Source organism: Manacus candei, unplaced genomic scaffold (genome assembly GCF_025592945.1).
Source record: "Manacus candei isolate 608988 ecotype Guabito, Panama unplaced genomic scaffold, ASM2559294v1 h1tg000078l, whole genome shotgun sequence".
NCBI classification, from domain to species: Eukaryota; Metazoa; Chordata; class Aves; order Passeriformes; family Pipridae; genus Manacus; species Manacus candei.
This window is the reverse complement of record NW_026138126.1, coordinates 1,119,294-1,253,759: the sequence shown is the minus strand read 5'-3', so window position 1 is coordinate 1,253,759 and position 134,466 is coordinate 1,119,294. Positions and strand designations below refer to the sequence as shown.

Sequence of the window (134,466 nt, the reverse complement as noted above, 5' to 3'; positions counted from 1 at the left end):
AGAAGAGAAGGCTCCAGGGAGACCTGAGAGCCCCTTCCAGGGCCTAAAGTGGCTCCAGGAGAGCTGGAGAGGGACTGGGGACACAAGGGATGGAGGGACAGGACAAGGGGAATGGCTTCCCAGTGCCAAAGGGCAGGGTGAGATGGGATACTGGGAAGAAATTCTTCCCTGTGAGGGTGGTGAGGGGTTGGGATGGAATTCCCAGAGAAGCTGTGGCTGCCCCATCCCTGGAAGTGTCCAAGGCCAGTTTGGAGCTACCTGGGATAGTGGGAGGTGTCCCTGCCCATGGCAGGGGGTTGGAATGAGATGAGCTTTAAGTTCCCTTCCAACTCAAACCATTCCACGATTCTGTGATCTCGGGATGGTGTGTCTTCAGGGGACAGAGGGGACATGGCAGTCAGAGCTGTCTCAGTCCTTGGCTTTCTGCCACAGCAATGGGTCATCTCTGCTCCTCAAATGTGGCCTTTTTTATTTAAAAGATCTGAAAGAAAAAAAGGCTCTGAGCATCCCTGCCAGACTGCACCAAGCATCTACCTGTTCACCCCACAACCAGCAGCAGAGGTGGGGCACTGTTGGACAGGGCCACCCCAAGGTCCCGTGGCAACAGAGCCACTCTTGTCCTCCCCACCCCCAGCAAACCCTCACGAAATGAGGAAGTGGGAGGAGAAAAAAAAAATTAGTCGCAATTTGTAGTTGCAGCAGAAACACAAAGTGCTCCGGGATGGCACCAGAGCCTCGGTGACAGGAGCACGAGCACCCCCGGGGGCAGGACACAGGGACACCATGGTGAGTGCAAGAGGGGCCCTCCTGGGCCCCCCCCCCCCCATCCCCCTTAGGCACCCTGGGGATGGCACCCCCTCTTCCTGCCACCTCAGGGCCACCTCTGGCCTGTCCTGTCCTGCACCCACCGTGCTGCTTCCTGGGAAGTGCCAGGAGCCTGCCAGACTCCCTGCTGGAGAGGGGACAGTGTTCCCAGGCGTGGGGACAGGGAGCAGGCTGGGGGAAGAGCTGGGTCAGGACACAGAGGTGAGGAGCAGCCAGGGATGGGTGCCAGTGCTGGGCGCAGGGTTGGTGTCCCCCAGAGCAGGATGGAGCCCACCAGGGGATGAGTCTGAGCTGACACAAAGTGTGTTTGATTTTGCTGTGGTACCCACGGGTGAACCTTGTGTTCCTCCCAGCCCAACTTCCTACCAGAGCTTCTGGGTTTGGGGTGCTGATGAGGTCAGTGAGGGGTGGGCAGAGCGTGGGGTGGTGGGTGCCAGCCCTGTGCCCCAGGCCAGGAGGGACCCTCTGGGTGTTTGCCCCCATGGCTGGACCTTGCCCCCTTGGCAGATGCAGGGAGCAGGGGCTGCAGGCAGCACATGGGGCTGCAGGCAGCACATGGGGCTGCAGGCAGCACATGGGGCTGCAGGCAGCACATGGGGCTGCAGTGGCCACATCTGGAAGTTGCTCCGGAGGCAGAAGAGGAAGATGAAAGCACTGAAAATTAGGAAGATGCTCAGACATCGAGGGAGAGTCTCCACAGTGGGGTCACAGCCGTGTCCTCCAGCCCATGGCCTGCTCTTGGGGGGATGCTGTTCCCAGCCACCACCACCCAGACAGGAAGGGGACAGTGGTCAGGCTGGAATCAAAGCTTCTCCCACCCATGACCGTGGCTGCCACCTCTGAAAGGCTGCTCAGCTGCTGTCCCCCAGAGACACGGCCACTGTCCCCTCCCCACCGCCACCCAACACCTGGAGATGTTTTGTGCCTTCTCCAAGGGCCGTGGGGCTGCACAGCCAAACCCCCAACCCCTTCCAGCCCCCATCCCAACCCTTGCCTGTGCCTGGCTGTGACACTGATGTAACAGCCCTGCTGCTCTTCTCGAGGTTTCCGGTGCTTTTAAGGTGTTGCTGCTTCTGGGTCTGCCCTGTCTCAAGACAAACCTTGGGCTGCATCCGTTCCCTGCTCGGGGCTTACAAGTTTTTTTGGTGGTTTAGGCCTCAGCTTTGAAGAAAAACATGATGTTTTGCAAGTGCTGCTACAAGGCTGCTCCCCTCCCTGCCTCAGTGATCCTGTCTGAGCTCCAGGGGCATCCAGAGCCCCAGTGCTGACAGTCCCCATCCCACATGTCTGGGGATGCTGCTGGGCTCCTCACGTGTCACCTGCCATGCATGGCATCACTGTTGGAGCAAAGTCCCTCAGGCACAGAGGCTGCAAAGGGCAGCTGGAAGGTCGGGGGGGGGCAAAAGCTGTTTAGCTTGAGGATGAAATGGTTTCCTGGAGGTGTTTGGTCCAGGCACCCTTCCCTGGGGACCTCTGCTCTCCAGTTCATCCCTAACTTCATCCTGGGGCAAAGGAGGGGTCCTGGACAGAGGAGGGGACTGAGGAACTGCTGCCCTAAACCTCTAAAAGCAAATTTTGTGCCCCCAACTCCCAGAGGGTGCTGCCTGCAGCCCCATCCCCTGGGGGCTCACTGGGCACCAAGCTTGGGCAATGCCGTGTTTTGAGGGATCATAATTCCTCTTCATCCTCCCCCAAGATTTTAGTGAGCCCTGGCCCTGCAAACCCCTTGGAACACGCTCAGGGAAGCCAGGCAGGCTCTATGATCCCACAAACAGGGTGGAAACACCCAGAGCCTTGCAGATGTCCAGGACAAACCCTTCATTGAAAATGAGCTGGTGTTTTCCTTGCAGCTGAGAGCCAGGAAAACACCTGAGCTGGCCCAGAGGAAGAGGAGGTGGTGAAGGCACACACTCACCACTGACAGCTCTGAGCAGTCATGTGACTGAAGGAGAAGCTCTGGGTGTCAGATCAAAATCTCCGAGCTTTCAGTGCAGGAAATGCTCATATTTGCCTTAATTTGGTGCCAGAAGCAGTGCCAGAAGCAGTGCCAGAGGGTTTGGGATGATGGGGACACAGAACAGAGGTGTTTGGCCCTCCATGGGCTTTTCCTGGCTCTCTCCTCTCTGCCTGAAGCACAGAGTTTTGGTTGAAGCTGGGCAGCTCCTGGGGTCACTGGCAGCTCCCTGGGATCTGAAATGGGTGACTGAGCCCACCTGCATTTTTCCAGGTGGATTTTTTAGGGGATATTAGGATGGAGGGCAGGAACAGGAGGGGAAGGCAAGAAAAAGACTCATAAACAACAAACAGGAGGAAGAGGAGAAGCTCCCCCAGTGGTTTCAGGCTGTGTGAGCAGCCCCATTACCCCTTGGACCCCCTGAGCTGGCCCAGCTCCAAGGCCAAAAGCCCCTTCACCAGCCATGGGGTTTGAGTTGCATTTGGGGTCTGGGGGGCCATGAGTGGTATTTTGGGTTGCAAAGCCCAGCGAGGAGGGAGGTGGACAGGGGGAGCAGCACGATGGTGCAGAGCTCCACGTCCCATGAGGGTCCCTCTGTCCCCCATCCCAATGGTGCTGGGTGGTGATGAGCCCCCAAAGATATTGGGGTCCAGAGGCCTGAAATCTTGAGAGGCAGCAGGAAAATGAAGCAAAAGGGGAAGAGGAGAAAAGGGAAATGGAAAGAGTAACAGGCCAGGGGTGACGGGGGAGAAGTGAAATCGGTGATGGAGCAGTGGGGGTAAAAGAGGAACCATGAGGGACAGGCCCAGAGGGACCATGGGCAGGGCCAGACAGGGTGTCCCCTCCAGCACCTCACCAGGGGCCACACGGGTACCACAGCTGTGCCCAGCATGTTCCCCCTCCAGCATTGAGGGTGAGGGGAGCCCTCAGGGGAATTTCTGCACTGGGAAATCTCACCCCCCGCTCCCAGGGCTGGGTTTACCCCACAAGGGCTTAAACCACAGCCCAGTTTTCCTGCTCTCCCCCAGAAACAGAGCTGGGCAAGTTGGAGGACAGCTGGAAAGAGGGTGCTGGTGTCACCCTGGGCAGGGGGAAATGGTGATGGGGCACAGTGGCACCTCTGCCCTGATACGAAGAGGATGTGGGTGGGCAGAGGATGCCACCACCACCCTTCCCCTGCGTTATTCTGGTGCCCCTTTGACTCATAAGCAGAGCCTGTGCATCAGCTGCTTCCTTAGAGCTTCGTTAAGCTCTGCAAGGAGCAGGGGTGATGGTGCAGATGTGCCCACAGTCTCAGCACCCTGTCTGCTCCTTGTCCAGTGCCAGACCTGTGGTGGGGAGGGATGCAGCCAGAGGGGTGGGGCGAGGCCTGGTGCACTGGATTTGGAGCTTTGGGAGCTCCCAACTTGGCCAAACCCCCTCATTGCACCTATTTTGGAGCCACAGCTGAGCTGGGGGCCAATCACAGCTCCCAGCAACTCCAGGGGAGTTTTGGAGCTCCACTCCCAGCAGTGGTGGCCCCTGTGACACATTCCCTGTGTCCCTGCAGGGCAGCAAGGAGCGCTTCCACTGGCAGAGCCAGAATGTCAAGCAGAGCGGTGTGGACGACATGGTGCTGCTCTCCAAGATCAACGAGGAGGCCATCGTGGAGAACCTCAAGAAGCGTTTCATGGATGATTTCATCTTTGTATCCTCCCCAGGGCAGCAGGATCGGGAGAGGGAGCAGCAGGGATGGGCTCCAAGGCTTTGCCAGGGCATGGGACAAACTGGGGCTGCCCCAGTGCTTGCAGAGTGTCCTGTCCTCACACTGGTGGGATCAGCTGGAGGAATGTTGCCATTCCCAAACTGACTTGCACTTGGCACACAGCAACCAAGACCCCCATCCTGCCATGCCCTGGGACTCACTTTGGTTCTTCCTTTGTGGCCACAAAGCCCTGAGCAAAGCCCCTCATCCGCTGTCTCCTGCTGCTCCTGCACACCTGAGACCCACCTGCCTGTGACAAGGGGGCCAGACCTCGTGGCAGGAGTGACCATTGTCCCCTGTTGTGGTCACCACCCTCCCCAGTGCCCGCAGTGTGGCTGCAAACCCAGGCAAACCCTGGGTGGAGCAGGAGCATCCCTGTAGGCACAGGGAGGAGGTGCCACCCCTCACTCCCACCAGTGTCAGGACACATGGGACATCCTCAACAGAACAGGGGGCAAAGCTCCCTCCCTGCCCAGTGTTGCCCTCCCGTGCCATCCCCAGCCCAGTCCCTGCTCCCATCCCAGAGCTGACACTCAGAGCACCAAGCACGAGGTTCTGTGGCTCTCAGGCCCGTGCTGTGAGTGGGGACGTGTCCTCAAGCCCTTCCTTGCTCACCCCACACCTCCCTGGGGACGTGGCCTGCTCAGCACCACCATCCCAGCTTCCCCTACGCCCCAGAGCCCCAGGGGGCAGAGCAGGGCACGGTGGGGGCTCTCTGGGCTGACAGCAGGGCTGTCTCCTGCCCATGCCGCTGGATGTGGTTTCCCTGAAGATGCAACTCTGTCCTTACAAGGCGATGCTGTGCCGGCCAGCCGTGACACAGCCTCCTCCCCTGCAGCCCCGGGACTTCACGTGTGTTTAGGGGCTGGCTTTGAGGTTGGCCTTTTTTTTTGTTTTGGAGGAAAAGGATACCCCACGCAGCATCTTTCTTCCTTTTTTTTTTGTGTTGCTGTCTGCAGGGCTCCATCCAGCCATGACTCAGTGTCCTGCACTTCTGCATTTCCCAGAAAAGCCCCTCTCTTCCTGCCCTTTGGTCACTCTCCCCCTGCCCTGCTCTCAGGTGGGACAAAAATAAGACATCAAGGGTTCAAAGTAATCCCACTGGCACCACTCTGTCCCCAACCTCCATCTCCCCATGGTGCTGGGGGCTCATTCAAATCCTGCTGCTGCGCCGTTTCCAGGTGCAATTCCCTGATTTTCCATTCTCCTGCCCACACCGAGTTACCTGGGGATGCTGCAGACAGGGGCTGAGGCAGCAGAGTAGCAGCAGGGAAAGGCAGGAGCCACAGTTTCTTCCCTCTCAGTGCCTCAGTTTCCCTGACTGGAAAACAGGGATGGGCTCCCGCTGCAGAGTGAGTGTGAGCAGAGTGTGAATTCCAGGAGACTGTGGGATGCTGGAGATGCCCCGTTTGGAGTGGATCCTCAGCCAGGCCAGGGAGCTGAGGGGATGCTCCTGCTGTGCCCTGTGTCCCTCACACCACCAGGGACACCTCCAGGCTGAGGGGGCAAAGCCAAGTCATGGCAGCTTCCGAGTGGAAAACCCTCATGGCATTCCTGGTGCAGCTTCCAGGGCATGGCAGGGACCCCAAAACCACCTTCCTGCCATCCTTCTGATGCTGCCTCCAGGGTGGGATTGGGCAGTGGGAAGGGAAAGGACACAGAGACCTTAACCTGCCACCCAGACCTACATTGGGCCTGTGCTCATCTCCGTGAACCCCTTCAAGCAGATGCCGTATTTCACCGACCGCGAGATCGAGCTGTACCAGGGCGCGGTGAGGCTGCCACGGGCTCTTTGGGTTCAAAACCCCTGGGGTGTCCCCTGAGGGTCTCCCTCCTCCCCAGCCCTTCAGCTGCTGCAGGGGTCAGTGCTCCCCAGCAGTGCTCCCCAGCACGTCAGTAACGAGGCTCAGCAGCAAACCCACATTCCTGGGAAATTCAGCTCATAAATCCACACCAAAGCAACCCAAACATGGTAAAATCCAGCCCGAGTGGCTCTGCCTATGCGCTTCCCAGGGAGGAGGGGAGAGTCAAAAAACCTCAGATGTGCTGCTGATGAGCTCATGTTTGTGGGAAGGGACTAATTCCCATGTGGGGAAAGTTAAGGGGATTTGGGGCGAGGGCTCAGGGCGGGGGGCTGGTGGCTGCTCTGTGCTCAGCATCACTGTCTCTGTCCCCTGTTTAGGCTCAGTATGAAAATCCCCCCCATATCTACGCCCTGACTGACAACATGTACCGGAACATGCTGATCGACGGGGAGAACCAGTGTGTCATCATCAGGTACTGGGGGACACTGGGCACAGCAAGGACCCCGTGTCACTGCTCTGGGACAGCATGCCCCCAGCTCCCCTTCTCCCCACACCCAGGGACTTCCCAGTTAAACACAGCAACCATGTGATGGCAAGAAGTGGCTGGAGTGTCCTAGGGGACATTGTGGTGTCTGGAGGGACCCCGATGTCCTGGGTCACTGGGTGGTCCCAGGCAGGGCCAGAGCCTTGTGCAATGCACCTTTCCGGTGGAGTGTTGCAAGGGAAATGGTCAGGATGTGGGGCAAGGCCAGAGACTTCCCCCTGAGGCTCCCAGGTCTCCTTCCTCCCCTCCAAAACCCAGTAACAAGAAATCCAACCTCTCACCGAGCAATGCTCTGGTCCCACTTACACCCCAGAGCGCCTGGGCAGCCCCATCCCCAGAGGGAAGGTCACAGCCCCCAAAACTCGCTGTCACCCTCTGGTCCTGCTAAAGCATCACCCCCTGAAGCCCCCCAGGGCAGGTGACTCTGGTGGGACCATCTCACAGCCTCCTCTGCTTTGGCATTTGCACAGCGGAGAAAGCGGGGCCGGCAAAACGGTAGCTGCAAAATACATCATGGGCTACATCTCCAAAGTGTCCGGGGGTGGGGACAAGGTGCAGGTAGGTCTGTGGTCACCCCTGCCACGGGGCACTTCACCTCCCAAGCTCTCCCCAGCCCCCGACCCCCCCACAGAGCAGCCACTTCTGGGCTGGGGACATACAAAGTCCCCAACCCCAAGGCCGTGGGGCACAGCTGGATGGCCCCCACAGCTCAGACCTGTCCTTCCTCTGCCCCCAGCACGTGAAGGACATCATCCTGCAGTCCAACCCGCTGCTGGAAGCCTTTGGAAATGCCAAAACTGTCCGGAACAATAACTCCAGCCGCTTTGTGAGTGTTGCCAGGGCAGTGCAGAGGGTCACAGAATCACAAATTTAGGTTAAAAAAGACCTTTAAGATCATCGAGTCCAACCATTAACACAGCACTGCCAAGGCCACCCCTAAACCATGTTCCCAGGTGCCACATCCACACAGCTTTTAAATCCTTTCAGGGATAGTAACTCCACCACTGCCCTGGGCAGCCTATGCCTGTGCCTGATCGCCCTTTCAGTGAAGGAATTTTTCCTAATATCCAACCTAAACCTTCCCTGGGACAATTTGAGGCTATTTCCTCTAGTCCTGTTGTCCTGTTGCTTATTACCTGGGAGGAGAGACTGACCTCCACCTGGCTCCAGGCAGTTGCAGAGAGCGAAGAGGTTTCCACATGAGCAGGGATACACATCCCAGCAATGCTCCTCACGTGGAGGGAAACAGAGGAGAGCGAGGGGGCTCAGGGATTGAAGAATCCAAGCAGGGCTGTGGCTCTGAGCAGCATCTGTGCCGGGGCAGGGGAAGTACTTCGAGATCCAGTTCAGCCGGGGCGGAGAACCCGACGGGGGGAAGATCTCCAACTTCCTGCTGGAGAAGTCCCGGGTAGTGAGCCAGAACGAGTGCGAGAGGAATTTCCACATCTACTACCAGGTACTGGGGTGGTCAGGAGCCGCCGGGCTGGGAGGGGGAGCCAAAGACCAGGTAACTGCAGCTCCTCATTCCCTCGCAGCTCATCGAAGGGGCGTCCCAAGAGCAACGACAGAACCTGGGCATAATGAGCCCGGATTATTACTATTACCTGAACCAGACAGACACCTACCAGGTGGAGGGCACGGATGACCGTAGCGACTTCCATGAGACCATGGTGAGTGCCCGGGAAGGGGGTCCCTAAAGCCTCCGCGACTGGGCGGGGGCTGATGGACTCCCTGCCCTCCCCAGAATGCCATGCAGGTCATCGGCATCCGGGGCGAGGACCAGCAGCTGGTGCTGCAGATCGTGGCCGGGATCCTCCACCTGGGAAACATCAGCTTTCGGGAGGAAGGGAACTACGCCCGGGTGGAAAACCTGGACTGTGAGTAGCCAAGTAGCTCCAGGGGAGGGCGGGTGGTGATGGTCACAGAGACTCCTGGAAATGAGGGGCAAACTGTGTCACAAATTCCCTGGCAGAGGAGGGAGGCAGCACCACGTTAGAGATGGAGAAACTGAGGCAGCAAGCAAATGGCTCAACCAGGGCTTGATTAGCAAGGGGATGGATGGCAGGAGTCACTTGCTGCGATTTGGCAGAGGAAGGACCCACCCATGTCCCCATTCACTGCTGTCCTTGGCACTCAAACGGGACTGGGGGTTCCAGCCAGGGCTGTGGGTGTACAGGCAGCCCTGACCACCTCCCTGCTCTGCCCAGCTCTGGCCTTCCCTGCCTACCTGCTGGGGGTCGACCACGACCGCCTGAACGAGAAGGTGACCAGCAGGAAGATGGACAGCAAGTGGGGCGGCCGCTCCGAGTCCATCACTGTCACCCTCAACGTGGAGCAGGCGGCCTACACCCGCGATGCCCTGGCCAAGGGGCTCTACGCCCGTGTCTTTGACTTCCTCGTGGAGGTGGGTGGTCCTCTGGGCATCACCATCTGCTCCAAAGTAAGCCAATCCCACTGCCTTGCACCTGTGGTGATGGCTTGTCCCCTCTCCCCCAGTCCATCAACAGGGCCATGCAGAAGCCATACGAGGAGTACAGCATTGGGGTGCTGGACATCTACGGCTTCGAGATATTCCAGGTGTGTGATCACAGAATGTCCTGAATTGGAAGGGACCCACACGGATCATCAGTCCAGCTCCTGGCCCTGCACAGGACACTCCAACAATTCCACCCTGTCCCTGAGAGTGTTACCCAAACTCTCCTTGAACTCTTTGCATGACCACCGCCCTGGGGAGCCTTTTCAGTGCCTGACCACCTGCTGGGGGAGGAAGCTTTTCCTAATATCCAACCCAAACCTTCCCTGACACAACTTCAGGCCATGCCCTGGGGTTCTGTCACTGGTCACCACAGAGATCAATGTCTGCCTCTCCTCTTCCCCTCACAGGGAAGTTGTTGCTTTGCTGTAGGAGTCCAGCTGGCAATGTCCTTCCTTGCTCCTGCAGCAGGGAGAGCAGCTGGATTGGGGGGCTGTCAGACCCCAAGAAGGGTCCCTGGAGCAGCACCCAAAGGCTCTCTTGGTTGAGGTCCCTGGAATAAGCCAGAAGGGCAGAAGACAACTCAGCCCTGCTTTCTCTTTCATCTTTTACACCTTTGCAGAAAAATGGCTTTGAGCAATTCTGCATTAACTTTGTGAACGAGAAGCTGCAGCAGATCTTCATAGAGCTGACCCTGAAGGCAGAGCAGGTACAGGGGGTGTTGGGCTGAGGGGCAACAAGGCTGTGCCAGCATCCCAATTCCTGCACCCTCCCTCCTCCCTGGCACAGCTGGAGCAGGAAGGCTGCAGTGTATCCCACGGGCTCAGGGGCCCACACAGCTCTCCCTGTGCTTCCCCAGGAGGAATATGTGCAGGAGGGGATCAAGTGGACCCAGATCCAGTATTTCAACAACAAGGTGGTGTGTGACCTAATAGAGAACAAGCTGGTGAGTGGGGTCCCCTCTGCCAGGGGAGGCTTTCTCGGGGAGCAGAGGCACCCAGGGAGCAGGGGCTGGGTGGGCTGAGTGCTGTCAAGGATGGGTGGCAGAAGCCAGTCCTGATGGGGAGCAGAGAATCACAGAATGGTTTGGGTTGGAAGGAACTTTAAAGCCCATCTCATTCCACCCCCTGCTGTGGGCAGGGACACCATCCACTAGACCAGGTTGCTCCAGCCTGGACTTGAACCTTGACTCTCTTCTGCATCCTTAACCTAAGCTGAGGTTCAGCATGAAACAGCTTTGACCAGCACAGCCAGGTGCAGGATTGGGACCTTTGGACACCCATGGCTTCCCTCTCCCTCTGCCAGAACCCTCCTGGGATCATGAGTGTCCTGGATGACGTCTGTGCCACCATGCATGCCACGGGCGAGGGCGCGGACCAGACCCTGCTGCAGAAGCTTCAGGCGGCCGTGGGCACCCACGAGCACTTCAACAGCTGGAGCTCAGGCTTCATCATCCACCACTATGCAGGCAAGGTACAGCACCCCAGACCCCACACTCTGCACCCCACACCCTTCACCTGGCCACCAGGGCGCGGGGCTGAGGTCCCCTCCTGTCCCCAGGTGTCCTACGACGTGAACGGCTTCTGCGAGCGCAACCGGGACGTGCTGTTCACCGACCTCATTGAGCTCATGCAGAGCAGTGAATTGTGAGTCCTGGCAGTTCTGGGGACACCCCAAAAGGGCTGGGGCACAGGGTAGCATCCTCAACATCCAGATCATAAGGGCTGATCCTGCTTTTGTGGGAACCACAGCTTGGGGTGCTCAGCATCCTGCATCGCCCCACGGGCCCCCCCAGGTGACATGCCCCCAGGTGACATCCCAGAGCTGCAGGGCTGGGAAAAGGGGGGCTCACCCACCAGCACTGACCCTGCTGAGCCTGGGGAGCCTGGCAGCTCTCACCTGGGGACTGTCACCTCCCTTCCAGCGGTTTCCTCCGGATGCTTTTCCCAGAAAAACTTGATTCTGACAAAAAAGGACGACCAACCACGGCGGGCTCCAAAATCAAGGTACGTCCCATGGGCTGCAGGACAGTGGCTGCCCCTGGGTCAGCAGTAGGGTGATGGGCTCCCACCAACATCTTTAATGCTCCAGAGGTCGATCCTTGCAACAGAAACAGGCCAATGACCTGGTGAACACGCTAATGAAGTGCACCCCACACTACATCCGTTGCATCAAACCCAACGAGACCAAGAAACCCCGGGACTGGGAGGAGAGCAGGTAACATGGAGCCCACAGAGCCCAGGGAATGGGACACAGCCATGGAGAGGTGGCCAGGACTGGCTTTCCTCCAAAAACTGGTCCCTCTGAGCTGCCCACAGATCCAGGGCAGAACGAGGAGTGTGTATAGGCGCTCCATCCCCTTTAGGTGCATCACCCATCCGAGCCCCAAGAAGCTCTCATGTACATCCCCATGCAAACAGGGGCCAAAGGGCCCCAGCAGGTCCCACCGTGACCTGCCATCCCACACTGTCTCTCCTGGCTCTGCAGGGTGAAGCACCAAGTCGAGTACCTGGGGCTGAAGGAGAACATCCGGGTGCGCCGGGCAGGATTCGCCTACCGCCGGCTCTTCCACAAATTCCTGCAACGGTGAGTCACCGTGGGGAATTAATTTAATTATTTAGATAGTAATTGTTTTATAAATTTAGGATAAATTAATGCAATCCCCTGCCATGGGCAGGGACACCTTCCACTAGCCCAGGTTGCTCCAAGCCCTCTCCAACCTGGCCTTGGACTCCTGCAGGGATGGGGCAGCCACAGCTTCTCTGGGCAACCTGTGCCAGGGTCTCCCCACCCTCACAGGGAAGAATTTCTTCCCAAGATCCCATCTAAACCTTCTCTCTTTCAGTTTGAATCCTTTCCCCCTTGTCCTTTCCCCCTACCTGCTCTTGTGAAAAGCACTTTATGTTGCTGTGAAGTATCAGGGGTGGTGGGAGCCCCAGATATCCTTCTCTTGTACCCCAAGTTGGCCTCCCAGTGCTGTGGATCATAAAGACACAGCCAGGCAGCACGAGCACACACCTGTCTGAAGTGGGTCCCTCTCTTTATGGGATGGGGGATGGCAGATCCCCGCAGTCCAGCTGTGTCACAGCTTTTCATTAGGAAGAAATTCCTCCCTGTGAGGGTGCTGAGGCCCTGGCACAGGTTGCCCAGAGCAGCTGTGGCTGCCCCATGCCTGGAAGTGTCCAAGGCCAGGTTGGACGGGGCTTGGAGCAACCTGGGCTAGTGGAAGGTGTCCCTGCCCATGGCAGGGGGTGAGATGGGATGATCTTTAAGATCCCTCCAACCTAACCCCACCCGTTCCTTGATTCCCTGATTCAGTGTCTCTCCCCACAGCTATGCCATCCTCACCCCCGAGACGTGGCCGTCGTGGCGCGGGGACGAGCGCCAAGGGGTGCAGCACCTGCTGCGCTCCGTCCACATGGACCCCGACCAGTACCAGATGGGCCGGAGCAAAGTGTTCGTCAAGAACCCCGAGTCGGTGGGTGCCCCCCAGCCCTGCACCCCCAGGGACACTGCGCTGGGGTGTCCTGGACAGCCACACTCAGCACCCTGTGTCCCTCCCAGCTCTTCCTGCTCGAGGAGATGCGGGAGAGGAAATTTGACGGCTTCGCCCGCGTGATCCAGAAGGCCTGGCGCCGGCACGTCGCCATCAGGAAGTACGAGCAGATGAGAGAGGAGGGTAAGGCCAGGCAAGGACATGGACACTATCACCCCAGCACCCCTTTTAGGGTGTTTTTCATTAGGACAGCTCATCTACCAGAGTAGCATCCCAACTCCTAATCATGGCACTTATGAGGAGGGGTGTGAAGAGGAACCAGACCGTGAGATGTCCAGAGTCTTTTTCCACATTTTGAAGGAGGGCACAGATTTCTTGCTCTCATTTCCAGCCCTGGGAGGCACCGTAAGACAGAAGCAGATCCTTGTGCTGTCTCGTTCTGCATTTCATTACCTGCACAAGGATGGAGAGGAGTAGCTGGGAGTCAGCGTTGGCAGAGGGATGGGAAAGCCCAGTGGTCCCTGCCTGACCCCCTACAGGGGTTTTCCCACCTTCCCAAACGTGCAGTGAAAAATCAAGGAGGAAAATACAGAAAGCAGCAGTTACCATCCCTCCTTCCCACAGCACAAGGATTTTTGAAGGCAATGAATGGGTTTCAAAGCCAGCCCGGCTCAAGCAGCTGGGATTCTTCCCTTGGCATATAACAAGCCCCATTTCTTGCTGCCATGATCCGTGTGACAGATCCCACAGCTGGTTTGGGAGGGCTCTGAGCTGCCAGCACAGAGCCCTGTCTGACCAGAGTTGCTTTGGGATTCTTTCACAGCTGCCAGCATCCTCTACAACTTCAAGGAGCGGAGGAGGAACAGCATCAACAGGAATTTCGTGGGCGATTACCTGGGCATGGAGGAGCGGCCGGAGCTGCGCCAGTTCCTGGCCAAGCGGGAGCGGATCGACTTCGCCGACTCTGTCACCAAATACGACCGGAGGTTCAAGGTACACGGACACACCTGTGGCTTGGGATGGCCATGGTGGCTTTCCTTGGGTGGGATGTGTGTGTGGGGTAGGTGCCCCCCAGCAAACACCCGTCAGCCCCCTCTCCTGTCCCTTTCCCAGCCCATCAAGCGGGATTTCATCCTCACCCCCAAGTACTTCTACCTGATCGGGCGGGAGAAGGTGAAGAAGGGCCCTGAGAAGGGGCAGATCAAGGAGGTGCTCAAGAAGAAGGTGGAGCTCCAGGCGGTGAGCGGAGTCTCGCTGAGGTGTGTCCCTTAGCTTGGGCTCCACGGGGGGGGTCACCTTAACCTCCACCGGCCTCCCCATCCCCTGCTGTCCCCCAGCCCCTTGTCCATGGAGGCACCAGATCATCGAGCTGTGAGGAGGAGGCTCCCCACAGGATGCTTTGCAGATGGGGCTTTGGAGGTCTTGGAGTCTTCCAGCCAAATCACCCTCTAAATTTCCTTGGGGTGAACCCAAGCCCAGCAGGGCCCCCAGTGCCAGCTGGCACCAGCCTTGCCTCCTACTGACACCCCGCAAACTGGGGTTGCTCCCCCAGCACCAGGCAGGATGACTTCTTCATCCTCCATGAGAAGGACGCCGACAACTTCTTGGAGTCCATCTTCAAGACGGAGCTGATCAGCCTGTTGTGCAAACGCTTTGAGGAGCTTACCTGTTCCAAGCTGCCCCTCTCCTTCAAGGACACGTAAGGATGGGGGCCAGGAGAGGTGACAAAGCAGGACAGGGCCCTGTCACTGTGGTCTCATGGCCCTCTCTCTCCCCTAGACTACAGTTTCGGGTGAAGAAGGAGGGCTGGGGTGGTGGTGGCACCCGCAACATCACCTTCATCAGAGGACAGGGCGACACGGCCGCCCTCAAAGCTGGAGGCAAAACCCTTATGGTCAGCATCGGGGATGGGCTCCCCAGGAATGCCAGTGAGTGCCAGGGCACCCAGAGGGTGGCAGGGGGGGCACACAGGAGTACTGGGGCTGCAGGGCACAGCTGGAGGCCTGGGAATATTGGGGTGAGCCGGTATGTGCCCAACCCTGCTGGGTTTGTGTCTCACCCAGGAGGGACCCACTACTGCTGGGGTGATAGGGCAGCACAGGGAGCTTTGGGAACAGGACAGCTGGGTATAAATGGGGGGGAAGCCCCCTCAGCTGGCTCTGAGGACAGTCACCTAACAGGGGGCTTGTGTCCCCCCCAGAGCCCACAAGGAAGGGGGCAACACAGAGCAGAGGTGGCAGCAGGGTCCCAGCACCCTCCCGGACCGCCCCACCAGCACCCAAAGGTGAGGAGGGGGGTGCCAGGGAGGGGAGACCCCAGCCTGGATCCAGCCAGTGCTGCACTCCCAGGGGGTGCAGGCTGAGCGTGGACCCCCCGTAATGCACCATCCTGGGATGGGATCTTCCAGGAGCTTGCAGGAACGGGGCACCCCAGTTCCCACAGGGTGATGGGCGGCCACAGAGAGACACCTACAAAGTGCCCCAGAAGCAGACACGGGGCCCACCGGCCACGGCACTGCCCCCCCCGAACACTGGCCACCAGCCCAGGACACGGCCCCCATCTGAGCACAACATGGATTTCCTCAACGTGCCTGACCAGGGGGTAGCTGGGTAGGTCCTGTCCCATGTCCCACTCCCTGACATATCCTCCCCTCCCACTGCCACCAGCACCAGGAGATGCTCTTTCCCCTCTGAGGAGCAGACTGAGTTGGGGCAACCTGCCTTCGCTGGCAGGACACCTCTTCCAGGCTCTTGTGTATCCCAGTTCTCCCAGTCCCTGCACTGGAAGACCCACCTGCAGGCATAGAGCATCCCATGGGTGTGGGGCAGCAGGATAGGAAGGAGGGTGCAGCACATCCTGGCCGAGTTCTCCCAGTCCCTGCACTAGGACCCACCTCCTAGTAGACATGGAGCATCCCAGGGGTGTGGGAGGGCAGGGTGGGAAGGAGGGAGCAGCACACCCCCCACCCTCCTGCCCTCCCCGTATGGACCCCGTTCCTCCCCCCCCTCAGGATGCAGCGCCGGCGCAGTGTGAGCCAGCGGCCGCCCCCAGCCCGGAGGCCCAAGGCCCAGCCCAAGGCGGTGCCGCGGTGCCGGGCGCTCTACCAGTACGTCGGGCAGGATGTGGACGAGCTCAGCTTCAACGTGGGGGACATCATCGACATCCTGCTGGAAGGTACCAACCTCTGTCTTGCCCAGCTTCTCTCCCCGTTGTGGCAGCACCACCCCTGACCTGTCTGGTTCTCGCCTTTCCCAGATATCTCGGGCTGGTGGAAAGGCCGCCTGCACGGCAAGGAAGGGCTTTTCCCTGGGAACTACGTGCAGAAGATCTGAGCTGGGCGCAGCAACCATGTGGCTGGAGGCGAGGAGGGGGTCACCACCCTCCCCGCCCACCTCTGTGAGGCTGTGCCACGTGGATCCATGGTAGTTCTCCACCAATGTTTATTATTATGGAGCAAGCGCTTCCCGCTGTGCTGGTGCCGACCACTGAATCCCACAGCTACTTTAGCTAGTGGCATTCCCACAGCAAGGACAGGCTCTTTGCTGCTTGTTCATACCCTGGGACTGAAACTATTATGGGATATAAATAGGATTGTTGTTAATAATTATGGTAAATAGTCAGACTCGGCAGATCTGACTCAGAAATTGGGTTTGGGGGTTGTGTTTCACACCAGTGCCATCCCATGGCTCCCACTGGCCCCATGACAAGAGCTCTGATGTGGACAGACACAGGAGGCAGCCCCATTCCACCCACATTAAACCCTCCAGAAGAGGTTGAATACAGAAACCAGCTCACCCAGGAATTCAGCCCAGGCATCTCTACATCCCGGCATGGCTCTGGATCACTCACAGCCAGTGGGAGCTGCCAGGGCAGTAGCAAAGCAGGACCAAGGCACCATCACCAATCCCTGATTTCTCACAGGTAAAACTCCAAGAATCAATTAGACAACGTCCATGGAGCTGTGACACATTTTTCTGGTGGTGGTCAGAAGAGTGCTGGGCCCCCCCAGTTTGCAGAGGGGGAGTCTCATCTATGGGGGGCCAGGGTCGATGCGTGGGGTGGAAATCACCATCCTTGGGATTCAGGGACACTCTACATCCCGAACTCCCAGGAGAGGATTCAGGAACACTCTCCACCCCAGACCCCAGGAGAGTGGGACAGCTGTGGCTGTGTGAGGGTTGTTGGGTGGGGGCTGATTCCGACCCAGGGCTGTTCCAGGAGGTTTGCAGCAGGGGAAGGGATGGACGGGGCCGACATGTCAGGCTCCTGTCGGCCCTCCCCGCCCTTCCCTCTCCCCCCCTCCGGAGGAAGTGACGACAGCCCTGATCCCACATGGCCCTGCCTCAGCCTCACATCCCAGCCCTCCTCTTCCTCCCTCCCGCTTCCCGCTGCCCCAGCACAGACCTGCTGTCCCACAGATGGGACCCCAGGGCGGGGGTGGCAGAGGGCAGGAATGCGCTGGGATAGGCAGTTCCCCATGACCCCACACTGAAAATGGTTCTTGCCCCCAGCCCAGTATGGGGTTTTACCACCCCTGTGGTCCTTGGGGTGATTTTTCCTCCAAACCACAGGTTTTTAGGATCCTTGCACTGCAAAGTTTTTTTTCCTTTGGTGGGGGGGTGGGAGCAGGCAGAGCCTTTGTTTTTATTTTAATGAAAAATAATGGCTTTGGAAACTGGGGATTTAGGAAACTCCTTCCTGCACGTTCCAGCCCTTCCTTGGGACTGAAGTGGGGGGAATGGGGGCAGCACCCCAGCAGTGGGTGCTGTCAAGTGGGATGTTCCCACTCAGCCCTACAGGCAGGTAGGAGTTGGACCAGGTCAGGCACTCACTGGGATGTTCCAGAGGGCTCCAGGGGCTCTGAGGGGCTCACAGGTCTCTCAGGAGTTTTGGGGTCTCTCAGGAGCTCCAGTTGTTCTGAGGGTCCTGGAGGCCCCAAGGGGCTTGGGTTGCTCTTGGGAGCCACTCAGGAGCTGACAGGGTGTCCCAGGAGTCCAGGGTGTTCCAAGGGTGTCCCAGAGGGCCCTGGGATGCTCTAAGGGGGATCAAAGTGCCCTGAGGGGTTTGGGGGGCTCCAAAAGTCTTGGGGTGCCTTGGGATACTTCAAGGGGTCCAGGGCTTCCCAAGGGGCTCAGAGTGCTCTGAGGGCTGTGGGATTCCATGAAGGTCCCCAGGATGCCCTGAGGATTCAGGATGAGACTGCTTCAAAGCCCTGAGATGCTCCAAAGGGCCTGGGATGCCCTCAAAGCTCCAGGATGCTCAGAGGCCACTGGGATGCTCCAAGGCCCCCAAGATGCTCCAAAGGCCCTGGGAATGCTCCAAGGCCCCCGGGATGCTCCAAACCCCCAGGATGCTCAGAAGGTCCTGGGATGCTCCAAAGCCCCGAGGATGCTCTGACACCCCCCCACACACGCCCCCCCCCCCCAGATGTTCCGAAGCCCCGGGATGCTCCAAACCCCTGGGGATGCTCCGAAGCTCCCGGGATGCTCCAGCCTCCCTCGGGCGCTGAGATGCGGAGTGGGTGGAATCACCCGGGAAAAACAGGCGGGGGGGGCACCGGGGCGGGGCCGGGTTCCGCCCCGCGGCCCCCGCTCCCCCTTCCGCACACTCCTTCCTCCCTCCCCCCCGCCATCCTCCTCCTCCTCCTCCCCCCGCTCTCGCGACAGCTCCGCACAGAAAATGGCCCCGCGGCCGCCCCGCCGCTGATGCGCGACCCGGGCGGCGCCGCAGCCCCGGTACGGCCGGGGGGGACCGGGAGGGCCCGGGGGGAGCGCCTGGCACTGGGGGGACCGGGGCAACGAGGGGTGACGGGGGGCGGCACCGGGAGGGGAGCACCGATACTGGGGGTTCACCGGTATCGGGGCAGGTACCGGTATCGGGGGGCGCACCGGTATGGGGAGTGTGCCGGTATCGGGGGTGGAGCGGCACAGAGGGGATGTAGAGGCACCGGGGGTGGACCGGCACCGGTGGATATGCCGATATCGGGGGGTGTACCGGCACCGGGGGGGAACACCGGTCCCCCGGGGGGCTGGGGCCGGCAGGGAACCGAGCGGGGGGGCGGCACCGGGAAAGGAGCACCAGCACCGGTGTCGGGGGATGTACTGGCAGCGGGGGTACCGGCACAGGGGGGCTGTGGCGGCACCGGGAGTGGACCGGCACACAGCGGGTGTACCGGTATTGGGGGCTGTGCTGGCACCGCCGATTGTGATGTACCGGCACCGGGAGCTGTCCTGGCGCCTGGGACAGTGTCGGCACCGGGGATATACCGGCACGGGGGGTGCACAGGCAGCGGGGGCTTTACCGGCACTGGGGTTAGAGCAGCACCGGGAATGTACCGGCGATGGGGAGAGAGGTACCAGTACGTGAGGTGTACCCCGGCGTGGGGGCTGTACCGACACCAGGGGCTGTGCTGACACTGGGCATGTACTGGGGAGGTACCAGTAAGTGGGGTGGACCAGCACTGGAAACCTGCTCCTGAATGGAGCTGAGACCTGACCAGGTGGGTACCAGCCATGGGGCTGCTGCCCACGCGGGCTCCAGATCCGTGGGGGTCCTTCCCCTGGCTCTGCTGCCCCCAGGACTAGTAGCCATGGCTGCCCATGGGGGGCTACAGAAACCACTGCCCATGGGGGGCTACCCAATGGGGCTGGAACCCATGGGGTTACCTGTGGAGCTGGTAGCCCAGGGACAGCTGGCCAAGGAAGCCACTAGCCCCAGGTCTTTGCAGGCCTGTGTGGCCCGTGGGAGCACCAGGGTGCCCCAGGTATCCCAGGATGCACCTGCTGGGATCTCCCCATGGTCCCTCCACATTCCCACTCCCGTGGGAGCTGCTTTGTTGCTGTCAGAGATGGGGCATGCCGCTGCTGGAGCAAGGGGGCTCTTGGTCTTGGCTGTGCTGTTAACTTGGCTGGGGCCAGCCAGAGCTGCTGCTCAGGAACAGCTTTATCCAGGCTCAGGGATGAAGCTTCAAACTCCCCAGGTGGCTCCCAAAGGGAAAGAGAGGTTTTTCCAGCTGCAGAGCTGATGTAGCTGTGGGTGGATCAGCCAGCCATGGGCAGGCAGGTAAAGGTGGGCACCAGGATGGTGTGGGGGCAGGGGGGAATGGCAGCAGGGCTCTTCCCCATTCAGTGGCTTAGAGCGGCCTGGGGGGATGAAGCAAGCTGGGGGGGGATGGCAGGGACCCCTGGGCTGCCCAGAGCAGCTTTGCAGGAAGAAAGGCCTCAGCTGAGCTGCCCCCACATCCACCACAGGGACGTGGCACTGAGGCCACGCGTGAGACTCAGCACTCATCCCCGTGGATGCCCATGCTGTCACTGGGCTCAGGGTGGGCTCCACAGGCTCTCCAGGCAGATTCTCTGAGTTGGAAAGCAGGGAAAACACCCTGGGAGGTGTAAAACACCAAGGCAGAGGCTTTGCCCCAGCCCACACCGGGATTAGGGCACCCACGTCGTGTCGGGTATCACAACACCACGAAAACACCCAGAGCTTTTTCCCCCACCAACACCCCAACTCTCTGAGGGCTCCTTGTGATATCTGAAGGCACCAGAAGGATTCACAATGTGTATTTTAATGTAGGACGTGGGTTTGAACCCGGTGGTGGGGGCTGGTGGCACAGGCAGGAGCCGTTGCCGCTGGCACAGCCGGAGCTTCCTCCCTCCTCGCTCGCTGGCTGCGCGATCACATGAGCCCCTTGTTCCCAGCCTTTGTCTTGTAGGAGACGCTTGGGGAATCCTCCTCATCCTCATCCTCTGGCCTCAGAGCGCACACAGAGATGCTCAAATCGGATTATTTGACCCGTTTATCCTCCCTGGGTGGGTTTATAGAAGTCTTGGGGATGTGGATAAACCCCCCCGGATCGTTGGAGGGAGATGAGCTGTATTAATTATTCACTGATTCAGCAACAGAGCCTGCTCGGGGTGACCAGCAGCTGCAAAGCCTCCTGCTCACCCTCATGGCTTAAAGGATTTTTTGGGATCCCTGTTCACTGCAGGGGTTGGAGTGAGGGGGTTTGGTGTCAGTGGGGTTTTGGGGAGACTGAATCTGTGGCAGGAAAACCCTGGGAACAGTGACAGGTGGCTCTGGGATTTGGGTTTCCAGGGCAGGTTTGCACTGGTGTTGAGGGGGGTCAGATCTCTGAGGGAGTCATATCACTGAGAGAATCACATTTCTGGGGGCGTCCCATCTCTGGGGGAATCATGTCTCTGGGGGAGTCACATCTCTGGTGGCCACAGGAGGTCACTAGGGACAGTGGCAGGTCAGCGGCTCCTGGACCAGAGTGTCGCTCTCAGGGTTGCAGAACAGAAGGTCCTGGAGGATGGGAAGTGTTGGCCACTGTCCCATGGGAGGTGACAAATGACAGCAAGATGATACAGGTGCCACCTGCTCCCCAAAAACCCATCCCTGGGCTGAGCCCAGCGCAATGCTGCAGTGCCACCGTTGTGTCCTCTGTGTCCATCCTGCCTGGCCTCATGGGATCTGCCCATAGCATCTGCTCAGGAGGCATTTTCCCAGTGGAAAAAAATCAGCTTAAAATGCATCACTGGGGTATTGCCTGTAACAGGGAAATGGAGAGAGGCATCAAAGAGGGAGAGGAGGGGGGTTCCAACGTCCAAAGGCACTGCTGGGTTTGACCCTGGAGCACCAGGAGCTCCCTGCCCAGGAGTTGACAGCCCTGCTGCGATGCTGCTGAGGAAGAATTTCCTGGTTTCTTGGAAAAACTTCCTTGTGCTCCAACTGAGCTCCTGGTGCCATGGGTGTCCTGCTCCTTTAAATGGCTTGTCTGGTGGCCATCTATGCCCTGGGGGCTGTCAATCCAGGCAGTGGCAGCCAGGATTGATCCAGAGCCAGTGATTCCAGCAGGGAAGCAGGAAGCTGGTTCACTGATCTCAAGGACTGACATTGCCAGGAAATGCTCCAGCAGCTCCGTAGCTCCAACACTTCAGGGACAGACATCCCTGAGCAGGCAGACACAGTGCCACCTCGACCCTTTTAGTGATTTCTGCCACAGAAGAAGATTCCCAAGACTTTTTTTCCCAGCAAAAACTGCATTTCCCCCTGATAAAACAAAGCTCCATCAAAGCTGCTGTGAAGTTTCTGCTCAGTGTTTACCCACAGTCACACAGAGATGAAGGATGGAGACGGAGCATCCCCTCCAGCCAGGGCTGGATTTCCCCTCCTGGGACATGATCAGCCCCAGTCTTGCCCCACATTCTCTGCTCCATGGCCAACTGATCCCGGCCTCGGTGCTGATTCCATCCCAAAGCCACCGAGCTGAGAAAACAACAACAAAAAAAGCAACACAACCCCCAGAAAAAGCCTGGAGCCTGGGGGCAGCCACAGGAATAATCCCACATAGGTTTCCCCCCCCCTCTGATTTGTTGCCCGCTGGGCTGCAGTCCCAGTGTGCTGGGTGCTGCAGGAACAGCTGCTGAGCCTGGCTTGGCCAGGCTGAGCCCTGCTGGGTGAGACCCCCCAGAGCTGAAAGCTGGGAGAATGCCTCTGGAGCAGATGATAGCGGGAAGGTCTGGCAAGGCTGGGAGGGATGGGATGCACCATCCGGAAGAGCTGATCCCCAGGGAGATGCTTCCTTCAGGAGTCATTGAGCTCTTGGGGAAATACTGACCTTCTAAATCATGGCCAATGTGCTCGTGGCAGCCACTCCACAGCCTCAGCACTGATGATATTATTATTATTATTATTATTATTATTATTATTATTATTATTATTATTATTATTACTATTATTATCATTATCAGCTTTATTATCATTATCAGCATTTTTACCATTTTTATTATTATTATTTTATAATTTTGTCATTATTTTAATAATTGCTTATTATTTATTAACACTGTTATTATTACCATTATTATTATTTCCTTTTTCACTTCGACATTAAGACACTATTCAGAAATCTCCCAAAGTGTGGGCTTTTTTTGGATCCTTCTCACTGGGAATTAGTGTTTGGCTTTTCCATGTTGAAGCCTCGTGCCAAGGTGTGCTGAGGCCAAGCCAATGTAATTTTGGTGACCAGGAACTGTCCCCACATGCCAAACAGCATCTCCTGGTCATGCAGTGGAACCTGCTGGTCCCCTTGGCTGGAAAACCCTTTGGAACTGTGGGAGGAACATCCAGTGAGATCCCCCAGCCCAGCTGGGAGCAGGGAGGGGCTGAAGCAGCTCCAGCAATTCCTTCAGCCATGCCTTGGCCTGTAGTTTGGGAGGAATTTTTGGATATACAGATGCCATGGGCTGGGAACAAAGCAGGATCCTGGCAATGCCTGGAGGGGGCTGTGCAGCCGGGGGGGCCTTTGGGGACTTTGTGGATCACCCTGGGGTGGGAGAAGCAGGAGGGGACAATGAAGCTCCGAGTCCAAAGCCCCCCCAAGCAGACACTTCCAAGGCCCCTTGAAGCTGGGATCTCCTGCTGGCTTGGTCCCCAGGGTGGGAGGTCTGGTCTCAGGACCACAGGGCACTGAGGGGAGGAGGAGGAGAATCTGACCTCTCACCCTTGCTCTCGGTGCAGCATCACCAGGAGGAGCCTCCGTGGGCACATCCTTCACCCCGTGCCCTGCACCGCCAGGCCATGAAGACAGAGAAGGACGAGGCTGTGCCCACCTTCTCCCTGCGGGGTAAATACGGTGGAGAGGGGACAGGTGAGTCCCCTGTACCACGGGGTAGGGGGTGGGGAGAGGAGTCGGGGCAGGAGCAGGAGGATAAGCCTTTGGTTCCGTTGCTGTGAGGTCTCTTTGGCCACATCCCGCCCCAGAGGTGGCTGGGAGCACCATGGGGATGTGCACAGGTGTGCATGGATGTGCTTGGATATGCACAGGTGTACAGGGGACGTACAGGATTCTTGGGGTGTCCTGTGCAGGGCCAGGAGTTGGACTCGGTGATCCTGGTGGGTGCCTTCCAACTCACCCTATTCTGTGATTCTATGAGTGTGCAGGGATGGCCCAGGTATGCAGGGATGGGCCCAGGTGAACACTTGGCATCACCCAGTGTGTCCCAGTCACCACCAGGCTTCACCTCCACATCAACAACTTTTCCTGCAGGAAAGCCCCTCCCAACTCTCACACCCTGGAGGGCTCCAGCCCCCTTCAGCCACACCTCCCATACCCTCCATTGGCTGCCCCCCTATTTTTGAGGGAGGGAGGAGGGCAGAGGGAGGTGGTTGGGCAGGGCTGACCCTTGTCACTGTCTCATGGTCTCTCCTGACAGGCTGCAGCGAGGTGGCTCTGCCCGGTGCCCCGATGTTGGTGGCCGGAGGGACCCCAGCCCAGGACCTGCGGCCCCTGAAGCGCAGACCTGTCCCAGGTGAGCCCCAGCCCTGCCCCGGGGAGGGAACAGTGACAACCAGGGCAGGAATGAGGCCAACGGATCTGTCTCCTTCCAGGGAAGCACTACCAGTGCTCGAGCTACGGCTGCAAACTGGCCTTCCCCAGCATGCAGGAGCTGATGGACCACCTGAAGGTCCACTACAGACCCACACAGTCCCTCGAAGGTAAGGCCAGGACACCCCACATGCCCCTTTTTTTGTCTGGGAGGGGGCAGAGTGGGGCTCGAAGCAGAGGCAGCACTGGTGCTGGTACCTCTAGGAGGTGGGAGTTGAGGGTGGTGTGGGAAGTGCTGCAGACCTACCAGTGGGGCTGTTCCCAGCTGAGATGTTGCTCAATCCCTACCTCTGAATTGCTTCACTCAGGCAAAACCTTCCACTGCCCCACGCTGGGCTGCACCGAGACCTTCCCCAGCATGCAGGACCTCATGGCCCACATGAAGGTGCACTACAAGCCAAACCGCTACTTCAAGTGAGTCCCTCTGGTCCCTGTTCCCATCCCACTTACTCCCTGGGGGGCACCTGGCTGATCCCAGAGAGCCCTGAGCACGTGGGCTCCCACATCCACAGACCCCGATCCCAGCGGCAGCCCCCGGGGTTGGAATGGGGGTGGTGTGGAGGGATCGTCGTGGGGGTGATGTGGAGGGAGCACCACCACTGAGGGTGCCTCCCCAACCCCCCCAGGTGTGAGAACTGCCTGCTGCGCTTCCGGACACACCGCTCCCTCTTCAAGCACCTGCACGTCTGCTCCGACAGCGCCAGCAGCCCCGCGCCGCCCCCCAGAGCCGACAAGCCCCTCCTGCCTCCTGCTACCTCCGCCGTGGACAAGGAGCCCCCGGCCAAGCCGCACACCGAGGGGCTCCCCAAGCTCCCGAGCGCTCTCCCACGGCCCCTGGAGAAGGAAGCCCTCCTGCCCGGCGCGGACTCTGCCGCGGCGCCGGCCGCGCTGCCCACCAGCCTGCCCGAGCTGCCCGGCTCGCTCGAGGCGCTGCCGCTGGTGCCGCCGGCCCCGCACCCCTTCCCGCTGCTGGAGCCCGGCCTTTTCGGCCCTTCGTCCTTGACTCGGTTCTCGGGGCCACCCCCGTCCTCGATGCCGGGGCCGTTCCTGTCCTACGTGCCCCCCTCGCCCTACGCGCTGCCCCAGCCCCCGGCGCAGCATCGCCTGCGGCCCTTCCTGCCGGGCCACGGCCCCGCCGTGTCCAACGCCGTCTGGAAGAAAAGCCAAGGTGAGCGTTCGGGCAAAAAAACCCAACTTCTGCTCCCGCCTTCACCAGCAGCTCTCCCCGGAGGAGGACCCACCGCCGCCCAGCCGAGGATCCATTCCCCTCCTCCGGAGCCGCCCCGGCCCGCCCCCCAAGCCCCGTCCCATCTCCTCCGCCCCCTCCATCCATGTTCAATTGGGACAAAGCACCGGCGACCACCAGAAAAAACGCCTCCAAATTTTCCCGGCCCTGCTGCTCCCCGGCGTGCTGGGGGTGCGAGGCGGGGGGGCCAGGCCAGGCCTGCCCTCCCACGTGTCCCCCCACCCCAGGGAGGGGAGGACCTAATGTTTGTCTTGCCCCTCGATTCCCTCCGCAGGTGTGAGTGTCAGCCCACTCCTCCCATGCTTTGGCTCAGGAGTGACTCCAGGTTAGTTTGGCACCTACTGGTTGGGGGCTGCTTTCTGTCACCGGGGGGGTTTGGGGGCGGCGGGGGGGCCACAGGGGGATGGGAGAAGCCCCACGGGGCACCACGGTGCTCCAGGGAGAGCAGAGGGGGAGGGCAGGCTCCCTCATTGTTTTTGGGAGCCACAGAGAGAGGGAATGTGGCCCAGGTAGGCTCGGAGGCAGGGGGGTCGCTGGCTGTGCCCCCCCAAAGCCCCCCAGCCTTGTCCTGAGGGCAGAAGCAGCAGGATGAGGAGCTGCAGCAGCTCCGTGGGCTCCAGTCCCCCCAGTCCTGAGGCCAAACTGGAACCCTTTGCTCCGTGTGGCACGGAGAGGAGACACACAAGGGGAGGTCGTGCCCGGGGTGCACAGCCTCGCTCCCTGCTCCCAGATTTGAGGTCCCTCCCTCGGGAAGGGAACCCCCCGTGCATGTAGGGCTGGGAGCCCCCGGCCCATCCGAGCCCCCCACGGCACCCGGGAGCGGCCGCTGGGGGTGATCCCTGTGCTTCCCTGCCCGCCCGTCCTTGCAGGGCACTCCTCCAACAGCCGCATCGTGTGGGAGCACACGCGGGGCCGCTACTCCTGCACCCAGTGCCCCTTCTCGGCCGCCTCCCGCGAGGAGATGACCCTGCACATCGAGGACCACCGCAAGAACCCCCCGCCCGGGCGCCTGGACGCCGAGATGGGTACGGGGGGGACCCCGAACTGCCGGGATGCTCGCGGGAATGGGGTCAGTCTGTCCCGCAGGGATAACGCGGATCCTCCTCCGTCTGTCCTGGCGGGGGATGACCAGCCCTGGGGTGGATCCTGGGCTGCAGCTTCTGCCCCAGCCTGTTGCAATGCCCCGGGGGGGGAGGTCCATGTGCCCTCTCTGTGCCCTCTAGCTCCTGGTCACCCCCAGCCCATAGGAATGTCCCTGGCGGGGGCAGTAAATGATCTGGAGAGGTCTGCGTGCCCTCCCAGTGCCCTCCTTCCCTGTGCCCCCTCCCTGCAATAATGCCTCTGGCGGTTTGTGTGCCCCCCAGCCCTTTGCCCCCCCACCGGCATCAATGACCTGGAGGGGTCTGTGTGCCCTCCCAGTGCCCCCCAGCCTCTGCAATGCCCTGGGGAGGGCCATGTTCCCTCCCTGCAGCCCCCAGCCCCCGAGCCCCTGGGTACGAGGGTCCTCCACAGTGCTGACAGCTCTCCCCCCTCTCCCTGCAGATTTCGGGGTGGGTCTCGCCTCCTTCCACGCCAAGATGACGCCGGAGATGGAGAACTCCCTGTACTCCCAGCTCTGATGCCCCGGCTCTCACGGGACTGCTCCTGCTCCTGCTCCTCCCCATCCCTCCCCCCGAGCCGGGCAGGGGGCACCGCCCAGCCCCTGCCACTGGGCTGGGACAGGGATCCCTCCCTGGGCACCGGGAGCACCCCAGCCCAGCCCGGGGTGCCAGAAGGACGGGTGTTTCCTCTGGAATTTTCTCCCCTCCCTTTTATTTTCGGAAACTCTTAAGCACCCGAACCCCCTCGTTCTCCCTCCCCCTAAGGGTTTCGTTGCTTCAGCCCCCGTGGCTCTGGTAGGAGCCGGGTAGGTTGCTCAGGAGTTAGTGGACTTCTCTGGAATGAAACCTCGGAATAATAAATGGGAATTGTACAGGAGTGGTGGCCGGGAGAGGCTCTGTCAGTGCCTGTGGTGGCTGGGGGTGAGGGGGGAGGGGGGCCATCCCTAAGGATGCCCCCCCAAAACTAAAGGCAAGGAGATGGGGGAATACAGGGAAGTCTGTGTGTCACTCTGCTCTGGGCAGGTCTGGGGAAGAGGAAGGTTTGAGGAAGGGAAAGGGGGTGCTCCCTTCCCCCTCAGATCTGTCAGCACATTGCAGACCATGAAGGGCTCCTGAGAAGCAGAGCTGGAGCTTCTGCCAGCTGCATCCCAGCACCCAAACTGGGCACCCAAACCAGGGTGGGACCCCAGCCCCCCGCCAGCCTCGGTGCACAGGCAGAGGTGCCAGGAAAAGGGCATGGACAACCTTTGGGGTGGAGTAGGGCCCGTGTACCCGGCCCTGAGGGGGCTGCACCCCCCGTGGGAGCCAAGCGGCCGCACATTCCCAGCCCGGGGCTCCCCAGGTCCTGCTTTGCCTGATCCCATCCCAGCAGGGTGAAAAGTTTGCTCCAAACTGGTTTGGGGAAGGCGTGCTGGGACATGCTGGGACGTGCTGGTGCCCACACTGGCCCTGGGATGGGAGTCGTGGGAGCACCGGCACCCCCTGCTCTGTACCCTGGGGTCGGGGGCTGCTGCAGCCCCAGGAGGGGACACAGCCCTGGGATAGGCCTCAGGGGGTCTCCTTGGCCGGGCTGGAGATCTCTTCCTCCTGCTGGGATCCCTGCACATGGAGAGCAGCACCCTGGGATGCCCCAGCTCTCTCCTGCTGTCACCCCTGTATTGGGTGGGCACATGGCATGGGGGTCTGTGCCCCTGTGCCCTCCCCAGTCCAGCACAGACCCTCCCTCACCCCGGTCCTGAGCAGGAGGGTGGACATACTGAAGTGTCCCTCAGCTGTAGCCCTGGCTGCTGAGACCTGACAGAGCGACAGCTCATCACAGAGCCGGTGCAGGATCAGAGCCCTGGCAAGGGGAGGGACCTCCCAGGCCCCAGAGTGGGGGGGCACTGTGGCACTGCCACAGCTCCCTGTGGGCACAGGCAGCTTCCCTGGCCCCCCAGCCCACTCTGCCCTACTGAACACCCACGTTCCTCCTCCAGGGCAGGTGCCCACCCCAAAAGGCAGCAGTGGGACCCTTCCCAACCTGTCCCTGATCCTGATCCAGCTACAGCCACCTCCAAGGGCAGAGAGGGCAGGTTCTGCAGACACACCCCTACTGGGACTCCACACCGGGATGGTCTGTGCCCCCCCACAGCAGAGCCTACCTCACCCCCACGACACCCCCCATCCAGGGCTCAGAGCCAAACCTGGGGACATGGGACACTCACTGCTCTCAGGAGACTCAAATTTGCCCCAAACCTCCCACTCTGAGCACTCCTGGCTGTTCCCATGGCAGAGGCAGCCAAGACAACCCCCACTGCAATGGATTTTTAAAAACTGAAGTCTTTATTAAAGTTTTATCCAAATTTTGTAACAAAAGATACAAAAGGGCTGGAGATCCTTATTTCTGGGACTAGTCTGACCAATCAAAACCTGACAATTACTAGGCTAATATAAAATCCATACAATCTGCTAAAAATGCAGGGAAAAAAAATTAGAACTGCTGCTCTGACATTTCTTTTTTTAAAAATTCCTTAAAACATTTATAAGTTACTCAGTTTGCATTTTACAGGATTAGTTCTTCTCCGAATGGTTACAGCGACTGTACAATGCAAGAGACAACAGCGAGAACAAAGAGCAACGGGATGTGCTGCAACACACACCACTCCTCTGAGGGAAGAAGGGCTGGAGTCTCGGGATGGCCCGGAGCACCCACCGGGAATGCCACAAAGTGCCAGTGCATGTCTGCACCCGTGGGAGCCCCGACAGCAGGACAGCAGTGACCCCCCCACCCCAGCACCCAGCAGGGACCCCCCCGGGTGCCAAAGGGCCAGTTCTCCCGAGGGACGTGCTGGCTGGACACCTCCAGGAACAGGGAAGGTGGGAATGGGTTGGGAACGCTCCTGGCTGGATCCCCCAAATCCTCCTTCCAGCACCCGTGGGGTGAAGGGACACAGGCCCCACTGAGGGGAGAGCTGGAATTCTGCTCTGTGCTGGGAAGGGAGGAGGAGGATGCAATGCCAGGCTGTCCAGAGCTGGCACTGGCTGGCAGAAGGACCCTGAGAATTCACAGGCTAACACGGTCTCCGGGGAACGCCGAGTTAGGAGCATCACAGTGATAGTGGCTGTTCTGTACAGTGAGAAATGGAGTCTGATGGAAGTGCAGTATCCCTTCACCTGGATTTCCTATCCCTTCCCAAAGGCTGCCCTGGAGGAGCCTCACCATGGCAAAGGCAAAAACCTGACCCACCTGGATATCCAAGTGATGGTTTTTAGGTGGCCACTGGGAAAAATATTCCAGTTTATCAAATAAAATAGGAAATCAAGTGCAGGGCTACTGCAAGGTGCATGGTCAGAGGTACCAGGTCATGCAAGCAGCCCCCCCTCCCCTCCCCTCCCCAAAACCCCACATCCCCAGCACTAAAGCATCTTCAAGCATGTCCAGAGATCACATCACCATGATTTCAGATCAGACACCCTCAGGGATCATTTTCACTTCGAGTCCACGGAGATAAACCAGATTCTCCACCCAAGGTGGCTCAAGAGTCTTCAGAGAGCTGGTCTGAGGGATGGCAAAGACCTTCAGTGCTGGCTGGGTGTGAACTGGAGCTCTGGATCCAGTGTGGCACAGCTGATTTGGGACACAAAGATACCCTAAGGAGGAGATTTTTTTCTCTCTTTTTTTTTTTCTTTTGGATTTTTTGTTCTTTTTTTTTTTTTTTTTTTTTTTTTTTGCAAGCTGCTGCACAAACCACCGAACGGAGAAAAGCCTTTGGTCATGAGATAACTTGTGAGAAAAAGTGAGCCTTGTATGGAAGATTCCCCTGAATGCCTACAGTATTCTAAATCTTAAAAAAATATATTGTGGACGCTGCAGCCATACAAAGGGGGGAGGAGGAGGAGTGGGAGATGGGGATTTACAGTCTCACATAAACACAACGGGGAGGTTTAAGACAAGCACAGTCAGAGTCTGTAAAACTGATTGGCTCGCTGGGCTCAGTCATCCTCATCGTCCTCTTCGTCCTCTGGGTCTTCCTCTCCTTCATCCTCTAGACTTCGTTTTCTCTTCTGCCCACACGGATGGTCTGCAAAGAGAGGCCAAGGGTGAAGTTCTGCCCAGCCCTGGGGAACAGCAGCTGAGCTGTGGCCTCACAAGGCACATCTGGGAGCAAAACCAGCACCATTCCAGAGCAGAGATCCACCCTACCCTGCTCCTCGTGGCACATGGAAAAGCCTGGGATAGCAGCAGACATGAACTACTTTCTGTGCCCTCTGAGCATCCCGTATTTCAACAGCTGCTGGAAAAGGGGTTATTTTTGTTGAGGACCCTCAAAAACGCAGCATCTGCAGAATTCAGTCATTTCTAACCAAGTTCACATGCCCTGTGCTGGAGACTGGTGGGGCCCCAAATCCTGGGGACAGTTCTGGGCCCCTCAGGACAAGGACATGGAGGGGCTGGAGCGTGTCCAGGGAAGGGAATGGAGCTGGGAAGGGGCTGGAGCAGCAGGAGCAGCTGAGGGAGCTGGGGGGGCTCAACCTGGAGAAAAGGAGGCTCAGGGGGGACCTGGGGGGGGTCGGGCTCTGCTGCCAGGGAACAAGGGACAGGAGGAGAGGGAACAGACTCAAGTTGTGCCAGAGGAGGTTTAGGTTGGATATTAGTGAAAATTCCTTCACGGGAAGGGTGGTCAGACACTGGTACAGGCTGCCCAGGGCAGTGGTGGAGTCATCATCCCTGGAAGTGTTCAAAAACATGTGGATGTGGCACTTAGGGACATGGTTTAGAGGTGAACACGGTGGTGTTGGTCTTGATATTAACAGGGATTTCCCAACCTTAACATTCCATGAGTCATCCAGCCACAACATTCTATCAACATTCATTTGGGTGTTTATATTTGTTAAAATCAGAGGAGTCTGGACCCAAGAAGCTCAGGTCTGCAGCTGAACTGGTTTTCTAGGCAATCTGCCTCAAATATTTGGCAGAATTACCCAGAATGGTTGGAATTAGGAGGTACTGAAACCTGCTCTCCGTCCCCTTTGTGACCCTTGGTGATGACACTACTCAACATCAGCTTGGGCAGAAAAGCTGCAGCAACAACAGCCCTGAACTGAGGCTTGGGGAGCTCTAAAAACACCAAATATTTGTTGAGGCAGCTTTGGTAAGAAATTGGTTAGTTAGGATTCAACTCACCATCTTCAGCTTCATCCTCTTCATCCTCACCATCTTCCTCCTCATCTTCCTCCTGGAGTTAAAACAAGGCATTTTGTTGCAAGAACCACAACTCCCTGAGCTGTAACTCCACAGCAATCTCTGCTCCCACCCCACTGAAGCCTCAAGGTGCTAGGGAGAAGCTGTTGGTTCCCAAATAGCTCCTCAATCCCTATGGATGGGGCTGCATGGCTTCATCACTTGGGGCCATGGGAAGTACCAGGACAAGCCTGAACTGGAAAACTCTGTGGACCATGAGTCAAAAGGTACAGGGAAAAAGTCAGAGGGGATGGCAAGCTTCTCAGATCTCCCCTCAAAGTGACACCTGGGTCACCAGACAAGGGATAAATGCGTGACCAAACAGCCCGGTGACAGCCTCACCTCATCATCTACTCCATCCTCCTCCTCTTCACCTTCCAGGTCATCATCTTCATCTTCTTCATCATCAATGACTTCTTCATCCAAATCATCTTCCTCTTCATCATCGTCCTCTTCCTCACCTTCTACCAAAAGGAGAGGGAGGGAAGCGTTCCAGTTCCCAAGTCCTCGCCATCCCCAGACACTCTGCTCACCCCTCAGTGCTGTGTGAGCAGCAGGCAGGGATCACACAGGATGAGGAGGGAGAACAACACCCCTGTCACCTCCCAGAAAATTCCATTCCCTCCCCAGCTTTCTGGAGGAGGGTATGTGGGTACCCAGACAGCCCCTATTCAGTGCTAATCAGTTATGGGGCAACGTGCTCACGCAGAAGCAGAAAGGGGGTTGTTCCCCAGCAAGAAAACCAAGAGGAGAGAAAATCCTCACCTTCCCCATTCTCATACTCATCTTCCAGTGCATCCCCATCTGCTTCAGGGTCTGAGTCAGGGGCTTCCTGCTCATCAGCATCAAAGCCATCCAGGTAGGTGAGCTGGGGCAGGAGGGCGAACACGCTCTCCCGGTAGTTGATGAGCATCGTCACCTCGCAGTTGAAGAGGTCCAGACTGTGAAGGTTGGGCAGCTTTTTCTGCAAAAATCAATGCATTAACATTATTTACAACACTGTTTGGAGATCAGGCAGCCATGGGAGGACAGTGGCTCTGCCCCATGTGCTCCTCAGACACAGGGAAGTCGCTGCTCTTGCTATTTGTGGACACAGAAAATTTCTTTCCAGCTCCTCTATTTCCCTTCCTTGGAGTCAACTCTGAAACCATCTGCAAATCTTTCTTTCTTCTGAACAGGCACAGAAAGCCAAGGAATCACTGAGCTGGACTCATCCTGCCCAAAATATCACGCAAAATACGCAAGAGCAGAGCACAAGGAGAGCTGCAGCCTGAGTGCCCTCAGCACAGCCCAGCTCAGGCCATCCCACCAGGCACCAGGTCAAGGAAAGTAGGAGCAAAACAGTGCCAAATTCCTTCTGGAAGGGATGGATGGACCAAACAGCCAATGAGGCAAATGCCCCAAACCAGATCTTTCACGTATCCCTTAGGATCACATGACAGGAGCCTTCTTGGGGCAGTTCCGATGGAATCTCAGAGGTCTTTTCCAACCTAAGTGACTCTGATTCTGTGACTGGGAGCCCCTGCAATGCCGTGGCAGCAGGAAGGTCCCAGCCCAGCAGAATCTTTAGGCTGATGTGACAGATGCCCTGACTGGTGTCCAAGTACCTCATTCCATGACACCCCAGGTGCCACCTACCTCCAACTGCCTCCGACCCTCTCCCGGTCCTTTCCCAGATGGACACTGAGCATCCACAGTTTTACTCATCCAGCCCAATTTCACGCTTCTTTTAGCAACTGGTTGCTGGTTTTCCAGACTGAGGAGCCATTAACTATTAGCCCAGCCTCAAACTGGGCTCAAATCTGTTCCCATCAGAACCACGAAGTGCTGTTGGAACAGTTACCAAGACATTGGATTCCTGCTGCACAGACCCAATTCCCCAAAGGAAACGTCATCCCTGAGATTCCAGCCTGGAATCTTCACTCACCAAGGGCTCCAGGGTATTGATGTCTTTGATCTTGTTGCCACTGAGATTCAAGTGTGTCAGGTTGGGAGTTTTCTCTGCTAGAACTTCAAGGCCACCAGAAATCCTGTTATCACTCAGCTCCAGCTGCCAGGGGGGAACATCACATGGTCACTGAGAGTTTCAGCTCGTGATGTGGAGAAGAACATTGCCCTAAGAATTGGGCCACAGTGAGCACCCAAATTCCAGACCCTGTCACAGAGCAGCAGGTCAAGTTTTCCCTTGAAACCCGTTTCCTGCAGTGACGCAGCACTGCCAGCCACCTCCATGCTCGTAGGTGCCCCAAAATCCAAAATATTTATGTTATGAAGCCTCTGACAGCAGCACAACAGCAAAAGGAAGAGAAGGAGGACACTCAACATCTAAAGAGCTCAGAAGCATCTTGTGCACTCAAATCTGACCCCTCTCACTTGCTCAAAGAGGAAAAAAGCAAAATTAAATGGCCTTTTCTTGGCGAATACAGGAAAAACAAGTGCCACCAGAAGTCTCAGGGCAAGGACTGGTGGAGATGGGACCACAGGCCTGACTCACCTTCCGGAGCTTGTTGAGTTTGGGGAGGTTGGACACAGACAGCAGGTTGATGTTAATCATGCTGAGGAACTCCAGGTTCTCAAAGTCCGAGGAGAGACCAACCACCTTCCCATCCTCCGAGCGACAGTTATCCAAGACCAGCTCCTTCACCTGCAAACAGAGACACCCCCAGTGTTACCTCACCTGCCAAAGTGTCACCTGGGGTCTGTCAGGTGACATCAGGCTGTGCCTGAAGTTCCTCCTCACTCAGATCAAAGGACACACGAGATCTTGGAGCCAAAGAACTGCAGTGAGGGCACAAGCTGAGAATCCCTCATCGTGGTGGGAGCTTCAGCCTTTAATCACGAGCCACCAACACACGACAGCAGACCCACCAAGGTCCCCCTTGTCCATGAAGCAGCACCCAGGGTGGGACCATGAGTTCACATCAAAACACTCCATGCAGAAGCATCAATAAGCTTTCAGAGTCACACTCCAGGCTTCACTAATGAGAGGCCAAACAAGGTCATCTGGTTTTGCCCCCTTCCGTGTTCTCCCCCACACCACTGGGGTGCTGGAAAACCCGCCCCTGGAGGATCTGCTTCCCTGTGACAGGTTCCAACCTCAGGCTCCTGCTGCAGGGCCACTGATGGCATCTAATGCTGTGCCCAGCACGGATCACACACAGAAACCATTGTTACCCAGGAACTCTGCACAAAAATCAACCTGTTTGGGCCACCAGGACCTTAAAGCACCAGCACAGAACTGCTCCCCTCTAAACATCTGGGGGTAAAACATCCCTGGCACCCCTTTCTCCCCCAAAGTGTGGGGGAATGATACTCCAGCCCAAGCTCTCACAAGCAACTTCCAAAACCTGCTTTTACCCCACACATTCTTCACAGCAAGATGCAAAAATGAGCCTTGGCCAGAAGGCTTGTGGCGCTTTCCAAATTCCTCCTTTGCAGTGCTCCCATTTTACCTCCCCTGCTCACACCAGCCAACTATTAGGGAGTCATTTTAAATTCACTTTGCCTTCCTGGAGGCAGTTTGGGGGCTGCTGTGCCATCTTTGCCACAGGCACAGCATAAGCTCTGAACCAATTAATGCTTCAAACTCCCCAGGTGGCATCAGCTGGTCAGGGTTTGGAGTTGAGGCTCAGCCAGGAGTTTTGTAGCTGAGCATGTTTTGCTCCCAACACCCTGGAAGTCTCCAACTGAACCAAGACTGTCTCCGTGGCGGGTGTAAAGGCGGTCAAGGCCAGACCTGGGTGGCTGTTGTGTGGGCACAGAGGTGATCCTAAACGTAATGAGGTTATCATGGAATGGTTTGGGTTGGAAGGGAACTTAAATCCCATCCAGTCCCACCCCCTGCCATGGGCAGGGACACCTTCCACTAGCCCAGGTTGCTCCAAGCCCCGTCCAACCTGGCCTTGGACACTTCCAGGGATGGGGCAGCCACAGCTTCTCTGGGCAACCTGGGCCAGGGCCTCAGTGAAACTCTGAACTAACGTGGTGAAGACCAGGTTTGACCCAGGCCGGGCCCTGTCCTGATGGCCCAGGACGAGCTGCAGCAGGACAAGGCAGCGGGGAGGGCTTTGCTCCCGGGACACCCCGCTCTGACCCCGCTGGCTCTGCAATTCCCAGCTCACACCACCGGGACCAGCCGCCCGCAGCTCCTCTCGTTCAGCCCTTCCCGTCCCGCAAATCCCTTCTCCATCCACGAAGCCGCTCTAATCCCCACCCAAAGCTCCGCTCAAGGCCCCATTTCCTTCGTGTGCTCGGGGCTTTCGGAGCTGCCACGACACCCAAGTGTTCCGGGGCGAGACGGGACGGGGGCGGCCCAGAGGGGCGGCCCGGGGAGATCCAGGGAAGGGCAGATCCAGGGAAAGGGCAGATCCAAGGAAGGGGAGGCCCGGGATTTGGAAAATCCAGGCGAAGGGGCGGCCCGGGAATCGGAAGATCCAGGGAAGAGGCAGCCTGGGCATGGGAAGACCAAGCGAAGAGGCGGCCCGGGAACGGAAAGATCACGGGAAGAGACGATCCAGGGGGAGGGAATATCCAGGGCAAGGCAAGACCCGGGGGAAGGGAAGGCCCGGCCATGGGGCGGCCCCGCAGCGCCAGGCCCGGTCCGGGGCGGCCGCGCCGGCACTTTGAGGCTCATCCCCGGCAGCCCCTCCAGCCGTTCCCGGGCGGGGGATCCCGCGGGGCTGCGGGATCCCGCGGGGCGCCGATCCCGGCGCGGGGTCGAACATGGCCGAGCGCCGCCATGGCCGCGCGGAGCCTGCCCAGCCCCGGCGCGGCCGCTCCGCCGCGGCGGGCCCCGGCCCGGCCCGGCCCCGCTCCCCCGCCGTCCCCCCGCACCCCGGGCGCGGGCCGGGCCGTGCGGGGCCGGGCGGGTCCCGGGGCCGGGCGGGTCCCGGGGCCGCGCGGGGCCGGCTGCGGGCGGGCCCCGCCGCGCACGTGCGCGCCGCCATGGCGGGGCCGGGGCACGGCCGGGAGCGCTCCCGCCGCCGCGCCCCGCGCCCCCCGCCCTAAAAAACACCCGCCGGCAGCCCCGCGGGCCGCGCCGCTCCTCCCCACCGCCCCCACCCGCAGCACGTGGCGCCCAGTCCCCGCCGCGCGGTCCCCGTACCTCGCCCGGCTTCTTGTTGCGCAGCTCCAGCGTCAAGCGCTTCTCCATCTCCATGCTCCCCGCGCAGAGCCGCGCTCCGCTCCCGCCGCTGCCGCTGCCGGTGATGCCGCCGCTCCGGTCCCGGTGCCGCTCCCGCCCCCGCCCGGCGCAGGAAGAGGCGCCAACGGCAACAAAGGCGGGCGAGCGCCGCGCCCCCGGGCGGCCACCGCGGGAACTGCGACACGGGCACCGGCACAGCGACACCTGCGGGCCCCGCTCCGGGCTGTGGGTTCGAGTCCCGCCGCGGCGGGGACGGCCTGAGACCGCATCGGTGTCACCCGGCACCGCGCCGCTGAACCCCGTACGGCACCGCCCCACCCGGCACCGCACCGCTGAACCCCGTACGGCACCGCCCCACCCGGCACCGCACCGCTGAACCCCGGACGGCACCGCCCCACCCGGCACCGCACCGCTGAACCCCGGACGGCACCGCCCCACCCGGCACCGCACCGCTGAACCCCGTACGGCACCGCCCCACCCGGCACCGCACCGCTGTGCCCGCCGTCACACCGCTGAGCCCGGCACCGCACAGCAGTCCCCGGCACCATAGTCTCATCTGCAGCACTGTGCTCCCATCTCCAGAGCCACATTCCCATCCCCAGGCACCATGGTTATTCTCCAGAATCATGTTCCCTTCCCCAGCACCATGTTCCCATCTCCAGAGCCACATTCCCATCTCCAGGCTCAGCACCGTGTTCCTAATCCCAGACATGACAGTTCCGTCTCCAGCATCATGTCCCCATCCCCAGAGCCACGTTCTCATTCTCAGACACCGTGGTTCCTTGTCTTTCTCTATCACCATGTTCCCATCTCCAGAGTCACATTCCCATCCCAAGCACCATGGTCCCTTCTCTGTTTTCACATTCCAGTCTCCAGAGCTGCATTCCCATCCTCAAGCACGTGTTCCCACCCCTCAGCACTGTGTTGCAGTCTCCAACACTGTGTTCCCATCCCCAGGCACCATGGTTCCTTCACTATCACCATGTTCCCATCTCCAGAGCCATGTTCTCACCCGTAGGTACAATGGTTCCTTCTCTGTTTTCACAGTCCAGTCTACAGAGCCACATTCCTGTCCTCAAGCACCGTGTTCCCATCCCCAGGTGCTCTCTACAGCTCCCTGTCAAGACCTTGTAGCCAGTGAGGCCTGATCTCTTCACCCAAGTAACCACCAACAGGACAAAGGAAATGGCCTCGAGTTGCACCAGGGGAAGTTTAGATGGAGATTAGAGAAAATTCCTTCATGGAAAGGGTGGTCAGGCACTGGCACAGGCTACCCAGGGCAGTGGTGGAGTCACTTCCCTGGAAGTGTTCAAAAGGATGTGGCACTTGGGGACGTGGATTAGGGGTGGCCTTGGCAGTGTTGGGTTAATGGTTGGACCCCATGATTTCAAAGGGCTTTTCCAACCTCAGCAATTCTCTGATCCTATGTTCCCAACCCCAGTGCCACATTCCCATCTCTATCCCCACATTCCCATCCCCAGCACCATGTTCCTATCCCTGGTGCCACATTCCCATCCCCATCCCCATGCTCCCATCCCCATCCCAGGTCCCCTCTCCCAGCCCAGCAGAGGCTGTTCCTGCCCATGGCTGATAAGGGCAGGGTGTTGGTCGGGCTCTTGGCTGAGGGAAGGACGAGATAACAGCGGGAACTCCTGGCACTGTGGGGTTGGGATGGTGTTTTTCCCTTCTGGAACACACAGAGCTCTCCTTGGCCAGGCACAAACTCCAGAGCTGGGAATGCTGCTGCCGTCAGAGGGGCAGGAGAGGGTCAGCAGGGCAAGCACAGCCCATGGCCCAGGCAGTGGCCTTGGGCCCAGCTGCCCTTAAACGGTGTGATGGAGCTGGTTGGACTCACTGAGGGCTCAGGAAGGTCCCCCACCATGACACCAGGCACAGGAGGAAAATTCCTGCAGGATGTGGGCACTGCTGCCTGCAACTTCATTAAAAATCAACATAAAGAGCAGCCAGAGAAACTTCTCTGATCCACGACCAAGGCTCCAAATAAACAGGAACACGAGGGCCAGCGGGCCCAGCCCCGTCGTCCCTCATTGTCTTCTCTGGCAGGAGGCCACAGGTCTGCCTTGTATGGGAGGAAATGGCTTTTCTGGTCCTCTGCAGGTCAATTTTGCCAGTTGGCTCCAACACCAGCCTTGTTTTACTGGGAGGAGCAGAGTGAAGTGGTGACACTCAGAAGAGGGGTTCAAGCTCTGGAGGAACCAAACCCACTCTTTTAAGAGCAGATAAAGGATATCTCCACATAGAAAAATTGCCTTTAATGCATTTTTGGAACCCCTGTGACCTCCCTTGCTGACCATGGCTCAGTTTCTCCAGCCCAGCTCCATGTCAGAGAGCTCCCACACCAGTGTCCCCTCCTGGGTGTGCTCCTAAGGAGCCTCCCAAAATGCCCAGTGTGGAGCTGGGTAGAGGCAATGGAGGATCAGGTGTGTTTTGGGGGCACTGAAGGGGCAGGAGAGCAGCCCATGGCTGGGGTAAGAACATCCTCTTACTGCCCTGCCCAGGTCAGTCACATCCCCACAGGTGAAGCAGCAAGTGGGTCATTGATTCTAATTGGAGATGATAACTGATGCTCATTGCAGGGGGGTTAGACCAGGTGACCTTTAAAGGTCCCTTCCAACCCAAAACATTCTAGGATTTTATGCATATAAATTATTATATTATTATAATACAAAGTTAAATTAATAATTTCCTTTCATCCCATGAATCATGGGATGATTTAGGCTGGAAAAGACCTGTAGAGATCATCGAGTCCAGCCATAAGGTCAAGGCCAGGTTGGATGGGGCTTGGAGCAGCCTGATCTGGTGGAAGTTGTCCCTGCCCACGGAACTGGATGAGCTGTAAGGTCCCTTCCTACCCTAGCCATTTTGGGATTCTATGATCATCGAGTCCAATCGTAACTGGGACCCTCTTTTGAACCTGGAGGGAAAGCAGGTCCCGGGCCCCGAGGGGTCCCCTGATCCCCCCTCGGACACTCCCCCCCGGCCGCAGCAGCAGCTCTCAGCCCCCGGGCAGCGCAGCTGGGAGATGAGCGCAGCGACCCCCTCTCGCTGATCTGCATTTGTTTTAAGGTTCTTTCATGTCCCCTTTGAGGCTCGTTTCCTGTCCTTTGTAGCAAACAATGGTGTGTCTCCCCCTTCCCGGCCCAGGCTGGTTTTATCTCCCCTCCCCTGGGCTGCCGCTCTCTCGGGAGCTGAGCTTTATGTTCACCTTCAAATAAAAACCCTACTCTGGTTTCACCGAATTGATTTTAAAGCTGCGGTCGGGAGTGGATGTCTCGGAGATGTATTTGAGTGTTTGTTCCTTTCTCTGGTGGAAATCGGGCATCTAAAACTCCCAGGGTACCTCTAGTCCCCCTTATCCCCCTGTATCACAGGTCGCCCCTTTTCCCCTGTGCCCCTATCCCCTTTTCCCCCATGCCCTGATTCTCCCCTCTTCCCCCGCACCCTGGGTCGCCCTTTTCCCCCCATATGCCAATCCCCCCTCTCTCCCCGGTCCCGTCACCCCCCTAGGTCCCCCGTCTACCCCTTTACCCTGATCCCACCTCTCTCCTCGAACCCTGATCCTCCCTTTCCCCTCATATCCCAATCCCCACTTTTCCCCGTATCCCAACCTCTGCTTCCCTCCCCTTACTCCAATCCCCCTTCCTCTGTATCCTGATCACCCTCTCTCCATGTACCCCAATCTCCCCTCTACCACCTCACCCCGATTCCCCTGATTCCCCATACCCTGATCCCCCCTTTCCCCTGGTAGCCCGGGTCCCACCTCTCCCCCTGTACCCCAATCCCCCTGTCCTCCCATATCCTAATCTCCCATCTCCCCTTGTACCCCAATTCCCCCTTTCCCCCATACCCCAATTCTCCCTTCCCCCTCACCCTGATCCTCCCTTCCTCCATACCCTGATCCCACTTTCCCCATTTTCCCCAATCCCCCCTCATCCCTCGTAGCCCAATCCCCCCTCTCTCCCTGTACCCTGATCCTTCCTCTCCCCCACACCACGGGTACCCTCCCCCCATGTACCCCAATCCCCCCTTTCCCCATTTCCCCCAATTCCTCCTCTCCCTGGCATCTCGATTCCCCCTTTCCTCGTGTACCCCAATTCCCCCTCTCTCCCTGTACCCCAATCACCCCTTTCCCCTCGTACCCCAATCCTCCTCTCCTTCCATACCCCAACCCCCTTTTCCCCCCATACCCCAATCTTCCTTTTCCCCCACACCCCGACCCCCCTTTCCCCCACACCCCGATCCCCCCTTTCCCCCCACACTCTGATCCCCTTTCCCCCACACCCCGATCCCCTTTCCCCCACACCCCGATCCCCCCTTTCCCCCCACACCCCGATCCCCTTTCCCCCGCACCCCGATCCCCTTTCCCCCGCACCCCGATCCCCCCTTTCCCCCCTACCCCGCTCCCCTCTCCCCCGCACCCCGCTCCCCTCTCCCCCGCACCCCTTTCCCCCTCTCCCCCGTCCCGGCCGCACTGCGCTGTCCCTGCCCGCAGGTGGCAGCCCCGGCCCGGCCATGGGGGACGCGGCGCAGGCCGGGGGGTTCCGGGGGGGTCCCGGGAAACCCCTGGAATGAGGAATCAGGACAAACCCCTCTGCAGAAGGCGAGCCTGAGAGTGGCTGAGGGCCCCGGGCAAAGAGGTCCCGGTTTGGGGCCATGCGGGTGCTCCCGACAGGGCTCTGCCACCCTCGGCCGCGACCTCCAGGCAGCTTTTTGTGCTTTGGGCAGGACAGAGGTGCCCGAAGAGTTTGGGTGCCACCGGCCTCCCTGCAGACACTTGGGAGGAGTGTCTGAAACACCAGTTGTTGAGTCCAACCATCAACCCACCACCACTAATCCGCGCCCTCAAGTGCCACATTCACGTGTGGTTTGAACACTTCCAGGGATGGGGACTCCACCACTGCCCTGGCCAGCCTGTGCCAGTGCCTGATCACTATTTTAGCAAAGACCTTTTTCCTAATATCCAACTTGAACCTCCCGTGGCACAACTTGAGGCCATTTCCTCTCATCCTGTCCCTTGTTCCCTGGAAAAGACTGACTCCCCCCAGCTCCCCCCTCCTGTCAGGGGGTTGCAGAGCCAGAAGGTCCCCCCTGAGCCTCCTTTTCTCCAGGCTGAGCCCCCCCAGCTCCCTCAGCTGCTCCTGCTGCTCCAGACCCTTCCCCAGCTCCGTTCCCTTCCCTGGACAAGCTCCAGCCCCTCAGTGTCCTTCTGGTCATGAGGGGCCCAGAACTGGACACAGGATTGGAGGTGCCTCAGCAGTGCCAGCACAGGGCACAGTCACTGCCCTGGGCCCATGGCCACAGTACTCCTGGCACAGGCCAGATGCCATTGGCCTCCTTGGCCACCTGGGCACACGGCTCATGTTCAGCCACTGCTTCTCTGCCCTGCAGTAATTAGCTGTGGATTCTGGCATCCTTAAACCGTAAAACAGCACCCAGCCCGTATCTCAGAGCAGATCTGGAGGCTCCTTGCAGATCCCTATCCTATCTTTCCGATAGGGAAGCTGAGCTGTGCAGCAGGGAAGGGATGGATCTGTCACCACCCTGCACAGAGTCAGGGCCCAGCTTCTCCCAGGAGATCATTAAGCATCATATCCAGTGCATTTAGTGCCTTGGAAGGAGAGGGTGGGAATGGATCCAGCTACAGGGAGAGGAGAGAGAGACAGCAGGATGTACCTGGAGTGGGATTTGGGGAGACAGGGATTCCTTTGACCAGGTAAACACTGTCCCCACCTCACCTCTCATGAGGTGTTACCATTTCCAGCTGCCCCAGCACTCCCCAGGCTGTTTGCAAACCTTGGTAAAAATTAATTAGTGTTATTAGTGTCTTTATGAACTGTACAAAGTGTCCCAGCTCAGCCAGACCGAGTGATAAGACCAGGAACAACCATCATGGCAATTATTGCTTTGCACAGCTGAAGGATTTTGGATCCCAACCCCAGAGAGACCACAAAGCAAACCTGTTCCAAAGAGCTCATGACAGGCATGGAACACAGTTGAGAAATGGACTTCAGGGGCCTCAGGTCCCAAAATGCACCCTGATTAGGGTTAAATGATGCTTCAACTGCTAGGATGGGCAGCTCCAGGGACCCCCATGGACATCCCTCACCCCCCAAGAGCTGCTGTGGGCACCTCAGTCCAGAAGGATCACGACACACACAAGGACAGAGGTATGAAGTCTGTGTGTAGGATTCTCAAATGACACCACTTTTTGGTTTATATCTCCAAAATATTTTTTTTTTTTTTTTTCACAAAACTCACCTGCTGCTGTGGGTGGGTGTTTTGTACAAAACATATCCCAGTTCCTCCTTGGGATATCACCCTGTCCTGTCCCTTGGATTGTGCTTTCACTGCATCAGGTCTCAGCCAGCTTGTGACCCTTCTGTGCAGTGAGTGAGGCCAGAGATGTGTAAGCCCCAAGGTTTTTCCCTTCTCTGACCTGGCCTTACACACCCTGTTACCTCCCAGCTCCAATGCTGCAAAACTGTTTCCAGGCTTAAAAATCCTGTTCCTGCACATTGTCTGGAGAATTTCTGTGAACAGGCAGGAAAAATCAGAATTTCTTGGTTTGTTGTGATAGTCAGAGCTGCACTTGCCCCTAATTTGCAAGGTTTTTGCTAATATTCCAGGGTTTTTTGCAGGACAAATGTTGCAATAGGAACATCCCTGGACAAACTGGAGTTCCTACTCATCACCTCCCTAATTCCAGAGTGTGAGGGTGTTGTTGTGCTCCTCTCACTGCCTGCAGAGATTTCAGGACGTGAAAATAAGATTTGGGAAACATCGCTCTTTGGGAAACAGTCTCACAGGTGCCTTGGGGAGAGGCACACTGTGGGTGGGATGGCTCCCTCTCCCAGTTCCCACTCCCAGTTTTCCAGTCTCAACAACAGGGGAGGTAGGCAAGGACCTAGCCTGGAGGGTGGGTTCCCAGAGCAGCCTCCTCCTCTGCCACCAGCCTTGTGCAACCCTCTTGCCCTCTCTCCGAGGGTGTGGGCAGATCCCTGGCAGGAAGATGCTGCTCAGAGTCCAGCTGGGCTTGGGAAACAGCTCTACATGGCACCTGCCCTGGTCTCACAACATCCCCGTGTGCCTTTGGCGCTGGGATGGGGTGGCTGGATCAGCTGGAGACTCTCAGGGCTGATTTGACACCCTGGAGCTGTTTTGGAGCCAAGCTCCATCCTGATGCAAGCAGGAAATCCAGTGAATTGCACCAGCTGGGGGTTATTCTGGGCCCTTCAGCTTTGCCTCTGAGTTGCCTGAAGACTCTGAAACACTCAGGATGAATTGGTTTTATCAGTTAGAGATGGGTTTTAGTCCCTCCAGGGAAAGGCAGGAATTAAAAGTGTAACAACATAGTCAAGAAATAGGAAGTTATTAAATGAATAAAGGAAATGTCTCTGCAGGCATGGGAAGGGATGGATGTTCAATGGAATGAGCCTTCCCAATCATCTCTTCCCCAGAGTTTGGCCCATCAGTTGCCTGGTTGCCCATCAAATTACACCAGGGGAGGTTTAAATTGGTTATCAGGAAAAAGTCCTTCAAGGAAAGGGTGTTCAGGTATTGGAACAAGTTGCCCTGGGAGGTGGCAGAGTCCCCATCCCTGGAAGAGTTCAAACAACTTGTGGATGTGGCACCTGGGGACAAGGTTTGGTGGTGGGCTTGGCAGTGCTGGGTTGACAATTGGACTCAATGACCTTAGAGGGCTTTTCTGACCTAAAAAATTCCATGATTCCATGTTTGGCCATTCCCTGTGTCCCTGGGGCAACCCTGGGAAAAGGACACACCCTTGCCAATAGATCAGCGCTGCCACAAACCTGCAGAGGGCATCAGGAGCTTTCTATGGAATGTGTACAGAGGGGAAAACACCTTCAGGGATGTATCCAGTCCTCTTTTAAGGCCATCAAGAATGGGATGTGCAGGAGAGTGACGTGGTCTTGACAGCCCGTGTTTCACTGCGCAGGCAGCTGAGCTCTGCCCACTGCCCAGGGCACACGGCCAGGGGCTGCTCAGAGCTCCAGGAGGACACAAACATCGCTGCAATCACAAGAGATGTTCTGCTATGAGGGGTCTCACCTGCTCATGGACCTGAGAGGGAGGTTTGTGCCAGGCAGTAGGTGCAGAAGCCTGGAGAGGGTTTTCCACATGTTTTCAGAGCCGAGGCACCAAACCAAGGATGAAGCCAGTGGGACACTCCTGCCAGAGCTGCTGGGGGCATCTCTGCCCAAATCTCTTCCCAGGCTTTGCCATTTCAGGTGACAAACTCTCCCAAGGAGTTTTTCTAGTGGCTCTTCTAAGTGTCACTGTGTCACTGTTATAACAAGCCCTCTGTCTGCCCTTGAGACACTCACACCAAATTTCTGTTTTCGAAAGAAAAACCGTGTTAAATATCAGTTTCCCTTTATTTTTGTAGGCAGACAGAGGTTTAAAACACCTGGGATGGAATGTGTTTCTTTTGAACAGAGGTGGGAAACTGAAAACCAGAGATGTGCACTGGGAATGAGCGGGGGAGATGGGGAGGTGGCAGGGAAATGCAGAGAACAGGTTTGGAGGCAGGAGCAGGGAACAACTACACATAATTTCCCACTCCAGAAGTGACCCAGCTGGAGGGCTCCCATCAGTCAGCAGGGAGGCAAGAAGGGCAGTGGTTTTAAACTGCCAGAGGGCAGGTTACATAGGATATTGGGAAGGAATTCTTCCCTGTGAGGGTGGGGAGGTCCTGGCCCAGGTTGCCCAGAGAAGCTGTGGCTGCCCCATCCCTGGAAGTGTCCAAGGCCAGGTTGGACGGGGCTTGGAGCAACTTGGGCTGGTGGAAGGTGTCCCTGCCCATGGCAGGGGGTGGCACTAGACGAGCTATAAGATCCCTTCCAACTCAAACCATTCTGTGATTCTAAGAGGAGGTACTTTTTCAGCCATCACCTAATTAATCAGGACCGTGATGACATTGAATATGACCACAAAAATAACCTTTAAAAACTTGAGATAAACGTGTCCAGGATGAGCCTGTGCTGACTGGTTAAAGATGATGTTCCAGGACCTCCAGCTAAGGAAGTATTTAGTCACTGACCACCAGAAGATGGGGCAGGAGGCAAACCTGTCATCTGCCTTCCTGGGAGCTTACAAAGGCACTAATTGCCCTTCCTGAAGCAGAGGAGCCTTCCTGCTCTCTGCCCACCAGAGCATAGAGGGGCTGGGAGTCTCCCCCCGAGTACTTAGAGACAGCCTTGCATGAAGTCTGTGGTTCCCAGGGTTTGTTGCAGTCTCTGCTATCAAGTCTCTCACAGAACTTGCACAAACCCTCGGGGTCTCCTGCCAAGGCTTTGCGCCACTCTGGGAAGGATTGCAACGTGGGATAACACATCTCCCTGCCTGCAGGGTGCTGCCAAGCTCCTGCCAGCTCTGATGGGAAGCTGTGGGCTCAGCCCAAGCAAACAGGAACTTTCTCTTCATCCCCTTGCATTTGCACGTCTCTTCAGAATCAGCATTCCTGCAAATGCCCCATCCCTGGAAGTATTTAAGGCCAGGCTGGACAGAGCTTGGAGCAACCTGGGATAGTGAAAGGTGTCCCTGCCCATGGCAAGGGATGGGATGGGATGAGATGGGCTTTAAGGTCCCTTCCCACCCAAACCAGTCTGTGACTCTGTGATTTGAAGAGGAGGTACTTTTCAGCCAGCACCTAATCATATAGGACCTTGTTCCACAGAATATGACCACAAAAATAATCTTTAAAAGCTTGAGATATACTCGTGCAGGATTCTGTGAAATAAGAAAAGTTGACAAATTGCTGTGTGCAGAGGTTTGGTGTGGCAAGAGGTGCCTCCCTGCTCTGTGGCTGCTAAATCCAAAACCTTCCAGGACTCCAGGCAGCCCTTGTGGCTGAGAAAGCCCTGGTTTTGCTGCTACAGCAGGGCCAAGAATAAGGTGATTTTTCTCCCTTCTATTTAGAGAGCTCATATTTTCATCTACAAGAAGGGGAGGATGGGGAAGGTCTCTGCTCAGCCCTGCACATCCAGCAGGTGAGTTGCACAAGCCAAGGCCTCTCCCCGCACACAGAGTTGTGCTGGAGCTGCATGTGACAGATGACAGTGCTGGGAGAATGTCCCTTAGCTACTCCTGTTATTGCTGTCACCATTAGTAATTATGGCACTTGCTTTAAACCTGCCTGTATTTCAAAACAAGCACAGGGTGGTCACATTGACAAAGCCTCTTGGGTTGCCTGGAATGGCATCCTGCCTGGAGTGAAGATAATGGAGTGCCTGGGAGATTGCTCAATGATGATGGATTGGTGGGGAACTTCTCCTGGACCCCGAGACCAACCCTCTGGGGCCTGACAAGGCTTGTGCTCTGCTGCTGTGGGGGCTGACTTGCACAAGGAGCAGGGCCATGGTGTTGTAAAGAGCAGGTGTTTCAGGCACTCAGGGCTCCAAAGCCACACCTCGCGTGGGGTGCATCTGGCTTTGATTTGCTGCTGCTGCTGCTGCTGCTGGTTTTTGGTTGCCTGGAGCCCCTGCCCTACCTGGTGAGGAAACACAGATATTTCCAGCTCTGCAGATGTGAACAGGATTGGGTACATTGCTCTCGGGGGGCTCTGCAGCAGCGATGGAGACAAATGCTTCCATTTGGCTCTGCAAAGCACATCCAACATTAGCACATCTCCTGCTGCTGTTGTTATTCCTTCCAGACCACATTCTGCTAAACAGCTTCCCAGCCAAGCCCAGGACATGATTCCTGCCCTGTGGAGCCATGAATGAGAGGGATTATTTAACTGTTCAGCATTAGCAAGGCTCCCAGGTCACCTGCCTGTGTTTTTCATACCTGGAAGCACGAAATTGCATCCCTGGAGCTGAAGTCATGTACCAAAAGCAAAGGAGGTGGCAGTGGGATGGAGCATGTCCAGGAGGCTTCAGGGCCTTCCTGAGCATGGACAGGATGATGTAGTAGGGCAGCAAGGAGCCAAAGTGCCTGATTTCCCTTCCCTCAGCCTTGCTGTGAGAATGGAGCAAAGTCATTTGTCTCCTTCCACTGCAGGGCTCTGACTCACAAGTGCTGAGCAAACAGCAGTAGGAATATGGGATGCCAGCACCCCCACCTCATCCTCCCTGCCCTGGCTGCTGCTGTCCCTCTGCCCACAGTCCCAGCCCCACACCAGCCCAGGCAATAAATAACCACATGTGCCTCTGAACCACGGCTGCTCCCAATGGTATTTTAAAAAAATCCCTTGTCAGCAGCAGTTGAGGTGGAAACCTTCAATCAAGGTGCCATAGGATGAGGCAGGTAGGACCAGCCTCAAGTTAAGCAACTGGATTCTCCCAGACTCACCTGCCAGAGTCCCTGTTTCCCTGTTTTGGTGGTACCAGCAGCAGAACTGACTCTTCCCCACCACAGCTTGTGAGGTTCAGCTCCTGTGAAAGCCCCTGTCCCTTCCCTCAGCTTGGACAGGGCTTGGGGCAACCTGGGCTAGTGGAAGGTGTCCCTGCTCATGGCAGGGGGTGGAACAAGATGGGCTTTAAGGTCCTTTCCAACCCCAACTATTCAATGGTTCTGTGATTCTGCGATTCCACTGCCTGATCTCAGCTGTCCCAGTGGGACCCTCAGACTCTGCCCAAGGGATGACAGAGAGGCAAAGGAGCTGGGATGAGGGTCTCCAGACTAAAGCATGTCCCATGGCACAAAGCCTGGGACGTTGCCTGGGATGTGGGGTCTTACAAGGGGGCACCAGTTCCAGGGAGCAGGAAGGGACCAGCCAAGGGGACAGGACAGTACTGCCCCTGCGATATGCCACTTGTCAGTGGCCCTCACAGAGAGAAGTGAGCTGAGATGTCACATGTTAGAAGAAAGGTGGAGAAGAGGCAGCAAGTCTTAGCAAGGTGAGGAGTTCAGGTGAAGCTTTGAGAAAGAATTTTTAAGCACAGGGAGGATTAGAATCACAGAATGGTTAAGGCTGGAAAAGACCTTTAAGGTCATCAAGTCTAACCATCAACTCAGCACCACGTTCACCACTAAACCATGTCCCCAAGTGCCACACCAACACGTTGTTTGAACTCTCCCAGGGATGATGACTCCACCACTGCCCTGTGCCAATGCTTTACAACCCTTTCCCTGAAAAAAATGTCCCTAGTATCCAACTTACATCTCTCCTGGCACAACTTGAGGCTGTTTCCTCTTGTCCTGTCCCTTGTTCCCTGGGAGCAGAGCCTGACCCCCCCACAGCTCCCCCCTCCTGTCATGGAGTTGCAGAGCCAGAAGGTCCCCCTTGGGCCTCCTTTTCTCCAGCTTGAGCTGCCCCACATGCTCCTGGTGCTCCAGACCCTTCCTCAGTTCCATTCCCTTCTCTGGACACGCTCCAGCCCCTCAATGTCTTTCTTGTCATGAGGGGCCCAAAACTGACTCCAGGATTCAAGGAGCAGCCTCAGCAGTGCCCACTGTCTCTGTGTAACACTCACCTGAGGCCTAGAAGCTTCACCCTGTGCTCCCTGGGTACCTACCTCTCCCCAGCCCACCCACCTCCGTGTCAGCATCCTCAGCATCCTCAGCATCCCAGGCCCTTTTGACCACAGGTAGGAGGATGTAAACATTAGCAGGAGCTGGGAAGGAGGACTCACCAGGAAATCAACCTCTCTTTATGACCTACTTATTGATGAATCAGGGAAGATGCAGATCCATTACATCCCTCCCCAGTTATTTATTCCCTGTGTGACACAGGATGTATCAGGGATGCTTGGATGCTTTGCTCACACCGACGATGCCAGAGGTTTTGGGATGGGAAAACTCATTCTTTTCCAGCATGTTCAACCAGACCAGGCATCACGTGTGTGGGTTCTTATTCTGAAATCCATCTCTGCCTCCATTCCCTGCCTCTCCTCCCAGTAGGATGGGCAAGTCAACGCTTGCTTCTCGCTTAGATTCCCTGGGGAATAGGGGAGCTTCGCTCAGCCTGGAAACTCAGTTCCTACTTGTACAGTCCATTCAGGAGTTGTGAGTGAATAAGAAACAAATTCACCTCAGAATTCCACACTTCAGACAAGGCAGGGAGACCATCCAGGGGTGGGAGCAGCTCACTGGGAATCCCTTTGGATCTTCTGCTCCAAGTCTGTCCTAGAAGGATGCCCAGCCTGGACTTAGTTAAGCCTAACGGAGGCTCCACCATGTTGTAACATAAGCTGCTTCAGTGGTTAATTACCCTCTCATTTCCAAATGTGTGTGGATTTGGGAGGCTTTTGTAAGCCCTGGCATCTCCAGGAGGTGTTACACAGATCAGGGATGCTCCTTTTCACAGAATTAACAAAATAAATGGCTAAGCTTCCCAAAGAGCCTATTCCCAGGGCAAAGAAATCCCTACTCTTCAGGAAACACATGGACAAGGACTCCTTGGATCTTCGTCTGACCCTGCCCTGTGATGCTGCATGTGGTGTCTCCCCTGGTCCAACAGGAAGCACTGACCAAATATTAAGTCATATTTAAGAAAGCAACGTATTTTTTCTTTTCTCAACTCTACAACTTTCTCAACTCTACAAAATGTTGATTCGGGGGAAAAAGTTTAATTTCTTGAATGCCTGAATGAGGTTCAGGAGGAAAATATTTGCAATGCAGCCACCCAAAAGTGTCCTGTTCAGATCGTTCTTTAACTAAATACCAAACTAAACGACCCAGAAGAGGTGTGGTTTTATAGAAACATTATTTTTGATAATAAAACAGGATAAATTGAAAAGTGAAAAAGTGACTTGAATTTAAAGTCTGAAAAAACCAGCAGCAGCGCCTCACTGTTGGTCAAAAGTGTTGTATTGGGGTTTATCCATCTCTGTAAGGAGTTTGTGGGGATCAGTCCCTCCCCTGGGAAAAGCAGGGCCAGGATCGGGGCGTGTGCGCGTGCGCAGGTGAACCCGCCCAGGGGCACACGGTGATTCCAGGCTGCATTTCCACCCTCTGCTGTTCCAACCCTTCCAGCTCATGCTTCCCTGCCCTCCCTCCCTGCCCCTGCCCACCTGGGTGCACACATATAAATCCTCCAGCCAGCATGTTTCCTGTGGGGGCCCGGCAGGCTTGCCTGGAGGGTGCACGTGGCTCCGGTCTCATCCCAAGGCTTTCCCTAGAGACGGGGCGAGGGGATTTGCTGGTGGCTGCTCCTGGTGAGCTCACACCGTGGGCACTCCTTCGGAGCTAGAGCGGCAGGGCAGGTTGCTGCTCCAGCTCTGCTGGAATCCTTGGAGTTCCTGACGCTTCATCTCACCGTGTGGAAGCAGTGCTGGTCCATCCAGAGATCACAGGTAAGCCAGGCTGGCAGGAGACGTGAGCAGCAATCCAGCACCACTGCTTCCATCTTTCTGTTCCTTTTCCTGTCTCCTGTCTCCTCCATCCCTTCACCATCTCTCAACCATCTCTGTTCAAGTCATGAGATGGGATTTACTATCCTGGGTCTGATTCTTTTTACATCCTGCAAAACCAACTTTCATCACTGTAAAAGTGTAATGCAAAGCAGCAGGGACGAGGAGAGAGTCCCTGTGGTGTGAACGAGCACATGGAGATGCAAGAGCAAGAAGAGTCAGAGCTCAAACCCATCTGCCTGCCGTCTCTTTTATTTTACTTCTGTAGCCATGATCTCAGCTCTGGGAACCAGCCAGTCTGGATTAAAGAGAGGGCATCGTTAGCTTGCAGTTGTAAAAGAACGGTGGAGGTTCACCCCCAAGTCGGTTTATCTGGTTGGAGCAGGAGTTACAGAAGAGCTCGTTTGTCTTAGTGTTACACTCCTGTGCTTTCTCCCTTTGAACTTCTTGGGAAGAGCAGCAGAGGAAGCTGTGGGAGCTTCACAGCCCTGCACACCCCCGGGTTTCTGCTGGACACGGTGGTGCTGCTCAGCTCCCAGCGGTGTAAACAGGGAGTTGGCTGTTTCTCCTCAAGAACAGGATCAGCTGATGAGTGGGGTTAAGATAAACTTCCCTTCCCTGCTTTAGGCTCAGAGCTGAAAGGATTTTCAAAGAAACCAAAGCTCTGTTTTCCACCAGTGCCTCAGGATTTCGGAGACGCCACTCAAGTGGTGTCACCTCAGTCCCTGTTTGGTGTCACCTCAGTCCCTGTTTGGTGTCACCTCATACCTGCTCATTCTGCAGGCTAGAGAAGCACAGCCAGATGGGTTAGTTCCACACTGCATCCAGGGACTGAATTCCAGGGAATTTCTGTCGTTGTTTTGTACCAAAACTCAGCTGCTGGGATTCGGATGGTGCTTCCAAACACCTCTAAGGTTGGCACCCAACTACCAGCTTCAAAAATAGCTCCAGGGTCTCAAAGATCTGAAACAAAATATGCCAAATGCATAACTTATGATCCAAATAGGAACAGAATTTTTACTTTTTCAAATTAATAAAGGATTGCTGAGAAATTATGCTCTCAATGAGGATAGGGAAGACTTCAGAATGGGGAAGAAAAGCAAGCAGAAGTTTAGATATTTTTAGAATCTCACTTGTAACTGCAGCTTCTGCCACTTCCAGAGGCCAGGCTGAGGGTCATGGCAGTGGAGAACCCACTTGAGGTGTGAAACTCTGGGAAATGAGGATGGAGCTTTCATGGGAGTGTACTCAGAGGGAAATCAAATTCAAAGTGAAGAGGCACCTCCCAGTGCCTTTGCTCTAAGCCCCAGGACTCCGGGAATACCCAGGGTCTGGGCTGGTGCTCCAGGACTGAGCTCCCACAAGGTGATGAACTCCAGCCCTCGGGATGATGCTGAGGACCAGCTAAGGAGAACAGAGCCAATGAACACCAACCCCTGTGAAGTTGTCCACTCCCAAAAAGCAGCTCACAGCCTACAGAGAGCAGCGAAGTCCTCCTGGCAGCAAGGTCTGAGTCACAGAAAAAGTGAAGAGGAAGGAGAAGACGGGGTGACAAGGACTGGGCTGAGATGGGGAAGCGTCGTGTGGCAGCAACGACACCTGAGGAGAGATGTTAATGCCATGGATGGGTGACCATCCCCAGGCTCAGAGTTCAAGGGCATTTTCTGGAGTGATTTTTAACTCCTGTGTCAGGAGGAGAGAGGAAATATTCTGCACTATGAAGTGTGATGGGAAGAGGATGAGTCTTTCATAGCTGGGTAAGATGCTGTGTTGAGCTGACTGGTGCCAGGTGAGGCACATTGGTGGGGTGAGCAAGGGGTAGGGGGGCAGAGCGGGATCCTGCACTTCCCTTGGGGTCAGCAGCACTAACCTGCTCCTCTCCCTTCCCTCCTGCAAGGTGCCCAAGGATGCCAAGCATATTTTCCTACCAGAGTGCTGAGGTGGATTGGTGTGAGGGCAACTTCGAGCGCTCAGCCGTGATTGCAGAGTACTACAACACCGTGAGTGTGGGATCATCCCAGGACAGGCTGGGGCTGCTTTGGGGACTCCAGATGGGATAGGACATCCTTTTCTTTCCTCCTACTCACTCCTTTGAGCTTCCTGGTATTGGAGGGTGCTGGTATGGGGAATGTTTTTTGAGCTTCAGATAAATCGTGGGACTTTTGCTCCCAAAACATGCTGGGGCCAGGGGGACTCCTGGTATGTGTGGGGCTGATTCCTAGTGAGAAAAGTCTGGCAGCACCCAGATCTGTGAGATCCTGTTATACCAGTCCTGCAGCTCTCCTGCCAACTGGGATAGGTCCCATACAGGGCTCACATATTCCAGCTAAATGTACAGGAGTGGCAAAATGAGAGGCAGCACTTCCATGAACCGTGTCAGGCAGGTTGGGAATCCGGAACTCAGCGCAGGGAAAGCTGATGCATGAGCCGGTTTCACCCCCTGTGATCCTTTATCAGACAGGCTGCATCCAGTGCCAGTCCCTTGACTGCAGCCTGGCTGGAGCATCGTATCTGCAGAGAACTTGGAGATAACCAGCCTCCCAAGCATGTCTCTCTCCCTCAGAGCAATTACAGGCTTGCATGTGGATTTACAACCTTCCACAGGCCTTGTTTACAACTTCTAGCAATTACGGTTCAACACTAGAAGTTCTTGTTCTCATGGAAATGGCTCTTCCTCTTTTTTTTTAAAGCATTTCTTGTTTTTGATAAATTGCCTGTAATAAGGATAATTCCCTCTCCCAAGCCCTGCAGTTCCCCATCTCTAATTGCCTACACGGAGTCTCGGAGGAGGAGGCTCAGGCTGTGTATGATCAGCGCTCTCTGAGACAGACAACAAAAAGCTGCCAGTCCAGATCAAATCCTGCTTCCCTCTGGCATCCAACTGGATGTGTTGTGCTGTTGCCTGGTTAGTGACGCTGTCGGATGGGCTCAGAGGTGCAAAGCAAGGTATAACTACCAAGGAGGTAAAGAAATCACTCAATACTGACATCAGCATCTCAAACAGACCAGATTGAACAGGGCTTGGAGAAACCTGGACTAGTAGGAGGTGTCCCTGCCCATGGCAGGGGTTGGAATGAGATGATTTTTAAGGTCCCTTCCAACCCAAACCATTCCATGATTCTGTGATTCTAAACGGGAGGTGCCAAAGGTCTCCGGCACTGGCAACACTAGAAAGGGGCTGGTTTCCACAGAGAGCAGGAAGACTGAAAGTGAAGTTTTTAGTCAGAATTCCTTCTGGGAGATAAATTTGCCTCATGTCCTAGTTTAGTACACAGTCAGCACTTTTCAAACGTGCCTTTGGAGCTGAGATTCCATTTTCACAAGGATCCTGATTTACACCCAGACTGGCAAAGTGGTTCTGGATCCTTATCACGCCAATAATTATCTTGGGAGCTCTTCAAAAGCACTTATGTGTCTGACTTCTCTGCTGGATACCAGCTGGTGTGGCCAGATGCAAAACTGTGTCACTTAGGACCCAAAGCCCTCTGATTCCCATAAAATAGTAACTCTCAGCTGCCTGGGTCATTTTGTGGCACAGGATTCTAAATTATGTGGCTATTCCTGACAATCCTGCCAGGTGCCTTGTTCAGGATTGAGGTCCTTGCCAACCACAGCCATCCCCTATGTTTCCACACCACCTTTGAGGGACTGGGCTTGTTGGGATAGATTTTCACTGGGTGGGACTCAGACACAGCTTTCCTCCAGGACTGGAAAACCTCTTCAGTGCATGTTTCCATGCAGATGCAAACTAGTGTGACACTGAGGAACAGAGATGTGGGAAGAGCAAACCCTGCAGGATTTTTTCCAGTGGTTGGACTTGCCCTTGTTCTTCTCCTTATGACACTGGGCACTCCTTCCCCAGCAGAGAAAGAGCTTTTACTGGTCCCTGCACTGATGTCCTTGTTTTCAGGCTCATGGAGCTCAGCAGGGTGCCTGTGCAGGTGGAGGGAACCAATTCTGCAGCCTCTATTTTAGGATGTGATTCCCAAACAGAGAAAGCAGCAGAGATCTAAACCTGCTGTGACAGCTGCCTGCACCAGGCTGGTGTGTGACCTCCTGTCCAGGCAAGGGCTGACAAAGGAGCAAACCTCCAAAAAACTGCTGTTACCTGAGCATCTGACAAGAGCCCCAAGGCTGCACCATGCTCAGGGCCAGACCTTGTAACCAAAACCCAGCAGGAGCATCACTGATTCCTTCCCCAGCTGCACAGCCTGGCTGGCACTGCCTGGCTCTCCCCCCCTGCAGCAGCACAGGGACCCCTCTTCACACTCTGGGCTCCCTTGCAGGATCAGGCTCCCTGTGATGTGCCCCAAAGGGGGGACAATAGAAATCTGAGCAAGCCGAGTTCCACAGCTATCCCTGCTGGCTGGTAGCATCTTGCAGATCCCACTGGGGCTCAGGGCACTATCCCAGATGTGATCCTAACAGCCTGGATCTCCTCCTCTTCCCCTCTCCATTCATTTGTTCCCCATACTCAGGTTTCTGCCTCTCTGCAGCGTTACAGGCCTGCCCTGAGATAATTATATCAATATTGACTTCAGTGTCAATTTTCCAGAGTTTTAGAGGGAATTCCAGCCCAGAGGCTGGGAATCTAGCCAGCTCCTACCCAAGCCTGCTGGACCACTAAATCAGCAGGGCTTCCTCATGGAGCATCCTCTTCAATGTCTTCTTCCCAACCCTGCCTGGGGCTCCAGCAGGGCAGTTCTGTGCCAGCAGCTGTGCTGCTGGGAATTGCTCCGTGCCAGCCACACTCTCTCAGATCTGCTTGGCTTAGATGCTTTTTTATTAGAAATAAGCACCACGGGTATAAGAAAAGAGTGTAAACAATATCTTTAAGTACCTAATAATACATGGTGGCTCATGGCTGGATGTAGTTCAGAAACAAAGCCCTATTTATAGTGACTCAGTGACCCAGAAATTTATTGTCTTCTGGCTGCTCAAAGGAGAACACTATTGTGCTCTAGAAGGGTCATCAGTCAGGGACTTGTCTTTTTGCCCTCATTTCTTTGCTGAAATGACTGATTCAGGATGTTGGTAATGACACCCACATACTCAGCAGTGTCTCTGCAGCAGCAGGAGCTCTGACACTGCTGTATATCCAGAGCTCCTGGATGCTTCATGGATTGGTGGGATAAGTTCAGCTTACCCCAGGTTACCCTCAGGTTACCCAGATCCACCCAGAGCAAGACTCACTGTCAGTGTGTCAGGGCTAATCCCATGGCAGCACAGCCACATCACCCTCTTGCCTGCCTAGAAAGTCATGTGCAGAACCAACTCCCCCCAACAGCTGTCTCCTGCCCCGGAGCACTGGCAGGACACTGTGATGGCAGAACGTGCAGCCTCCTCCTCTGCTACACAGGTCTGGCTGTTGGGAACTTGCTGCACAGGTCTGGAGAGCCTTGGAGGTGTTCACTCCTGTTCTTGACCCTTTGGGCTCCTCTGGAAGCTAAAGCTGGTTCTCTGGCCTTTGAGTGAGTGAACTCTGCAGCGAGTCCTGCAGAAATCTCCTTCCACTGCAAAAAATTCCTGGCAGGAGTAAGGACTAGCACAGGTCTTAGCTGCCATTGCACTGTTGCTGTCCTCAAACCAGTATCTGCTGCCCCAGTCCTTACCAGAGGCTGGACTCCCCTTGTCATGGATGGAGATGCAAAGAGGTTCCCTGTGGGTCTCTCCCTCCATCCCAGGGATCCCTCCAGCATGTCCTGCCCTGATGCAATCAGGAGCTCGTCTCACCCTGTCATGGATGAAGGTTCTCTGCAGGTCTCTCCCTCCATCTCAGGCTGGAGCTGCAAAAGCCTGGGGTCTTCCTGATGATCCTACTAATGCACCAGGATTAGAGCCATCTTGCTGATTTCCAATCTAGTTTCTCTCCTAGTGAAAGAAGCAAATGCCAGGCTAGGTGGGCACCTGGGGCAGTCACTCACCCTTGTTAGGGAGTGGGACACAGCGGTGAGCTCACACAGTGAGCCCACAGGGCTGAGTGGCTCTCCCATGTCCAATCACACCTCAGCTCCACCACCACTCTCTTATCTCCCCAGCATCCCGGCAGAGGGAGCTGGTGCCTCCCGGCCAGTACGACCCAGACAAGTATAAAGAGAAGCTGTGCTGGGGGGTCTCAGAGTGAGCAGAAATTCTGGAAAAACTTCTAGTAGGAGTACTGGGAGCAAAACCCTCCTAACCACATTTGAGACAGAGCTTGCCACATCCTAGAGGGAAGACAGAAGTCAGCATTTACAAATCAGGGCTGGGATCCCACGAGTGATGAAAACCCATGTCCCCCACAGGGGTAGGAGCTCTTCCCTAATCTCAGAGCTTGACTGCTCTGCAAGGAATCACTCTTATCTTCCTGACCCTGTTGGCACGGCTCTCCTGATTATCCCTCCCCTCTGATATCTGATCTTGCACATCATGTCCTGAATTAATGAAGTGATAACGCCGCTATCATGTAATTAATGACACTGTTGCAATGCCCACTGCAGCACACAGATCCAGACCTCTCCATACACAATCCCAGCCTCCCACGTTTCCTCACGCTGTCGTGCGTGCTGGCACTTGCACACTGCTGCCTTTTCTCCGAGCGTTTTCTCTCTCCTTGCTATCCCTGCTTGTCTTCCCCAAGCCTATTTAACCATTTCACAGGAAAAAGAAATGTTTGAAAGGCGGTTGTTACTGTAACACATGGTCGTCTGGTTTCTTGATCATTTCAGAGCAGTTTGACCTCAAGTGTGCAAGTGGGAGCAGCACTTCTTTTTTCATAGCTGGAATGGGAATAGGCCTGGATTTGGCTCTAAGCACCTATGGAAAAACAATACATTTGGCCTGAGAATTGCTGTTAATGGGAGCATGAACTCGTTTCATGGAAACCTTAGTGAAAATCAAGATAAATCTCCGGTGTTTAAGGGAATTGAGACCTTACATTAGGCATGAATTGTGTTTCCCTCTGGAATACCAGAGGGTGTGTTTCAGATAGATGACAATATCCCTGTGATTTGCAGCCCTGTTACCACAGAGATCCCAGGGGACCTCACTAGCCAAGTGCAGATTTTGCAGTTTACCTCGTGCTGCTGAGAGGGGAAGACTCTGGGCTGTGGATGTCACATTCCAGGCATGGGGTCTGGGTCAGCATCTAGCTGGGAGATGAAAGGATTGTCAGGCCGAGATAAAAGTCATCCTGGTCGTTTGCCAAATGGCTCCAAAGCCCCAAAGAGCTGCCTGGCAGGTAAACACAGCACCACAGTCCCAACATTTCGTAAGCAAGAGGGATTTTCCCTGGGGAGGTCCCAGTGACATCCCTTTCCTGAGTTTGCAGAGTCAGGTGAAAAATCCAGAGTAAGAACCCACAGAGGGTAATTAGTGCAGACTTCATTGCCCTATTGCTGCAGGATGGAGTGGGCCTGACCCAGCAGACAGGGCCAGGTTTTGGGCACTTGCTGCTCCTCCCCAGCTCCCACATTTTGCCCATTGGCATCTCCACTCTCCAAAGCACTGGCACCTTCAACCAGTCCAGCACTGTCCCCTCCTCCCCAGACAAATCAAAGTCTGTCCATGAAGGAATTTTGCAGAGTTGGAAATCAGGGCAGAATAATTCCACTGTGTTCATTTGCCAGGTGTGTTTAAAGGAGGTTTATGACCTCATGTAATTACAAGTGTCCAGAACACCTCCCCCCTGCAGGCCAGGTGGCTTCACACATGACACCACAGGATGTCACCTCAATCCTGCCTGTTCCCACCTACCCACGTCCTGCTTGTCCTACCACTCTCCACCACAGCCACTCCCAGTTAAGGATGTTTTGCTGATCGTGGCTTGCTGTGGTAGCTGAGCTCCTCACACCCTCCCAGCCCCTCACAGGGGACTCACAGCTGGCTGGAAGGGTCAGGAGCCACCCAGGGAGCTCCTGGCAGGCCTGGGTTGACAGGAGGTGGTTGCAAACAGAGGAGTTTGGCATCTTGCTTGAAGACACTGGGCAGCTGAAGCTAAACCATCACCCAAGAGGGACAAACCAGCTCACCCTGGGCTTGCTGTCCCCAGAGGTGCCTTCAGGGAGAGCACAGGTGTCTGCAGCCACTGCTGTCACAGCAATAGCTGTCCTTCCAGTTCCAGCCTCCCTTCTGGAGAAACGCCTCTGCCTTCTCCCTGTGCCAAGGGCAATCCCTGCTTCCACGCCACGCTTCCCACTAGAGATCAGTATCCTCTTCGCACACGGAGATGTTGAGGCATGTGGTGGGATGGGACTCGCCCAAGGTCGTGCAATAAACTGGATGTGGCTCTTGCTTTCCAGATCAGCAATGTGAGCTTCTTTGTGCTCTCTCCTGCCCTGCTCTACCTGAACCGGCAGTACTGTCAGCACCGTGCCATGCCCTTGTACTTCATCTCGGGCCTCCTCATCCTTGTAGGTGGGTGCCAAGGCTGTGGGAAGACCAAACAGGTTGCCAGAGTACCCAACATGATACCCTGGGATGTTCTCAGTGGCCAAAGCACAGGGGAAAGCTGAGGTGGGGAACTGAACAGCCATTTCTGTTTGAAGCCCTGCAGGTTGTGGTTCCTGCACCTTCCAGCCCAGTAAATCCCCAGGGTGCTGAGTGTGTGGGCTCCCCCACACCTCCCCCACACCAAGACCCATTCACAGAATCACAGAACAGTTGGGGTTGGAAGGGACCTCTGGAGACCTTCCTGGAGAAGAGGAGGCTCAGGGGAGACCTTCTCCCCCAGGAGAAGGGACCCAGGGGGGATAGGGCTCTGCTCCCAGGGAACCAGCAGTAGGACAAGAGGGCACGGTTTTAAGCTGTGCCAGGGGAGGTTTAGGTTGGACATCAGGAAGAAATTCTTCTCAGAGAGAGGGATCAGCCACTGGAAGGGGCTGCCCAGGGAGGGGGTGGAGTCCCCGTCCCTGGAGGTGTTTAAGGACAGACTGGACATGGCATCAGTGCCATGGGCTGGGTGACGAGGTGGTGTTGGGTCATGGGTTGGACTCCATGATCTCAGAGGTCTTTTCCAACCTGGTTGATTCTCTGATTCTGTGAGACCATTCAGTCCAACCACCCTGCCCAGGCAGGATCACCTGGAACAGGTGACACAGGAATGCATCCAGGTGGGTTTGGAATGTCTCCAAAGAGACTCCGCACCCTCCCTGGGGAGCTGTTCCAGTGCTCTGTCATCCTCCATGGAAAGAAGTTCTTCCTCATCTTGAGATGGAACACCTTGTGTTTTAGTTTATGGCCATGACTCCTTGTCCTGTCATTGGGCATCACTGAAAAGAGTCTAGTACCATCTTCTTGACACCCTGTTCTTCAGGAACCCTGCCTTTAGGAATGGCCCCCAAGAACTTCCCAGGCCAGACAGGCTTGTGAGAGGATGGAGCTTTGCTGACTAAAAGTGTCCTTGCTCCTTGCAGGCATCTTCTCCACATACTTTCATATGACCCTGAGCTATGTGGGACAACTCCTGGATGAGCTCTCCATCCTCTGGACACTGGCTGTGGCATATTCCTTCTGGTACCCTCAGGTTTACTTCCCCAAGTTCATCAAGACCAGGTGTGACTCAGAGGGACACGGGGTGCAGGCTCTGAGGGGAGGGATGGGACACTGACATCGAGGGGTGTGACCCCCTCAGGTCCCCTGCAAGGGGTCAGCACTGAGGTCACTGAATTGGCTTTGGGATCAGACCCTCCATCACTTGGTGCTGACAGAGGAAGAGTCAAAACCCTCCCACGGGAAGGGCTGTGCTGGGCTCCTCTCGGCTGGAGCTGGCTGTGTTTGCAAAGTTGCAGAGGAGAATTTCAAAATTAATTAGGAAATTAAATGTTCCTGAGCATTAACATTCAATTACCTATTGCTGTCAAACTGCTCCAGCATCCTCTGTCATCCACAGAGAGCTTTCCCCGAAGGCTGAGGGGGTTTCACATAGGACAAGCTGGTCCAAGTTACGCCCCTCCTTTTAAGGTTTAGCAGGAGGGCTGGCTGGGCTGGAGATGCTCAGCAGAGAGGATGGGGATACCGGGTGAGCATGGACCAGCAGAAATGGGAACCCAGCAGGGCTTTGCTCAAAGGATAGTCCCATCCTGGCTGGAGCCCCCTGAGCCAGCCCAGTTAGAAGCCTTGCAAAGGCCTGCTCCAAGTCTGCTCTTCCCATGGCGAAGGAGGTCACCAGGAGTTCACTGTGGAGAAATGGCTGGGGGAGAGCGGAAGGGACTTGGGAAGGGATTTGCATGTGAAAGGCCCCTCTGAGCCCTATTGTTGTTCAGTCAGCCCAAATTGGCCTGTTTGCACAGCTCCGGTGGACTCCTGCCTTGCAGCCCTTCCCTGTGCAGAGCTCCCGGTGCCTTTGCCTCATCCCTGGTATCACCATGAAAGTGCTCGAGCTGCTTCCTGGACTGTGTCCTCTGCTCTGTCGCTCTGTCATGGACTAACCGGGAGGCTGATACCTCAGCCTTCCTGTCAGGACTGCACAGAGACTGAGCACGACCTCTCCCCTCCTCATCCTTCCCTCCTGTGAACCCTGGAGGCACTGACACTCACTCCCATATCCCTTTAGGAGGCATTTCTACTGGCTGACTGGGATCACCACCGTGATCAGTACCCTGATGTCTTTTGTCAAACCCACCCTCAATGCCTACGCACTCAACTGCATCGCCTTCCACCTGCTGTACCTGACCTGGCGTGAGCTCAAAAAGTAAGGAGGGGGCTGACAGGGGTTATCTGCAGCTCCATTTGTGCTCCTGGTGGGGAGTGACTCTGTCCACAACAGTGAATTGAGACCAAGTCTTCATCAGCCACATGTACTGTCAGCTCTCCAAAGAATTGGGGCAGCCTGGGAGGGACCAGGAGGAGGAACAGGCAGGACTGTGGGCGGTAGGGTACAAGAAGGCCATGAAGAATGGGGACAATCCACGGGACAATCTTATCTGAAGAGACTGCCCAGGGCAGCGGTGGAGTCACCATCCCTGGAAGTGTTCCAAAAATGTTTGAATGTGGCACTTGAGGACATGGTTTAGTGGTGAACATGGTGGTGGTGCTGGGTTGATGATTGGACTTGATGATCTTAAAGGTCTGCTCCGACCTTAATGATTCTATGATTCTCCTCCTCAGCTGCCATCTCTGCAGCTCTTTCCCCTTCATGGGGCATTTGGGAACTAGTGTGTGGCTGGGAGAACCCGCCAGGGCCTGGGGAGAAGACAGGAGTGCCTTGGCATCTCCCAGCATCCTCCTCACACATGGAGAGTCAGAATCCCTCTCTCCAGAGCCACACTTCTCCAGTTCTTGTGGTCTTAGGAATACTCTCCAGAAGGAACTCACTGGGGTTTGCAGTGTTGCATGTGCAGGCAGGAACCAGCCCTCTTTGAAACTCACTTTCCTTCTAGCATGATACTCTACTCCCTCTCCCTCACCGTGTCTTCCAGGTGCAACGACAAACGGGTTCACCGGATGGCTGCAGTCATGGTGATGTGGTGGGTCCTGGCCATCACCAGCTGGATCAGTGACCGGTGGCTTTGTTGGCTCTGGCAGGCCATCAACTTCCCCTACTTCCACAGCTTCTGGTAAGGGTTCCTGGTACCCCAGCCCACACCTTTCAGGGGCTGAAGGGTCACAGCTACAGAGAAATGGCAGCAGGGATGAGAGGCTCTGCATTTCTGCCCAAGCCTCTCTCCCTTTCCTGTCACTATTGATGCTGCTCCTCACCCTGGCTCCAGCCCAAGGATTCAGCCCCAACCATTGCTTAACATCCCTTTCCTCCTCCACACCAGCCAAACACTGTTTTGCAAGTGAAATTGTTCCAGCAGTCCCTCCAGGTGAGCAGCTGGCTCTCCAAGGGCTGCAGCGGCTCCCAGGGTGCTGCGTGAAGTGCAACCTTCTTGCAGTTATTTTAACAGCCAAACTGAAAGGCAGAGATTTGCTTGGACACATTTTAGAGCCTGCCCAAGTGTGGCACACTCAGATTCACCCTCACAAAGCACAGGGATGGCTAGGAGAGACACCAGGGCTGAGCCAGGCAAGGGGGAATGGGTGGTTTGGGGTTTCAGTCCCCTGTGTCACCCCATAGAATCACAGAATCAACCGGATTGGAAAAGACCTCTGAGATCATGGAGTCCAGCCCTTGATCCAACCCTGCCATGGTTCCCAGACCATGGCACTGATGCCACATCCAGTCTGTCCTTAAACACCTCCAGGGACAGTGACTCCACCCCCTCCCTGGGCAGCCCATTCCAATGTCTCTGCAAAAATTTCTTCCTAATGTCCAGCCTAAACCTCCCCTGGCACAGCTTAAGACTGTGCCCTCTTGTCCTACTGCTGGTTGCCTGGGGGAAGAGACCAACTCCCACCTGGCTACAACCTCCTTTCATCCATCTATGTCCTCTCCTTGCCCCAGCTCACAGAGCTCTGATAGGATTTCCCCATAGGCACAAACCCCATCAGCAGGACCCACACTCCCTGCAGCCTTTGTGCACCACAAGACTGGGACCTTCCCTGCCACTGCTTTACCCCTTGGCTCCAGTCTTAAGGTGACCATGCCAGCAGATGGGAGTTATCCCTGTCCAGCACATCTCTTTGGTTTCCCTGCCAGGCACGTGCTGATAGCCCTGTCCCTCCTGTACTGCTGCCCTCTAGTCATCTACTTCGATGTCAACTACGAGATGCCATCCTTCAAGCCCAAGCTGGAATACTGGCCCAGTGACTCATGGCCTGTCGTGGTGCCCTATGTCACCCTGGAGGAACCCCACAAGCAGTGCTAGAGCCAGTTGCCCCCAGGCATCCTTTGGGCCCAGGGGGGGTGTGTGATGCACACATGGGGAGCGACTCGGCTGTGCCGCCTGTTCCTCGGACCAGGGCAATGTGGAAGCAGCTGAGGCCTCATGATGCTGGGCATGAAGCAGGGTGGGAGCCCACAGGTGCCTTGGAAGACTCTGCCCAGAGAGCCAGAGATCTCCTCCAGCAGATCCCTACTGAGGAGGGGAGGGAGATGGGGCTTCTTCTGTGCCCTCTCGTTAGTCAAGCACCAGCACCCCTTGCTGACAAGGCCACAGCAGAGAACATTGAAGCCAAACTGGTGGCAGCTGGGTTTGTTGGGGCTGCTCTAATTATTATTATTAACTCTATTTATTGATGTATGTTGTCTTGCTCAGGAGAGCTGTGCATTAAAGCTGTGGACACCGACTTACACTGCGCCCCTTTCTTGCCCCTGACTACACCACACTCTGTTATCTGTCAGTCATTCCCACAGACAGGGCAGCCAAAGCTCTCTCTGACCTAGGGAGGGCTGTTTATAAAGAGAAATCCTCCTGGGTGACAGCTCAAAGGAGTTTCTGCTGGTGCCAGTTCCTGGGTGCTCTACCCCTTTCTCAATCCCCGATGTCCTTGTTCCTCCTGAGCTCTGACAATCTCCAGTGGCCACTTGGAGATTCTTCTGCTTGCTGGAAGGTCTGGCTGGGGTGAGGTGAAGAGCCAGGATGGTCAGAGCTGGTCAAGGGAGGTGACTGTCACACTCTGCTCTGCACTGGGGCGGCCTCACCTCAAGTTCTGGGGCAGTTTGGGTACCACAATATAAGAAGAACCAAAAGCTGTTGGGGAGAGTCCAAATGAGGGACACAGAGGTGGGCAGGGTCTGAGGAGCAGCTGAGGGCACTCGGCTGGTTCAGCTGGAGCAGAGGAGACTGAGGGGAGACTCCTCGGGGGCTGCAGCTCCTGCCGAGGGGAGGCGGAGGGGCAGGGACTGAGCTCTGCTCTGGGACCAGGGACAGGACCCAGGGAAGGGCTGGAGCTGTGCCAGGGGGGTTGGGATGGATCTCAGGGAAAGGTTCTTCCCCCACAGGGTGCTGGGGCACTGCCCAGGCTCCCCAGGGCAGTGGGCACGGCCCCAAGGCTGCCAGAGCTCCAGGAGCGTTTGGACAACGCTCTGAGGGACAGGGGGGGATTGTTGGGGTGTCTGTGCAGGGCCAGGAGACTGATGACCCATGTGGGTCCTTTCCAACTCAGGATATTCTGTGATTCAATAATTCTGTGACATTAGATAGAAATGTCATTACCTTTGCAGGAACAAAGAGATGCAGACCCTCAGAGACAGATCCCTGCTGTGCTTTCCAGGTTGTCCCCATAGCTGCTCTTACAGCCACAGGACACACTCTTGCTTTCCAAGCCTTGCTGCTTACAGTGATGAGCTGAAGCCATGTTGTGAGTCTGGGTCCTTGCCCAGCCTGCAGGGACAATCTCTGGAGCCCACCAGGGCAGGCAGGGTGGCTGAGGTTGGCTCCCTGCACCACAGGCATAACAATGTAATGTCACTGCAGGGACCACGGGCTTTGGGGCCCCTGCGAGTAAAGCAAAAAGCAGGAGCACTCTGGGTTTTACCTCTGAGGCAGAAGGTGGTGCCTCTGGTTACCTCTGAGGCAGTGCCTGTGCTGTGGTCCTCCCGTGGCTATGGTTGCCTCTGCAATGGTCCCCAGGGCCACTAGATGGCAAATTTGTCTCATGAACCCTGACTAGTGTTTCACGCTGGGAAAGGGATGCCCTGCCGTGAACTGGACCCCCAGGCCCGGTCTCCTTGCCTTCTCCATCCCCTGGCAGGATTAGACACCTGTCTGCCAGCACGGCCACTCTTGAGACACCCGCACAAGGTGCAGAGCAAGGGCTACTCGGATCTCCAGCCTCTGTGTGCCCTTGTCTGCCCATGCCAGTGCCCATCTCCTCCTCCCGTTCGCCTCTTTGTCTCCCCTGTGTGCCACCACTCATCACTCCGTCTCCCTTTCGCTGACCCTCCCCGTTTCTCTCCCTCTTGCTCTCCTCCCTCCTCACTCCTTCCCCAGCCCATCACATTCTTCCACAGCCTATTAATAACTTCTGGGCAATTGCACTGGGTCCCCGCTGGGCTCGGCCCCTCCGCCGCCGCTGCCCCGCGCAGCCACTGAGCGCGTCGGCAGCAAGTTCAAAAGTGCAGCGGGGCTTTCACAGCCCCTCGCCCCGTCAGGGGGTGGAGGAGGCCGCTCGCGAAAGAAAAGGCTGCGTTGCCAGGGAGCCTGGCACAGGAAAAGGGGGTCACCTTCACCTCCGGCAGGACCCACGGAGATGGACAGGCGCCAGCAGCCCCGCGGGCTGGAGATGCTGAGAACGGCGGAGGGATGAAGGCTGGGCTGTGGGCGACCAAGGGCTAATTGGCCACCTCCGGCCACCGAGCCGATGTGATGCTCGACCCAGTGGCAAAATCCCCTGTGCAATATGGAAATAAGGGAGGTGTCCCGGGCGCTGCTGCCTGGAGAACAATGTTGCTGCAGTTGAGTGACTGTAACAGGCCCCGATGACAGCCGGGGCCGCGTTAAAAATGCCTATTCAAGCAGATCAAGACATTGAGAGGCCTCGTGGGGATCTGAAACCCTCAGGGATTTCTGGATGAGGCCAGAAGCTGAATCCCCAGCCCTGGGAACCTGGGGGGGGAAAAAAAAAGAGAGAAAAGAAAAGAAAGCCACAAAGCAGCTTTAAAAGGACGGCAGTGCCCAAGGCAGGGCCTCCTGCTCTGAGTGGGGCTGCAGCCTGAGAAAGTAGAGCAGCCCCAACACACCAGTGTGGGACTGTGGTCTGGGCATCCCCAGGGTTATCTGAGGCTGGGGTGGCACCTCCAAAAGGTCCCTGAGCTGCTGGGGATGCTCTGTCCTTCCTGCCAGGGAGCCATGGCTACAGCTTGTGGGGCACAGCCTGCACTGCAGAGCTGGCAAACACCCCTAAAAACCAAGAGAGCTGTCAAAGGGACGAAGGGATCCTGCAGGGATGCCCAGCATGTGAATGGGGGAAGCTGGGAGCCCTCTCTCGATGCCATAGGGAGGTCTGAGGGTACCTCCTGCCCCAGGATCCTTGTCAGAGTGGGTGTCTATGAGTGTCACGCCAGCTCAGCTCAGTGACACAGGTAAACAGGCAGGGCAGGAAGAGCTGCAACCCCACATGCTCAGGGATCTGAGTTGGGACTGGTCAAAATGAAACCTTTCCTTATTTTTGCCAGATGAGCCTCAACCGAGATCATTTCCCTGATTTGGTTCTCCGTGTGGCTTCCTAAACCACAAAAAAAGAGGCAAGAGAAGGGTTGAAGAGAAGCTGCTCCTTTCAGCTGGTGCCAGATTAAAGAGGCTGGGAAACAACAGCATCAGTTGAGTCTGTTTGGTGCAGTTGCAACAGAAATAAAATAAGGTTGATAAGGCACAAGTCCTGCAGCATCAAGGATTAGCACTTACCTGTTCTGCTGCACCAAACTACCTCCTGCTCTTATGGATTCACAGCATTTGGCTCCCAGACTGGAAACTTTTCAAGGCACACTAATTTAACTGTAAAAGGCATTGCACATTCATGGACCCGCATAAATAATGCAAAAGTAATTAATAATAACTCAGTCCTTGCTCTTAACAATGCCAGGAAAAAGGAATTTCTTCACTGGAGTGTCGCTTATGCCTTTTGCAGAAGATCTTTTTTTGTTAAGTGTCTCTGAGAGAAAGAAGATGGTAGTTTTGAAACAGGGAATGGATGTCACTCAGTCCTGGGATTTTAGTGCCAGCCTGGCAATCTTCGGGATTGATTTAAAGAACCTTCTCCTGGAGTCATGTTAAACTAACATTGATTCAGCTTCGATTTTGATTTTTGTTTTAATCTCCTGGATCTGCAGTCAAAAGTTTGAAACCACGAACACAAAAGGCTAAGAAAGCCCAGGAAGGAAAGAGATAAGCTCCAAGAATTATTACCTCTAAAAGTCTTGTCCTTTCAACTCTAAGTGCTACTTCTGAGGTTTGACACAGGATTTCCAACTTGACGGCTGGCAACTCTGTCACACCCACCTCACAACTGCTAGGAAATATGTTCCTTCCCCCCCTCCCACTGTTTTACCTACATCCTTGCTGTCCCCTTTTCGCAGAAGGCAAACTTAAATGTAGGGACATAAACACCAGGATTTGTCAGATATTGGTGGCTGTTCTGGACAGATAAATGTTATCAGGTCTTGATTAGCTGAAAGTCATATTTCAAGGAATACTCTGGCACTGGGTTTGCAGCAGGAAGGGTTCCGAGGTCCCTGCCTGTGTCCTTCTGTCTAAGCTCACACATAACCAGGGCTGGGTTTGACTAGGGATCAGAGACATGTGGGGAAGGAGAAGCAGAGCCATTACTTGGGCAAATAAACCAGTAGACAAAAAAATGAGGTTTTAATCAACAGATCAAATAATCTCTTCAGCTGTTTCTATAAACCCCCATGATTTGGTTCCACTTCAGAAGATATTCTCACTGCTGCTTGCAGAAGAAAAACAAGCAGTTTCCTTCTGTCTGGCAAAGTGGTTTGAATAACTTCCATTCTCTACTAATGGCTGCTATCAAAGTGCCCAAAATGGAAGGATTAATTTTTCTGTGCCTTCCCACTGCAGCTCAGAACATGGTTTCAATTAGGACTGATCTCCACTTCTGTTTTATTCACTTTCTATGAACACTCAGTCGCTCGGGTCCCGATTCATGAACTCACTTCAGCACATGGCTCTTCATAAATGTGTTTAAACATAAAACTGAGTTGTCCTGGAATGGCACACCAAGCTTCATTGCCACAAATATTTAACAAAAGGCATAGATTTACCTCAAATGCTGAAATATTCACCAAAAGCAACATTAAGTTGTGCATTTGGTTATGAATTTCACAATCTGCAATCGATGCTGCATTTATTTAGATAGGCCTTCCACAAGAGACCAGCTGTCTCAGTTCACTGAAATGTTTAAACACATGTTTAATTTTAAGAATATGAATAATTCCATTGATATCAATGGTACTTACTTACACTTAAGAATATATTTTGCTGGGCTGGAGCCAGAAACAGTGCCATGTAATGGCAATAACATGCAAACTGCAATATTTCTCTAAGTGGTTCCTGGGACCAATTTAAAAATTAATCAATGAAGAACCGCCATGGGAAAATGCAAAAATTAATATATGTGAGATTTTGCTGTTTACTATCCTAATATTGCCAACTATTAACATCTATCAGAGCACTGATAAGCAAAATCAAAACCAAATCTGTGAAATAGAGCAAAAAATGCAACAAGTTGAATGTGTTGTTCGCCATGAATCATCCTGTCAGACTTCGAGATTTACTCATGTAATACTGAATAATATTTGCCATCCTTACAGACAGACATACATATAGATTAATTCCATTAGGTTTGGAACTAGATGATCTTTAAGGTCCCTTCCAACCCAAAAGCTCTCAGGGATATGGTGGGGTTGTTGGGGTGTCCTGTGCAGGGCCAGGAGTTGGGCTGATGGTCTCTGTGGGTCCCTTCCAACTCAGAATATTCTAGGATTCTATGACTCTAAATGAGCAAATGAGCAATATTATAGAGTAAAGGGTGAATAAAAACATTATTTTTCCCTTTCTGCCCCTTACCTCCCACAAAACTCTATGAATTTGTCTGTTATGAGAAACAGGTGAAAATTTCGAGGCACAAACACTTCAGTTGTTTGCATTTGCTCTCATAACTTTACTCCTCACAGGTCCAACATTCCTGATGCTGCCAGTGACCTACACAGACCTGGGATGTGCCCCTGTTCCCTTGGGATGGTATCACCAAATAAATAACTCTATATCCTTATGCAAATGATTGCTGTTTTCAAGCTGTTCACCAGCGACCCCACACACTGTCCAGACGGTGCAGTAATGTGTTTTCCTCATATGTCAGATGTTTCATGACACATCTCATGCATCTACTTAACAGAGATTTCCTGCCCTTTAAAAATGCCCAGGCACCGGAATCAAGAGTCCTGCATCTGCAGTGTTTATGTAGTACACTTCCAAAATTGCGTGAAAAGTGTCCGCATTGATTGTATTCTTCATTCAGCTCAAATACTGGTAGTTTATAAGTGTGTGTGTAGTGGATTCACTCATGAGAGGGTATTACCTGCCTAATTTTGTTGGCTGAGTAACAAAGGGAATTAATTTGTTACAGACAATTCTCAGTCCTCCCTGTGTTGTTCAAAATTGTGTTTGTCACTTCATAAGCCAACCTGACTCCCTTGGAACTGCACTGGCTGTGCCTTTATGCAACAAAATCAAGCTCCAGGGTGTTTGAGATGTGCCACGCTGCTAAAAAATTACTTTGCTGCAATCAGGTGCATTATTGTCTCACAGGTAACGATGTCAGTGATAAAGATTAAGTTTCAGTGGGATGAATTTCAGCCTGGTAGGACCAGCCAAATTCCTTGAGTCACAGGCGTGTTGGCATAGCCCCTCCCGCAGCGTGGGGCACTATCTGACCTGGTATCGGTCCTGAGATAGGTAGATCAGAAGTGATTTGCATAAATTTACATATGTGGCAACCCCACCTACAGGTGAAAGCTCATTTCATACCATTCCAGAAAAACAGTTTAGTGGAATCTACCATGAGAGCAGCTGACTTGGAGTCCACAAAAATCAGAAATTTGTATTAATTTTGTACAATCTAGAATCATTGAGGTTGGAAAAGACCTCTAAGATCACTGAGTCCAACTCCAAACTCTGGGAATGCCCTGGGAGAGGCTGCATCTCAGACTGTGTTTGTAGAACCACAGAATCATAGAATGGTTTGGGTTGGAAGGGACCTTGAAGACCATCTTGTTATACCCCCTGCCATGGGCAGGGACTCCTTCCTGTATCCCAGGTTGCTCCAAGCCCCGTTGAACCTGGCCTTGGACACTTCCAGGGATGGGGCAGCCACAGATGCTCTGGGCAACTTAGAATAAAAAGTCCTACACACAACTCAGAACAGGCTCCTGGGTGCTAGTCAGAATCTCCTACTGATCTCCTCCTGTTACATTCTATTTTTCAAGCTATTTCCCCCCCCCCCCATCTGGTATTTTTCAGAGGCCTAAAGGTCACCCTGCCTAGGGTGACAGTCTCCACTCAGAAGGTGGGCCTGTCTCTCTCAGCATACAGATGAACACCTCTCAAAAACTTTGGCAGCAACCACAAGCCCTGTTCAAAGCAGACACCAGTTTGGGCAGTGAATCTCACTCCCTGCCATTGTACCGTGATTGTGTTTGCTCCAGTGGCCACAGAAGGTGCCTGGGCCCGTCTTCCCCAGCTGTATTCGTGCCAGCAGTTTGTGTGGAGCGTGGGACAAATCCAGCTGGTGAAACGCTCCTTGTGGTGGGTCTGGACAGCCCTGGCACGACACAGATTGTGACATCACTCGGCCAAACCTGACCTCTGTGTGCAGAGCACAAGGGGAAGGTGCTGTCAGCGACACATGGATTGATGGCTGTCAGTTCAGCAGCGCATTAGAATGCCAACCTCACCTTTGGTGTTAACGAGGCCCCTTCATTAACAGCCCTGAGCAGAGGGGTCAGGGGCTGAATAGAGACAGGCTCCTTTCTCCCCCAGAAGGCTGGTGCTGCTCATTCAGAACTGGATCACGTTGGCGGGGCAGTTTGAGGACGCTTGTGCTGCCCATGTTGCATCTGCAAGGGCCATGACGTATTTGTGACTATTCATCTGGCTCTTTTCACCAGCACTAAATACCCAGAAAGAATAAAATAAATTCTCATTGTGTTCCCACTTACCAAGAAAATTTTCCCTCTTCCTTCTGGTTTGGAGGGTTATTGTACATTTAAATCCCTTTGCATTTTTCAGTAGCTATAGCATGCTATAATTTAGATTTTCCTCAGGCACAAAAGAACTTAGTTAAGCTAAACTGTATTACAGTGTGGGTTGGTTTTTTTGGGGGTTTTTTTGTTTTTTTTTTTTACAAAGTCCTTCATTAATAAGGGAACTAAAGAATTTCCAAGCTGTCTGTAATTTTTCCCAGATGCAGCTGGTAGTTGCTAGGAGTATCTTTTTGGCAATCTGAGTTTTTGGTTATTAACAATCTGGACTTTCTCTGCACTACTCCAGTGTTAAATATGTTCTGTGAACACTGTAGTGTGGAGTGTGAACTGGGGAAGGGGAAGGCAGAGGACAGGCAAAGCAAAATCGTTTTTAGAAGAATAAACACTGCTGGGATTAGCAGCTGCTTGGAACAAGTACAATTCCCTGGAGGGATCCCAATGATCAGCAGACCAGGAGCCCAGCTACCTCAGAACCAGCGCTGCTGAAGAGTTCACTCCTCACTCGGATTCTCTCTGTCCCTCCCATCTTTTCTCCCTGGCACAGACAAGCCCTGGGGTGAGTCTGTGCCAGACCCAGACCAGAGTAGCACCCAGGTCCCACCAGAGAAACCAAATCCTCTCTTGATTCATGCTCAGGATGCTTTCTGAGGCTGCTCATAAAGACGTGACAGTGTTGTTGGCAAAGCCATGATACACACCAGGAGAAGGACGTCTGCCCCTTCTTACCTAAATATCATCAGTTCTTCCTTTTGACTGCAGATTTGTTCATCTGGGAAACTCATGGAGTGTGCTTTGCAGAACTAGAAGACCACTATAGTCATGCTGCAGCTGTAAGAAAAGGCAGTGAAGTGACTGACATGCAGGAGAACTTGGGGGTCTTTCCACTCAGGCACATCTCTTTCTCAGAGAAACCCTGCTCAAATGTGATGTTTGTGTCTTAATCTTTAAGTCCTTAGAATTATTACAAGATGATCATTTTTCTACACTGATCCTTTCAGTGCTGGAATCAGCCTTGGTCGCTGCCTGGCTGGTGTCCAAGCCACTCAGAGCCCAGACTGACCACAGAAGTCATGGTCTTCAGCTCAAGAGTGGAAACAGGGAAGATGCAATTAAATTAGTAATGAGAAAATAACAATGAATGATGAAAAACAGTGAAACAAACTTGTTTCTCCAGGGACAGGAAGGGCAAGCCGCAAACATACAGACACAGACATATAAAACCGTGACAGGGACTTACAGGGGATGCACAGCTGAGGTACAGCTGATGCAAATCCCACATTTACACTGAGGGACATTAAGCCTACAGAAAAAAACTTTTGGTGAAAAATGAGCACTTTCAGGCATCTTGAGTTGCATGAAATTGTCTGTCCCAACTGGCACATGACATGACTGTTCCCACTGGAGCACCAGGACTCTTCTCAACACCCCAGTCATTTCCTCCTTCACTCACAGTCCTCAGGAACAGCCACGTTTGGCCTGTAAAGCATCCATGGATTGTACAGGCAGGAGAGAGAAAGGTTGTGTTGTCCCTTCCCAGGACTGGAACCTGGGAAAACACCCAGAAACCTTTCCCGGCCCTGGCCAAGACAGGGATAAGCACAGTGCAAAGTCTTTTTTCCACTTTATTTTCCACCATCCCCAGATCCCACGGGACAGAACCAACCTTTGGCATAGTCTCCTACCACAGGCCAAGCCAGATTAAACACACACCTTTCAGCCCAAGACAAAGATCTTTGAGGCAAGACTGTGGAAAGAAAAAATAAAAAACCCCAACAAAAATTAAGGAGAGCTGTCATGGCTCATTTGCATATTTGAATATGCAAATAAGAACTGTTTCTTATCCATTGGCACTGGCCCTACTGTAGATGGCAGCAGCACAGCGGATCTCTGCCAGCATCCAGTGCCACAAAGAAAGACGCTAATTGGATTTGCAGACGCTTATTGCAAAGCCCAGAAGTTGCTGGAATGGGTATAAAGAACCAGGAGCTCAGCCACGGCTGCCTCGGGTGCGAAGGCACTCAGCTGACAGCTCGTTAGCTTGAGATCTCCCTGCAAAATTAGAAGTTGGGAGAAGCCTGGATGGCTGCTGGCTCCAGCATCCCCAGCACCCAAAACTCCCAACACACCCCCCTAGAGCCTGGCAAATTTTCTGCCCTTGGCTGTGATTTTTTCTTTTTGAGGGGAGCTTGAAAAGAAAATCAGGGGTAAGTTTGATCAGTCATTGTGCTGGAAACCGTTCAGGCTGGGAACTGCTAGTGGAGCAAAGGCTGGTTCTAGGAATTTCTCTCCTTGAGTGTTTTCGCAGTTGAATGTAAAGAGCCACCCCAGCACATTTTAAATTAATCCATTCATGCCACTTCACAGAATATCCTGAGCTGGAAGGGATCCACGAGGATCAGCAAAGTCCAACTCCAAACTGCTTGTCCCAGCAGAGAGCCCTGGGGTGTTTGGAGCAGGCAACAATACAATGAGGTGCTTACCCTGAACGGGGCACTCCAAATTCTTCAGTATAATGTGGTTTAATGTCCTTGTATTGGGCTGCCAATGTGGAAGCTGAAGCTCCTGGCTCTGGGTTTCCATGTTGGAGGCATCCAAATTCTTGCTTGGATCCCTCCCCAGGCCATGGAGCAGCTGAAAGCTGAAGGAGTGACCCATGTCCAAACCAGAAGCAAAGACGGGTCCTGCACTGGGAGAGCCCAAAAACAACCATTAACACGAAGCTGGGCAAAAACAAAGGCACGGAAAATTTGTCATTGGTGAAAATTAAAATAAAAAACTGATTTAATGGTGTTGCAGAAAAAGTAACAGGCAATTTTTCAGGAAAAAAGCTCAGGATCTGATGTGTCTCTTGCACGAGGAGGAAATTCAGCAGAGTGAGAGTGGAGTCAAAGTTGGGAAAGACAGAGATATTTCTGGAAAATATTCAGCCCTGAGAGCACGTAACCACCAAGGGCTGTGATGAGGCAGGGAGTGAATAGCCAGGATTGGGAGGTAGAAAATAAAAGATTTAGACCCAAGAGTCACGTGCATGGGAATAATGTCCACAATTAAAGATATCAATGAGAACTCCCAGAGAAAGAGGCCCTGTCTCAATGGAGAAGAAAAGCCACTGTCCAAGGAGATGTCTCTTGGGACTGCATCAGACAGAAACATGGAAAATTAAAACAGAAGCACTTAAAGGAACCCAAATCAGGCTCTTTGTTGTTGTTGTTGTTGTTAACTGAAGCGATTAAGCATTTTGCTTCGCTAATATCCTCTATCAGGTTGATGAGGTAAAGTGGCTCTTTAGAACGATTTGGGAGCTGATTAATCCTCGCCTGTGGCGATCAGGCAGTGACACAGAGTTATTGGCTAACACGGGGGTTTTCTGCTGCCTCACACAGATCAACAAACTATCTGAAACAAGAAAGTTGTGTGAAGAAAAAGAAATTCTGAGTGAACTTGCTCAGAAACAGTCACCAATTGCACTTGTAAAGATAGTCCCATTTAGGGCTGGCAAAATTGAGCCCAATAACTTGTCACTTAGAGATGTAAGAAAAGGTAAAACTCTCCCTGGGCAGGAGAGCGGCAAAGGGGGAGAGAGAGGGAGAGGGGGAAGGCGGGAAGAGGAAGGGAACTGAGGGGGAATGAGGGGAACGGAGGGACAAAGGGGAGAAAGGAGGGAAATGAAGGGGAAATGGGAACCAAGAGGAAACATGAGAAACTGAAAGGAAAAATGAGGGGAATGAGGGAAACTGAGGGAGACTGAGAGGAAAAAATGGGAGAAACTGAGCGGAGAGATGAGAGAGATCAAGGAGGAAGTGTAGGAGACTAAGGGGAGAATGGAAACTGAGAGGAAATGAGGAAGACTGAGGGGAAAAAGGAGAGAAAATGAGGTATAAAATAAAGGAAACGGAGAGGGAAAATGTGGGAGACTGAGGGAGAAAATCAGGAAAATGAGGAGGAAATGAGGGAGACTGAGGAGAAAGTGTGGGAGACGGGGAAAGGAGAGAGACAGAAAGAAAATGAGGGATACTGAGGGAAAAATGAGGAAGGCCAAAGGTAAAAGGAAAGAAACTGAGGGAAATAAGAGAGACGGGGGAAAAAGAGAGAGACTGAGGGGAAAAATGTAGGAGACTGAGGGGAAATGAGGGTTGCCGAAGGGATAATTGGAAACTGAGAGGGAATGTGTGAGACTGAGGGGAGAAATGAGGGAGACAGAGGGGAAAAAAGGAGAGAAACAGGGGGAAAATGTGGGAAACTGAGGGGAAAAACAGAAACTGAGAGGAAATGAGGGAGACTTGGGGGAAAATGGAAACAGGAAATGTGGGAGATGGGGAAAAGGAGACAAAGCGAGGTGGAAATGAGGGAGACTGGCAGGAAAGGAAAGAAACTGGGGGGGGGAAGGAGAGAAACAAAGAGGTGACTGAGGGGGAAAACGAGAGCAAAGGTGGGAAACTGAAGGAAAAATGGAAAATGAGGGAGTCTGGGGGGGGGAAATGAGGGAGACTGAGGGAAAAGGAGAGAAACTGAGGGGAAAAGGAGTAAATCAGGAAGAAAATGAGTGAGATGAAGGGGAAAATGGAAAATGAGAGAAAATGTGGGAGACTGAGGGGACAAATGAGGAAGTCTGAGGGGAAAAGAAGAGAAACAGAGAAAAAGGAAAGAAAATGAGGGAGACTGAAGGCAGTTGAAACAAGAGAGAGCAAAGGACAGATGAGGAAGGACAAGGGAGAATGAAGGAGTGAGGGGAAACAGGGTAGGATAGGAGAAAATGGGATAAACTGAGGAGAAATGGGGGATAAGAGGGAAAAGCAGGGAGCATTGAGAAAAGATGAAGGATGGCGAGGGGAAAACAAGATGGGGGAACTGACGGGGGAGAAACTGAGGGAAAAGGCACAGGAAGAAGAGAGACTGGGGAGAACAAGGCGAGCCCTGGCTGGCCATCCTGACGTGCCGTGCTTGCCACACTGGGAGCCACAGCTTCACTTGTTCCCCTTGCTCTCCCATGTTCCTGATCATTGGTGTCAGGAATTAACACACAGGCGAGACAAGCGTGGACTGAGATGGGGGGAGAGGGAAAAGTGGTGGGATGGGTGAACAAAGATGGGCAAACGCCTGATCTCAGTGTTGGTTGTCCACTTTGAGGAACACTCTGGGCGACAGAACTGGGGGTAGAACAGCAAAGGGCAGTGGTAGAACAGCAGGCGGTATAACAGCTCACCCAGGGCAGAATGGGCGAACGAGGCCCAAATGCCTGATCCCCAGTGTTGGTTGTGCACTTTGAGGAACACCCTGGGGGATGGAATTGGGGATGGAACTCAGAAGGGCACCAGTGTGCAGAGGAGCTGCCTCAGAGCCTCACCTGGGGCGGGTTGGGTGAACGAGGCCCAAATGCCTGATCCTGGTATTGGTTGTGCATTTCGAGAGACACCCTGGGCGACACAACCGGGGGTTGAACCCAGAAGGGCACCGGACGCTGAGAAGCCGCTTCAGTGGTTGGCAGAGGGGTAGGAGGAAGAGGGGCAAGACAGGCGAACAATTATGCCCAGACGCCTGATCCCGGTGTTGGTTGTGCACTTCGAGGAACATCCTGAGACAAAATTGGGAATAGAACTGAGAAGGGCACCGGGCACTGAGGAGCTGCCTCAGCAGTGCGGAGAGAAGGGAGCTAGATGAGCGAACAACGAGGCCTCAACGCCCAATCCTGGTGTTGGCTGCACGCTTCGTGGAACATTCTGGGGGACAGCACTTAGGATAGAACTGCGAAGGACACCGTACCCGCCGCGTGCCCGCCTCAGCTCCTCACCCACTCTGAGGGAGGTTCTGGAGGGGCCATCAGACCCTACTCGACCCACAGTGCCAACCCCGCCCCTTTCCCCGCCCACTCCCCTTAGCCTGCCTTCCATTGGTCAGAACGGCTGCCCATCAGGTGGAGGGGGCGGTGCCGCGCGCAGCGTGCTGGTATTGGCTCCCTCCCCCCCCGCCATGGCGGTCGTGAGGCGGTTTCCGGTTCCGCGGGGCGGGCGCGGGGCTGGCGCTGCGCTGTGAGTGACACACAATGAGGCGGGCGGCGGGGCCGTGAGGGGCCGCGACCGAGGAGGCGGCGGCCGAGGAGGCGGCGGCGGCGGCGGTGGGGAGGGGGGTGGGGGGGAGAAACCGGACGCAAGAGCGCGGAGAGAGGGTTGTGGGGTTTTTCCCCCCTCTCCCTCTCTCTCAATCTCCCTCCCTCCCTCTCCCTCTCTCTCTCTCTGTCTCTCTCTCTCTCTCTGTCTCTCTCTCTCTCTCTCCCCCCCTCTCTCTCTCTCCCTCTCTCTCCCTCTCTCTCTCTCTCCCTCTCTCTCTCTCTCTCTCCCTCTCTCTCTCTCTCTCTCCCTCTCTCTCTCTCTCTCTCTCTCTCTGTGTCTCTCTCCCCCTTCCCCTCGCCGCGCGCGCTCCGCCGACCGGGCAGCGCAGACCGAGCGAGCGGGGCCCGCGGCGCTGCCGTGCCCAGCCATGGACAATCAGGTGAGGAGCGGAGCGGCCGCGCCGTGCTGAGGGAGGGCTGGGGCGGTGCCACCCCCCTCCATTTCAGAGAGGGGGGCACGGAGGGAAGGGCCCCCCCGAGGACGGGGTGCTGCGGGGGGGCACCCCCAGTTCTCGGGATTCCCACCCCCGGCGTGTTGGGGGGCGTTGTGGGGGGCACATCGGCTCCTCAATCTCATGGTGAAGGGGGACATCTTTTCCCCAACCCCCATTTGGGGGGGAGCACATGTTCTCCTCAAACCTATTGGAGAGGGGAACATGTTTTCTCCAACCCCCATTTTTGGGGGGCATACACCTTCTCCCCAGTCCCATTGGGGAGGGGGATATATTTTCCCTACCTCCCAAAGGGGGGGACATCTTGTCCTCAGTCGCATTTGGCGGGGCACATCTCCTCCTCAGTCCCACTCGGGAGGGGGATATGTTTTCCCCACCTCTCATTTGGGGGGGATATCTTGTCCTCAGTCACATTTGGGGGGTCACATCTCCTCCTCAATCCCACTGGGGAGGGTGATGTGTTTTCCCTACCAACCCCATTTTGGGGGGGATATCTTGTCCTCAGTCACATCTAGGGGACACAGCTTCTCCCCACACTGTCTTTGGGGAGGCACACCTCCTCCATGCCCACTCCAAATGGATGGTACATGTCCTGCTCACACCCCTTTGAGGGGGACACCTTCTCCCTGCACCCCATTTGAGGAGCACATCTCCTCCTCGTACTCCTTTGGGGGGCACATCTCCCCTCCACACCCCCTTTGGGGGGCACATCTCCCCTCCGCACCCCCTTTGGGAGGCACATCTCCCCTCCACACCCCCTTTGGGGGGCACATCTCCCCTCCACACCCCCTTTGGGGGGCACATCTCCCCTCCACACCCCCTTTGGGAGGCACATCTCCCCTCCACACCCCCTTTGGGGGCACATCTCCCCTCCACACTCCCTTTGGGGGACACATCTGCCCCCTCCAACCCTCTTTGGGGAGACACATGCCCTCTCCAATCCCATTTGGGGGGCACACCTCCTCCTCACACCCCTTTGTGAGGGCACACCTTCTCCATGCCCTCTGTTTGGAGGAGGGTCACACCTCCTCCCCACAACCCTTTTGGGGGGGCAGGTCTCCTGAAGCCCATTTGGCTGGGGGCACGCCTCCTGCCCACCCCCCATTTTTTGGGGACATTTCTCCACTCACCCCTTCGGGCGTTGCACCTCCTCCCCATCCCTCATTTGAGGGGCACAGCTCTTCCTCACTCCCCATTTTGGGGTCACATCTCCTCCCCATACCCTGTTTTGGGGGTCACACCTCCTCCCCACCCCCTTTTGGGGGGCTCTCAGCCCTGTCCCCGCCATGGGCGGCCACCGCAGCCTCGCCCGCGGCGGGGGGTGGCAGCAGCAATTCCCGCAAATTCCTACCCGGGATTATTGACAGCGAGAGAGGTGCCGGCCGTGCGACCCCCCCGGAGCTGCGCCGGGAAGGGTTAATACCACCGGGAAGGGTTGATGCCACCGGGATTGCTCCAGGATGGATGCTGGAAGTTTACCTGAGGTGATGTGGATGTGGAGCCTTTTGTGTGCGCGGGAGCGGGTAACAGGTACCTCCTGGGCTGAGGTTCGGGAATGAGCCCCGCTATCCCGAATAATCACCCGGAGGAGCGGGAACGGGAGCCGCTCGATGGCTTTCAGGCAATTAGCACATCAAACAAAAACCGGAGCAGCCTTCAGAATGTTTATTGAGAAGTTGAAAGCGGGCTCCTTTGTATTATTACAAATTGTTTGAATAGGATCCTGATTTCCCTTTGTTGGGAGACACGCTTGGAAATAAAAAGGAAAAAAACCCCTCCATTTTCAGCGGAGCAACTTTGGATGTTGGTTATGTTGGGAGATCTTATTTTCAAATGTGTTTCAACTTCTGGCTTAATTCTCAGCGATTGTTAATTGGAGCGGGGTGTGAGGAGTGCAGCAAGTACAACTTGCACTCTCAGTTAAACAGTTCTCCTTTATGTTTAATTTCGGTCTCTTCCACACAGCCCCATCTGGTTCTCAGCTACAGTTTCTCAGCCGTTTTGACTCGGAAAGGCAGATTTTGTAGCCTGACAGTCATTTGCACTTCTCAGGAGAGGGGTAGTAACTGGCAACAGTAGCAGGATTTAAAGGGTAATTATGGAATCGATAACGTGAGGCTGCAGCATGGGCTGGCTCAGGGGATGTGAACGCTGTGGGAAGCATCCCAGATAAAGCAGGCCTGCAGGCAAACTCCAGTGGGAGCTTAGGATTTGGGCAGGCTGTCTCCACGTAATGCTTTCCCCGGATTGCTGTGCTCTGGGTGAAGCACACCTTGCCTTTCTTCTGAGTCCTTAATGCGACATGAAAGAACAGCTGGCCTTGCTCCTTCAGGAGTGAGATGGAGCCGGTGTAGAAAAAATGGGAACTTGCAGAGGAAGGTATCCCAAAGAAATGCTATAGTGAAGGAATTAATTAGATGAGTTTGTCCCCAAGCCTTAGAACGGATGTGTTGGATCGAGCTGAAGGTATTTTGCTGCCTGAACAAGTGTGTTAAGACTTATGGTTGAAATTGGAACTGGACTGCAATTTGGGAGGTCAGGCTTTGATGCCTGGTGCTCTGCAGACCTCCTGTGAGAGCTTTTTACGGGGACAAGAACGCCGAGGTGGGGTGACTTGTGCTTTTTCAGCACCGTGCTCTGAAAAAAAAAAGTCAGGTTGGAGATGCAAAATATTTTTCGAGCGTTAATTGTGATCACGTTCCTTGCTGCAGTTCATCCGTGGGAAAATAAGGATGATGCTTTCCCTAAACATTTGTCTAGAGCTCAGGAAGCTTTCTCTTTCCATGTTCATTGTCTAACATCATGCCTTTGGTTTGGCTCTGGGTCAACATGTAATATAGGTAATGACAAATAATGTTGCCTCTCCCAGTGGTAATTGGGACCTGCTAGGAAGAACAAGACACATTTGCAAGCCTGAAGTGAAGGATGGGGTAGGGACTAAAAACTGCCCTTTTTTCTATGAACCTCCTGGTGCTGAAGCTGGATTTTGATAGGATTAGTTTGGAATCAGTGTGTTGCTGCTCTGGTTTGTGTAACAAATATGCACAAAAGTTGGGTGTTATTCTCTGTCTCTACAAATCTGGCCCTAACATTTCCTTGATTTATCTTGTGTCTGAATCCCTTTCCTCCGTTACATCTGTTTTATTCATTCCGTTTCGCCTGTCTGAAGTCTGCAATAATATGTGGACCTTCACCATTAATTTCATCTGGCTTTTAAGACATTTTAATGGGATTTTTGTGCTTTCAGTAAGGCACAGAAAACACCTTCTCTGTTAGTGATTGGAGTAGGATTCAGGGGTGCAAATCAGAATTAGGTCAGTTTAGTGTTGGACATAGTGCAGGCAGAGATGATAACTTGATCTTGGAAAGTGTGTTAATAAAATATATTTAGAATACAGGAAACATCAGAGTTTTATTCTAAACCACCGATTCATGATGTGATTTTTCCTGTTTCAAAATTAGTTTTCTGTCAGTACTGTGAATCCTGGAAGCTGTGAACATCAAGTTCTGTCTCTGACACTTTCTAGAAATAAAGACTCTGCAATTAGGACTTTGCTGACAATTTAACTGATAAGTGAGGCAGAGAAACCGATCCCAGTTCTAAAGCTGCTTTAGTATTAGGGGGGAAATAGGTACGAAATGGTGCTGGGAGGTATTTTTATGATGCCTTTTCTGTTGGCAACACTGGTTGTCAGTCTGGGGCTGATCTGTCTGTGGATCTGTTGTGTTCCCCCCTGGCAGACCCAGGCTCTGCTGTCAGGGGGCTCATCGTTCTGTAACCTATAAACTGCATCATTTTGCTTGTGGTCCTAAAATGCTAAAACCTTTGTCCTAAAACAGTGCACAGTGCAAGTCAAACTGGAGCTGGGGCACCGAGCCCAACTGAGGAAGAAGCCTACCACGGAGGGGTTCACCCATGACTGGATGGTGTTTGTCCGTGGCCCCGAGCAGTGTGACATCCAGCATTTTGTGGAACGCGTGGTCTTTCGGCTGCATGAGAGCTTCCCAAAGCCCAAGCGAGGTGAGTGGGTGCTTGAAGGTGTATTATTAGGTGTTCTCTCTATGAAATAGCATTTTGCAAGTTAAGGTTGTCTTGGGCTGTCACTTTTCTTTAAAATAACTCCTTAAAGGGGAGCGAAATGTCCATTGTGTGCGCTCTGCTTTAACCTTTCTTGACTGTGTTTGAGGAAGGTCAGGGAGAATGGGACCTTTCTTCTGGTGAAAGGGCAGGAGGTGAGGTGCTTTCTCCTCTTGTTTAAGCATTAGCACTTGCAGGTTCTCAACACACAAGTGACAGCAGAAGATAATTCACGTTATGGAATGGAAAGGTGGGTTTGATTTGTTGGAATTCGCCAGCAAAAGCTGGAAGCACATGATCAGTGAGAGATACTCAAATACTGGGCTTTTATATGTACTGGGGTGTGCAGAGTTCTGCATTGGTCATGGATTCTTGCAATTCCTAGCCTCGGGTGCCAGTTCAGGTAGATTAACCCAGCAGAAATCAGTGATGCCACAGGGTGATGGTCTCTTTGCCACTGGCTGTGTGGTCAGTGTGGTTGGGCAGAGTATACACATTGCAGTGTTATTTTCTCTCTTTGCTTTGTGACTGTGTAGAAAAAATGCTGGCACCGGGCAGCGGGAATTCATGAGGCTGAGGTGGAGGAATAGGAATTGCCCTTTTAGGGGGCAGCACAGAATTACATCTGTAACATGTAAGATGTGTAACTATAGCTGCAGTGTTACTGTTTTAAGAAATATAAGCTGCCTGTGAGTGTTGCTGTGAAGTACTTTGTAATGTGCATCCTTAGAAATATTCTTTTAAACGAAGTACACTCGGAATGTCTTAGGACAACCTATGACATGGGTTATTTGTAAGAGTCCACAGTGGAAAGTAACTCAAAGGCGCTCAGCTCACAAGTGTGAGTATGGAATGTATGTTAATAGTGTCTCCTTCAAATTGATGTAGTAAAACTGATGTATGATAAGCAAGTGCAGGACTGAGCTGAAAGCTAATTTATAGAATAAAAGTTGTAATCTGCTGGGTTACAGTTCTGTCATCTGGTGTAATTTAATTTATTACAAACAACTGTGTTGCAGTAGTACATAGAATCATGGTGTGGTTTGGGTTGGAATGGACCTTAAATACCACTTTGTTCCATGCCCTGCCATGGGCAGGGACACCTTCCACTAGCCCAGATTGCTCCAGGCCCTGTCCAACCTGGCCTTGGACACTTCCAGGGATGGGGCAGCCACAGGTGCTCTGGGAAACCTGTGCCAGGACCTCCCCACCCTGACAGGGAAGAACATCTTCCCAAATATCCCATCTAACCCTGCCCTCTGGCAGAGTGAAACCATGGCCTTTGCTCAGTCAGTTGCTTTATCATCTACATTCACAGAGATATTTTTCCCTAATCCCTGGGTTTTAATGCTTCCTTGAGCTCCATTCTAAGCCCAGCATGCCTTTGACCAAGGTGTGTTTGGGTTTTACATAAATACTGTGGTATATGCATCCTATTCCTAGGTTTGTTTGAAGGGTTCCTTCAGCTGATTCTGTCTCACTTGGAGCAGATCCTGGTGCTGAAGGTGGGCTCGTGCTGCTGGCAGATTGCTCCTGGAATCATTGGAATTTGTCAGAATAGAGCTGCAGAGGAACAAAGGCTGCTTGGCAGATAGGCTTGAGATTCCCACTGCCATATTGGCACCACTCTTTGATTTTGGGTTTTTCCCTCTAAATGACAGGGTTCTTATATAAAATTCAAGTTAAAGCAAGTCTAGAGGTTTTTATTATTTTTAGCTATGCCTTTTTTTCACAGTTGAATTTTGAGTGCTGTTTTTCAGCACCTTAATGATGGTAGAAGTGCTTAGAGCTGGAGTAACATATCATATTAAAGGAAAATAATTTGTGTGCTTTTAGGTTTGATGTACTGTTTCCTAATCATATTAATTGCTCGGAATTCTTATGAGAAACTCCAAAGATTTGCACTGAATTCCTCTAATTACTTATTTGACTTTATTTACATATATTGTAGTGCATAAATTATACGCGAGTGCATCCGGTTCCTGGGAGGGAGAACATCTCTGTGGGTCTCATGTTTCTTCTGGCAGTTGTTGTGTGTTTCTGCATCATGGCCAAAGAAATGATCCTGGAATCCTTAGAGTTGGATATCCCTATCCTGAAATGCAATGGTGGATAATAGGAAGGATTCAGGAGCATGAAGCTACACCAGGTAGCGGGATAGGGGCAACTGAGGCAGGAAACACACAGATTAATTTCTCTGAAGCAATTAACTTTTCTAATTGCTGTGCTGCAGAAAGCAGCTCTGACCTTAGCAACAAACTGGTTCACCTTCCTCCTTGTGTTTCCTTGTGTGTGGAATAAATAGCAGTGCTCACCTGCCCTTTGGGTTTGTGAACCTTTAGGGGAAGCAGCCTCTTACCTCATTATGAGAGTTGAGGATTTCAGGGGAGTGTTTCAAGTTAAAAATAATCATCTTGCTTGCATGTTGTAGTGCTTTGATTAATAAATATGGACATCAAAGTCAATTTTACCTTTCTCTGCTGTTGTACCTTTTGGATCTTGGCCTTTTCTTGCCAGACAGCTTGAACTGGCAGTTTGCATTGTTGTGGAACAGCCTAGAAATGTAATTGTATCTCGCTGCAAAGGGGGGTAAGAATCTCACAGAGCCTCTGGCCTGGAGTGTTTTATGTTTCCTTTCCTTGGGAGGAGCTAAGAACACATTTTCATGTTCCCAACTAAGCCTGTGGCCACCATCTTATTCTGTGTGGTTTTCTCCACAAAGGTCAGTGTTTTAACTGTGTCCTGAGTTCTCAGGGGCCCGTTTCTCCTCTTGCAACTCCTTTTTGGCTCAGATGAAGTTGTGCTGAATTCCAGGTTCACGTTTATTTGTTCTCTTTCAGTGTGCAAGGAGCCCCCCTACAAGGTGGAGGAGTCTGGCTACGCTGGCTTCATTATGCCCATTGAAGTGCACTTCAAAAATAAGGTAGAAATCTAATTTCTGGTCTTCTAATTGTTTTGAGCTGTGCCAGAGCCTGAAACTGCCTGACAGAAAGACTCTGAATTATGTGACTGTTTTATGTGCGTGTTTTTTATTAGTCTAATAAATAGAATTTAACTGGGAGTTGGAAGCTCCTACCAGACTTCAAAAGAAAGCTTTTGGCAAAAATGAAATTGCCTAGAAAGGTGATATCGGGACAGTGGATGGTCCTAGAGATTCTGAGCGGAGATTGTACCACTTGTAGCTCCTTTAACTTGGAGACTATTAAAGCATTTTAAAATATTTTATGCACATATGGAAGTAAATAAACATAAACCGCTGATTTTGTAAACATTTGTAAGCACTGTGTTGTCCATAAATGAAAAAAAAATCCACTTTTTAATTTGCAATCTCATTAAATTAACTGTATAGGTATGAAATTTGTAGACACACATTTGCATGTCTAGGACAAGTATTCAGACCTGTGTTAAAGATATCCTGATTCACTGCTCTTCCAAAAAGAAAACACTAAATATTTGAAGTCTTAAGATGCATTGCCAACAAGCATATGAAAGTTAAAGTTTGGGATTTATTGCTTGCTTTTAGTCTTACCACAGAGGTCACGTGCTGCAGGACTTGGAGAAGGTTATGAAAACAGGGAATTGGGCTCTTGTGTTCATATTACCTCAGTTTCAGTCAAATTGTTTTGTTAAATAGCAATAGTGAAGCTTTCTGGGTTTGATTACTGCTTAAATAATAAAATAAAAAAATAATGTTTTTCTTATTATCCCTAAGAGGGAACCTAGATAAAACAAACTAAAAATGTGACCATTGAGCCACATCACTGTAATCTCTGCTCTCACTCACCCCCTCATATATATATATTTGCGTATGTATAAAATATATATATAATTAATTCTCTTTAGCTTCCCGTCATTTTTTCCATGTACCTCCCACAAAAATCTGTCTGTCATTTCCTTCTCACCCCAGTCCAGCACAGGACACTCTCCTGGCAGTGTCATTTTGTGAATAATTAGCATTTTAGTTTGGTTTTTTTGGCCCTGCTGCATTGCCCTGACCCCACTTTGAGTCGGAGTAATGAGCCAGATAATGGGACTGAACCACGAGAAGACAAGCTGGTCTCCTAAACCTGGGAATGTTTTGCCCACAAGTTATTTTTTGGGTGAGTAGGGGAAGCCAAAAGGCTGTGAAAAGAAGTGGCAGTCAGAGGGTGGGGGTGAAAGTTGTTGATAAAAGCAGCTTTTTTGGCAAACACTGAAAACTATGACTTGAGTGCAACAAAAACCCCGCAAAAGCTTAAAAGTAGTTCGAATTTTGGTGGCTTTTTTGAGGTTTTAGGTGGGAGTCAGAAAACTCTTGAATGTTCTCATAAGTCAGGTTCAAAATCCTTTACATTCCTGACCAAAAAAATGTGAACTTCTCCGTGTTGATTCCTTGTAAGTGGAACCTCTAATGACTGTGAGGGGTGAACTGTGTTTTAGTTCTACTCTTTATTTTCCCTTCCTTTCTTCACCCAGTCTTTCCTCACACTTTTTGCTGCAGGTTTGTCTTTCACAAACCCTCTGATCTCTCATTTCTGTGTTGGATTTTTGTGGGTGCTCTTGTTTGCATTGACTGCCATCTGCATTCCTGTTTTCTTTTTTTCTCTGTTCTTTATATCCCTGTGTTGCTGGTGGAATATGGAACTGGCAGCTTTTCTGCCTAGAACTTGGTTTCCCACCCACCAGGGTCATCCCTTCTCATTGTTCCTCCACACACGTGACTGCAGAGTTGTTCCCCTGCTCTGAGCATAGGGGTGGCTTTTATAAATAAGGGAAATAGGTGGGCTCTGTTCTCCCTGGAAACAATGGAAGAAGTAGTTAATTTAATTTGTTGCTGACATTTTGGTCTTAAGAAACATGGCAAATAAATAGGACAACAGGTTTTAGTTGCACACTTGTTTCAAAATCTACAGATGTTCGAAATATTCATCCTTGCCTTATTTTTTAGATCCATGTGTTATGGGGAAGTTCTTTTCCATTTTTAAGCTGATGGACAAATTGCTAATCAAGGAGTTTCAGGCAGCATTAAATTGGGGCAAACTCTGGTTGAGGGCACAGGTTCCATTTTCCAGCACATGGTTGGAACAGAGACATCTTCTCAGATTCAGCCATGAAGTTAAGACTGCTGGAAGCTCAGAAGCTGCTGCTGATGTGGTGATGAGTGACAGGACCCAGGGAAGGGCTGGAGCTGTGCCAGGGGGGTTGGGATGGATCTCAGGGAAAGGTTCTTCCCCCACAGGGTGCTGGGGCACTGCCCAGGCTCCCCAGGGCAGTGGGCACGGCCCCAAGGCTGCCAGAGCTCCAGGAGGGTTTGGACAACGCTCTGAGGGACAGGGTGGGATTGTTGGGGTGTCTGGGCAGGGCCAGGAATTGGACTGATGATCCTTCTGGGTCCCTTGCAACTCAGAATATTTCAGGATTCTATATGAGGAATTGGGCTCCTGTATCCACCATTGCCCACTTGGAATTTTAAGAGCTATGATTATTTTCAGTAAGTGGAGCTGAAGGAAATGTATCTTCTGCAAAGATAAAAAAGCAAAGACTGGGATATAGCAGAAATTTAAAAGATAGGGAAAGAGGATGAGGAGTGGCAAAGGCTTAGGATGCAGCCTGTATTCTCCTGAATTAAAGAACGTAGTGTTAAAGCACCAAATAAATCAAAGTCTTCATCACTTCAAGACCACGTGTTCACTCTGATCTGTGTAAACCTGTTGACACTGGTGGGGATCAGCTGGTGTGTGTGGAGCAGATATTGTTCTGAATTGATTACAGCATTTGGGGCTCATCCTTGAGTAACTCCCTTCAAATAGATGTTAGGGATTGATCCTGGGATTGGGGAGAAAAGGCTGTTTGGAGGTGGGTGGATATTGTGGCCATATGCTCCCACATTCTGACACATTTTTGTTGATGTGTGTCCTGGGTTGAAACCAGAGTTACAGAGGCTTTGGAATTTGTTTATCGATGCATGTTTAACTTTGTAAAGGTGAGAAGAGAAAGGATTTAAAGAAGGAGTGAACTAATCTGTGGATGTTGATCTTAGTCCTGGTTGGCTGAAATGTTTTTTTTTTCCCCACAGTTTAAGCCTCCTTTCTTAGCCATTTCCTTTCCCTGTGCTGATTTGTTACTGGAATGGTAAATCCTGCAGAAACACTGACCTATGCTTTGTGAAGAAACAGTTTTAAGAATGGTTTTAATGAGCTTCGTCAGGGATTTTTTTAAGCAACTTGGCATAAAATTACCCATTAACTCTTTGTGTTGGAGTACCCTCTTATTGTTGTTGTGTGTTTGGAGCAGCAGAGTCGGTTCTCTTGGCCCCCCTGAAGCTTTTGGTGCCTTTCGGTCAGACAGGCAAGTGTCAACAGAGTGTAAAAAAGGCGTAAGAGCCTGTTTTTATCCTCCACGAGGGTTGTTGGGTTGTTGTGTTTGTCCTTCCTGTGCTGCACTTCAGTGCCTCCCTAAGTAGGTGCTTTCTCAGCCTTGGCATTTGGATCACAGATTATAAATTGTGAATATTGCTGTGAGCCTGGGCAGTCTGTGGGTCTGAGTGGCCTGTGTGGCCACAGGACTCATTTAATACTGGTCGAGCCTCTGCTGCTATAACTGATCCTGAAAAACAAATGGCAGGGGCTCAGCAGGTTGATTGATAAAGCTTTTGAAAGCAGAGTTGACTAATGACAGCAGATCATTTGGACTGGAAATGTTAGTGTGCTATTTTTGTGGTGAAATCCTTTGTGTTTCTGTAACGAGGGCTGCTGTTAGTGGCTTCCGCTGCTCGAATCGATACAAACCGGGTACAACAAATGCGTTGCTGTTTTTCTCCTGCTCTTCCCCTTCCCTCTCCCCCTCAGTTTCAACAGTCTGGAGGCTTTTTTTCATTGTTGTCTCTAAATAAATCTCTTACGGTGGTACATGTTGTGATCTGGAGGCTGTGATACAGGTCTGACTTTGGTATTCATCCCCTGTGACATTTTTTGCATCCCAATCAAATTAGATCAATCCCCCTCAACAAAGCTAAAGGTCTAGTGTATTTTCATGTTACTCTGATACAAGACAGATGATATTAATGCAACATGGATAAGATGCTGTATTAAAGTCTCTTTAAAGATGCTACCTCCCAATTTTAGTGCTGGAGATAAAAGCCTTTCCAGGATTTACATAATGGATACACGGAACTTGGGCTTTTCCTATTAGTGAGGAGGAGATAAGCAGAGAAAGCGAAGAAATCCATTTGATTTTTTCCAGTGAGGTTCAAGAGAAAAACATGCGTATTTTACCCCTTTTGCAACATTTATAGGTGTGATACAGAAAACAAACAGAGAAATACTGGAGAAGGGAAAAATCGTTTGTGTCTCACGGTAGGAACTCAGTGGAGACGTTGTAGGTGGGCTGCACATATGGCAGGGGAGTGAAACAAGATCAGCTACAACTGGTGTCAGGACTGTGCCATCAGGAAGGGATTGGCCTGGGAAATGCTCCCAAGGAAGGTTGTGGCAAGAATTGGCCTGGGAAATGCTCCCAAGGAAGGTTGTGGCAAGAATTGACCTGGGAAATGCTCCCAAGGAAGGCTGTGGCAAGAATTGACCTGGGAAATGCTCCCAAGGAAGGTTGGAGAGCCTGTGTTGGCGCGAGATGTTTGATTTTACACGAATTACTGTTCTTGGGGCAGGGTCTGCACAGGTTTGAGGAAAGGAGTAGCTTTAACCTGTTGGTGTTGACTCAGTGTTGCTGAAAGTTGTGGACAGAGGAGTAAAACTTGTCATTTGTCTGGCCTTTAAGGGAAGCATTTGTTGCTCACATTTTTTAGGTCTATTCTGCATTCCCCACCAAACCTGCAGCACTTCTGTGCTGCTGCTAAGGAGCAAATCTTTTTTTTTTTAACTTCTCCTGTGAGAAATTAATATGTATTATCAGTTTATCTATTCTTTTATCTAAGCAGGGCTTTCCTGGCCAAACCCCCCCGGGCTGTGTGTGTTTCAGTAGCCATTCAGTGTAGGTCTTCCATATGCTGAAAATGTGTGTGTGTGTGTGTGTGTGTAGATATATATGTGTGTGTGTGTGTGTGTGTGTGTGTGTGTGTGTGTGTGTATAGATATATGTGTGTGTGTGTGTGTGTATAGATATATGTGTGTGTGTGTGTGTGTATAGATATGTGTGTGTGTGTGTGTGTGTGTAGATATATATGTGTGTGTGTGTATAGATATATGTGTGTGTGTGTGTGTATAGATATATGTGTGTGTGTGTGTGTATAGATATATGTGTGTGTGTGTGTGTATAGATATATGTGTGTGTGTGTGTGTGTGTGTGTGTGTGTATAGATATATATGTGTGTGTGTGTGTGTGTGTGTGTGTGTGTGTGTGTGTGTAGATGTGTGTGTGTGTGTGTGTGTGTGTGTAGATATGTGTGTGTGTGTGTGTGTGTGTGTGTGTGTAGATATATATGTGTGTGTGTGTGTGTGTGTGTGTGTGTGTAGATATATATGTGTGTGTGTGTGTGTGTGTGTGTGTGTGTAGATATATATGTGTGTGTGTGTGTGTGTGTGTAGATATATATGTGTGTGTGTGTGTGTGTGTGTGTGTGTGTGTAGATATATATGTGTGTGTGTGTATAGATATATGTGTGTGTGTGTGTGTAGATATATATGTGTGTGTGTTTATAGATATATGTGTGTGTGTGTGTATAGATATATGTGTGTGTGTGTGTGTGTGTATAGATATGTGTGTGTGTGTGTGTAGATATATGTGTGTGTGTGTGTGTATAGATATATGTGTGTGTGTGTGTGTGTATAGATATATATGTGTGTGTGTGTGTAGATATATATGTGTGTGTGTGTGTATAGATGTGTGTGTGTGTGTGTGTATAGATATGTGTGTGTGTGTGTGTATAGATGTGTGTGTGTGTGTATAGATATGTGTGTGTGTGTATAGATATGTGTGTGTGTGTATAGATATGTGTGTGTGTGTATAGATATGTGTGTGTGTGTGTGTATAGATATGTGTGTGTGTGTGTGTATAGATATGTGTGTGTGTATAGATGTGTGTGTGTGTGTGTATAGATATGTGTGTGTGTATAGATGTGTGTGTGTGTGTGTATAGATATGTGTGTGTGTATAGATGTGTGTGTGTGTATAGATGTGTGTGTGTGTGTGTATAGATGTGTGTGTGTGTATAGATGTGTGTGTGTGTATAGATGTGTGTGTGTGTGTATAGATATATGTGTGTGTGTGTGTATAGATATATGTGTGTGTGTGTATATATAAGATATATGTATATATAAGATGTATATATTAAAAATATATATGTATATATAAGACGTGTATTAAAAAGATATAAAAATTATATATAAAACATATAAATATAATATATATAAAGTACATAGAGATGTATAAAATATATAAATAGATGATTATATAAAAAGATATATAAATTTGTAGTGCCTGGCAAGGATGAGTTTGCAAACACAGTAGCTTCACTGGCCATGCAGCATCATATCATCTATTTGTAAGAATTAGGAGATTATTAAATGCTTGTCTTGGACTAGTGAGTACAAACATATATCAGGAACACCTAATTTTCAAGCGGACAATTATTTCTGATGCGGGGAAAGTCCAAAATGCTGTTCCCTGTTGTTTCACTGAAGAATCACAGAAACGATAAAGGTGGTTCATGGTCTCCTGAGTGGAACACAAGGCCACTTGCTTCAAAAACTGAATCTTGGGCTATTCACTTTTAAATGTCCTCAGTTGGAAGCGGGTGGAAGACCAGTCAGACGGGTTGTACGAGCCTGGGAAGGGGGTTTCATTTATACAGACGTTCCGGATAAATGACTCTGTCAGGCTGGATCTATGGCAAAAGGGAAGTGGTGTTAGATGTTATAGTTATTGAATAACCATGAGCCTGCTTCCTTGGTGTGCTAGATTTTTTTTGTAGATAATTTTGTTTTATGGCTTTCTAAAAGTGATTTATGAGCTTTATGCGCACACTACCAGTGAAGTCCTTTTGATTTGTGTTAAGTGGCAAAGGGCACACCCTGCCTTAAAAACAAGACAAGGAAATTTTAACAAAAGACTTTGAAAAATTCCTCCTCTTTACGAAGAAAAGTGCCAAAAGAACTTTAACCCATTACTTGAGAACTCAAAGGGAAAATAAAGCAGCTTCAGTGCTCGTAACAGCACAGTGGCGGTCGGCGCAGACAGGAAGCAGTAAAAATAAAACCTAATGTACCCTGCTTGGGAGATTGGAGGTGGAATAGGGGGATTCATGGGATGAAGGGAAGTTTACAGCAGCTGCAAATAAAAGCTTGGCCCTGGCTTTGTGATCCACACTCGTAGTTTACTTCTCTGGCATCCTGAGATTTAAGGGGCAGATGCAAAGTGAGGTTCTGAGGTACCTTGCTGAGAGATCCCCCCTCCCTGTACCAGCTTAACCATTTCATATCCAAATTGACTATTGGATTTTAAATCTGAATAGCTGATATCTACCAGTTAGAAATGGATGTGATGCATCCTTTTTAAAGCTCTTCTTGGGAGTAAGGCCCTTCAGGGAGCAACAAAATATCCAGAGAAAGTAAGGCTCTCCCCTGTTCAGTTTTACTGGTTGATGTCAAGGGTTGAATATCAGAAGGTGGAATCATCTAAGAGTAAAGCCTGGCTTGTGTGTGTAGTTGCTGCTCAAGCAGGAGTAGGTAAAGTGATGCTGTAGGACTGTCTGAACCAAAGTTTGTAGGGTGAGAAAGCACCTACACCATGCTGCAGCCCCAAACAGCAGGATTTGTGGATCCCAACATAGTATTTAGAAAGGCTTTGAAGTGTGGCACTGTGGATTCAAGCCCAGCTTTCCATTCGAAGTTAGAAGATGGGTAGGTCCAGGTCAATTGAGAGAGATTTCCCTTGGTCTTCCGCCCCCCTTCCCCCTTTGATGGTTGTTTGGAGGGAAGAACCTTTTAGGGGGGACCGGATGGATTAAGCTTTGGAGTGGCTTGAGCTGTAATCATTAGCTGGGCAGTGAGGGCAGTAAAGGAAAGAATGTTTATTTGCAGCTTTTTGCTTTGAGACTTTTGTGGTGGTTCTTTTAGGAGTGCTCTAATCTCAACTATTCACTTGGGGGGGGGCTTGGGGGGCTCTTCATGGCCTGGGGGATACAAAGGGGATTTTAATGATCAGGACATTTGGCTGGGGCTCCTTCCCAGGGCAGGAGTTGGAGAAAAATCACATTGAAAAACCGCCTTAATTTTACAAAAATTCAACAGAGACACAATAAATATTTGGGAGCTTCTGTCCTCGTGAGTCTATACAAGAAATGGGATACCTAAGGTGAGAGGGAGAGGAATCTACTGCCTCTGCCCTGCTCAGAAAGCAAACAAATGCCAAAGCAGAGCTGGTAATGGGGTGGCAAAACAGCTTTTGACCAAAACCTGCCTTTGCTAATATATTCAGGATCTATTTACTCTCTTGTAAACCAGGAAAAGCATTTTAGAAACCATTATTAGGCCACATTTGGGTTTCTATTCATCCTTCATTTCAGTTTATTAGACTTTGAGAGACCCTGTGCAGCTGCTGTTTGAACTGCAGTGAGCACACACGCAGAGCTCGCTAATGATTCTGTTAATGAGGATGGTCATGGAAGGGAGGGAAACGACAGGGCAGTGGATTTTGCAAGGGTTTTTTCTCTTTCTTCCCATTTATCTGTTTTAGTGGCCACTGAACCCTTTGGGGAGACATTGAGCCCTTTTAGGAGGGCGTGGGTTCTTCAAGACTGTCCCAAGAGAAGCTCTGAAGACCTTGGTGTTGGTAGCACGTTAATCTGAGACTCGATGCCTGTTTGGGGGTTAGGACTAACCTTGACTCCCAGATAAGCTCAGGGCGCTGATTTTGGTGTAAATCAGGTGTAGTTACCACCCTTTGTATTATGAGAGGTGTAGTTTGTCCAAGAAATGGCCTCTGCAGCAGGAGCAAACAGCAGGGATCGGGGTGGTCCGAAGCCGTTTGACGCTCTAACCTATTTTCAGCAAATCTAATGGAGCTCGGGCCGGGAGCCTGCGGCGTCTGTTCCCATCCAACAATGCAACTGCACCAGGAAATCGAGCTGCTGGATATGAATTCTGGAAAAGGCTGCTGTGCAGCTGCTTGATGTTGCGCAGTGAATGAGGCATGTGGGAAGCATTCATGGAAACACAGAGGGTACTGCCGGGCTCACCGGGCTTTGCAGGAGAGTCTCTCTTGCCACATTTACTTTCCAGGCTGGAATACAAGAGAACACCAGGCAGTGTCCTGTGGGTATTTGTAACACACAAGCAGCCTGCAATATTTGCAGTTTCGGAGGGGGGGGGGTGAAAAAAAAGGAGGAGGTTTGTTCCATTCTGTGCTGCAGATGCAGCAGGTGGAACAGAAGCAGTGAGGCGCAGATGATCCCCAACGTGCATACAAAAACTCGGGATTGCTTGGGTGAAAGTGCCCTTGGAAAAGTTCAAAAGCCTGGGATATCTTCCCATTCAGCCTCTGCAATATGCATATTGAAAAGGATTTTGCAAACCAAGTCATCCTTTTCCCTGTTGTGTTTAATCTTTTCTTGGTACCCACAGAGATCCTGGGAGTTCAGAAGTTGTTCCTTCTCTAAAAAAAAGGATTATGCTTTTCTTAATATTGATACTTAAAAGTTGCTTCCCAAAGGAGATAGGATCTGAATTTTGGGGAAAACAGAATAGTGGGTAGACCTTGTGAATCTGCTTTTCTGGGAAGGCTTGAACAGCTTTAAATAGACAATTTTTACTCAAAATTCATGCCTGTGTGTTACTTTTGCAGTGGGAAGCTTCATGCCTCAGTTCCTGCTGAGCACTGTGTTAACTTCAGGCACAAATAGTTTCATTTCCAGCTCTCTGATCTCATGATGAAAAACTCCATGTATACAACACTTAGTGGTTTATTTGGGATTTTCAGGAGTGACTGTTTGGATCCTCAGCCTTACTCTGCTTGCCAAACTCCTTCCGGTCTCCCAAAGTCTTTCTTGTTTTTAGGAGGAGCCGAAAAAGGTTTGTTTCACATATGACCTGTTCCTAAATTTGGAGGGAAACCCACCTGTGAACCATCTTCGTTGTGAGAAACTGACTTTCAACAACCCCACCAAGGAATTCAGGCGCAAACTCATTAGGGCTGGAGGGGTAAGTGCCAGAGGGATTTGGGATCCTAAGAGGTTGTGCTAAACTGTGGAGTGAGCTTGTTTTGCTCTGAGGTTTCTTTTTCAGGCTTCAAGCAGTTTTCTATGTTCATCTAAAGGATGACCCAGCCAGCTTTCACTCCTGGTTATACAATTGCAGCACTTGAAGCAGAACAAACCCTTTGCTGGTGTGGTTGGTGACTCTTCATTTTTCAATTTAAATGTGACCATTAATATCAAAGCACTTAAAACCCCTCTGGAAATAGAGATCTGCTGTGGATGGTGCAGGCTGTCCATCAGTTATCTGGGACCTTCCTGGTGCCAGGAGCTGGATCAGGACAGAAAAGCTCAAGGAAAGGGAGAGACTTCCAGCCTATTCCTTGCTCATTTTGTTTAGCTTAATCGTTAGTGCTTCCTGGTCAATAAATGTCCCCTAAACCTGGGATCAGCTGCTTGTGGCTTAGATAATAAAAAATTAATGAAAAATATTAGAATGTAAAGTGAAAACAGGTGTGGGAGATAAAAATAGCTATACCCTTGAAGGCACAATAAGATATGGTTTCCTACAGTGGATGAACTCTTACCTCTGGAGAAGTAGCATGCAGTGATAGACTAAAGGATGATCCTCAAATAACTACAAATCTGAGCAAATTAGTGCAAGCCACAAAGTGCATGAAGTTTTTAACCAGCCAGAGGATGTCAAGGCCAGGTTGGACAGGGCTTGGAGCAACCTGGTCTATTGGAAGGTGTCCCTGCCCGTGGGAGGGGGTGGAATGAGATGATATTTAAGGTCCCTTCCAACCCAAACCACTCCATAATTCTGACTGTATTCTGAGATACCCCCTTATGTGGTAATGCACAATGTTCTGTTCAAGGATTTTATTCAGGATGGTCTCAACTGTTGGCAGAATTTTCTTCTGGAAAAGTCAGAAAGTTGTGGGGAAGATGGTCAGTAGTATATCTCAGGAGCTGCAGGTATTCCAGCTGTTCCAGTGCTTCTCTGTACTGGGCACAGGGAAAGGTGCTCACTTCAGCCCTAGGAGGGCTGGAACATCATCTGCTTTCTAGGATTTTCACAGTAATTACTGTATTCCTTGTGTACTGAAGTATTTCAACTGTGAACCACTTTTGATGCTGTTTATCTAGTGGAAATTTTCCACAGAATTATTCTGACAATATAGGGGAGGTAAGAAGGGAATTGTTCCATGCAGCTCAGTGCTTGGTGTTAAGACTTGGTCAAGGGAGAGACACAAGCCCTGCTCTTTTGTTTTTCTTTTTTTTTTTTTAATTTTTCTTTTTTCCCCTCAATTCAGCTTCCCCTAAACCAGTGAAGTCTTGCTCATTCCTTCCAGATTTATCTCACTACCCTTTTTCAGGGTAAAAGCATTTACAGCAGAACACACAGGTCTTGTCCAGAGCTTTATTGCCTTCCCTGTGCTCAGAGTATTGGCATTCCCTTTGGGAAAGACACTTGATATTGCGTGTTGCCTTTCATTTTTAGTGGGTTTAATATGCTCTGTTTGAGGAGTTGCCTTGAAACTGAGCCTTCCATAGACAATATCTTTTTATGGCCTTTAAGCAGGGGGGGGAACCCTTCAAAAGATGAATAATGGTGTGTTAATTGAGCAAGAGGCTTAACATAATCATGTGTTAATAGTTAATAGTCCATGAGACTTTCCTTAGACATAATTTCTCTCCTCTTTATCCCCAGGTAATGGTAATGCCAGAAGGAGCAGAAACTGTTTCAAGGCCAAGTCCCGACTATCCAATGTTACCCACGATACCTCTCTCTGCCTTCTCTGATCCCAAGAAGACCAAACCCTCCCATGGGTCGAAGGTCAGTGCAGCACACTTTTGGGTCACCTTGAGGTGAAAACGTCTTTCAGGGCTTGCTGCTGAGGGCTTGTTTAGCAGCTGTTTCTGGCTGCTTCCAATTCTGAAACCTTCTTGTACTCTGCAGCCCAGGAGCCAGTGGTCTGGAACTTACCATAATTTAGGAGACTTTTTTGGATGATTTGATAGACTTCTCTCCAGGGAAGTTTTGAAAAGAAAATTACATGTCCAAGAGTGGGAATTTTTGGTGAATTGTATCTTCCTCTAGGTCTGCTGTAGCAGATAAAGGTGGATTAAATCCTCTCTGATTGTATCCCTGGTGCTGAGGATGAATTCTGTGGATGTTTCACTGTCTGCCGTGTCCAGCCCTGCTCTGAGTGCCTGCATTTCTTTGCAGAAAGGCTGAGAGGAGAGTCAGCCCTTCCTCTGTCCTTACAACTGCTCAAGGCAGTGCTGTAAATAAAGAACATAAAATATGCTGCACTTGGTCAAACTGGTGATTTCCAGATTTGATTGTTTGCATCCAGCAGTAGCCAGTTCCTGAGCCTTCTGAAGAACCTTAAGTTTGCTTTTTTTCCACTTATGTACTGAAGCTATTTTTGTATAATTCTACATGGGAGAAACAATCCCCAGGCAATGGTATTTTGGAGCAGACTACATGCACTTTATCAGCCTGAGCAGTCTCAGATATTAACAACAATTCATTTTACACTGTAATTCAATTCTGATATCCATGTTCTTTGGGGCTCTAAACACTTCTGGCACTTCAGTCCTGCTTTCTGATGTTATGAAACGGAATGAAGATGACTTACCTGTTAGTGGCTGATTTAATTTTGGTCAGGGCTGAAGGATTAGGAAACATAGAAGACATCAGAGAAATAAAGGGCTCTGACATGAGGTCTGGTGAAAATTGCCAGTAGCTAAAGAGACAGTATTTTCCTGCTCCCTTCCTCCAGGTTTCCCTCAGAGGTTCATGTGTGTTTGCATTCAGATTAAATGTGAACTAAACTTCTGCAGGTGTTTTGAGACCTTTTATAGATCCTGGAAAGGAACAGGACCATGGTAAAGCAGATGTTACAGTTCCCACTGTCCATTTGTGTCCATCAGCTTTAGGGAAGTGTAGATGTTTACCTTGGAGGTAGAGAAGCACTGCAGGGATCAGTGGGGGGATTTCTGCAGGAAACAACCATTTCCATGTGATTTATGAGGATGTGTTCTGTCCTTCTGTGCAGAGTTTCATATTCAGCTTACATGTTTTCTGTTGCTGAATTTTAGGAGGCAAACAAGGAAAGCAGCAAAGCATCCAAGCCACACAAAGTCACCAAGGAGCACAGAGAGAGGCCCAGGAAAGACTCTGAGAGCAAAAACTCTTCCAAAGACCTTGAGAGAGAACAAAACAAGCCTTTGAAGGACTCCTCCAGAAAACCAACTGAGAACAAACTGCCTAAGGAGGAGAAGGCACCTCCAAAAGCTGCTTTCAAGGAACCAAAACTGGCCGTGAAGGAGACCAAACTGGAGAACACTTCCCCAAAGGGGGGGCCACAGCCGGAGTTAAAGTCTTCCAGCAAGAGGCCCTCCAATGTGGAGTCACCAAAGCCTAGTGCCAAAAAACAAAAAAAGAGTAGCTCCAAAGGGGTGAAGAACATCCTGGGGACATCTCCCAGAACCTCGTCTTCCTCATATCCAGAGAAGAAACAAACCAAGGAGAAGATGAATGCCAAAGTGGAGAAGGTAAAATCCGAGAGCGAGGCCAAGGAGATCAAAAAGCCTGTGGAAATGGAGGAGTCAAATTCAGAGGATGAAACTTCTTTCAAGTCAGAGGTGAGTAGGGATGTATCCTTTATCAGAATTTGGAAAGGTGCTGTTTAAATCCCTGCCTGAAAGAGATGTTAAAAATATTCTCTCAGAGGAGATAGAGAAGCAGGTTGGTAAATGCTTAGCCTGGGTTGTACCTCAAATAAAACTCCTTTTGGAGAATCCTGTCAGTATTAATCATTCCCCCTACCTGGTTTACCTCCTGTTTCAGGTACATGCTTTTATTTAGATTTATCTGCAGGCAGAATTACCTAAAAGTCAGAGTTTAAGGTTCATCCCTTGCAGTGACATTTACAGAGCTACAGTAGATATAGAGACTTTCTACCTGCTTATGATAACATAATGGGTTTGAATGTGGTCTTAATTCAGAAAAGGAGGAAATAATTTCATTTTTGTACCCAACAGTATTAAAATGTGAATAAAGCCCCTCTTCCTAACATGGCCTGCAAGAAATGCGCTATTGGCTGAAGCTCAAAATACAACCACATGCCACCAAATCTAAATAAATTGTGTTGTAAAACATAAAACAAATTATGTTCTTGTGCTACTATTTTTAAAAGCTGTCTAAATATTTTTTTCTTTTTTACAACTAAGAACATTCCTCATCCTCTGTCTTCTAAAGAATATTTTCCAAAAGAAGGCAAAAAAAATGTAGGAGGGGAAAGACACAACTTAAATCCAAACTCTTTTTGCTTGTATATTTAATATTTGCTACAAAGAAACCATATATCTTGTAATAGGATTCTCAGGATAATGTCACTGGAATTTTGGAACTGCTTCCTCCTGACCACTTCTAGAAAGATTTGTTTTACTGGAATAAATCTTGTAGGGACAATTTGTATTAGGATTTAATCAGCACTGCGATGCAGCAAGTATTGATGTATTTATATCAGGAAGGATTTTTTTCTGCAAGATTCCCACTACAAGAGTTTATTGAGGAAGTGTTAATTCCAGTTACTCTGCAGAGAAATAACAGCCCTGGAAGTGTTCCAGGCCAGGTTGGGCTTGGAGCAGCCTGGTCTGGTGAAAGGTGTCCGTGCCCATGGCAGGGGGTGGAACGAGATGAGCCTTAAGGTCCCTTTTAACCCAAAGCATTGTGGGATTTTAGGATTTCGTTTCCCAGATGGATGAAATGTGTAGGTTGGGCATTAGAAGAGGCAGCTCCTCTCCACTTCTAGCTTTATACCTGAAGTGCAAACCCCTCATTCCAGTTCCAGATACACGGCCCTCGCTGTGCTCTGGTGATCCCTGAGTGTCCTGTACTTCATTATTCCTTAGGTGTCATCCATCCCCTCATGATCCAAGGCAGCTGAAAGCTGATAGTGCTGCTCCAAGTGTCTCAGGAAACCACAGCCTGTGGCTCTGGGTCCACAGCCCTGTCCTGGCCCCCTGAGCTCCCCGTGCCTCCGTGTCTTCCCTTGCACCAGCTCCTGTGTCTGTTGGATGCTGGATAGAGGGATTGGAGTGCTGACCCGGGACAGGAGGGCAGGAATACTTGGAGTCATGGCAGCTGCCAGTCAGAGCTGCTTAGGTTTCTGTGGAACTGAAGCTCAGGGGCCCAACTGCATAAAAGCAGCCTCTTGGAGTTCCTTTCCCACCCTGGGGGCTCTCCTTGCTCCCAGTGCTGCCGTTTTGCTCCGTGGTTTGTCCTGGCACAGCCGAGCCGTGTGCGGAGCCACTAAAGTGAAGGAGCAGCTGGAGGTGGACCAGGGCCCGGAAACTCTTAAATCAGCTTTGCTGCTGCAGCCAAGGGATTGTGCAACAACCTCCGAGGCTGCAGCTCCTTGAAGGCTCCGGGTTGACATCTTAAGAAACAGCCTTGCTCCTGGCCTGAGAGCTCCAGGGTCTGCAGTGGGATAAAGGAATTTCTCATGCCATTTCAACTTTTTTTCAGCATTTACTTGTCCTTTCTCTTCTTTTTTTCTTTTCCCCTTTTTTTTTTCCTTCCCCCATCAAGTCCAGTTCCCTGAACTGGCCTCATGCTTGGCTGCCTGAACGCTGACAAAAGGGAGAGGCTGGGATGAGAGGCAGGATTGCTTTTTTCCATTGTCGACGTGTGCTTTTGTCACATCCCGGTGACAGTCGCTGCAGCCGGAGCACACAGAGCATGTCCAGCTGGATCCTCCTCGTGCCTGAAAGAGCTCCATGGGGTTAATGGCAAAAGGAGAAACAGGATCCTTAAAACTTCCAACTTCTGCTTCTTACATCCTGTTAAATCATTTTAAGGGAAGAGCTGCAGATTATCAGGAATGAGGGATGTAAGATTGTGGTCAGACATAGGAGCTGTGCTCCCTCAGCTTGAACATATTCACAGAATCCCAGAATGGTTTGGGTTGTGAGGGACCTTAAAGCTCATCCATCCCATTCCACCCCCTGCCATGGGCAGGGACACCTTCCACTAGCCCAGGTTTCTCCAAGCCCTGTCCAACCTGGCCTTGGACACTTCCAGGGGTGGGGCAGCCACAGCTACTCTGGGCAACCTGTTCTCTCTACTCTCATATTGTGATTTCTTTAAACAACCAGTGCTGCTGCAATATGCCAGTAGATCTGATATGGGAATTGTTAAATTATTCTCCTTTGCTCCTGAACCATTCCTGAGGATTGTAATACCCTTTTTGGCATATTTCCCCCTCTTCTTACAGTGTAATAAATGAAACCCTTGCCAATAGTTGGGTGATGGCAAGGGTGGCAGCAGGACCAGGGCAGAGATTGCCCCTCTGTGCTGGGCACTGGGGAGGGCACACCTCGAGTGCTGTGTCCAGTTCTGGACCCCTCACCCCAGGAAAGACATTGAGGGGCTGGAGAGTTTCCAGAGAAGGGAACAGAGCTGGAGAAGGGGCTGGAGCAGCAGGAGCAGCTGAGGGAGCTGGGGGGGCTCAGCCTGGAGAAGAGGAGGCTCAGGGGGGACCTTCTCAGTCTCCTGAGACAGGAGGGGGGAGCCGGAGGGGGAGGGGGGTCTGGCTCTGCTCCCAGGGAACAAGGGACGGGACAAGAGGAAACGGCCTCAAGCTGTGCCAGGGGAGGTTGAGGTTGGACATCAGGAGGAATTTCTTCTTGGAAAGGGTGGTCAGGCATTGGAAGGGGCTGCCCAAGGAGATTTGGAGTCCCCATCCATGGAGGTGTCCAGGGAACAACTGGACGTGGCACTCAGTGCTCTGGGCTGGGGGACAATGTGGGGGATCAGTCACAGGTTGGACTGGATAACCTTGGAGGTCTCTTCCAACATAAATGATTCTGGGATTCTGTGATAAATTACAGGGAAGGCTGGTATTGGGATAGAAAGTCCTGCTGCCACTTACACTTACTAGTGCCCAGAGCTGCTGATGTGCCTCTTTCTACCTTTCATGTTGTTTTTATAGCATTAACCTTTCCTGTGAGAAAGTTGATTGATCAATGAGAATGTGTGATTCTTCAATAGGATCAGGATTTGGTAGTGGAAGTAACAGACAGATTCCTGGGAATGAAGCAGTGAAATTGAAACGCTAATTTCCATAGAATTACTTAAAAAAAAAGGCAAGATATTACAGTCCGTTGAGAATCTTTAGAACCTGATAAGTACCACCCCCCCCATGCTTTTGAGGGATTTCAGGAGCCGTTTTGGGGCCGAAGGCGTTGCCGTGGCCTCTGCTGTCCCCTGGCGGCCCCTCAAGGTAACGCAGGTGGTCGCTATACAGTGTCTGATTTAATATTGATTTACGATTAACAGCACACGGAGCACCCAAACTCCTTGTCTGGATGCTGCTGTTTTCAATAGTTCATTTTCCTCTTCATTCCCTCTTACTGCACAGGATGTTCCTGGCATTTCTGACCAATGTTGACAGAGGAGTTGGGTTCACAAGAGTTTATTTAGCTGGTCACTGGGATGTTTTCACAATCAAATTTGAAATTGGTGTAAAAACAACTGGTTTGAGAGTATAATAATAATTCAGAAGTAATTTTGGAGTCAATTGAGCTAGTTAGGATAAACATCTATTTCTGCCTATGAGGAAAGGCTGAGAGAATTGGGATTGTCCAGCCTGGAGAAGAGAAGGCTTTGGGATGACCTAATTGTGGCCTTCCAGGAACTGAAGGGAGCCTACAAGGAAGGTGGAGAGAGGCTATTTACAAGTGTCTGGAGTAACAGGACAAGGGGGAATGGCTTCAAACTGACAGAGAGTAGGTTTAGATGGGATATTGAGAAAAAATTCTTTATTGTGAGGGTGGGGAGGCCCTGGCACAGGTTGCCCAGAGCAGCTGTGGCTGCCCCATCCCTGGAAGTGTCCAAGGCCAGGTTGGACGGGGCTTGGAGCCACCTGGGCTAGTGGAAGGTGTCCCTGGCCGTGGCAGGGGGTAGAACGAGATGATTTTTAAGGTCCCTTCCAACCCAAACCATTCCATGGCTATGATTCCATGTTCAGTGACCAGTCCAAGGTATTCAGAGGAAAGTTGGTGGGTACAATAAATACATGTTTTAAGAGGGCTTTGATAAAGATGGCTTTGTTCTGGGTTCTGTGCTGATCATCTTTCCACTTCACAGTAAGGAGTTTTCACTTGAACATTTTTCAACTGCTGTATTTCATCACTTGAGGTTATTTGGAACTGGTGGCTTGCAGGGTTTTGGGGGGAGCCCTTGATGCTGCTCCCAGGAGTGCTGAACTGCATCCTGCCAAACTTTCATAAATGTTGGGGTTTTTTTATTTTATTCCCCTCACACTTCTGTAATCCCAAGAACTGCATTCAGTGCTGTGTGATGTTGGTAGAGTGCTCCAATTCTCCTGTTCTCACTGTGCTTTGTGCTCTGGTTTTCTGGATTAGAAAGATTAAGATTCTTTTTCTTTTATTCCCTTTTATGGGGGGTAAAGTCTGTCCAGTCCAGCCCTTCCAACTCCAGCTCCAGCTCCGACTCCAGCTCTGACTCTGATTTCGAGCCATCTCAGAACCACAGTCAAGGTGTGTTGCAAGAAATAACAGTTTGTTAAAACCTCCCTTGCGTAACCTTAAAAGGCTCAAGAGAATTAAATCTGCTTTTTCAGTACTCTCTGTAAGGTTCATACAGTTCCTTGCATGCAGCCATGTGTTGGAGCTGTGATGCTTCAGCAAGAAAAGGCAATAATATCACAACATAATCATGAACAAGTATTTTTCTTCTTTTGGCAGCTAATTTATGACTAGGGAATCCCTGTGGATTTGGTTCTTTCCCTGTTGGCTTTGGTTTCTGCCTCGGTTTATAAATGTGTTGCTGCTGCCTGATCTGTAAAGTCACCAGAACAGTTCTCCAACCTCATCTATGTTTTATTAAAAATTATAAATGTGCCATTCATCACTTTGCAAGTGTGGAATAGCTCCTTTCTCAGATTCCTCCACTGATAACCCAGAGAGATAAACTGTGGCAATAGTAGCTGTTCTAACTGTAGCAAAAGCTCTGTTGCTACAAATACTGTCTCAAGTGGCATTTAAATCAGCCCCAAACACATGAAAAAATGTGTCCTTTTGTTTTCATTTGGGAGGGGAGTGGGAGGATTTGGGGGGAGGGAGTTGTAAAGTTTGCCAGCTCTGCTTTAGCTTCGAGCCTGGGACACGGTGTCCTTTACCAACAGCTTTGTGCAAAGAGATAAAACCAGTGACATCTCACTGGGAAATCTGGGATGTATCTCAGTAATTATCCCAGGTTGTAGCTGGGATGGAGTTGCTACATGTGTCCTGGTGCTGAATTCCTGTCTCCCTTGTGCCCCCAGGCCCCCTGCGCTCCATGGTGGAGGATCTGCAGTCGGAGGAGTCAGATGATGACGACAGTTCCTCTGGGGAGGAGGCAGCAGTCAAAGCAAACCCAGTCAGCCGGGATTCCAGGTGGTAACAAATCCGGAAGAAAGATGTTTGTTTGGCTTTTTGTCCTCTTGTGTTTGGTATTTTTGGGTGCCCTCCATTTAGAGAGAGGAATCAAAGGATGGAGCTGTGTGTGAGAGGGCAGGGAGGGCAGATGTGTGGTCACTTAGCGCGGGGTGAGGACACAGGGCTGGTGAGACCAGAGCGGGGTGAGGAGCTCAAAGAGAGGAAGGCACTGGGAAGGGCTGGGCTGGGCTGGCAGCTGTTAGTGAGTGAGCCCCTTCAAACACTCACCTCATTGTCACCCTCAGATCTCTGCTGAGTGAATGGAGTGTGACACCTTTGATCTGCAGGGATTCAACAAGTGTGTGCTGCTCTAGCTGCTGGTGACAGACACAGCAGAAGAGTCAGTCTGTGCCCACCATGTGTACTGACAGTTCTACTCCCCTCCTCTGGGACTCAGCTACAGCTGTTTCCTGCTTCAGTCCTTGCAAATAGTTGAATTTCATCCTTCTCCCCTCAGGAAATGCTGTTATAGCCAAAACCCAGAGTCTCAGGCTGAATGTTTTAACCCGAATGCTTGGCCCACATAGCAACTGCAAATTTCAAGTGATGCTGGTGTTCACCAAAACAAATATCTACTATTGCACTTTGTCTAAACAGGAATGGAGAGACTTGGGAGGGTGTTTTTTTAGACAGTTTTCCAAGCTCATCACAGGTAGGATACCTGCCATGGTACATCTGTGGGGCCACAAGAAGAATGAGAATAAATAGGAAATCTCAAAGGTCACACCAGCAACACTAAGAGCATTTTTTGTGCTCAGTGTTGCTGAGCCTGCTGTGCAGGTACTCGGTGATCTTGGGATGAATTCCTGAAAGGAGCAGTTGCTGCTTGTGAAAATCAAGTGGTGCTGAATTGTTCTAGGGAATGTGTGTATGACAGAGTTGAACTAACTATTGGCTGTAATGTAGCTAAAACTCCCTGCTCTGCCTGCCCAGGGAATGGGAGATGACGTCAGCTGGGAAAACTGGGATTCTTGGAATCCCGGACTGACCGATTCTCCCAGACAATGGAGCAGTCTGTGATAAAGTAGAGAATAATAAAGAATGATAATAAGAGAATGCTAAACAAGCTCTGTGGGGTTCAGGTGGCAGGTGGGTGAGGTTCCTGTTCCCTGGGGATGCTCATTCTCTGCTGGTGGTTTTCCAGACTGAGCCTCAGTGACAGTGACAGTGACAACAGCGCCGACTCCTGCCCGCCCAGCCGAGAGCCGCCCCCCGGGCAGAAGCTGCCCCCAGCAAACAACAAGGTATGACATCCTATGACATCCCCCTCCCCACACAACCCTGCTTTCTGCCCGCCTGCTTCCTGCACTGTTAGTTCTCTCTTGAACCAAAGTTTCCCTGTTTCACTGTGCTCCTCAGACAGGTCATTTCTCCCTGTTCAGTGCTCTGTGCCCAAGCCATGACACCACCCTGGTGTCTGAGCTGCTTTTGGTCCCTAATGTTGGGGATTTTTTTACCCTCAGGCATCTGGAAGGAAAAGCCCAGAGTCTTGTAACAAGCCAGAGAAGATCCTGAAGAAGGGAACGTATGACAAGGTGTGTCATGTGGAGAGGGACTTTATTGGATAGGGACTTTCCACATGTAGTAACAGGACAAGGGGGAATGGCCTTAAGCTGCAGGGAGGCAGGTTTAGATTGGATATTAGGAAGAAATTCTTGGCTGGGAGGGTGGGGAGGCCCTGGCACAGGTTGCCAGGAGAAGCTGTGGCTTCCCCATCCCTGGAATTGCCCAAGGCCAGGTTGAAGCAACCTGGGATAGGGGAAGCTGTCCTTGACCATGGCAGGAGGTGGGAATGGGAAGAGCTTTAAGGTCCCTCCCAACCCAAACCATTCTATAGTTCCATGATTCTGTGAGTTAAATGAGTTCAACTTTGCTGATACAGACCTATTGTTGGCTGCCTAAATAAAATTAAAATTAAAAAAAAAGACAAACCAAACCAGTCTTATATTAAAACAATTAACATGTTGAGCGTATAAAAAATCCTGCGTTTCCCACTGTAGGGAAAAATTTGGAATAGGAACATTCCTGAAAGGGCCTCAAGTTCCTCTGATCCTCACTAGGGAAGTCCCTTGGGCAGCCTTCAAACACCCCACGCGTGTCACTGTTTCTGTTCCTGGGCAGGCCTACACAGATGAGCTGGTGGAGCTCCACAGGCGACTCATGGCACTCCGGGAGCGCAACGTGCTACAGCAGGTACAGATCCCTGACACCTGCTGTTCCCTGGGAATCTGTGTGTCCAAGAGTCTCAGTCAGACCCCTGGGATGCTTGACCCTTCCTGAGAAGGTCTGCTTTGCTTTGAAAGCAGAAATACGGAGGAAAAAAATATAAAAATCAGCTGTGGATGTGATGCTTTTGTTGGAAAAGATACAGGAGTGTGATGTGGGCATCTTCACTCTCCATCCTGGCAGTGGTCCCAGAGCTGGGAACTCCTGGTCTGACTGACAGCTTGGTCTGACTGACAGCTTCCTCCTGAGGGGAGGCAGAGGGGCAGGCACTGAGCTCTGCTCTGGGACCAGGGACAGGACCCAGGGAACGACTTGAGCTGTGCTGGGGGGGTTGGGATGGATCTCAGGGAAAGGTTCTTCCCCCAGAAGGTGCTGGGGCACTGCCCAGGCTCCCCAGGGCAGTGGGCACGGCCCCAAGGCTGCCAGAGCTCCAGGAGCGTTTGGACAATGCTCTGAGGGACAGGGGGGGATTGTTGGGGTGTCTGTGCAGGGCTAGGGGTTGGACTGGATGATCCTTGTGGGTCCCTTCCAGCTCAGGATATTCCACGATTCTGTGGTTAAAAGGAAAGAAACATGCCCACGTCACTGTCCAGACTGAGCTAGTCAGGCATGCAGGAGGAGCTATTTTGCTTTTTTGGGAGAGAATTCCCTTCCTGTTGCGAGACATCCTCATCGCTGAGGCTGTCCCAAAGGGATGGGAGAGGACTGGGTGGGTTCTGCATACCTGCTTTCTCTGCTGTGCCTACCCCTGGTGAGGTCTCTGTACATCCTTCCTGTCCCCTTTCCTGCCCAGATCGTGAATCTCATTGAGGAAACTGGGCATTTCAACGTCACCAACACAACCTTTGACTTTGACCTCTTCTCCCTGGATGAGACGACCGTCCGCAAGCTGCAGAGCTACCTGGAGGCGGTGGCCACATGACGCTTGGCCTGAGGGAAGCAGGCTGCTCTGAAACCAGAAACCCCCTTCATTGGTACCAGGAAAACCCATGGAACTAGGCCTTCTTATCCTCCTGCCTCCCCCGAAGCACTGCCTTAGAGAACAGTCATGCTCTAGGAACGCTCAGCCAGCTGCACTTTCTCGTAGGCTTCAAACCAGTGCCCGTCTTGCTGAGTCTGCCCTCCCTGGCTTCGTGTGGAGGCTGGGCCAGGCCCCAGGCAGAGCAGACGAGCTGCACTTCGCTGCACAAACCTTTTTTGGTTTTTACTTCAAGCAACTCGTGTTTCAAGAGCACATTTTCAGGCGTCTCTGAGATCCGAGGAAGTGTGGACGATGTTTTTTCCATCACCAAACCTCGGGAGCAGCCCCTGTGTGTCCCGATCCCTGCAGCTCTGCCAAGCCAGATTGGCTTTTACAAAGAGACTGGTGACAGAGGAGGCTTCCCAGGATCCTGCTGGTCTGCTGCAGAGGAGAGGGGATGGATTCCGGCTGGGAATTGCCGGTGGTCCTGCCGCAGTTCAGTCCAGAGCACTGCTGTAACTCAGCTCCCAGTGGGAACAGGACCCCCAGCTCCCTGTGCTCGCTGAAGAGGCCTCTGGAATCTGCTGTCTCCCACTGGGGTTTGGAGATGTCTTGTTTGTTGATCTGAGCTCCTAAACAAAGTCCCACTCCTTTCAGTCTGCTTTAACTGTAATAGGACTCCAAAACTGTAAGCTGTATATTTTATATATATATATTATATATATGTATGTACTGTATGTATAAGAAGGGCCTAGTTGGGTCTTATGATCTTAAGGGTGTGTTTTTCTGTTGTTTTTTTTAATGGCTCTGGCAGGAGAAGGCGCTTAATAAGATTTGACTCGTTTGTTAGTTGCCTCTTGTGGATAATTTGTAGTGTAAGGAAGCTGGACAGCAACCTCCACATATCCCACGCTTCAGAAGGGGCTCACCCCTCGTCTTTTCCATTTGTCAGTTTTGGATAACTTTGCCAAAACACGTGATTTGGTTTTGTCCTGTGTTCTCAAAGAGGAATCTCCTACAGTGGCCCCTATAGTAGTGGCTGTACTTTGGGAAAACCAAAACAAGGGAGAACTTGGTCTTTGGACACACCTGGGAGATGCTGATGTAAAAACACAAGTGGAGTCAGGTTTGTTTCCTCCTCCCTCTGCCGCCCCTCTGCCTGTGCAGGAAAAGGCAGGAAACATAAACACTAATCCAGAACCTCTCCTATATTTCTAGTCAAACTAGTATTGACCTCCAAGTGCTGTCCAGGTGGATGCAGAGGAATCCCACTGCCTCCATCCAAGCTGTGTTACGCTCCTGGTCCCTAAAATTCAGTATTTTCCAAGGAATTGCTCATTTTTCCAAGGGGGGGTGTAAAGCTTTTGCCAAATGGGGCACAGGCAGCGAGGGAGCAGCGGTGATCCTGGGGGAAATTGCACCGCTCCAGGTTTGCTGTCCCTTGTTTTGGGTTACCCCCTTTCTTTATCATGGAAATGTTGCAACTAATCAACTGAAGTGGCAATATGATGATAAGCTTGTTTGAGTTGGGTCATGTTGACCTGATTCCCATTAATTTTGTCATTGTACCACCTTTCATGTGTCATTGTGTGTGTATACACACACACATAATATATATATGTAAAAATTCAAGCTCATGCCAGGTGCAAACCCTGTCACACCAGTGATCTCAGCTGTTTTCTTTCTTGATGGACAATGCCAAGCCTGGATAGGAACCCTGAGGAGGTGGAGGACAGTGGGAAGAGCAGGAGCTGGGATGTGCCGTGGTGGAGGACGGTGGCCACAGACCCTGTGGTGGGTACTTGTGAACCCCTCATGTCTCTGTTGGATCTGTGGCACAGAGGAGGCAGCTTTGTGCCCCACACTGAGCTCCCTGGCACTGCCATGGGAGGGGGGGTTGGTGGCACAGTCCTGTCCCCAAAGCAGAGGAGCAGCCGTGGTGGCTTCAGATCTCTTTGCTGACTCTCTCCAGCGGGGTTTGTCGCTCCCACAGCTCTGTGTCGCAGCACTTCTGGGACTATCCACGGCCTCCAGAGGTGCCCCATGGGGGACCAGAGGTGCCACCTCCCTCCTGCCCCTTCCCAGTCAACATCCACATGGTCACCCAGCTCCCAACCAGTCCAAGAACACATGTGGGAGCATGTTCCTGAATGTGGCTGGAAGCGCCCAGGGCTCGCGGCCATGGCATCGTCCTGTCCTGGAAGTGACTTTCTTGGTGAAATCTGCTGAGCATTGAGAGGGCTTTGGTTTGGTTTTCATAAGAAGTATTTTACACGTGGATTTTTTTAGACTGTTTATAATTCCCCCTGAGAACCCGAGGTAGGATTGTCCCCCAGCAATAGTTCTCCATTGTGTGCACATGCTGATTTGTTACTAAAAAGGTTTCTTGCAAGTACTTAGTTGTTCTACAGAGTTGTTGTTTTTTGGGGTATGTAGTAGCGTTGGGGAGCACAGGAGGAATGACTCTACAAGCAAAGGATGGTCAGATTTGGGCCTCATCTTGTGTCCCCTTGGAGTTCCCTGTGTAGATTCCCTCTAGGCTGGCTGAACGCTGTGCTGAACAAGCCGTGTACAGGTTTTTGTGGATAAAGTGTTTGTTCTTGTGTCACTCTTGAGAGCATGGATGGATTATTGTACTCTAGGAAGGAGGGGGCAGTGCTGCTGCAGGCATTGCTTCAGGTCCTCGAGGATGTGTCGTAGCTTGCGTTGTTAAAAAAAGGAAAAAAAAAAAAAAAAAGAAAATCCCAAATTGACTTGTAGCCATAATGGTTTTTCCAAGGAAAACAGGCAGGACTCTGTTACTTTTCCATGTCCTTCATCATGTTGCTGGTGGCACAAACAGGTGCTGCTCAGCCCTGAAGGCTTCCAGAGTTGCTGTGAGTTGAATCGTGTTGGAGGTGAGATCAGGACTCGGCTCCTCATCGTCCTTGGCCGTCAGATCCAAGGGCAGACGAGGGGCCGGGAGCGTTGTCTTGGGTCCTGGTCTGCTGTGTATTAAGCCTTGAGGCTTTCATTACTGACATGTATTAAAAGAGGAAAAATTAAAAAAAGAGGAAAGGAAGGAAGGCTGGAGCCAAAGTCCAGTCGGAGTCTGGGAGCCGTAGGTAGCAAGGCCGGCTGCGGTCAGGCTGAATCCATGGAAGTGCAATGACTCTGCCACCCGTGGGATCGCTGGGTGCAGTGGGAGCATCAGAACCAGCCAAGCAATTGATGCAACAATCCAGAAGGAGTTTTTTTTGTCAGATCTTGGAATGTGTTTGATGGTGACAGAGGTTGGAACGTCCCTTCTGGAGGTGCCCGAGTCGCTCTGGTTCCACGGATTTTCCATTGGGGATGCACTGGAGCCCCTTGTGCTCGGATGAGGCTCCTTTCTGCTCGCCCAGGGGTGATGCTGTGGCCACCCCTGGTGCACCTGGACAGGTATTAGTGCTCAAAAGGACCCAAATCACTCGGTGTGGCTTCCCTGGGGCATGAAATAGCCATCAAAAACTGACAAGATGAGTTTGCACTCCTAAAGAAAAAATGTAAGTACTTCAACTTCTAGAGAATTTTTAATTGTATTTCTGCCTAGAGCCGAGGTATTAAATACCTCGTCACTTGAGGATTTTAAAAGTTGTGTTGGGAGATGAGTTCTTCACTCAGCTGTAAGAAATGCAGCTGGCCCAAGACTAACTGCAAGATTTAAAAAACAAATAAAAAAAAAACCAACAAAACTCATGTTTGTAATACGTTACAGGATTGTTGGTCCTGAATTTTAAACTTTTTGTTAAATTTGTGGAACTATGGAGGAATTTTCTAGAAAAAGTGAAATAAAGTAAGATGGAAAAGTAAAACTTCAAGTGGTTTTTGGTTGTTGTGTTGCTTCTCCAGGGATGACACTGTGGCACCTCCTCATGGAAAATGTTTCCCATTAGGAGCACCAAAGCTGGTGATGCCTTTGGCTGCAGGGGGAGGTGAAAAGCTAAGGAAAAGGGAATCGTTTTAAGGACAGGATGGTGGGGGAAGGCTCTGATGTCCCTTAATACACTGGACTTTATGGTGGTTCATGTGAGGGGAAACAGGCCAGAGCAGGAGAGGTGCAAGTGCTCTCCATCTGCTCCCATGGGATTTGGGGGAGTCTCCACTGCTCCCAGAACATGCCAGACCTTGTCCCAAGCCCAAACCAGGGCCCAGAGCTCTGGCACAGGTTCCTCAGCACAGGGTAAGGGTGAGACCTTCCGTCCCCTTCCCACTGTGGGAATGTCACACAGCCCTGGGCTGCCCCAGGAGCAGCTCCAGCCTCAAGGATTCCCAAGGCAGCAGCCCTGGCTGCACCTCTCCCCGCTCTCCCAGCCCGTGGCTGCTCCCCGCCCTGTGCCCCAGGCCCTCAGATCCGTGTTTTCCAGGAATGACCGAGGAGTCAGGAGACACAAACTGCAGAGTTTGTTTATTACACATTCCTCTTCCAAACACTGGAGACGCAGCAAACCCAACAGCTCCGAACACACGTTACAGGGCATAAGCAGCAGGTACAGTAGTGCATTTCCCACCCCTTCCACAGGGGCAGGAGGAATTTCCCTGAGCCCAGATCAGAGAAACTTTGGGGTTTAACCCACCCCCGAGGTGCCCAGGTCCAGTCCATGCCCAGCCCAGCCAGAGCGTGAACCAGCACAGAGCTGCTCTGACCTGACCTGCACCCACCACCTCCCACTGCTCCTCCTTTTCCACGGGAAGAGTTACTTGGAATCAGGGCTGGGCTGTCCTGCTTGAGTCCAGGTGAGAATTACTGGTTTGAAATAACCCATTTTACAGGCAATCCTTCATCTGCTGTTGGGATTCCCAGGCCCTCCTGGGCATGGGGCAGCCTGGAATAAGCCCTGCAGAACCACTTAGAGGAGACCCACGAGGAGCTGCTGGTTACAGGTACTTCCCTCCAGCTTTGCAGGTCTCTGATCCTGTGTCCTACAGCCAATGAATCCCACAGGAAGGACCTTCACAGCTGCTGGGATGGCTGATCACGGACCTTCAAAAGAACCACTGGGTTCCCAGCACTGTGTCCTCTCTCCAAGCACAGGTACAAACCCTCAGTCCACCCACCCCCCACTCTGGAGTTTCCCATTTCAGACACCACGACATTTCTAGATTGTAAGATACAGACAGATTTCACACATTGTACACAAGCCTTATAAATAGTCCCTGGAGTAAATCACTTCCAGAACACCAGCCATAGATTCTACTTCAATGGTACGATTTATGGCTTCACTATAACTCAAAAAAAGATTAAAAAAACATCAAAATATTGCACAGACAAACCCAGTCCATGAGAGGTTCCAACTCCACTGCTGGGTGCAGTCACCCAGCATTTGCCACCTCAGACAGGGTTTGTGGGGAAAGAGATTTCAAATGACATGGATGCCACCAGCATGCATGGAAGCGTGCAGAGGGAGGGGGCAAGGACACTGCTGGGAAATGGAATCTGCCTTTCTCCCTCAGCAGGGAAAGTGCAGCTCCTGATTTACAGCTCCTGCTTTACATTCAGTTCAAGAAGAAAAAAAAAAAGAAAACTTTGGTTAAAACATAACATGTCACATGGATTGAAGGTAAACATTGTATTGTCCTTATAAAAATGGGAATAAAAAATAACAGAGCTGAGGTATTTGGGATATATCTCAGCAGGGAACACAGACAAAGGAGAACATGGGCATGACCACGCTCACCACACTGCAGGGCAGGGCCAGAACATGGACAGCAAAGCGAGCCGAGGGGCTGCATGATGGCAGAGCCTCTTTATTCCAACAGAATCCAGGGAATCCTTCCTGGGGAGCTGGGGGATCTCCTCTGGGTTACTGCTGGGCCGAGGTCTCCCCATTGGGAGTGTCCACATCTCCATAAAACTGAGCAATCTGGGCTTTGTATTTCTGTGCCACCACTGGCCTCTTGAGTTTCATGGTTGGGCCTGTGGAGAATCACAAGGTTTAATGGAGAGGGAGCCATAGGGAGCACAAATCTTCACTGGGTTGAAGCAAGTCTGGAGGGAGAGATGAAACACAGGGACAGTGACCAGTTCTAAAGTTGTCTTTGGGATTAATGGAATCTCCCTCCCTCCTTCCCCATGAACAGGAGCAGCACAGCATCACCCAGAGGGTGCTGGGGCACTGCCCAGGCTCCCCAGGGCAGTGGGCACGGCCCCAAGGCTGCCAGAGCTCCAGGAGCGTTTGGACAACGCTCTGAGGGACAGGGGGGGATGGTTGGGGTGTCCTGGGCAGGGTCAGGAGTTGGACTGGATGATCCTTGTGGGTCCCTTCCAGCTCAGGACATTCTGTGATTCCATCATCCTGCAAGAGGCATCTCAGAACAAGGTGAGCACAGCTCAGCTTGGTGCTGCTGGGCAAAGGTGGGAATTCATCCCAACTCATCCCACCCCCCAAACTGCAACATGGAAAAGCCTCGGTGAGGAAAGGCCATGGGGAGCTCTGTTTTGGGGGTCCTGGTTATGTTGGTGTTCAACAGCCAAGGAAGGGGTGCATGGGGGGGGACCCCAGATGCCTCACCCATCACTCACCAAGCTCTCCACCAAAGAGGGAAAAGTCCTTCTCCAGAAGGACCCACTTCTGGACTTTCTGGGCATTGGAGGTGGCTCCCTCATTGACCGCTGTGATGCCTTTCTGGATGGCGGCGTAGATGGCCTTGTCTTTGCTGCTGATGATTTCAGAGACCTTTGTGGCCTTGCTGCCCAGCTTCTGACAGTATTCCAGAGCCTCTGGAGTGAGCTCATCCCCCGGTTCACCTGTCTCTGCATCCACCTTGCACTGCAGGACGAGCCACAACAGGTCCCTTTGTATTGCTGAGCACCAAAACGCTGCCCTGGGATGGTGCCACGGCTGCCTTCCCACCCTGCTCCCAGCTGTCACTCCACCAGCCCCCACAGCTTCATCCAAACCCTGGCAGCCAATAGACACTTGGGACAAAACACGGATAAACCTCAGAGCTCTGCCTGCTCAACAGCCACCTTGATGCCAAGGACCAAACAGAGCTCATCTGCCAAATCCCTCCTGTGCTATCTAAAGTTAATCACTTTTTTCCAGACCTTTTCTGCGCCACAGTTCACTTCCCTGCACCCCACAGTCAATACACACAGCACAGAACCATGACAAGCACAGCAGGGCCACCTCCAGGGCCTGGCTCGGATCTCCTACCCCAGGTGAGGCTGTTGATCCTAAGTCTCACTAATTCCCACTGTCCTGCAAAGCCTGTGTGGGACCACCGTGGACATGTCCTGGTGGAGTTTGAAGCCAGAGTCTGACAAAGCAATCCCTGACAGCTGCTTATTGCTCAGACTGCTTGGGAGAGACTAAAGCGGGTGAGAAAAGCAGAAGGGTTCCTTTTTCAGCCTCACTTTTAGGTCTTTTCCTTCTCTTTCTTCCTGTCCTTTGTGGCACAGAAAGTTGCCCTGAACAGGGTGGTCTGAGCAAGTGACAACTTTGCTGTGGTTACAGCTGCTCTTTGCAGCTCAGCTACAACAAACTGTGCCCCACGGAGCCTCCTGTCTCCACAAGACACCGAAAATGTGCAACAATCCTCTTCCTCCCTGGAACTGATCACATTCAGCGACACAGGTGGGTTCCCTCCCTGTTTTCCATTACCTTTAGTGTCAGAAGCATTGACAGGAATTTGGCTTTGTCCCCAACCAACATGGCATTGCTGATGATGGGAACAGCATTTTTGACGGCATCCTCGATCGGAACGGGAGGAACGTTCTCCCCTCCCGCAGTGATGATGAGCTCTGGAAAACAGTCAAGTCTTGGTTAATGCCTGGAGCTTCTCCCCTTCCCACAATCTGAAACAACTCAACAGCTCCTTCATGTCTCCTTGATCAAAAAGTGAGTGGAGAAGGCAGCACACCAGGACTGGGAAAGCGGTAGAGTCACCACCCCTGGAAGTGTTCAAAAAAATGTGTGGATGTGGCACCTGGGGACATGGGTTAGTGGTGGTCTGGGCAGTGCTGAGGGAATGGTTGGACTTGATAATCTTAGAAGGCTTTTCCAACCTTAATGATGACTCCATGTCTCCAGTCAGGCCAGGAGAGAGGAGCTGAAGCCATGAACACACACACAGCCCTGCGAGAGCTGCCTCAGTGCTCGGGAGGTGTTTGCAGTTTGGGAACATGGGATGAGCCCTCGGCACCCTGGCACACACACCTTGGACTCTCAGGCACCTAAGCTGGCACCCAAATTGTCAGAAACTGAAGATTTGCTGAGGTTGGAGGTCTTTCTTGTTGGCTTTGTTTGGGGTTGCTCAAAGCAGTGTCCCAAGAACCTCATTGCTAAAAGGCACTTGCACAACAGGGTTAAGCTGTTGTTTTCCTTGGAAGTCACCCAGCAAAGCTCCTGAAACTGGTGGCACAACAAGCCCACAAAGCATTAAGTGTTGCTGCTGAAATCCAAGGGTTTCTCCCCCATTCTCCGAACAGGACACACTGCAGCCACATTCATGTGGAAACTCCAGAAGGAGAAGGATTGAAATAATCTGTGCAAGCCACAACCACACAACCAGCAGAGCCTCCCCTGCACCAGGGGATGTTTAGGTTGGATATTGAGAAAATGTCTTCACTGAAAGAGTGTTCAGCATTGGCACAGCTGCCCAGGGCAGTGGTGGAGTCACCATCCCTGGAGGGATTTAAGAGATGTGTAGATGTGGGGACATGGGTTAGTGGTGGCCTTGGCAGTGCTGGGGGAATGGCTGGATGCCATGATGTCTTTCCCAGCTTAATAACTCTGTGATTCCATAGTGCTGCACAACATCAAGACAACCAAATCAGGGGATGAGTTACCTTTAATTCTGCCTGTGATGTAGAGGAATCCATCTTTGTCATGCTTGCCCAGGTCACCTGAGTGCAGCCACCCATCCTCATCGATGGCCTCTTTGGTTTTGTCCTCCATGTTCAAGTAGCCCATGAAGATGTGCCTCCCTGAGAAGCAGATCTCCCCAATGCCATCCCTGTCTGGCTTATGAATGAGGGTCCGGCAGCCTGAGAGTTCCTTCCCACAGCTGCAAGAGAACACAGACCCATGGCAATAATTGATTTTAAATTCAATTCCAGCAGAGATTACAGCAGCACCCTCTCGAGCTTGAACAAAGCCCAGCAGCTTTTTAGTACACTGGCTTCAGGAAGGAGCTTAAAAGGCTCATGTAAGGGAAGCTACAGCAAATGTTGTTATTGCAGAGATCAGTGCTCACACACCTAGGGTTTTCCACTCATTGTTCTCCACACCTGAGCTCTGAATGAGAAGATTTATGTCCTTGGCAGCAAACTTTTACTGTGCAGACTGAACAAGCCACTCAAAGACACCCTCACTGCCATTAAAGTGTAGGTTGGAGTTACCAACTCTTCCTCTTCCCACCAGCCCCTCCCTCCCTTCTCAGCTCCTCCAGAATCCAGCCAAGTTCAATTTAAGTCTCCCTGGTGCTGCTGCCCTTGGCAGATCTCCATCTGTGGGATGTGGCCAAAGGAACCTACTCCCCAGTGACCCTTTAGTGGCAGCAAAACTCGGGATGAGCTGCAAGAGGAGAGATGGACATGCTAGATGCAGGAGAAACCTTGACCCCACTCTTCAGCCCTGGTCTCACCTGGTGAGTTTGAAGGCGTGAGGGAGGGAGATGGTGTGAGGCCCAGAGCTCTCACTCATCCCATACAGCTCCAACACAGGAATGTTCAGGCTCAGAAAGAATTCCAGGGTCTCTCTGGTGATGGGAGCAGCTCCTGTGTAGCACTTGGTGCACCGGTCCAGCCCCAGGGCCTTCCTCACCTTCCTGTACACCAGGTGTTTGGCCAGGCGGAAGTTCACCGGCACCTCAGAATACCTGGAGGAGGAAAATGGGCACAAGGTCTCAGCCTCCAAGTAGAACTTCTTTCCCTTCCTCCTTTCCTCTTCATCCCAGTTTAGTTTATTTAGTAAAACAGTGAATTATTTGCCCTCCAGCCTTTGTTGCTCACCCTAAAGTCTGGCTTTACTGCCCACAAATCTGACCTGTTATGTTGGATATAATCCCTGAATGGAAGATAATCCCTGATCTGATAGCAAAGTTCTCCTAACACTCATGAGCATCCCTTAATTGCAGCTCATAATTACCCATTCATCCTCTTCAGGTTGGTCTGCAGCCCCACTCCCTTGGCCCACGAGGCCACTTTCCTCCGCAGTGCCGACGATTTCATCCCTACGGATTTCATCTTTTCTTCCATTTTTTCCCAGACACGAGGCACCCCCAGAAAAGCAGTTGGCCTCACTTCCCTCAGGGTCTCCACCAAGCTGCCCTGAGACAAGCAGAATTTGATGCAATTTTTAGAAGTGCTTCACTGCAGACTTCAGGTCAGCACCGGTCATGAGCCAGAACTTGGGACTCTGCCACGAGCTTTGAGGAACTGCTCATTTTGTGCAGTGCCATCGGCAGACAGGAACCCCTCAGGGCATTCCAATGGAAACTGGGAAGGCAGCAAGGGTCCATGCTGATGCAGCACAGGGGGCAGAATCCCTTTCTCAGGCCCCAGATTGAAGTGGTGTTACAGATTTAACTTGTGCAACGTGGGCAGAGCAAACACAAAGCTGTTACTCAACCAGCCGTTGGGGGCGGGGAAAGGTGTCAGGTGAGACACTCAGCAGGTCCCAGCTGTGAAGTGCTGGCTCAGTTTCTCCCAGGCTTGGGAGAGAGTCAAAAGGCAAAGGTCAGAGTGGCTCTAAAACCAACAGGGGCAGTTGGTCACTGGGCAAGTAAACCCAGTCAGCAAAGCTTTCAGAACCACGGGATAACACAGCCTTGTTTTGAGCTACGAGCAGGTGAGTGGGTGTAGGTTTATTATTAAGTTTTTACCTTCAATGCATCTGGCTGAGCAAAGTAAACTTGCACTCCAAAGGTCATGGCTGACCAGATATCAGACATCTGGGCAGCGATGTGGCTGAGGGGCAGGTAACTGATCACCTGCTCCTGCCTCTCCTTGGGGTCCGTGAGCATGATGGACCGTCCGGCCACTGCCGCTGTCCACGTCAGCTGGAACAGAACCCATGGAGGGGTCAGGGATGGTCCTTCCAGGCAGGGACAGCATAGAACACACAGGTACAACATCCTGTGATCTCAACATCAGGCACTTGGCTTGTTCAGCTCGAGAAGAGACTGAGGGGAGACTCCTCGGGGGCTGCAGCTCCTGCCGAGGGGAGGCGGAGGGGCAGGGACTGAGCTCTGCTCTGGGACCAGGGACAGGACCCAGGGAAGGGCTGGAGCTGTGCCAGGGGGGTTGGGATGGATCTCAGGGAAAGGTTCTTCCCCCACAGGGTGCTGGGGCACTGCCCAGGCTCCCCAGGGCAGTGGGCACGGCCCCAAGGCTGCCAGAGCTCCAGGAGGGTTTGGACAACGCTCTGAGGGACAGGGTGGGATTGTTGGGGTGTCTGTGCAGGGCCAGGGGTTGGACTGGATGATCCTTGTGGTCCCCTCCAACTCAGCACATTCCATGATTCTGGAATGAATCCAGCTGATCTGTCACAGCTCCAGGGGTGGCAGCAGGGCAGAGCAGACACTCACATTGTCGTGGCTGAGCATGACCCCCTTGGGCTGCCCCGTGGTCCCCGAGGTGTAGATGAGGGTGCAGCACTGGTTGGGCTTCTGCGCCGCGATGGCCAAGTGGAGCAGAGTGTCTGGGACATCCCTGCCCAGCTCCATGAACTCACTCCACTGTGCAGAGAAGAGAAGAGCTCCATCACTTTGTGATCTTTCATGTGAAAAATTAAACTCTTTGCTACACATGAAGAGAAGGAAGCCATTCCCTGTGTCCAAGCCTCTGGAAGATATGTACTGCCCCACACTGTTTTCTGGCTGCCACAAGAGAAGCAGAAAAGAGACAGACCCATCCTGAGCAGCTTTCCAGCTCTGTAGCAATCCTGGTACTCACTGGAGTAAATGTGGGACCCAGGACTGCCTTGCAAAGGTTGGTAATCCAACACCCTCCTTAGAGAAGGGATTATCCAGGTTTGCACAACAGCTCCTGCCCAGTGGGGCAGGCAATCCCTCACCACAGCCAACACAAGCTCATGGGATCACAGCCACAGAATCCCACACTAGTTTGGGTTGGAAGGGACCTTAAAGACCACCTCATTCCACCCCCTGCCATGGGCAGGGATGTTTAAGGTCCCATGGAAGGTGACAGGTACTTGGAGACATCACCTGAACACAACCAGGACTTAGAAGCCATGAAGATGCCCAGGACTTACTGAGTACAGATTTGGTCTCTTCTCCTTTATCTCTTCCCCGTACTGGACAATGGCCTTCAGCTGAGGTAGTCTATCCTCAATCTGTGTTAAGAAGGGAGATTCATGAGAAGGAGCAAATCCTGCTTGTCCCTTCCAGGCCACACAACCCACCACTTGACATGCTCCTGCTATTTGCCATTTTATGTAAGGCCAAGAGAATCCCATCTCTGCTACTGAAATAACAGGGAAGCCTCACTAGAAACTCATAATTTGAGCTGGGATGTTGTCAGACATCCTAGAGGTTGCTCAATTGTTCATTTTGGCTTCTCAAGGCTTTAAGAAGGGAAACTACCACTTCACCTCTTGTGAGACTCAGTACCAGAGGGAACCCATCGCCAGGCACCAAGAAGGCTCAGCCAGGTCACCTCTGCTTTCAGAGCCAGCACTCCCCTCTGGTATTACCCTCCCACAGCATTTACCCTCCCACAGCTGTCAACCAGATGCCGTAACCCCCAGACATCTGAAAAACAGAATTACTTCTAAGATTTTCTGCAGCTGTTTCTGGTTTTCCACCACTATAACATCAGCACTGCAGTTCTCTGCCACATAGTGACAGGCCTCAGGAGAGTTTGTTGTATAGATCCCAACAGCAAATCCCCTGCAAGGGAAGAGGGGAAAAAAAACAAAACAGAAAAGCAAAACTCAGAATTAGAGGACAAGAAGAATTGCTGGCAACATTCAGACCTTTTCAGAGGAAAAACTTTGAGAAGAATATCCCATAATATGACAAGAAAAAGTGGAGGGTTTAATTCCAAGAGCAAAGGCTCTGATGTGGGGCATGGGAAATGTCAGAGTGGCGTAAGGGTCCAAAATGTCTCAGATAGAAGGAAGATATCAAAATCCAGCCCTGGGATTCTCTGGCATTTCCCATCATATTTTTAATCACAGTATATATAAGAAATCTTTTGGATTAACCTACTGGTCATCTTATTTTGAGAGAAGCATTTGGCTAAAAAGAAAAATAATAATTTTTGTCTCATTAATTCATTCCGAATTAAGTTGAGGTTGTAGTTTCCTTCATTATATTAAAATACAAACAATTGGGTTTGGGGGTTTTTTTGTGGTTGGTTTAGTTGGGGGGTTTTAATCAAAACCTGCTTCTCATGGGGATCCTGCAATTACTGAGTGCCAAAATTCATGGCAAGAGACAAGACTTGTTCTTACCCTGCAAGGATTGCTCCAATGTCAGCAATGAACCACTCAGCAGAATTGAATCCCAGGATGCCCACTCCATGGAAACGCTGCAGCCCCAGCTGTAAACAAGAGATGGAATTACAGCACTCTTGGTTTTCCTTCGAAGAAAGCTCAGAGTTAATTTACAGATCTCTGCTGCAAACACAGGGAAGAGGAGAGAGTTTGTGTTGTTGGACAGGGTGATTCCCACTGAAAAACTTCCCAAGAGCCAGGATGGAACCAGTTAAGTTCCACATCAGGCACTGTCCTGCTATCAGTGGGAAGGAAAAAGGGATTTGCGGAGCTCTGTGCTTGGAATGCCTGGCTCACTGACACCAATACAAACCTGCAATCCAGGGAGTTCTCAGTTCCCTCTGGAAGGAGAAGAGGTGAAGTTAGATAACACCTCCTGAGACATTTAATATGGTTGGATATATCAGATATCAACAGTGACAAGAGCAACAAGCTCCAGTGACAGTCAGAGACATTTTGGGATGAAATTTCAGCTGGAGAAGTCCCAGTCTTTAAATCTCCCTCGGGTTTTGTCCCAGACTGGAAGATCCCACCACAGGAGTGAGACCAGGGTGACCATAACCTGAAGAAGCCAGACTTCATCACAACAGTAAGAACACAGTGTGTCGGTTTCCCTCTCTGTCTCAATCCCAACAGCACAGGCAAAAGGCAGGGCCAGATGGGACATTTAAGGCTAGTTCACAAGCATCCCTTCAAATTTTGAATTTGAAAGATTAACATTTCCAAGACTCTGGAGGTGTAGTGTCCAGGTTTGCCTCAAAACCTCAAACACCTCACTTTATATGTTTCCTTAAATGCCTTTTTTGAAGTTGAATGTGGAAGCAACTTGCAATAAATTCAGACAAAACCCCTGTGGGAAGTACCAAGGTGCCCATGGCATGTTCAGGTACTTCGCTGTCACTGAAAGACTCATCTACACTCAGAGAATTTGCAGGTTTAAAATACAATTAACTGCAGCCATTCCAGCACTTAAATGAGTGAACATTAAACTGACTTTTTACACAGTGGTAGGACAAGAGGGAGCAGTTTTAAACAAAAAGAGGAGAGATTTACATTAGATATTGGGAAGGAATTCTTCCCTGTCAGGGTGGTGGGGCCCTGGCATAGGTTGCCCAGAAAAGCTGTGGCTGCCTCATCCCTTCAAGTGTCAAAGGCCAGGTTGGATGGGACTTGGAGCAACCTGGGCTAGTGGAAGGTGTCCCTGTCCATGGCAGGAGGTTTTATGAGATAAGCTCTAAGGTCTCTTCCAACCCAAACCACTCTGTGATTCAATGAATATGAACAAGAGCTCAACAAAAACTCACCTTCAGAAAGCTTTTTGCTGCTTTACAGCACTCATCATAGTACATTTTGTATGTTAGTTTGACCCACTGGTCACCTTTTTTGGATGCAAGGGCATAATAGTCCCCATATTTATTGACAGTTTCCTGGAAGAGCTGGTGAACAGTCTTTGGTGGTTCACTGCCTATTCCCTGGTCTTCCATCCTCAGCTTGACCTCCCCATCCCGATGTGTTGTCCACACTCTAGAGGCAGGAGAGGAGGAGGCTGCTTGGAAAGAAAGGGTTCAGCATCTTAGGTTTTGACATTTCTTGCTGCCATGACAGAAATATAAATCCAAGTATCAAGCACACAATAGTAAATGTTGTTATACCCCTCTCACACCCCTTTTTTGACCTTTTCCTCTTGGCAAGTTTGCCACAGGACCCCCAGTATTTTGGACTGGGAGCCTCTAAAGCACTTTGAAATTTTGTTAAACATTTCCTCTAACCCGCTCTTCTGCTCGAAAGCTCTTGCACTGTAAGGTGGCAACTTCCTCCAGCATATACTCTATTTTTAATTTTTTTTCTTTTAAGGAGGACTGAAAGCAGGACATTGGTATCTGACACTACTTATTTACTCCTCAAAGCACAACTGTGCTTCAAAGTCTAAGTTCAAGACACTTCTGGACAGCCTATCCTGCACCCTGAGCTCCTTCTTCCATCCTTATGGTTGGATAAATTCCTCTCTCATCCCAACAATAATTTTATGCACATCACAGTGACCAAACTTCTCCCCACTCACCTTTGGGATCAACTGAGTCCAGCTGGTGTCTCTCCATGTTGGAATCTTCCCCCGGCTCGATGTTGTGGGGCTCAGGAGTTCTGCAAGGCAAAAGCAGTTATCCCTGAATGAGCACACCGAGGGCAGGTTTGCTCCATCACTTCATTTCACTAAATCCTTGGATGTTGAAGTGGCTCCTGATGTCCTGCAGGTGACTTTATTAATCCACTACCCTGCATGGCTCAGGTCCCTCAGAGTGCGCAAGGTTTGCCTAGGCTGGTTTTGAACACATGGATATTGCCCTAATTGCAGCTTTCATTGCAACCCATAAACTTATCAGCCCCAAAACAGCCATCATTCAACTCCAGAGGTCTGTTCCAGGTGCCTGAAACAAAGAATCTGCAGCTGGGAGGAGGAGGGGGGGGGGGCAGGTAGGAAGGGCCACATGGATCTGGTGCTCATCTCCTCTCTGCAAAATGAGTTCAACAACAAGGAGGCCCCAGGGCATGCCTCAAGTCACCCTGTGGGAAAACCCATGGAGGTTTCCTGCAGAAGAGCAGGAAACCGATTTCACAGGAAATCTTGTTCTTGTGTATTCCTAATAAAGCCATTGGGCTCCCACCAGATGTCTGTGAAGGAATGGGAACAGGCACATCCCATGTACTCCAGCCACGCTCCTCCCAGTCATCCCTTTTCCTTCCAGCCCTGCAAGACCTGGTGAAGCACCACTTGCCCCTGGTTGCAAACCAGTTTTCTTCCTCCAGCCCTTTCCAAGAAGGACTTTCTCACAGCCCTAATGATAAGGATATGGCATAATCAAGTTGCATGTGCCACTTGAGACCATGAGCTGGAAGCCAGACCTTGTGAGATTTGGGATTTGGTCCCTAGAAGGACAGCCCACCCTCCAACCAGGCAGCTGATGCTTGTTCCCCTGCCCTGGGCAATACCCTGCCTGGACCATCAGCATAGCCCTAAATCCAAGTTCTAGCTGACCCAAGATTATACTCCAGAGACCCAAAATTTCCATCTTGCCTTGCCCTACCAAGGCCCTTTTCTTCAGGCCATCACGAAGGTGTTTCACCAGGCCAGTGCTCGGTGTTTGCTCTTCCCCATGACAACATTTGGTTGTAGCCCCAGCTCCAGGGTGTTCTGGAAGGGCTGCAGGGCCCTGACATCACAATAACCCCAAACTCTGTAGGACAGCTCTGGGGCAAAAAGGAGCAGACAGGTGGGAGCTCCTCTGCTCCCACACAAATTCCTCAGGCTAATCCAGGCACTGAACCCCACATTTTATTCCCTTTCTACCAGATCAGAGACAAGGCAAGTCAGCACAGCCACTATGAGAATTTCAGTGTAAGGGGGAAATTCCTTCCCTCTGGCTTATGCTTGCTCTGATTTTCTAGGAAATAGTCAACTGTTACCGCTTCAGGAATATAAGATTTAAGGCACAAAGAAGACCTGACGTGGCTGATCCCATGTACTGTCCAAAAGCAGAACTGCTTCCCTGAACTAGTCTCCAAGCCAACAACCAGAGCTGAGTAAATAATGTTTTTTTATTTCCCCCAAAGGGATTACGAGATGTTCCCTCTTCATTATCGAGAACATTTTTCAGCACAAATTAATCCTCAGTAGCAACAGTTCTGCACCATTTCTCCACCAGCTTTTACGATCAAAGCATGCAAATGACCCAGTAATATGAGCAAAAAAGCCCCAGCTATTTCTCTCACAGTCAATCAAGTCATCTTTTTTCTCCCCCTTATGACATGTAATTCAGAGTAGCCTGAAAAAATTTAGGTAAAGACGTTTTATTCAGCTAGATCCCATTATGCTGTGGGGAGATATAGACCCTTAAATACTAACCTGCTCTTCAGTCTGTAAATCTAAGCAGCCTCTTAGAGGAGTTTGGTGGAGATCAGTGTAGGCACCACACACGAGCTGTCCCCTGCAGAGGCTCTTCCAAAATTATTTTAATTAATCTAAGTAAGATTAGAATACAAACTATGTACACAGATTAAATAAAACCTTAAATTAGACACACCTGGGTGAAGAGTTGAGCAGCACATCACTCAGTGACACCTCACAGTTCCCTTCAGGAGCTGAATTACAATAAGCCATGGGGACTGGTTCAGCGAGTGCCATCCGTGCCTCTGACTCACACAGCATTGTCCCTGCGAAAACAGGTTTTAACAATTAAAATACAACCAAATTCTACGATAAATCAGCTTCAGTCGATGCAGCTACACGAGAGAGGCAGCTCCAAAGAGGCACAACTCGAGCCTGCGTGAAACACGGTAAATTCTGACAGTGGCCGCCGCCACTGTTAATTTAAAAACCTGCTGAAACCTCCACCCTGCACCAAAACCAGTGTGACACCCACAGCTCTGAGAGAGCCCAACGAGCCAGACAATTTAAATTCACACTCCCTGTGCCCCAAAACGCTCCCGGCTCGGCTCCCACCCCCCCCTCACCCCGCAGAGCTCCATCCTCACAGCGCATCGCCGTCCCGCAGCCTCCGCTCCGCACCGGCGCCGAGCCCGACGTGGAATAGGCTTTATTTTTAAACTAGCGCCCAGGAGGCAGATCTGGAGCATCTTATGTCATGTGCTGCTGCCTCGCAATTGGAAGCGGCTCGTCACCCCACACCGCCGCCTCTTAAGGAGGCTCTGGCCCCACGCCCGCCTCAACCCCGGCACACCGGGGATTTCGGGTCCCTCTCCGGAGACACAGCCCTGGACACCCTAGATTTAAAAAGTTCTCATAAAAACCAGCGGTTTTGCAGCTATTTTTCTGGCGGCTCCTACGGTTCTTTTAGCACTTCGTCTCGGGGGATTTTATCACCTAAACAAAAGTGTTTTCTTAAACGCTGATTCGATTTAAGGTTTCCATTCATCGGAAGCCTTTGACGCTTATGAGTTGCCAGGCTGAGCTTTAATTGTTTCAAGGGATTTCAAGCTGATTGGAGACGAATCTCATTATCCCTGATCTCTTTAAGAAGTAGATTTTCGGCTGCTATTTTGTACCCGCATTAGACAAACGCGTTTAAATCGGGTGATGCGAGGAGCGCGTTTCCATCAATGACGAGCGACAGGAGCGAAAGGAAAGAGCCCTTTTAATAAATCAGAGCCAGCCACGCTGCAGTCTCTGACGGGAGGAAAAAGCCACGCTAGGCACAGCTCAGAGCCCTGGAAAGCACGCCCCCCTTTCCGCTTACTCATCTGAGCAAGACACGTCGCTGCTCACGCCACGCTCTGCTCCAGCCACGCCAGGAATAGTTTAATTCACCGGCAGCTGAGACAGGGATGTCTCAAAAAAAAACCCAGCTCTAAAGCGCCGAGATAACCGGCAGATGTTGCCCAACACCCCCGTTCTAGGCTGAAACAGCAGAGCGGTTTATTTGGGGGGAGTTATGAGCTGTGAGAAGAGGGGGGTTATCTCTGCACAGACCCCCCCAACCTGGGGCAGTTCCCAGCCCAGAGGAGCTCAAACCCACATGTGGGAGAGCCCAACGGATCCCAGACTTCTCGGTGCCACCACGGCCCCTCTTGCTCAAGGAGGAATCGAGCACAAGCCCAGGAGGGACAAACCCCACGGGGCCTGACCCCCTTGTGCAATTCTGCACCCACCAGCACCCACAACAAGGGGTTCAGGGCTCCCCTGTGGCCCTGGAGAAAGCTTTGGCCTCCACACTAATTACAGTGTTCCTCTGGCTGGCTGTGCTTTTAATGCAGCAACAGAGTTTCAAGGGAAAACCGGTGTTCTCACTCCAGCTGTCACAGAATCATTGAATCCTAGAATGGTTTGGGTTGAAGGGACCTTAAAACTCATCTCATTCCATCCCCTGTCATAGGCAGGGGCACCTTCCACCAGACCAGGCTGCTCCAAGGCCCATCCAACCCGACTTTGGACAGACAGCTGAAGTGCCACCTGGTTGTGCAGGTTTCCTTGTGAACACAGCGATCCCAAACCAGTCATGCATTTTAGACAACAAATTTAGGTTAGAAATAAAAATTTCCCAATATACACTCCCTAGCTCTGCTCAGCTCTGCAGCTCAGTCCTCCCCTCCTTGATGCTCAGTTATAAATACAAGCCACTGGAAAACACACGTGTTTCAGGGTTGGAACCGGGTGAGCTTTAAGGTCCCTTCCAACCCAAACCATTCCATGGTTCACCAGAGCCAGGTGTAACCCCTGGGGCAGATCACCAGGATGGGATCAGAATGATTCTCTCCTGGACACACAACAGCCTCCCATTGTTCCCACGGTAGTTAACACATCGGGTAGTTAACACATCGTGATGTCCCACAGATGTTCAGGAAAGTGGAGAACACACACCCAAACAAAAACCCGCGGCAACAAATCTCCCTTTTAATTAAACCTGCGTGACTCCTTAAATCATTTAAATACAAAACACTGTGCTTTGAGGGAGCACCGTGTCCCAGAAGAACTGGAAGTTGAATGGCTTCTATTGAAACCACTGCAGAGCTTGAATAAATGTCTGACAACGTGCAAGCTCCTGGCAGGAGAAGAGGTTTCATTTATAACATGCTCTGAACACACCTTTACCTAAAACACACAGAGAGCTTCAACAACATCAGTTCAAATTCAAATTACTGAGGGTGTTATCAGCCTTTGACATTTTCCAGCACAGCCCACTCGGTTTCCTGTGGCTGATTTCTTCTAACTGGTACAGACACCACATCCACCCCGCTCCAGACTTCACTGCCCAGAGCAGTTTTAGGCAACTGCCACCTTATCTTGCTGCCTTTCCACATCTCCACCAAAACTCCAATCTGGCCCTTTTTGCTCCTTTGTCTCCTTTCAAGATTTATTAAGTGAGGAAACAGAAGCTGAGCAACCCACTCTTCCTCTTTTAGATAAACTCCATTTTTAGCAAGGGCAGCCACAAAAACTTCCTGAGCACTAAAGGTTTTGTCTTCAGCAGTACCACTGGTCGTGCTGGGGAATTACCTGATGCTGGAGAGGAGGGAGCACAAGGAAAAGTAACTCCAAGCTCTCTGAGGATGATGAGTGACTGTCAGGACTGCACACAGACGCCTGACTCCACCACAGCACCTTCAGAGCTGAGCTTTGGCTGAAGGGAGCTGCCTACAGATCCAGGGTAGGGCACTGATGGCACCAGAACTGTTCCTCAGCCACCCAGACAAGCACAGAACTCTCAATTCCGTGCAGATTGCTTCTCCAGGACCCCGGGATGTTTCAGGTGGATTCCACAGCAATGTGACTCACCAGGAGGCTGCTCCGAGTTCCTCTTTCCTACAGAGCTGTTTGCTTTACTGCACCATCTGCACAGCGGGTGGGAATTCCCCTCTAGAGGAGGACGAGAGCACAGGGATGTAGGAAAGCACAGGGAAGTGTTTCCAGGGATGCATCAGCTGTGTTTCTGCCACTGCCACACATGGCATTGTATCTGCTGGAAGCTCAGGAGGGCTGGGAGCCAGCGCAGGAGCATCCCAAGCACTCAGGTCACCGCATGGAGCATCTCCAAGTGCCCAGGTCACCTTAAGAAGTATCCTCAAGCACCCAGATCACCTCACAGAGCATCACTGAGTGCTCAGGTCACCTCATGGACCATCTCCAAGTGCCCAAGTCAGTGCATGGAGCACCTCCAAGTGCTCAGATCACCCCACAGAGCACCCCCAAGTGCCCAGGTCACCTCATATTCCCTCGATGGGCACAGGTGACATGTGGAAGGGACAGACCTTCTCCTCGGACCACCCATTGCCTCAGCCCACAAGGTTACCCCCAACCCGAGGGGGGGTTACCCCCAACCCGCCCTGGGCTTATTTAACCAAAAATCCCAAAAAAACACTTCACCCCCACTCCCCAGACACCCACCCGCGAAGGGACATTAGGAGCAGCCGACACAAGAAAGGTGAATCCCACAGCCAAACCCCCTCCACGGGTGGGCTCGGGCCACGCACCCCACCCGCACCGAGCCCCGCTGAGGACACCCAGAGAGCCGTGGGGAGCCATCATACACACATACACAGACACACCTAGCCCGCAGCCCCCTCCCTGCACCCCCGGCGCGGGCTTTAGGACGGCGGTCGGGCTTTAGGACCGCGCGTTACCTCAGAGCCCGGCGAGGGCGCGCGCGTCGCCTCACGAGCTGCTGCCGCGCGCGCGCTGGGCGGGGCCCCTTTAAACCTGCCCCGCCCCGCCCACGGCCTTGCTTGGAAGGTGCCACTGGGCGAAGCCGCTGTCAGTAATGGCAAGATCCCGCCCCTACCAGGCGCACAGCTGCGCTATTGGTTCAAAGGGGCTGTCAGTCACAGCGAGGCCACACCCCCGCTGGAGAGGCGCGCATGGCCGCTCTATTGGATGAAGCAGCTGTCGATTACAGTGAGGCCCCGCCCCCGCGGGGTTACCCGCGGTCGATGCCCCGGTGGCGAACGGGGACAGGCGTGATCGGGTCACCGGGAATGGCCTGTCCCGGGCTGCAAACACAGCCCTGCTCACCGATCCGCGCTGTGCCGGACAGGGGGGAGCTCTGCAACGCCCGCAGCGCGCTCATGGTGTGCGGGAGCGCGGCAGAGGGTTTTGGGAAAGCGAAGGAAATAGTCCAAATCCCTCTGAAAGGTGGTTTTCTGATTGGATAGTAGGGAAAATTTCTTCATCAAAAGGCTTGTGAAGCATTGGCAGAGGCTGCCCAGGGCAGTGGTGGAGTCACCATCCCTGGAGATGTTAAAAAAACGTGGATGTGGCACTTGGGAACAGGGTTTAGTGGTGATCACAGCAGTGCTGGGTTGACCATCTGAAAGGTCCTTTCCAGCCTTAAGGCTCCTGTGATTCTGTGAAGAACAACTATTTTCAAAGATGGCCCTGAGCTACAACAAGCCTTTGACCAAATGAAGCAGAAGATGGTTCACACAGAAGCTCTGGGGCCACCCCAGACAGGACAAGATGTAGAAAATGTGCTCTAACCACAGTTGGGGGAATGGCCTTACCTGGAACCTCTGGCAGAAAGCTCCAGGGGGGACTCCAGGTTGACCCCTTGACTTTCAGGATTAGGGATACAGCTGTACTTCACTCCAGGAGGGAGCAGTGTGGAGGCTGGCAGAGCACAGCCCCAAACAAACCAGCCCCACACTGTTGTTTTCCAATCAGCACAAAGGAAGGACAGGGCTGGAACTCCTGAACAACACCACAGGCACAAGTTCTGGCCATGGTGGCAGCAGGACACCTGGAGAAGTAGACCTAGGGAAGAACCTGTGCTCTGGGGGCAGCTCTGCCATCTCCTGCCCTTCCTGGGTCCTGATTATTTAAACTGGAGCCCAACAACACATATTTATTTTTTATATATATTGATACATTTATAATATATATTAATATATATTATTGATATTAATTTTTAATGGTTATGATCAGGAGGATCAGCTAACTGTCCTCAGTCATTTCTGGCTGATAAAACTGGAGAAAAGCCATGATTTTGTTTATCCTCTTGCGAAAACAGCTGTATCCCTCAAATGAATTATTGCTGCTGTTTTGCTGGTGCAGACCAAGAATTCTTAAACATTGGGGTTTTTTTCCTGCAAATTCTTCTCTCCTTTCCCCCCTTCTCCCTTCACGAGGGGTGGGGAGGGTTCAAGCCATTCAGCTGATGAGCAAACCGAAGGAATATGTAATTAGGGAAGCTCCTGCCAGAAGGTCAGGGCTGCAGCTGGAGCAGATGCAGGTCCAGAGGACAGAGCAGTGCTGAGGATATTGCAGCTGTAAAACAGCATGAGCACAGTGAGATGGTGATTCCAAGGAAGCCCCAGCACCTCTGAGTTCTTGCTGGGTCGGCTGCTTGCCATCTCCTGCAGTCTGAGCCTTCCCTGGCAGCTCCTCTGTGTTCCCCTCTCTCCTCTCCTCCTCTCTGCAGCCTCTCCGGAAACACAGAATATTCTGAGTTGGACCCACAAGGATCGAGTCCAACTCTTAAGTAAATGACCCACATGGGGATCAAACACCTTGGTGTTATCAGCACAAATCCCTTTTGTGGCTCTGTTTCAATTCAGATGGCAAATTTATTTTGAAGGGCAAAAGTACGAACAGCAGCCTGAAAGTTGGTGAAATCTGTAAAATTCAGACTCCTGCCTCTTGTCTTGGTCCTCAGCCAGCACCTGACTGGGGGCACGTTATTCCCAGTGAACCAAGGAAAGATCCAGGGGCGCAGCCCAAAGGTTAACTGAAGTGGCAGGAGTAACCAGTTCTATTTTTGGAGATTCCCTGAGCCAACAAATTACCTTGGATGAGCTGCTTTTTTTGTGCTCTCCGTGTCCTTGTCTGTCAAACTGAGGTTGCATCACTCCCAAGGTAGATCCCATGGTGTTTGCTAAACTCCTGCTGGTTTTTGGACCAGAGGGGTCCACATTGATGGGGAAGGACCAGGTAAGAGCAGGGATGAGCACAGGTGGTCCTCAGGCAACGCTTCCACAGGCAGGAGAGGGGCTGTTTCGCTGCCTGTGGGGATCAGTTGATACCTTGTGGTTATTGATTGGTAAAAGCTCAACCCTTTACAAACAAACATGGAGTTGTTAAGCTTGAAATAGCAAATGCAGCCACTCTGGTCAAACAGCACCTTTGCTGGCTCTGTATTTACCAGGAATTAACTTGAGTGGAGTCCCAGAGTTCTTGTTTTCCAAGACATCAAAAGCAGGGTGGCCTGAAGAGCTCCAGGAAAGGGAAGAAACCAGTCTCAGCAGAGGTTGGGAGTCACCTACGGAGAGCAACTTTGTGGAGAAGGACCTGAGGGTCCTGGTGGATGGCAAGTTGACCATGAGCTGGAGGAGAGCCAGTGGGATCCTGGGGTGCATCGGGAAAAGCGTTGCCAGCAGGTCAGGGAGGGGATCCTGCCCCTCTGCTCGGCCCTGGGGAGGAACATCTGGAGTGTTGTGTCCACCTCTGGGCTCCACAGTTCAAGAAAGACAAGGAGCTGCTGGAGAGGGTCCAGTGGAGGCCACAAAGATGATGAGGGGTCTGGAGCACCTCTCTGATGAGGAGAGACTGCAGGAGCTGGGCCTGGTTAGTCTGGAGAAGAGAAGGCTGAGAGGGGATCTCATCAATCCATACCAACATCTCCAAGAGCTGTCAGAGGATGGTGGCAGGCTCTCTTCAGTGGTGCCAAGAGACAGGACGAGGAGTAGCGGGCACAAACTAAACCAGAAGAAGTTCCACCTCAACATGAGGCAGAACTTCTTTCCATGGAAGTGGCATAGCCCTGGAACAGCTGCCCAGGGAGGGTGTGGAGTCTCCCTCTCTAGAGACATTCCAAACCCACCTGGACACATTCCTGTGTCACTTGTTCCAGGTGGATTGGGAGGTCCCTTCCAACCCCAATATTCTGTCATTCTGTGAAAAGCAGAATAATATCTACTATCTGCAGAGACATTTTCAGTCTCTGGGACTTCAAAGGGAATAAAGGCTGGTTTCTCCTCTGATGCCAATGAGCAGAGGAGGAGCCCTGCCCTGTGTGTGCTCCCTGCCAAGGTCAACATCCAAGGCAGAGCTGGGTTTTTCACAGCAAAGGAGTAGAGAAATGCAGTGTCTCAGTGTTTGGCTCTGTAAAGCTGATTAACAATAGCAATGTTGTCTAAAGGATCAGCCCACCTTTGGGTGCTAATATAGATTATCCAAATAAAATAAGTTGTCTAATACTGGTATAAAGTTATATTTTTAGTTTGATGCAGCTTTGAAGAACTGTCACATCTGCTGCCCTGAGAAAAGGCAGGTCAGGAAGAGTGAGAGGTGGGGAGGAGTGCTTGGTTACAGAGTCTGACTGTGGATCAAGCTTCCAGAAGATACTTGGGCAAACATGGAGCATGGGAGAAATGGTGAAAATCCTAAAATCCTTCCCTTTTGAAAATGCCTTTCCATTACAGAGTCACTCCAAACACACAAAATTTCACATTACCTTTAAATTGTGCTTGTGATGCAAAATTGGGAGAGAGAAGATGGCTGCAGGTTAAGGGCTTTGAGCTTTGCTGATAACACAGGTTCAGCCTCAGAGGGGGGACTGAAAACTCCACAGAATCCATGTTGTTCCTATTGGTAAACTCTATGGTGAGGATACACATAAAACCTTCAGTTCATAGTCTGCTTGGATCCCGTCTGGGTTGTCCATGCCTGGGATGTTACAGCTTGTTGACTCTGCAATATAATTCCCCTTTTCCTGAGTGCAGACACATTCCTGGAGGGCTTTAAAAGGTGTGTAGATGTGGCACTTAGGGACATGGTTTAGTGGTGGGCTTGGCAGTGTTTGATTAATGATTGGATTGATTTTAAAGATCTTTTCCCATCTAAATAATTCCATGATGCCTTCATGTTTCTATCTCACCTTGGCATTTTCAGGCATTTCACATGATGAAGGTGGAAGATGGTGCCATCAGGGACAGAGGATGTCCCTCACAAGACAAGAGCATTAGGATAAGTGGAAAGGCCCAGGATAAATGCAGACTGGGGCTGTGGTAATTCAGGTCTGTGTGTGTCGGAGCACCCAGCTGTGGTTGGGAACGCTGGTGTAGAGGCTCCTTCCTCTTGGTTTGTTGGTGAGGCACAGCCTGGCTGTCCTGGGAGCTGTGTTCCTCTTCACCTCAGCCACAGATGTCCTGTGCC

General features: G+C 52.1%; 6 protein-coding genes across 18 annotated transcripts; 4 read left to right on the top strand and 2 right to left on the bottom strand.

The window, feature by feature from the left end:
- The first annotated feature begins 705 nt into the window (after window positions 1-705).
- Window positions 706-16,445, top strand: MYO1F (myosin IF). Its single transcript, XM_051810580.1, has 28 exons — window positions 706-786; window positions 4,329-4,466; window positions 6,206-6,295; window positions 6,706-6,800; window positions 7,343-7,430; window positions 7,609-7,698; window positions 8,197-8,328; window positions 8,408-8,542; window positions 8,617-8,749; window positions 9,080-9,276; window positions 9,369-9,449; window positions 9,968-10,054; window positions 10,205-10,291; window positions 10,651-10,818; window positions 10,906-10,991; window positions 11,270-11,351; window positions 11,456-11,562; window positions 11,833-11,931; window positions 12,679-12,823; window positions 12,910-13,024; window positions 13,665-13,834; window positions 13,955-14,100; window positions 14,394-14,540; window positions 14,621-14,769; window positions 15,042-15,125; window positions 15,249-15,450; window positions 15,852-16,015; window positions 16,097-16,445. Exons 1-28 carry the CDS (start codon window positions 784-786, stop codon window positions 16,171-16,173), a joined length of 3,297 nt encoding a protein of 1,098 aa, XP_051666540.1. The 5' UTR covers window positions 706-783; the 3' UTR covers window positions 16,174-16,445.
- A 2,035-nt stretch (window positions 16,446-18,480) lies between these two features.
- ZNF414 (zinc finger protein 414) lies at window positions 18,481-27,453 on the top strand. Of its 2 annotated transcripts, none has more exons than XM_051810704.1 (9): window positions 18,481-18,576; window positions 23,363-23,492; window positions 24,058-24,153; window positions 24,233-24,340; window positions 24,539-24,644; window positions 24,857-25,398; window positions 25,751-25,801; window positions 26,346-26,501; window positions 27,019-27,453. In XM_051810704.1, the coding sequence occupies exons 1-9, from the start codon at window positions 18,547-18,549 to the stop codon at window positions 27,093-27,095; spliced, it is 1,296 nt and encodes a 431-aa protein (XP_051666664.1). In that variant the 5' UTR covers window positions 18,481-18,546; the 3' UTR covers window positions 27,096-27,453. The 2 variants fall into 2 exon arrangements, with proteins under 2 accessions (XP_051666664.1, XP_051666666.1); XM_051810706.1 differs by lacking the exon at window positions 18,481-18,576 and adding an exon at window positions 19,062-19,340.
- Window positions 27,454-28,879: 1,426 nt separating this feature from the next.
- Window positions 28,880-37,069, bottom strand: LOC127481442 (acidic leucine-rich nuclear phosphoprotein 32 family member B). 2 transcript variants are annotated; one of them, XM_051810754.1, is made up of 7 exons: window positions 36,902-37,069; window positions 34,292-34,441; window positions 33,725-33,847; window positions 32,563-32,761; window positions 32,140-32,258; window positions 31,741-31,792; window positions 28,880-30,637 (listed from the first exon to the last, which is right to left on the bottom strand). In XM_051810754.1, the coding sequence occupies exons 1-7, from the start codon at window positions 36,953-36,955 to the stop codon at window positions 30,549-30,551; spliced, it is 786 nt and encodes a 261-aa protein (XP_051666714.1). In that variant the 5' UTR covers window positions 36,956-37,069; the 3' UTR covers window positions 28,880-30,548. The 2 variants fall into 2 exon arrangements, with proteins under 2 accessions (XP_051666714.1, XP_051666713.1); XM_051810753.1 differs by having other exon boundaries at window positions 32,140-32,261; window positions 36,902-37,068.
- A 13,921-nt stretch (window positions 37,070-50,990) lies between these two features.
- Window positions 50,991-64,580, top strand: ACER1 (alkaline ceramidase 1). The gene is made up of 7 exons (XM_051810752.1): window positions 50,991-51,219; window positions 53,174-53,276; window positions 59,556-59,670; window positions 60,669-60,807; window positions 61,808-61,945; window positions 62,673-62,810; window positions 63,836-64,580. The coding sequence occupies exons 2-7, from the start codon at window positions 53,184-53,186 to the stop codon at window positions 64,002-64,004; spliced, it is 792 nt and encodes a 263-aa protein (XP_051666712.1). The 5' UTR covers window positions 50,991-51,219; window positions 53,174-53,183; the 3' UTR covers window positions 64,005-64,580.
- Window positions 64,581-77,982: 13,402 nt separating this feature from the next.
- Window positions 77,983-112,160, top strand: MLLT1 (MLLT1 super elongation complex subunit). The gene is made up of 12 exons (XM_051810682.1): window positions 77,983-78,346; window positions 82,259-82,439; window positions 85,337-85,419; window positions 95,485-95,628; window positions 97,336-97,461; window positions 98,733-99,278; window positions 104,114-104,201; window positions 104,987-105,098; window positions 106,285-106,384; window positions 106,604-106,675; window positions 107,262-107,333; window positions 108,160-112,160. Exons 1-12 carry the CDS (start codon window positions 78,335-78,337, stop codon window positions 108,286-108,288), a joined length of 1,665 nt encoding a protein of 554 aa, XP_051666642.1. The 5' UTR covers window positions 77,983-78,334; the 3' UTR covers window positions 108,289-112,160.
- Window positions 112,161-112,726: 566 nt separating this feature from the next.
- On the bottom strand, window positions 112,727-129,991 carry ACSBG2 (acyl-CoA synthetase bubblegum family member 2). Of its 11 annotated transcripts, XM_051810607.1 has the most exons (16): window positions 129,942-129,979; window positions 129,097-129,177; window positions 125,888-126,017; window positions 123,871-123,950; window positions 123,113-123,357; window positions 121,767-121,855; window positions 121,080-121,200; window positions 120,564-120,644; window positions 119,878-120,027; window positions 119,173-119,349; window positions 118,437-118,618; window positions 117,934-118,167; window positions 117,137-117,354; window positions 115,950-116,089; window positions 114,869-115,115; window positions 112,727-114,262 (listed from the first exon to the last, which is right to left on the bottom strand). In XM_051810607.1, exons 3-16 carry the CDS (start codon window positions 126,010-126,012, stop codon window positions 114,150-114,152), a joined length of 2,202 nt encoding a protein of 733 aa, XP_051666567.1. In that variant the 5' UTR covers window positions 126,013-126,017; window positions 129,097-129,177; window positions 129,942-129,979; the 3' UTR covers window positions 112,727-114,149. The 11 variants fall into 11 exon arrangements, with proteins under 11 accessions (XP_051666567.1, XP_051666568.1, XP_051666570.1 ...); XM_051810608.1 differs by lacking the exon at window positions 129,097-129,177 and having other exon boundaries at window positions 129,942-129,991; XM_051810610.1 differs by lacking the exons at window positions 129,097-129,177; window positions 129,942-129,979 and adding an exon at window positions 129,867-129,886.
- Between the last annotated feature and the right edge of the window lie 4,475 nt (window positions 129,992-134,466).

Coding starts and splice junctions, on each gene's coding strand:
- LOC127481442 (XM_051810753.1), bottom strand. CDS start 36,955: ATGGAGATGGAGAAGCGCTTGACGCTGGAGCTGCGCAACAAGAAGCCG. Junction 32,762..33,724: donor TCAATACCCTGGAGCCCTTG/GTGAGTGAAGAT, acceptor TGATTTTTGCAG/AAAAAGCTGCCCAACCTTCA. Junction 31,793..32,139: donor AGGATGGAGTAGATGATGAG/GTGAGGCTGTCA, acceptor TTTTAACTCCAG/GAGGAAGATGAGGAGGAAGA.
- MLLT1 (XM_051810682.1), top strand. Junction 99,279..104,113: donor AAACTTCTTTCAAGTCAGAG/GTGAGTAGGGAT, acceptor TGGGGGGTAAAG/TCTGTCCAGTCCAGCCCTTC. Junction 106,385..106,603: donor TGCCCCCAGCAAACAACAAG/GTATGACATCCT, acceptor TTTTACCCTCAG/GCATCTGGAAGGAAAAGCCC.
- ACER1 (XM_051810752.1), top strand. CDS start 53,184: ATGCCAAGCATATTTTCCTACCAGAGTGCTGAGGTGGATTGGTGTGAG. Junction 60,808..61,807: donor CCCAAGTTCATCAAGACCAG/GTGTGACTCAGA, acceptor ATATCCCTTTAG/GAGGCATTTCTACTGGCTGA. Junction 61,946..62,672: donor ACCTGGCGTGAGCTCAAAAA/GTAAGGAGGGGG, acceptor CGTGTCTTCCAG/GTGCAACGACAAACGGGTTC.
- ACSBG2 (XM_051810604.1), bottom strand. Junction 120,028..120,563: donor AGAGACCAAATCTGTACTCA/GTAAGTCCTGGG, acceptor TTCTCTGCACAG/TGGAGTGAGTTCATGGAGCT. Junction 118,168..118,436: donor AACCTGAAGAGGATGAATGG/GTAATTATGAGC, acceptor TTCCTCCTCCAG/GTATTCTGAGGTGCCGGTGA.
- ZNF414 (XM_051810704.1), top strand. CDS start 18,547: ATGCGCGACCCGGGCGGCGCCGCAGCCCCG. Junction 18,577..23,362: donor CGGGCGGCGCCGCAGCCCCG/GTACGGCCGGGG, acceptor CTCTCGGTGCAG/CATCACCAGGAGGAGCCTCC. Junction 25,802..26,345: donor TGGCTCAGGAGTGACTCCAG/GTTAGTTTGGCA, acceptor CCGTCCTTGCAG/GGCACTCCTCCAACAGCCGC.
- MYO1F (XM_051810580.1), top strand. Junction 13,835..13,954: donor AATACGACCGGAGGTTCAAG/GTACACGGACAC, acceptor TCCCTTTCCCAG/CCCATCAAGCGGGATTTCAT. Junction 16,016..16,096: donor CATCGACATCCTGCTGGAAG/GTACCAACCTCT, acceptor CGCCTTTCCCAG/ATATCTCGGGCTGGTGGAAA.